Source organism: Poecilia formosa, unplaced genomic scaffold, assembly GCF_000485575.1.
Source record: "Poecilia formosa unplaced genomic scaffold, Poecilia_formosa-5.1.2 Scaffold270, whole genome shotgun sequence".
Lineage (NCBI taxonomy): Eukaryota > Metazoa > Chordata > Actinopteri > Cyprinodontiformes > Poeciliidae > Poecilia > Poecilia formosa.
Window position 1 is genome coordinate 236,341 of NW_006800209.1, and position 142,411 is coordinate 378,751.

The 142,411-nt window shown below is 39.6% G+C and overlaps 10 protein-coding genes across 26 annotated transcripts in view; 4 read left to right on the forward strand and 6 right to left on the reverse strand.

The window, feature by feature from the left end:
* Positions 1-1,377: 1,377 nt before the first annotated feature.
* On the reverse strand, positions 1,378-28,636 carry kcnc4 (potassium voltage-gated channel, Shaw-related subfamily, member 4). 2 transcript variants are annotated; one of them, XM_016681144.1, is made up of 4 exons: positions 27,359-28,636; positions 10,027-10,951; positions 8,543-8,716; positions 1,378-3,867 (listed from the first exon to the last, which is right to left on the reverse strand). In XM_016681144.1, exons 1-4 carry the CDS (start codon positions 27,974-27,976, stop codon positions 3,803-3,805), a joined length of 1,782 nt encoding a protein of 593 aa, XP_016536630.1. In that variant the 5' UTR covers positions 27,977-28,636; the 3' UTR covers positions 1,378-3,802. The 2 variants fall into 2 exon arrangements, with proteins under 2 accessions (XP_016536630.1, XP_007570941.1); XM_007570879.2 differs by having other exon boundaries at positions 1,378-3,870; positions 27,359-28,631.
* An 840-nt stretch (positions 28,637-29,476) lies between these two features.
* On the reverse strand, positions 29,477-32,830 carry hspa1b (heat shock protein family A (Hsp70) member 1B). The gene is made up of 2 exons (XM_007570880.2): positions 32,601-32,830; positions 29,477-31,530 (listed from the first exon to the last, which is right to left on the reverse strand). Exon 2 carries the CDS (start codon positions 31,509-31,511, stop codon positions 29,595-29,597), a length of 1,917 nt encoding a protein of 638 aa, XP_007570942.1. The 5' UTR covers positions 31,512-31,530; positions 32,601-32,830; the 3' UTR covers positions 29,477-29,594.
* A 1,843-nt stretch (positions 32,831-34,673) lies between these two features.
* On the reverse strand, positions 34,674-53,930 carry ahcyl1 (adenosylhomocysteinase-like 1). Of its 3 annotated transcripts, XM_007570882.2 has the most exons (18): positions 53,540-53,930; positions 53,267-53,473; positions 43,440-43,554; positions 41,903-42,046; positions 40,709-40,809; positions 40,496-40,598; positions 39,646-39,740; positions 39,433-39,539; positions 38,919-39,035; positions 38,217-38,280; positions 38,002-38,090; positions 37,746-37,816; positions 37,498-37,592; positions 35,914-36,012; positions 35,714-35,782; positions 35,555-35,633; positions 35,301-35,421; positions 34,674-35,214 (listed from the first exon to the last, which is right to left on the reverse strand). In XM_007570882.2, exons 2-18 carry the CDS (start codon positions 53,456-53,458, stop codon positions 35,208-35,210), a joined length of 1,668 nt encoding a protein of 555 aa, XP_007570944.1. In that variant the 5' UTR covers positions 53,459-53,473; positions 53,540-53,930; the 3' UTR covers positions 34,674-35,207. The 3 variants fall into 3 exon arrangements, with proteins under 3 accessions (XP_007570944.1, XP_007570943.1, XP_007570946.1); XM_007570881.2 differs by having other exon boundaries at positions 53,267-53,929; XM_007570884.2 differs by lacking the exons at positions 53,267-53,473; positions 53,540-53,930 and adding an exon at positions 47,169-47,270.
* Positions 53,931-55,390: 1,460 nt separating this feature from the next.
* Positions 55,391-63,861, reverse strand: nfyal (nuclear transcription factor Y, alpha, like). 9 transcript variants are annotated; one of them, XM_016681141.1, is made up of 10 exons: positions 63,719-63,861; positions 62,850-62,951; positions 60,906-60,974; positions 59,979-60,125; positions 59,691-59,822; positions 59,159-59,261; positions 58,867-59,039; positions 58,190-58,363; positions 57,275-57,385; positions 55,391-56,323 (listed from the first exon to the last, which is right to left on the reverse strand). In XM_016681141.1, the coding sequence occupies exons 2-10, from the start codon at positions 62,928-62,930 to the stop codon at positions 56,267-56,269; spliced, it is 1,047 nt and encodes a 348-aa protein (XP_016536627.1). In that variant the 5' UTR covers positions 62,931-62,951; positions 63,719-63,861; the 3' UTR covers positions 55,391-56,266. The 9 variants fall into 9 exon arrangements, with proteins under 9 accessions (XP_016536627.1, XP_007570952.1, XP_007570950.1 ...); XM_007570890.2 differs by having other exon boundaries at positions 58,885-59,039; positions 60,903-60,974; positions 63,719-63,860; XM_007570888.2 differs by having other exon boundaries at positions 60,903-60,974; positions 63,719-63,860.
* Positions 63,862-64,759: 898 nt separating this feature from the next.
* On the forward strand, positions 64,760-66,367 carry ngrn (neugrin, neurite outgrowth associated). Its single transcript, XM_007570894.2, has 3 exons — positions 64,760-65,258; positions 65,360-65,470; positions 65,697-66,367. Exons 1-3 carry the CDS (start codon positions 65,023-65,025, stop codon positions 66,259-66,261), a joined length of 912 nt encoding a protein of 303 aa, XP_007570956.1. The 5' UTR covers positions 64,760-65,022; the 3' UTR covers positions 66,262-66,367.
* A 1,253-nt stretch (positions 66,368-67,620) lies between these two features.
* sort1b (sortilin 1b) lies at positions 67,621-82,969 on the reverse strand. Of its 2 annotated transcripts, none has more exons than XM_007570895.2 (20): positions 82,332-82,969; positions 80,270-80,329; positions 80,056-80,129; positions 79,866-79,968; positions 79,606-79,767; positions 78,366-78,439; positions 77,262-77,311; positions 76,835-76,962; positions 76,138-76,282; positions 75,522-75,677; positions 74,710-74,816; positions 74,479-74,581; positions 74,209-74,377; positions 73,728-73,918; positions 73,455-73,644; positions 72,592-72,708; positions 71,841-71,949; positions 71,628-71,740; positions 71,373-71,502; positions 67,621-69,922 (listed from the first exon to the last, which is right to left on the reverse strand). In XM_007570895.2, exons 1-20 carry the CDS (start codon positions 82,602-82,604, stop codon positions 69,908-69,910), a joined length of 2,469 nt encoding a protein of 822 aa, XP_007570957.1. In that variant the 5' UTR covers positions 82,605-82,969; the 3' UTR covers positions 67,621-69,907. The 2 variants fall into 2 exon arrangements, with proteins under 2 accessions (XP_007570957.1, XP_016536617.1); XM_016681131.1 differs by having other exon boundaries at positions 73,455-73,640; positions 73,724-73,918.
* A 4,762-nt stretch (positions 82,970-87,731) lies between these two features.
* Positions 87,732-94,061, forward strand: sypl2b (synaptophysin-like 2b). Its single transcript, XM_007570896.2, has 6 exons — positions 87,732-87,901; positions 88,060-88,137; positions 88,667-88,785; positions 90,096-90,300; positions 91,948-92,136; positions 93,207-94,061. Exons 1-6 carry the CDS (start codon positions 87,884-87,886, stop codon positions 93,315-93,317), a joined length of 720 nt encoding a protein of 239 aa, XP_007570958.1. The 5' UTR covers positions 87,732-87,883; the 3' UTR covers positions 93,318-94,061.
* Positions 94,062-95,723: 1,662 nt separating this feature from the next.
* On the reverse strand, positions 95,724-104,763 carry amigo1 (adhesion molecule with Ig-like domain 1). Of its 2 annotated transcripts, XM_016681134.1 has the most exons (3): positions 104,465-104,763; positions 104,094-104,226; positions 95,724-102,494 (listed from the first exon to the last, which is right to left on the reverse strand). In XM_016681134.1, the coding sequence occupies exon 3, from the start codon at positions 102,393-102,395 to the stop codon at positions 100,863-100,865; it is 1,533 nt and encodes a 510-aa protein (XP_016536620.1). In that variant the 5' UTR covers positions 102,396-102,494; positions 104,094-104,226; positions 104,465-104,763; the 3' UTR covers positions 95,724-100,862. The 2 variants fall into 2 exon arrangements, with proteins under 2 accessions (XP_016536620.1, XP_016536621.1); XM_016681135.1 differs by lacking the exon at positions 104,094-104,226.
* A 19,124-nt stretch (positions 104,764-123,887) lies between these two features.
* On the forward strand, positions 123,888-131,012 carry gpr61 (G protein-coupled receptor 61). The gene is made up of 2 exons (XM_007570900.2): positions 123,888-124,380; positions 126,590-131,012. The coding sequence occupies exon 2, from the start codon at positions 126,817-126,819 to the stop codon at positions 128,230-128,232; it is 1,416 nt and encodes a 471-aa protein (XP_007570962.1). The 5' UTR covers positions 123,888-124,380; positions 126,590-126,816; the 3' UTR covers positions 128,233-131,012.
* Positions 131,013-133,921: 2,909 nt separating this feature from the next.
* The window catches only part of gnai3 (guanine nucleotide binding protein (G protein), alpha inhibiting activity polypeptide 3), a 19,814-nt gene continuing 11,324 nt past the window's right edge, over positions 133,922-142,411 (forward strand). For 2 of the 4 annotated variants that reach the window (XM_007570901.2, XM_016681128.1), the window contains exon 1: positions 133,923-134,548. In XM_007570901.2, coding sequence (XP_007570963.1) covers positions 134,431-134,548 — 118 coding nt within the window. In that variant the 5' untranslated portion in view covers positions 133,923-134,430. Of the gene's footprint in view, positions 134,549-142,411 lie in introns of all 4 variants that reach the window. The other 2 variants (XM_016681129.1, XM_016681130.1) reach the window with 2 other exon arrangements.

Below are 142,411 nucleotides of genomic sequence, written 5' to 3' on the forward strand. Positions count from 1 at the left end.
TGAATGTAGACTTAAAAGACACAATGGAGTACTCTATGTTTAAATTAAATGAAATAACAGATTTGAATAAAAAGATTGACATGTTTGGGAGTAAACATATTTTGATGGACCCGATAGATCCGTATAGTGTTCAAAATCTTTCTTGAAAAAAGACAGTCAACTAAAAGTGAATTTTTAATTGAAAATGTTGCCTCATAGTTAAATGCTGGAGGTTGCAGGATCATGCAGACACTGATCATCACTTTCCAGAAGTATCCAAAAGCAAAACTTAAATTATAAACAAAACAGCTAAAGTAAAAATGCTTGTTTATGAGAATGACAAGAGAATCAAGAATACCTGGATAAAAATATTATTGGGTGAAGCAACATATCACGAGATATAAAGCACCCAAATATATCTAACTACATGATCCAACAACGTTTGTATGGAGAACCAAAACTGACATAATTAAAAATTAAAATGTTCATTTTAATTAAAAAAAACATTTTTTCCCCTTGCCTTAAACATATGCTTAAGGAAAGACAAAAAATATAGATTTCTGCTTTTATTTTTAATTATGTCAGTTTTGGTTGGCCATACATTTGGACTGATTTTATACCTCCTTTGGGTTATTCTGGCATTTAGCAAATAGAAATAATTTATTACGTCTCAAATAGTTAGTGTCCTTTCATCTTCTGTATATCTCTATAACTGAGTGTAAATATAATGATATTAAAAGATGATATTCTTCAAGTAGTGAGGTAAATATTTTCAACCGGAAACCGAATTCTGCAAATTATTGATCAATTATTGATGTGCGTGTTCAAAAAGCTCACCAGGATGTCTGTGTAAAAATTCAAGTTACACTTTATTGGAGCCAAAATTACACCAACAGAGATTAATCCTCTGTTTGTCATCCTGGTTTCTAGGCTAAGTTCATATAAAGCTCCTAAAAACTATTTGTTGATCATTTTCCTCCATCTCAGCGCCACATTGCATCCCTGAACATCAAACCTTTTCATTATGGAGCCAGTCCTCTGATCATTTTGCCTGCGAACCGTCTGAGCGAACCAGAGCATGCAGGAAGCGTTTATTTGCATGTGATAAACAGCAGTGAGAGAAAGGGACGCGTGTAGCCGAGCGTTAATTAGTGCTGCCTGTCATCTCTGATCTCCATGGAGATGTGATCTGCGTGCCATCTACACCTTTTGCTACATAATCAGGGAGGCAGCAGAGAGCAGGAGGCGCAGCTGTGACTGCCACTGCAGCGCTCCGAGCAGGCGCTACGAGCCGTCTGCTGGTTCATTTATAAATAGCTGCACAGCAGATAACGCTGATGATAAACTCCTGTGCTAATGAGGAACAAAAACAGAAACGACACCAACGTATCTTCAACACCGGGGGGGAGGAAATGGGTTTTATTTGAATTTCTGCATAGAAATACATGCCTTGGAGGTATAACATCACACACTCCCTCCCACACACACACGCACACACACACACACACACACCTGACAGCTAAACTGGGCTAAAATTCACCACAGTTACCTTTATGATCAGTTCAGGCCAAATATTGAACAGATGTGCAGTGTGCTTGTCTGATAACGTTGAATATGTACAACAGGAACTACAGAAAGTAAAAGTAAAAAGGTGAATATTCAAAATAATGATCTCTCGTTGTTGGTTAACAGCTATTTTATGATGCATAAACAGACTTTACAGGTAATTAAACATCTATCATGTTTGTACTGTGCTACATACTTACAGCTGCTTATACGTTACAGACATCGGCGTCAGTATAGAAATAGTTTAAGGACATAAATTAATTTCCCTTTTGCTTTATTAAACATAAGGCCACTATGGTAGAGCATGAGGAATACATTATAAACACGGGTAAAGAAATCATTTTCCTGCTGCTTCTGGGCTTGGAGGCAGCGGGAAACAAAAGCTGATTACATTACGGACATCTAAACTCCATTACTCACCATGAGGCACGAGCGGAACCGATGGCGTTGTACCGTATGTATTTTTACCAGCACGTACAGAAAATCTACCACTTAATCTAATAGAGTCTGCATTTTTGGTCCAGAGTCAACCAGTAACGATGCATCGACTGCACTGAACTAATATGATAAACAGACAATACTGCTCCGCCGACTTATTTTCTCCAGCTTCTGTCAAACTGTCCTAATTTATAAACATTTACAAGTCAACATGTTGCTTAAGCAGCATTGCTTCTGGGCTGTTCCAGACAGACAGATCTGCACATTCTGCAGTATTAGAAGGCAGTGACACAGCAGAAGGCAAACAGTGGAAAATATGATAATCTATGCTCAAAGGTGTCTTAATAACACCTACGGTTCTGTTCAAACCCATCACCGGCATGCACATTGTATCATTTTAGGCTTTTATTGATTTATTTTGAACTGTGAAATGATAAGACAACATACAATTCCAATGATTTGGTTCAATAATCAGGGCCAAGTTTCAGATAAACGCCTCCACTTTTTGAAGTCATCAACAGGCATAAAGTGTTTCTGGCTGGATATCCTGCCTTGATTCTTATAAGGAATAATATTAGTATTTTCATTTTGTGTCCGGGTATTGAGTCTACCTTTAAAAATAACTCTGAAATTTTCAACAACATTGTTGTCAAGTCTAATATTATCTTGGGAAAACTTAACTGTGTCAAAGTTTAAACTTCGGAAATGACTCCTTTAAAACCTTCAACCTCAAGCCAGTAAAAAAAAGTTAAAATCTGATTCTGTACCAGAAAGGAACCAGAAGCTTGTTGATGGATACAGAAATGGTCGACGTATCTGCTAAAAGACCAAATATTAGATGTGCTGCATGTACGTATCAGAGCTGCTCATATTATTTTTGACTCTTGGTGGATAGAAAATCCACAATAAACGTATAGTTGTGCTTCTAATTCTTGTTTTTAGAAATAACTAAAGTTGCATGTTGTGTCATCACTCCACCAGGAAAACTTAACAGTTCAAATAAATAATTAAAAATCCAAAATGAATAAGACACAATATCCCTGTGATAGGTGTGTGTGCTCATATTTCTATAAATGTTGTAATCCCAGTGACTACCTATATAAATGAAAAAAAAAAAAAAAAGCTTTTACTACATATCACAAACTAATAAACAGCAGTCACTCTGAGGACAGTTTTTGTTTGGACTGTAAATTATTTTAAACAAAATCAAAGTTTTTACTATGTTTCTTGCTTGGAGTTTAAGACCTAAATTAGTTAGTTAGTTAGCAGCCAGCTGATCTCTTACTTAATTTATTTATATAATATTACATTTTAGAATTAGATGCATTGCCATGCTGAAAGAAGAACAACAAAAGTGCTTACATAGCTTTGGTGCTTTCTATTTTCCTCTTTCTTTAACTGAGATTCTGTTTTTTACTGCGTAATGCTGCTCTACTGGAGGAAAAATGATTCTTGCAACAGGAATAGTAAAATTTAGGGTTTTACCACTTTGAGCTGTGAAAAAGGAAATAGAACCATTTCCTTTTCAGGGGGAACTGTCTTTTATGAGCCTGTAGCACATAAACTGACAGAAATAAATGGCTTCAGGGCCCTTGAAAGGAGCTATATTGACCAGTTCATTGTGAGTGAATCTGGTACCTTGTTAGATCATGCAATACATGCAAAGTCCTTCGCAAATATGACTGTATATATCTAAAGTTTTATCAGATATGTTACAGGAGGAAACAAAAACGATTCATCTTGATGTACAACATGTGGCTCTGCGGTTTATTTCGACAGCAGGGATTGGACGGCAGACTTCACCCTTGCTCCTCCTTCGTTAGGTCAGAGTGGTGACCTCCGGCTGGGTGTAGTTTCCACTGGTACCGAGAATATCTTTACAGCCTTCTGTGGAGAAACGCAAAAGTAGAGATGAACAACAACAAAAGGTATTTGATTCTGCACAAGAGAAAATGACTTAATGTGTAAAGGAATTTATAAAATTTGAGTTTCACTTTATGAACTGAGTGACTGCTCTAGTGCAATCATGTTAGTACTCTTGAAATAAGAAAAAAAACATGTCACAAGTAACTTTTCAGCAAGATATTGGAGCTTGTTTTAACTCAATAATTCCTCAATACTGATGACAAAGTGTTAGTTCCACTGGCATATCATTTCACTTGTAGATGGGAAAAATGTCTTGTTATAAGAGAAATAATTTACCAGGGTAACAAGTACATTTAAAATGAAAAATAAGGAATTATTTACTTAAAATATGCTCCTACATCTTGTGTCATTTTAGGTGTATTTTGATGTTTGCACTAGAAACTAGACCAAAAATACTTTGATTGTGTGTTTTTGCAGTGCAATTTCTTCACCTACTTGAACAACCCGGTATTAGTTGGATTGCGTTAAAATCTCTAGTTTTGTGACAGACCAGAACAAAATGTTCCATAGAAAACACTTAGAGGGCTCATTCAGTCCTGGCATCAAAATAATCAGCCACCATCCAATCCAATTAATGCAATGAAATGAAAATAATTCAATTGAATAATTAGCTTTTCGCATATAAGCTGCGAGTGCTGAGCTGCGCATCGTGGACGGTGGCAAAGTGTGTGGAGGGAACAAAGCAACATGGAATAACCGAGTTTTTATAATAGATCAGATGTAAAAATTCAGAAAGGTTACAAAATGACTAAAATTATCATTAACTAACTAATAACTATATAAAATACAACGGTAGACCGCAGACAGAAAACGTCTGAGGTGGACAAAAGTCTCTGCTTTGCATCTTTGTGCTGTCACTGGAAAACTACCAGTGAAAGAAAAACAAAAAAAGCAATCTTCTAATTTAACCAGAAGAGTCTCAGGAATATCCAGGTTCATCTGGAACATTTCCTCTGCCTGTTTGCACATCTTCACACGCTCTCATGGTGCACTCTACCCTATGAACGCATTTTGAAAGTGTTTGGTTCTACATGTATAAAGTCATTAATCAGCATTAAGTATTGAAGAAGCTTCCTGTGCTGACTTTATTCAAGTCAACCATTTGTTGGTGCTGTAAGCCTCCATTTAGTGACTCTGAGAGCATCTCTGTCCGTCCATCCATCCGTTCGTCCGTCCATCCGTCCGTCCGTTCGTCCGTCCATCCGTCCGTCCGTCCATCCATCCATCCATCTGTCCGTCCGTTCGTCCGTCCATCCATCCGTCCGTCTCTTGCTCTGCAGCAAGTCATACCTCTTTGGTGAAATATTATCCACACCTTTTTGCCAGCAACTCTCTGGTATCAAGCAGCCCAATCCCCCATGGGCACAGCACTGAAGACCAGAGCCACTGAGTCATAATCTATTTACAACAAGCCTACTGAAAACAGCTTCAGCCACAGAGGCAGCTTTTTTATGCTTGGGGGGAAAAAAAGAGACTTTGAATTTTGAATTTTACCCAAACAATTTTGAACCAAAAGCCCTTTGTTTTTCTAATAATGGTGGTTAATCAGCAGCACATGTATGAGAAATATTTATGAAATAGGACAGCAGCAAGATGTAGGTTTTCTCCTCCCACAATTAACTACAATTAAAATAAACTGTAAGCAAAATGATCAACAAGTCATATCAAACAAGAAAGGAAGCAAGCTAAATTTAGCCTAGTACTTCCATATGAAAACATCTCCAGCTGGAGCAAAATAGAATGATCTTTTTCTTTCACATAATGTTGGCTACTAAGAGACACATGCATGTGAGATGATCCTACAATAGAACAGGATGCTGCTATACAGATGCTCAGCAGATACACTGGATTCAATTAACACGCTCCTCTTTCCACCATAGATTAGTTCTGGGATGTTCTGTCTTTCATCAGCATTTTGTCATTTTTGTGTCTTTTTTTTTTCAGAAATACATCTAAATGACAGCTAAATGACCTCACTTTTTCACAAGAGAACCTGAAATGTTAGTAGGGCGTGGTGTGGGGGTGTTCACACTTTCAGATTATTTTCCTCCATTATTTTTATATATCTCTCATCTCATTTACACTTGAAAGTTGTTGGATGGATGGTAAGTTGTTTGGCATTAACCCAGGCGAAGGCTTTCAGTTTTTGTTCAGTTAGGTTTGCAAAAATGATTTATGTTTAAGTTTTTCAAATTAAGAAGCTTACATATGATTTTTTAGCACTGGATATTTGTAAATAGGTCTCATTCCTCCAGACAGAACCCGAGTCAGGTCTGTAGACCACATTGCTCAAGAACACCGTCAGGCACAGCATCATTATGACCAAACACTTCAATTTTTAGTTTCATGACACAACAGAACATTTCTCCAATAATTAGTATCTTTTTTCAAACTCTAATCTGGCTTTTTGTGTTGTTTTTGGAGTAATGGCTTCTTCTAGCTGAAGGGCTTTTCAGCTCATGTCAGTACAGAATAAGGAGAATCTCTTCAGCTTCAACTAATGAGGTGTTTTGTTTTGTTTTTGTTCTTGCGTCGATTTGACACATTTCACACCCACAGACGTTCCTCTCTGGGACACAGGACATGTCTCCTGCCTGGAGTCACTACAGGCGGCTCCGTGTCATTTTTTACATTTCAGATCAATAGAATATCAATAAAAGAGCTTTGGAGCTGAAATTGCATCATCTATCTGTCTGTGCTGACGAAAACTAATGTTTCTCATGCATGATTTGACACAGGGGACCAAAACACGTCTTGTGTTTAATGGGAAAAGGTCCATACAGTGTAGTATTAGGATTTTAAAAAACAACGATATGGACAGTTTATTTTGTTATTATTTTTGACTGACAGGAGAGCAAACACTGTGGTGAGGTCAAAAGACCTTCAGGAAAAAGGATTGCAGCAACTGATGAGTCTGGTTAAGCTGACTCTGCAACATGACAGTGACCTAAACCACCCCAGTAAATCCACTAATGGCTTGCTAATCACTAGAAATCAGAAGATAAGTTGCTTCGTCAAAACCTTTTGAGAAACCTTAGAGTCACTTGAAACAGGATAAACATGCAAGAAATCCCTGGATCTTATCAATTTAAAGAAAAAAGTCAGACAACTTTCCACAGACAGATAGCTGCAGCTGCATGAAGATGCTCACTTTACTTGTTTCAGACAAAGGAGGGAAGACGACCTAAAAGTAGAAGTAATTATTTCACTTTCATTCCCAGATAGACATGAATAAAGAAACTGGGATTCACAAAGGACCCAGAAGCTGTTTAAAGATGAGTCTCTGGATGCAGAAACACCCCTCACGTTTAAAACAGAGATCCCACCGTTTTTTTCTGGCATCACCAAACACCCCCAGAACGCCTCACATAGCTGAGTTGTTTTTTTGTTTTTTTTTGCACTTTGCTAAATCGCGTTTCACTCGGAGAGGTCATTAGCCTTCTTGCTTTCGGAGAAACAAAAACAGGCCTCATAAATGGAGCACTTACTACAGCCGGGGGCCCGGGAGAGTTTGCATGTTTTTTTTCAACAGCCCATTACATGGACTTTGTACTTGAATGTATTTCCTGAAAGCTCCATCGCTCACTGAGTGTTGATTAATGCTGTTTGTTGCAAGCTGGTGACATGTTGTAACATGCAGGCGGCAAAAAAAAACAACAAAAAAAACGCCATCGGTTTTGGCAGATAAGAGTTGAATTCAAATATTTATGAGATATATTTTTTTCACTCTGTCTGACATTTAATGGGTGAGATGAGATTACCAAAATATGCTGATGTCAAATTTATTTACTAACCACATTTAAAACAACAACAGTTGACAAAAGTCCTTAATAACTAAGCTGCCAATCATAAAATAGAAAATGGTATAAAACGGTGATAAAAACAACTCTGCTAGGATTTCCAAAATCTATTTAGCAGTCAAAGGTTATGAAAAATGAGTAAGTTTTGAAAAGACATTTAAATGAGTCTACGCTGAGCACTGTGGACACATAGATCACCTTTATGTTTTAACTTTAATCTGGGAACATCGAGGAAAAACTGCCTGGCTGACTGCGGTGAATTCAAAGGTGTGTGGCTGCTGAGAGAAGATTGTATAAATCAGACAGAGCTAAATCATTTAAAACTTTAAATGTGAGCAATAAAGTTTTTAAATCAATGCAACAACAGACAGGAAGCGAATCAAGATATTTTGAGACCGGAGTTTAACATCTGCAATCAAAAAAAAGGGTTTTCCTTTGATTGCTAAATATGTTTTCACATTGCGTTTTTTTTTTTTTTTTGTTGAAATGTAAATTATAATTCATTTTTGAAAATAAATTATTATTTTCAAAAATGATGTCACTATGACTATTGTTTCATTAATTATTTATCAGTTCAATTTGCAATCAGATACCAACACCTTGGGAATCAAAAAACTTTGATTCCCATATATGGAAATTATATCTACAACAGTAGAGACATAATGGATTCAACCAAAATAAACTTAATTAAACTGAACTGCATTTCATAAAGAGTGAATTGAATCTTAACTGAACAACTTGATTTGAACAGGATCAGACTGAACTAAAGTAAACGTAATTGAATTGGATTTACTTGAACCGAACTAAATGAAACTAAAGGTGATGTAACCTACCAACATGGACGCTGGGCTCTCCAGACGTTAGGATGAAGCAGGTGCCCTCCTTGTTCTTGCCTCGTCCTCTGGAGCAGCGCAGCGACCACTTCTCATTGGGCGACAGCGGCTGGGTCAGACTGCAGCCTTCCTCGTCTGAAAGGGCCACATTCGCGTCCCCGTTCTGTTTGGAGTCTGACGTGGAGATGAAAACACACAACGACAAGAAAGCCAAAGCCATCACTGAGGGTTCCCCGTGGAGCCAGACCGCGGCTGAGGCATACTGCATTAAAAGCAGCATTTTTGCTGTGATGAAATCCAATTTGACTGAGATGTTATGGGCAGTAATTTGATCGTGGTGGATTTCTGTCTATATGACTAAACGCAGAGCATCTGTTGCAACAGCGCCACGTCTCTGGAATCTGAAAGCCAACCACAGTGGTTTTGTAGTATTAGAAGATACATAGTATTCATCATGAATAGACTTATAAAAACACAATCTATATTTAGGAATATTTAGCATGAAATATGACACACTGCAGTTTCGGTGCTCATAATATGTGACAATATCAGACACAACCACCTGAGTTTAGCAAATAGTTAAAAGAATTGCTCCCCTATTGGCAATATGATAGTTTGTATGTAGAGTTTCTTCCTTGTATGATCTGAAATAATGTTTTACTTGCACAAAATAGATGCAATTTCAGCCTGCATGGTACTTTAATGGGACTGTCCAGAATTTCTTTTTAGGATATTAGTATCATAAAACCCTGGAAGAAAGTTAAAACACTCACTTTTTCATTAGGTAGTTACTGACCAAAATCCTTTACATGTTCCCACAGGAAAATCCCTAGTGGGGCACCGCTTTCTACCTCCATTTCCTGTTAAAGTAACCTTCAACTTCTCAGTAAATAAACACACAAGACTGAAGATTTACGAAGCAGAAAGACTGATGTGACTCTTTTTTTGAGACTGGAGCTAAGACGGTGGAGATGGGCTTTGGAAATGGCTCCTCTCAGACTATCATCACACTTCAGACTGTTCACATTAGATATAAAAGCCCAGAAAAATAAAGAGATTGATTATTTTCCTCTCAACTACAACGGTCTATCAAAAAATAATTCCTACTGGGCGACTTCTGTCTCAGCATTGACGTGGTTGTGGTTTCATAATGAATCTCCACCTCTTACTGCTGCATTAAACAAGTGTGACCACTTATATTATACACATAGAAAACATTAATGATAGTCTGGGCATTTATTTGCGACAGTGACAATGTAAACAGTGATATTACAATAAATTTGCTATATATTGTGAAGTGACCTACTGCAGGATATTATCCAAAAAATAAAATAAAGTCTAAAGTCTAATAAAAGAACCGCAGATCAAAACATCTGAGCTCTTTAAGGCAGTGTGGTCCAAAAAAAAAAAAAAATCAAACGGCATGTAAAGACTGCAATGTATTTTGGTTGAACTGGCCCTTTAGTGTGAAATGTTGGCCTCACCTGAGCGGTTCCTGCTGCTGCTCTCCTCCGCCGCCAGCGGACACGTGTCGCTCTGAGTGCTGTCTATGTGTGAGTTTGTTTCCGATTTCACAAACGAGGCCGAGTCGGTCGGCGCGTCCGGGTTCTGGGTGTGCTTCTTCTTCTTCGGCAGCTTCTGCTTCGCCATGGCCAGCGAGTAGTACATGCCGAAGTTATTGACGATCACGGGGACGGGCATGGCGATGGTCAGCACGCCGGCCAGAGCACACAGCGCCCCCACTATCATACCCAGCCACGTCTGTGGGTACATGTCCCCGTAGCCCAGCGTCGTCATAGTGACCACCGCCCACCAGAAGCTGATGGGGATGTTTTTGAAGTGGTTCTTAGTCTCATTCTTGTTGGTGAATCCGATGCGCTCGGCGTAGTAAATCATGGTGGCAAAGATGAGCACTCCCAATGCGAGGAAGATGACCAGCAGGAGGAACTCGTTGACGCTGGCCCTCAGCGTGTGACCGAGCACGCGCAGGCCCACGAAGTGACGCGTGAGCTTGAAGATCCGCAGAATCCTCACGAAGCGCACCACGCGGAGGAAACCGAGCACGTTGCTGGCCGCCTTGGACGACAGACCCCTCAAACTCATCTCCAGGTAGAAAGGCAGGATGGCCACAAAGTCAATGATGTTGAGTGTGTTCTTGATGAAGGCCAGTTTGCTTGGACAGCAGATGATTCGGACCAGGAACTCAAAGGTAAACCACACCACACAGATTCCCTCCACCATGATGAGCTTTGGGTTGGTGACGGTCTCATTTCTAATCTCCATTCGCGTTATGTTTCCCTCTCTGACGAGCTCTGTAATGTTTTGTTTTACGTCGAAGGCCTCATGCGTCTCCAAGCAGAACGTAGTGATGGACACCAGGATGAAGAACAGAGAGATGATTGCCACTCCCTGTTTGAGACAGATAATCAACATTAATTACCATAATGCCATGTTTTCCTTTTTCCTTAATATTGAAACAACTGACAACGGACGATGAAATGTCAGTCAAGTGACATGCTTTTAAAAAATTGTGTTTAGAACAGTTGCACTGTCATTCTGTTGTCATTTATCCTTGGCGTGTAAAGCTTTGTATGTCAGAGAAAATAATGAGCAGTGTAACCGCCCTGACTTTAGAAGAAAACCAGAATATTTTGGCACATTATTATATTATTTTCTTTCTTTTTTTTAAAAAATATTGTGTTATTTTTATCACAATATTTAAAACTGCTATTCCTGCAGATGGGACTACATTTCCTAGAAAAACTAAACCAATCGTGCTGGGATCCCACACTGTAAAAAAAAACAAAAACAAAAGTCACTAATTTACAGTACAATACCAGCATCTGTATTTAAACTGTATTTGTACAGTAAAATTCTGGAAAATTGTAATTATTGAACTGTTTAAATACTGTAAAACATAACCGTATATTTACTGCATAAATAAGGTTAAATTCTGGCAATTCTGCCGCTATATTATACCATAAATTAGAGACATTTATTTTTACGGTGTAATTTCAGGAGTAAAGCCCATCAGTAACAGCAGGAGTCGCTCTGGCAGTGCCAGCGCTGGCCTCCATTGGAGGCCAGGTATTTTGAATAAATGTAAAGATTTTATTTTATTTGTCATTTAGTTTATAAAATCAACCATTCACACTGAGCAACATGTCCAGGAAAAGTATCTAACAGACGTCGAGGGACTTTGTTTGCTCTTTTGTTAAATCTGTATGTCATTATTAGCCCTCTAAATGCTCTTAGATGTAAACATTCAATATATGTGATAGATTACACTGACTGTATGGAGGGAGCTCACCTGTTCCACAACAATACCTGTGCTGTTTGCATAAACGCTGGGCGCTTACTCATACATACTGTGTGCTAACTGCAGCCTGCGCTAATAGTAAGCTGACTCTCAATCGTTTCTGACTTTACAGCTGGATGAATAATGCTCCTGTAACACGAGCGCAGTCGGAAACCTTCGGGAACCATCTTTTTTCTTTTTTATTTATTCAACTGGGTCTTCTTTTGGGTCTGAGATTAGAAAAACACATAAAGCATGAAAGGCTAGTTACAGGCAAATAAACATAATAAGAACCAGTCTGAGTAATAGGGATTTATTAACTCGTGATGAAAACATTATCAGCATTGTGCTGTTGTAGCGCAGGGGTCGGCCATGACAACGCTCACACAGCCCTTTGGGAAGATGATGACTTTGCCACATGAAGAACAGGGGAAGCCTCAGCTCTGTCCAGGGAGAAACTCACAGGAGACATCCTGACAGGACGAACATAAACACATTGTGCACTGAGGCGAATTACTGCTGTCATTTGGCACATTGAGTTTGCTTAAATGGAGCATAAATTAGAACTCTAATTTTACTATGTGCGACATCTGTGATGCTGATTAACACCCGCGGTAAAGATGTATAAAAATCAGTTTATCATTTGCTTTAGCTGCATGATCTCACACTGAAAATCTTTTGAAAAATCAAACCTTTTAATGTTACTACAGTCATTTGGTAAAGGGAGTGGGAAAATCAGCCTTATGTAAAAGAAATTATTTTTACTAAGACAAGAAATTATCCAGTCACCCAGACTTAACTATAAAGTGTCACATTAGATCCATCTATCTGTCAATTTTCTGTAAAATACTCCTTTTTGTCCTTTCTGGTGTCATATAAAGTGCTTTATATTGCCTTGTGTATGAACAGTGTAATCTAAATAAAATCTTATCTTGAAACTGTTTCTGACTTACCAAAACAAACATAGCAAACATAAATTTGGAGATAAACAATATCCTTATATTTCGGTGTGACAAAACATAACAGCAGAGGAAAACTTTACAGAGCCAAATGCTTTCTCATATCACTGCATTCACATACATATCTTCCTAAAATCCCAGTTTTTCAGCCACCCTCCACTTCCTTTCTTTCACCCATTTACCTTCCTCCCTCATCTCATTGCTAGCATCCCATTAATCTGCTCTCCATCATCTCTCTACCACTTATTGAACTGATGAGAGCTGGTGACACATCAGCACCGGAGACGCCCAGCCTCACACTGACCATCCTCCCCCGCCTTCACTATAGGCTCATCATTAAACCCTCTTACTTCCACCTCCTCACATCCATTCATCCATCCTCAACAACCAATACTTCCTGACATCGCACAGCCCTCAATCACACGCTGTTGGAGCAATCTGTTGAAGCAGAGAGGCAATAAAACCAGAGGCCGCGCGATGCTTGTCAAGAAGACGTTGGTCTAAAAGCATCTGAGTCCATGAAGGTTCATAAAATGCATCTCAGCGCGTGAACTAATTAGTGGTTGCTGAATAAATAACAATTGATAACAATTATAAACCTGTAAAGTTACATCCACGCTCGATCTGTCACAGAAAAAAAATCCAAAACAAGCAATTATGGGGCTGCAAATCCAAACAATAACAGACTGATTACATCAACATGAGTTGCTCTTTTTGTTCACTCTTCCTGTGACTCATTGCACTGAGTGGTTATTGTACCGTCGTTACCCCAACATCGCCTACTGCTCTGCTCTGCTCAGTAAAAGTGAAGCTTTTTTGAAAGCTGTTTAGTAAATCCAGTGAGAGGCATACACTCACTGACATAAAGCAGAGCAATCAGTGAAAAGGAGTCGTTGATGGCAATCCCGAATGCTATTTTGAAAATAATGTCACCAGGTCGAAGACTTAATGCACTTTTAATTCCTTACTTTTTTAATTTAGTCCAAACAGCATAAATAATGAGACTTAAAATGAAAACAAATCCAAATGCACCAGAGTGAACCCCCAAATAATCCACATCCCTGGCTGATTTAGGCTTAAAATGATTTTCATTCAAGCAAGAAGTTTGTTTCTGAGAGGAAATGAGACAGCGTCTCTCAAAAAGAGTACTAATTTCCAGAAAAGTCAGCGTGTTTAATTATTCTTTGTTTTTAAATGGCTTGTTAAAATTTCTCTAAACCATTCCAAGTCATCAGTGGACGATGCTTATGTTTGCTGAGCAGCTTTCCACATGTTTCTGTTAGCATTTGTATGATTTATCCAGGTCTTTGAGTTTGAAAAGCCTTCTAACAGTCTTGTGATCTTTGCCTCCCTCCACAGACTCTGTATCAGATTCAAGTTTGGCTGAGTCATTCAAAAATATTAATATTACCTCCAATAAAATACAAAAACATCTTGCTTAAATCATGTCTGACACAGGTACCTATAGTTTTAGGCTAAACATTAGATCCACATACGTTGAACACTTCTGCTTTTCTTGCACCTGGCTTTAGAATGAGTCGCAGAGCGGATAAACATTCTTGATGCTCTCACGTTTAAAACACAGTGAAACCCAACACGAGATAAACAAAAATGCAATTTAAAATCGCCAAACAGCAGGTCCTTTTTAACACTAAAGAGAAAACTTCTTTCCTCAGTGAGTCCGTGGGCTTCTGCATAGCTTTGACTAACAGATGCCGCACGGGGAGAACTCCAACATTTACTGATGTTACACCAACAAAACAGCTGAGACTAGATAAACCCACCAGCTGCCGCAGTCCTGAAGGCATGTGATGAGATCCCAGCAGCCTGGGGTTTACTGAAACGCCAAATGGTTTATGTTTGAACTCAACAGAGCAGGCAATCTGCACCCAGAGGCGTCTCTGCAGGGACGGTGATCAATGCTCTGACAGACATGAGAACAGTTGAGACGTAAACAAACAGTGTAACAATTACGTGACCTCACACCTATTGAGCGTGTGTCTGCAGGGAGCTGCGAGAGTAACGCTCACGTAGTAGACCAAAGGGAAGTAGTTATTTCTCTTGTTCGTTATTTCTGTGTAAATGTGAGTGTTTGCCAAGAAACCGCTGTGTGTGGCTCCGTTAATGCTTAACACAAAGAGAAACTGAGCATTAGAAACTCTAAAGACGTCATCTAGTGTCTCCAACTTGAACTGTGTAAAAGCAAAAAAGGAAATCTTCTTAGAGGGAACCAGTTGTGGCATAAAGCTGCTGATTTCTGTGCAGTTAAGGGATTTGGAAATGGGTTAGAGGCCATTGCAAACATACAAAGTTGAGAAACATCTAATTCCTGATCCATATGGTTCAATAAGGAGTTCTTCCATCCTCTCAAGCGACAACAGCTGCAACTCTTCTCGGGAGAGTTTCCACAACGTTTAGGAGTCTGATTATGGGAACTTTTAAATAGCCTTCCAGCAGGACATTTATCTTTCAGTTTTCATTATATTTCTTTCAAAAAGGGGGCGGGCTTATTGAAATCGATACTCTGTGCAAGTTCTTTCCCACCAAACTCGCTCCTCCATGTGGACCCTGCTTTGTGCACTTGTGTCAAGTCATATTGGAAAAGGAAGGGATCAGGACTCAAACTATTTCCTTAAACTTGACTAATTTAGCAGGCTGCTGCAAAATGGCCACAGTTACCAATGTAGTACACAACGGATCCAGTGGCACCCCCAGAACATTTCCATAGGGGTGCCCAGATAGGGAGAGGGGAGATTTAAGGAGGCACCCCCGTTATCAGAGTGACACAAGAATAAATGCTATAAGGACACTCACACTCCCCATACACTCTCTACACTCCCAGGTCCAGGTAACAACACCCAAAAGGGGCAACCAGGTCCTGGACCCAGGAGATGGTCCCTTTCATTCCAGGGTGGCGCTGCATGCACCAGAGGCGAAGCTGATTGGACAGACCCTCGTCTGGATGTCATTAATTGTGTCCAGCTCCATGGCCTTATACGTCTTAGTCATGAGAATGCAAGTGAGAGAGTCTGAGTTGTTGAATAGATGATGGTTGTAGAAGTTTTGTCCTGCAATTGGTGGGTTGACCATTTGATCTCTGCTCTGTCTGTCTCTGTCTTTGTGTCCTTGGTCACCCGCCTTGCCTGCTGGCGGTGGTCAGCTGCATGGCAGCTTCACCTCTCTTAGACTGCCCCAGGGTAGCTCTGGCTACTATCCAGCAGCCTGCCACCACCAGCCAGTGAATGGGTGCAGAAATGGCTGAATGACTGAATGCAGTGTAAAGCGCTTTGGGGTCATCTAGACTTTAAAAAATACAGGCAGTTTACGGTTTACAATAAAATTGGGACCCATGCCGACATGACATCTTGGAGATAGAAAACCCTTCCTGTACCCCCAGTGATGCACCCCAAGGCCCTGGGTGTGGTGTGATGGAGCAGGTGGAGGAAGAGGGGATGGAGAAGAAAATCCCCTCCCAGTGAACCAGCTCCACCTCTAACCACCAAGAGAGAAAAGTCTTGGGACATCATTGGTGGTTCCACAGCAGCACCGCCACCAAGGCCCATAGAGCCCAAGGCCATGCACCCAACCCCAACCCAAAACATTACCTACATCCACCGCAACATATGGACAACTCCCAGAATGCATTAGACATTAGGCGCCCATTAAAATTAATTTCCTCTTCCTGGGAAGCTTTTAACAATTGAATGATTTCCTCTATTTCCTGAAAATGTTTCCTTTCTCTTTTCTTCTTGTGAAATTAATTGACTTAAAAAGAGGAAAAATAATAACCTCCGGTTTTCATGGAACGCCGTCCATGTTCTCGGACGCTTAGGACCAGGAACAGAGTGGTTGACATTTCCATTTCCAACAATAAACCTTCATTGGGTCAGCAGGAATATCTTGAACAGTTGAGAAAAAGCCCGTAGACTGCAAATCAAAATACGTCAGACAGAATCTATGATGTCCAGTTTGAGGTTATTTCTCAAACTGGACTGCAGTTAGAAGGAATGTTGCACATTCTTTCTAACTGCAAACATTTGTGAGTTTATTGCTAAATCCATTGTTCCAAAAAGCCCACAAACCTCTGGCCAACATCTCACTGCTCCTAGCATTTTATTGCTCAGTCATTTAAGTAATTGTCAAAGCATAATGTTATCAGGTTTCAGTGTGCAGATTACAGCCGAGCTCCCCAACGGGGGCAGAAGGGGGAGAAGCGGCTCAATCCTAGCCGGACAAATTAGAGCCGAAGGAACAAAAGCAGGACAAATATCAAGCAGCAGGAAGGACAAAAAGCTGAAAAACAACAAGCAGCAGGTTGTGATCGGCAGCAGCTGAGGGGTCCCCTCACAGTCATCACAGCAAGCTGCCGAGCATCACGCTGAGCTGCCACCAGTACGGACATGCTATGCGCAAGGGGACCAGTAACAAACCCACTGAGCTCTCCACTGAGATAATAAGAGCAGCCGGCTCTGATGTTGCTGGAACGCATGTCACACTAATTCGTGTCTGCAAGTCTTGTTCACCTGAGGACAAAGCATTAATCTCCACCACTCAGCCTGACAGCCACATCTCTGCTGGGCACTTCATTATCAGACATTTATATTTCATAATTTCACAGAGCCAAAAATATCTGGAAAAATGGCGGTGATTACACATGATGTATAGCTGGATGAAATTATTACGGCGGGTCTGAGTCGGGGTTCTTGCGGGGGGCTATATGTCATTTTGCACTTTATTAGACCTTCATGTATGACCAGCAGAAGCAGCAGAGCGGCGCTCAGCCGGCAGGTGAGAGGGTGAGGAGCCTCCTCCACAGAGGGGAGACACAAGTGGATCGTGAGGGTCGTTCACACAAGCAGCACTGCACACTGTCTGTGTCTAACGTGGAAACTTCGAGAGCGAAACCTCTCTGACCAATCAGAGGATCAGGAGCAGCTTCAATAAGAAAATGTTTTTTTTTTAAGAGGATTACTCAAGTATGCAGTCAAAGATGTGTTTTAGTTTTTAATCAATCCATATAATAAGGTGAGATCCTTTTCGCAGTGTGAATATGGGATATTAACCACCAATGATGTCCCAAAGTTTTTTTTTTTTTTATGTCTGTGCTGTTAATTAGGACTAAGTTATCGGTTTTGACTCCAAATTATTATAAAAAAAATGTTAAGTAGCTTCTCTTGTGAAATAATAAATAAATTTTTGCAAATCAGATTTTTTCTTTGGTTCCACTTCAAGAGTCACAACTAAGACAGATAAAAGCTTTATCTGTAAAAATCGAGAAATGATTTGTGTAGAACCCGCCTGACAACACGAAGTAGGCTGAAGGGTCTCACAGAGAAACACTTTCTGCCCCAACCTAAGGAACCCGAGATCAGATGTGAAACGAGGTCATTACAAAAACCCTCATATCACACCTGCTCAAACTCAGAGAACCTTTAAGGAAAATATTCTGCAAACTCTGGGGGAAATGTGAGAGCTTAATGTTTTCATCCTGCTACTTCTGGCATAAAGCTAGCGCAACATTTTGGAAAATTAACATTTCAGTCAAACACGGCCAGAGCTGCTTTGCCGATTCAGAACCAGGACATTCGTTGATGGAGGCATGAACTTTGCTCTCTCTCTTTGCAGAGCATAACTATTTGGTATTATTATAAATTGTTTGCTAAAAGTGACCTATAAATTAACTTTTCAATCTTTAGTTTGTCCCCGTAGGGAAATTGAAGCTTTGCTCAAGCAAAGAGGAATCACACACAGCAAAATCAGACGAATTACATCCACAAAATTTTGCAGCAACAGCCGTTGTGGCAATATAGAAAATAAAAATATAAACAGTAAAACTGGCGCTTTAGGCCAGCTGGAGCTCCATGTTATTGACTTTCATTTAAAAACGTTACTGCTTCAGTGAAAAAGGACATTTTATATATTTCTCTCAACCAGCGGAGAGGCAATAACGGCAGTCAAGAGGTAACTGTGAAAAAGCTGCTAGGAGAAAGTCTTTAAAAAGACTCTGATGCGTTGAGGTCATGGAAAATCAAATCCTAGCATTCAAAAAAAAAAAAAAAAGGTTAACAATTAAACAACACTGGGAATAACTTAATTTAGTTAAGTTATTCCCAGTGGCTCTCATTTATATAGAGCCATTTCACAACAAATTCCATCACAAGGTGCAAATTCAGTACATTCAGTTTATTGGTAAAAAAAAGTTTTAGACGTAAGGAAACAAAGACACTTGGATCTGTTCTGAAGAAGCATGTAGATGGTTGAATGCATTGGGTCACTAACTCTGTAGGTAAAGTTCTTAAACAATACTGACTTTTTTTTTTTAAGATGCCATTTATTCATTTGTTAGGGATAAACTCAGTTCCCAAACCACAGGCAACAATTTCATCAAAACAAGGACAAAAAGCTGCACAAAATTTAGCTGCAAAATAAAACTGCACAAATCACAGTAAAAAAAAGAAAAAAAAGAGGTAATCACAAAAGTAGTACAGTTCTGACAAATGATCCATAATATTACTTAAAAACAAATGATATGAACTGAGAGGCTCTCAGTAAGAGAAAACAATGACCAGATAATCTGGAGAGTTCCACATTGCATTGCTGGGAATTTGACAAACGTAAAAGAGCTTGACCATTAAAGGTTTTATGGGTCAACAACGTAACTGTAAAGTCAATTTTAAAACGCCATAAGCCAAAGAAGTAAACAAGGGCATGCTTTCTGGTGCATTTTAAAAGATTAGCTACAGAACACTGAAGCAGCTGTTAATGCGAAAGGGAGATTAGCTAAAATCAACAAATTGCACCAATCTGTTTGTAATGAAACGAAAGCCTTGATCATTTGATATCCTGTGGGGCAGGAGAAAACTTTACCTACCTGCTTTGTGCAGTGTACTGGTCCAATTGGCAGGTGACGAGATGCTAGCATGTGTAGTTTCTCTGCAACCCTCCGAATGATTTTTAACCAAATAATAGTGGGTGTGTGCACTGTAAACCCAAATGTTCTTTTACATAATAAGCAAACCTATTACTACTAATCTTTTCATTGTTTTTTTTTTAAAGGTGGGATTGTTACTAAACAAAATGTGAATTGTAAACTACTCAAAGTGAGTATTTGCTGTGCTAATGGCTCTGAGCTCTCATTCACAAGTTGTTACCGGTGTGAATTTTGTTTGGTCGTTCAGCTGTTCAATTCTGTTTTGATTTTTTTCTCTAACTGCCTCATTTGATTCACGAAGAGCCCATTGAGGATGGAGGAGAATTATTTTTTTCTTTTGCATTCTTGTGCAAAAGTTGTAGATTGTCTTGACAAAGCTCTGCATTTTGTAAAAGCAACATGGATGTCAGCATAAATTGAACTTTCTACACTTCTTGTTCTGAAATACCCTCCTGCTCATTGTTTTTGCATTGATGTTTAAAGTCTTCAACATTGTGAGATGTTTAATCAGCTTTACATGTTTAAAATGTTACTTTTGCATTTAGAAAAAAAATAAATCAATTGTAATTTACATCTAACTATTCTAATGAACTTGAGTTTTGATTACTGATTAACATGAGCAACTTATTAGTAACTTATTAGTACTGAAACCTTGAGTTCTTTGATTAGACGCGACTTTATGTAGACAGAGCTTGATTTGTTTGGTTTTTGATTTTGTAGAATCTAGACCATCCCATACTGAGTGCAGCTTTCGTAACGATTACTTATTCGGGTTTATAGTTTATATATTTGAGCCTGCATGCTTAATTAGGAGGGTTTGTATTTGTGCACCTCTCTTTTTGAAAGCCATTAAAGTTGCTTGTTTGTATGGTTATCGCATTTTAATTCCATGTACAGGGAATAGAACAATTGAAAAAAATATATATATTTGTAGGCTGAAAATTAATATGACATTAATGCCCAGGAATGCATGTGCACCTCTCACTGCCGCTGTGGTTTCTTGACTCCTACTTTTACGCATTTAAGCGATCCAGTTTGTGGTCAGAAACGGGCAGATAACTAAGTCTATCTGCCTTTCTCATTTCCTTCCTCCCGTCTCTCTGAAACACCATAGGAGCTGTAAAGCTGCCAGTCCAATTCCTGGACATTAACTTAAAAAATAAAAATAAAAAATTGGACACTGAAGCAAAGCCACCTCCATACGTACAGCTAAGAGCAGCAAATCAGTCAGACGATCCCTCACTAGGTTTTTAGTTTGGTTTCCGATAGAAGAGACAGACAAACCTTTGTCTAACCTTTGTCTATTAGTTCACAGAGTGAGGAGACACAAAGAAACTGAGCCCAGATCCATCCCACCATCAGAGATGTTGGTTTCTATTTATAGTTATTATGCTCTACAAAGCACCGTCGTGGTTCTCGACTGTCTGAGAAGCCACTAATGGATTTCATACTCAGAATTTCACTTTAATTTAAGCATGGATGGATCAAACCTGGGTTTTTTTTTTTTTTAATCTCCAGAACAGCACTTTATGTTGTTTTTAAACCTTTTGGAGCATCTTTCACTCTTACTAACCGGGAAGCAGTCCGAGGTTGGAAAGATTCCTGTTTTTCCTTTTATGACTTCCCAGAGACTGAGCACCGGTCCAAAGACAACATGTGTGACGATCTGTGAAGTCGACTGTCCAAAAACCCTTTTTCCTGGAAGCAACTCTCTGACTTCCAGAGATTTAGCATCTTATCCTATAAAACAGGGCCCAACTTGCAGTGATATTTCTTGCAGGCTGTTTAATAATCAGCATCCAGTACTCCTGTGTCTTACATATTAATTTATGTGATAATTTGAATTACATAAACGCAGATTTTCCCACACAATCCGACGTCATAAAAAAGGCAAACTACTCCTTTCACATGATCACTGGAACATAGAAATGCACTGGTTTTGATGCTGGCATCTGACAAGATGTAATATTTATCGCTTGTTTCATAATTGGTTACTATGTTATGTTTTTATGGTGTAAAGCATTTAGAATGTGCAATACAAAATCAACTTTACTTGACTTTTGACAGACATTTTCTCTGCTGTTGAAACAGACGTTTATCCTGTATTATTTATTCCTAGTGACCTTTGACTTATGGCCGGATGCATCAGCTCAGGTGAGGGAGTCTGTTTCTAGGACAATTATTAGTTGTGCAGAATACAAAACAAGAAGTCCTGTTTTTGTTTGTCACTACATGGACACAAAAAAAAAACATGTAGAAGAAATTCCTCTTGTAAATTGCAACTAAAATGTAATAATATGACCGAACTGCAAAATGGAGCGAACCGAAAACTGAATGACAGCTGGAGAAAAAGAGGAATCGTTTAGATCAGCATATATTCGTGTGTGAGAACAAAATCTAACCAAAGGTATTTGGTAAGACTCAAAGATGCTCTCTGTTGAATTTCTACTTTGTGTTGATTGGTCACATAAAATCCCCCAAAATACGCTGGAGTTTGTGATCGCAATCTGAAATAATGTGGAACAAGTTCAAGACTCTGCAAATATTCTTCCACGTTTAAACTGGTCAGCCATTTAAATGCAGCTGGTTTCAAATGCAGAACTTCTAACTGGAGTATTTAAAAAAATAATAATAATAACTCACATGAATAAAGTGGTCATGACACAGGAAATTCAGATGACCTTAGCAGATTTTGGTCTTTGCGAGGATGTGGCTGTAACGACGCACAGATGAGCTTTTAGAAATCACATTACCTGAACTTAGCTCAGAAGCTCTCTGAAATAAAAAGGTCATAAAAGTAACGCGAGTCCCTTCATCCTCTAAGAGAGCACGCTCTCATAATGCACACTCTGAGTAAACACACATACATGTTCTGCTCAGAGAGGAAGTGGACAGAGCATTATGACTGGGTCAATATGAAACTGCTTGCACTATGGATTCAAATCTACACAGTTGTTTTATTTTATTTATTTTTTTTATTATTTTTTTCTGCAGAACTTCCCAAATGGATTCATCCACAAACAAACGGACAGACGTGATGAACTGGCAGGTGCAGTGAAGGTCCTGTGAAGCAACGCAGATGCTTCAGACATCCCCTGACTGAACCGTTAAATAAACAGTTGCAGCTTAACTGGACTGCACATTACATTATACTTGTGCGAAACGGAGAGTTTCTGAACAGACCACTTAGCTACGCACACAAACAGATGTTGCAGAAAGAACAAACCTTTCTCGGCTAAGCGCATTTTCTTTTCTGGCCTGACAACTCCTGCTGATGACACTTGATACTTGCTTTCATGGTTACTTCAATGAACACTCTGCAGCTTTTGTTATTGAGCCATTAGGCATATAGCAGCATTTCAATAGCCTACAGCTGGAGTGCCGCATCTTCAGCGGTGCAAAGAACGAAAGCAAGCTAAGCTCAACGAGTTCATGTTCGATCTGTCACAAAGCACTGTCTGTTTTATTTAAGTCTGAGAAGAGGGTATGTAATTGCCTTGATATGTCAGTTGTATTTATTTTTCACAGAGGGATGTTTGTTTACTACCAGAAACGTCTGGCTTCCACCACTTTGTAAAGTGGACAACACCGAGTGATCATCTCTGCTGTTTCATTTTGGGTGTGCATTCAGTGTGTTTCTATTTATTTGTCTACGTTTGGGTCATATATATCTGTTTTTCCTTTCAGATGAAGAAACCTAGACTTAGTCTGATTCCCACACATTTAACATCACAGTCTTGCACATCCAAAGTGGAGCGAACTTAATGAAATGAGTGCTTTGCATAACAGACACCTCGGCAGCTCTGCAGGAGTTCAAGGTGCACGAAGAGGCAATTATTTTCCTCACTGCACTGTGAAAGAAGCATTGCTGAGAAAGAAGCCAATGTTTACACTATCCTTCTTTTCTTCTTTGAAATTTCATGCATTATCACAGACAATGATGTGAGCGCGCTCTTTGTTAGCTGGCTATCTGTTCAGCATCCCCTTGACTGCTTGCTTACAGCTCTGCCGCGTGAGATCTATAAAACTGCTGCTGGACGTGCAGCACAGCGCACGCATTGCCGAAGGAGTTTGCTCACCTCTCCAAATCGTTAAATTCAGGCCTTTCAATCACTTCTATAGACAGAGGTGCATCAAATCCAGATCAGAGGAACGTAAACTGCTTCTGCAAATGTTTTGTGTACAAAAAGGGTTTGCTTTTCGCAGCTTGGTGAATTGCAGGGAGCCAATCATGACGGGTTCCACCGGAGCAATAAGTCTACTGTAAAATTTCAGTTGAAAATGTCTAAACCCGTCGTTTCAGTTGCCAGAAAGCTGCAAAGAGCCAGATGAAGTGTTACAAAGCTGGACTCTAGAGCAGTGGAGTCGTGCTCTCTGGGTTGATGAATCATGCTTTGTCTGGGATTCCAAAGAAGTCCACTGCCAGGAAAACAGCACTTGGTCTGACTGCTTTGCGTCAAAAGTAAAGTTTGGAGCAGAGAGGATTGTGGCGTGGGGTAGTTTTTCAGGACCGGTGTTTTTGGTTACAGTAGAACAAACCTTTAGCATCCAAGTACCTTTGGGGCTGGGTCCTTGATGTTCCAAGATGACTGTGCACTAATGAAGTTTGGTGTGGAAAAAAAGTTGACTGGACTTACAACTGATAAAACACCTTTGGGATAAATTGGAGAAGTAAATGTGAGCCACGTCTTTTTGCCCAACATCATTGTCTGATCTCACAAATGCAATTCTGGAAGCATGTTCAGAAATTCCTATAAACACCTTGTAAATGACCTCCTGACGTGAGCTGAAGCTGCTATGGCTGCAATGGTTGGACCGCCACAATATTAAGGACTTTGTATAGAAAATAGGTTGTCATTAAAGTTTGTTCGTGTGTAAAGGCAAGACAAGTGACTCGATAGTTTTAAATGTATCAATCAGAAATCCACTTCAGCGCACATAACAATCATAGACAGCAGATATCGAGAGTTAAGCACAGTCGGCTTTATTTTACTCACATATTGAACACGTGTTACCTGTAAGCAAATCATTTCATTGCACTTACTGGAATTAATGTATAATAAATAACTTTTTATTGTATTTAAGCATCTTCCGGTATTACAAAGATAAACGGTAATAAAAAACAATCCGATAGAACTCGAATAGGCCCAGATTTTATTCTCTAGATATTCCAAGCTGGTACAGACAAAAACTAAAGACTTGCAGTAAAAAAAAAGATCAGCCATCTAAGCCTTACGCACCACACTTTTAAGATTTAATTCGCAAGGAAATTTGGAAACCATGCATCAGCATGCTTCCTCTTAAAAGTTATGTGCTACTTTGCTTTTATGAATCTCATAAAACCCAAATAAAATATAACAAAGGCTGTGATTATAGCAAACTGTGAGAAAGTTAAACGACGACTGTTTCCACACACAATGAAAGCAGGCAGATAGCAGCTAGATATGTTTGTCACAATTGTGTAATTATAAATGTTCTTTATCTCTGATCAGCATTGAATGTGAAGTGTTTACTCAATCGAACATTATTGGCTTATGAGTGATAAAAATGAGTACACGTGTGTGTTCTCTGACACGCATTCAGAGCTTGTACAAATTTTCAAAGGCCACTTTCCTAAAAACCTTTAATCTACAAGAATCTTTTATAAGTCACACTTTATCTTGAGTCTAGAGAGCAAATGATCAGCTGTTTCAAAGTTCAAAATAGTTACACTTATCCAGTCTGATCTTGATGCTTCTGTACTGAACAAAGATTCTTTATGGCACAGTTTGAGTTTAATGAAAAATGTATTATATTTGTGTAAACATAAAACAAAATAACTTTTATGAGTTTTTTGTATCAGAACTACCACAACATTAGACAAAAAAAAAACACAATAATGTACTCTCAAACCAGAACTGTATTATTCTGCTCCTATTCTTTACAACACAGCATTTTGCTTGAAGAAGCTTCACTCTATGAGTGAAAAAAATGATAAAGATTCTGAGCTTATCGTAAAATAATGCTAAAACCTCTTTTCACCTTGTTCTCATGAACAAAAAATCACGTTTTTCATCTTGTGGGTTTGATGTATCATAACACGCCCTAATATCAACTGGATTGGGATAATGACTAATATGGTTTTAAATTAAGATGAAGTTTTTTTAAGTGTTGAAAAACAACAGTGTAATTCTGGTGATGGAAACAGAAAAAAAAGAGCTAGCTAAAAAGTTATTGTGTCTTTGCAAGTAGCTTTCTACCCTAATGTTTTATTATTAGTAGCTTTTAGAACATTTCATTAAATCTCCAAGGAATTTACCATTCATCTATCCAGAGGGGAAAAGTCAAGGCCGAATGAAAAATAGCAGTGGGATATTAAATTAAATGTGGAATTATCACAAAGTGTTAAAATTCAGTACAGTGACAATGTATGGAAATGCACTGATCATTTTTTTCCTGACCAACACCGATTGCATAGCAAGGCTGATTCCAGTTTTAACTGGTTGTGAGTATTTTCATTCATGCAGCATGCAAGAATATGAAATGTGCTCTGGGTGCTTTGATAGAGAAAGCTGCTTTGAATTTAGCAGAAAATGAAGGAAACAAGATTACATACAGTGGACGCCTTTGCAGGTGTTAGTGACCACAATATCCGGACAATATAGCGAAACTCCTTAATATTGAGAACGCTTCTAAAAATGTCTCATGTCCATTTTAATAGTTTAAACACAAAATATGCATAAATACACACAGTGGAAACCGAATTAGCGTTACCATAGACTTACTTCCGCTTTTAGAGCTGTAGCCAATCACCACATGGAAAATAAATTCTGTTCCTGGATTGGCTGAAAACGTCCACCAATAGCATGTCAAATAGCAACATGTATTATAAGTCGATTTTTTATAAAAAAAATTTTGGCTATTTTCTAAATAAAAAAATCCACAAAAAGGAAAATCTGTGAATATTGAACCGCTAATAGTATCTGGAGTCAATCGTATCCCACTTATGTATTAATATACACTGCTCAAAAAAATAAAGGGAACACTAAATAACACATCCTAGATCTGAATGAATGATATATTCTCATTGAATACTTTGTTCTGTACAAAGCCGAATGTGCTGACAACAAAATCACACAAAAATCATCAATGGAAATCAAATTTATTAACCAATGGAGGCCTGGATTTGGAGCCACACACAAAATTAAAGTGAAATGTTCCCTTTATTTTTTTGAGAAGTATATATGTCCTTAGCATCTTTCAGATCTTAATGAAAAATATTAAGCCATCAATGAATAGTGAGGGGAAAGATCAGCTTTTTCAGTATTTCTCCTGTCATAGTGGATAAAGCAAAAGATTATGCTGATTCATTGATTGTTGTGTCTCTTTTTATTTGTTCAGATTTAATAAATTATACCAGTGTCATGGACTTCACTGACTGGTTACTTTAATTTATCACTTTTATAATTAATGCGTTCATATTTGTAAGACTATGAATCTATAAACGCACAGTAATTCTGCTGCCTGACTGGCTGAAACTTTTGGGGACACTTGTTGATACTGACCAAGAAAAAAAAAAAACATCTTCAAAAGATGCTCTCAATCTGGAAATAAGGTGCATCCAAAGAGAACCCACCAGCTGAACTCACCCTGGCTGCTCTGGAGGTGTACGGGTCGTCAAACAAGGCCCACACTTTGGGTCGCCAAACTTCCCAGCACCCCCTGGACCTGTCGCTGCGGTCCTCAATGCCGAACCGTCGCGGCGTGTCTCTGTCGTCGTCTGTGTCCTCCGGGTTGGGCGGCTCGAATATCTCCAGAGCCTCTTCCGCGTCCCGGTGCTGCCGGTAGGTCATCCAGCAGCACGGTTCCACGTCGGTGTCATCTATCCCCCAGAAGGCCAGCTCCTCCTCGAACAGCGGGCCGCACACGTCCGCCGGACAGTGCAGCTTCCCGGTCCGGTAGTAGTTGAGCACATAGGCAAAGATGCCCGGGTGTCGGTCAAAGAAGAACTCCGAGACGCTCGGGAGCTCGGCGTCCGATTCTGAGCAGCAGCCCTGGGAGTCCGGTTCGGCCAGCCAGGCCAGGCGCGTCCCCGGCAGGGTCCGCAGGGTGCTCTTGTAGGTCTCATGCCGGGTGCCGCCGACGTTGATGATGATTTTTTCCGAGTCCTCCCCTCTGGCCATCTCCTCCTTCAGACATGATTTAGACGGAGGTTTGTTTCCTGACTTGCGCCCTCGGTAAGTCGAAACGCACACAGAGCTGATCATTTAGAAGCTTGTTGCTCCCCGCTGCTCCCCGCTGCTGGCCGCTGGTCTGATCAGAAGGCTGGGAGAAGGAAGGTGCGTCCTCATGTCAGAGTCAGTGACCCATGACTTTCTGCTGCCAGAAAACAGAAACGAGCGGATAAAAGTGAAGGAAACCACCTGTAGGAGACCTCTCTACGGCTAAGATGTTTTCAGCTGATGTTTCCCCCCACCCCGTACTCAGCAGGTGATTATTTTTGGTTTATTTACACGCAGTTGGCTTTTTACGCACACCAAACGCGCCCTATCCAAAACAAATCTCTCCGTTTTAGACCAAATCCGACCTCCAGCTCTAATCCATGTTAACTTTCCACCTCTCTCCACTCACAAAAAGACGGGGACGCTGATCCCGGTAAGAGGAACTACTCCGAGACAGGCTGCGCTAAAAACCGGGCTCTTGTGGCGCGCCAGATGTGAGCTCGTTTTGCAGCTGGGGATGTGTTACACCTCCTGAAGCGCAGCCTCTTTTCCCTTAGCGACACAGTCCGGTTGGACGGAGCGCAGAACAACAGGCTGACCGAGTTAACTCTTTGCCTGCCGAGGGCTGACGCATCATTTATTGAATCCCCGACTCCCTCTAATTAACACGGCAGACTCATCAAGTGTTTGTGCGGCAAAGAGAGAGGAGAGCAATAACCCTGGTTAATTAAGCCTGTTTACTTCCCCTCCAGGTTGAGGTGCATTGAACATTCATTAAATGCAATTATCTGTTATTTGACGCTAGAAATGTTTTGTTTAATCTGGTGAAAATGATTTCAATTCTTGCACACAGACACAATCTAATTATTTCATCTTATTGAACTGATTAATTCAACGTTAAATGTTTAGTTTTTGTTTCTTTTCTCGCCCCCTCAATGATTTTGTTTATTTAATAAGTAAATTACAGCTCACAGTTTGATCCAACAGGTTGTTGTTGGCTTCTTGTGCGATTAGACAACTAACAGCTCAAGGTTTCCCTCCAGTGGACAACATATTAAATGAACTTCAAATAAAGAGGATCTCAATAAACTAAATAAGAAATCAATTTTGCAATGTAGAAATTATTAAAACCTAAAATTCTTCCTAATTGTGTGGCTATAACATAATATTAAAAATCCTTTTAGTTTTATGTAAGTTTTTTTTTGTCCAAAGAAAAATAATTTCGTGTTATCATTAGCTGTGAGCTAAAAAGAACAATCTTAATATATCACTCTTGTACATCTTTAATGTACAAGTTGATCCTTTTAACTTACTTATTCAAATAAATTAGCACGTTGTTGATATTTAAATTAGTGATGACAATCACTGCATTTGATGGACGACTTTCATCTAATCTGTCCTTCTATTTTTATAATATCCCAGGAAATCTGTTTTCATTAAGCCCTTCATATTTGGATTTTAGAATCTCATGTGTATTTATTCTTATCACCTTAAATGTTAAAGTACTTAATCAACACTGAATGGTTAATAAGAGGCAAATGTTATTTTTTTTAACATGTTTATTATAAATATGCATAGAAACAATGAAAAAACATTTTTTTTCCAGAAACCAAACATAAGTCAGAAATCTTTATCCAGCAGTGAGATGCTGCAGCTCATAGTTCTAGTCAACCTCCTCGATAGTGGGGCCCTGAGAGGTTCCTCCAGCCTGACTGCTGGAGCATCCTGCCCCTGCACCTTGATACAACTTTGCCACGACAGGTTTGCACACCCTCTCCAGCTCGTTCTGCTGATGTTCATACTCCTCCTTCTCTGCCAGCTGGTTGTTCTCCAGCCAGGAAATTGTCTGGTTGCATTTGTCAATGACCAGCTTTTTCTCCTCCTCACTGATTTTGCCTTTCAAGGCGTCGTCTTCGACGCTGCTCTTCATGTGGTAAGCGTAGGACTCCAGGGAATTCTTTGCCGCGACCTTTTCTCTTTGCTGGTCATCCTCTGCCTTGTACTTGTCTGCGTCCTGCACCATCTTCTCGATCTCGTCCTTGCTGAGTCGGCCCTTGTCGTTGGTGATTGTGATTTTGTTTTCTTTGCCCGTGCTTTTGTCAACGGCGGACACGTTTAGGATGCCGTTGGCGTCGATATCAAAGGTAACTTCAATCTGTGGCACGCCTCTGGGAGCAGGAGGAAGACCAGAGAGCTCAAACTTCCCCAGGAGATTGTTGTCCTTTGTCATGGCTCTCTCACCCTCGTAGACCTGAATCAAGACTCCTGGCTGGTTATCTGAGTATGTGGAGAAGATCTGAGTCTGCTTCGTGGGGATGGTGGTGTTTCGCTTGATAAGAGGTGTCATAACGCCACCGGCTGTTTCAATGCCCAGCGACAAGGGAGCCACATCCAGGAGCAGTAAATCTTGGACATTTTCTGAGGTGTCACCCATGAGGATAGCAGCCTGGACGGCTGCACCATAGGCCACCGCCTCATCAGGGTTGATGCTCTTGTTTAGCTCTCTACCATTGAAGAAGTCCTGCAGGAGCTTTTGGATTTTGGGGATTCTTGTAGAGCCGCCAACTAGGACAACTTCGTGGATCTTGGATTTATCCAGCTTAGCATCTTGTAGGGCCTTCTCAACTGGCTCCAGTGTTCCCCTGAAGAGGTCCGAGTTGAGCTCCTCGAAGCGTGCCCTTGTGATTGAGGTGTAAAAGTCAATGCCCTCAAAGAGTGAATCAATCTCAATGCTTGCCTGAGTGCTGGAGGACAAAGTCCTCTTTGCTCTCTCGCAAGCTGTGCGCAGTCTCCTCACCGCTCTCTTGTTCTGGCTGATGTCCTTCTTGTGCTTTCTTTTAAACTCCTCCACAAAGTGGCTGACCATTCGGTTGTCAAAATCCTCCCCACCAAGGTGTGTGTCCCCGGCTGTGGCTTTCACCTCAAATATGCCGTCCTCAATGGTCAGGATGGACACGTCAAAAGTGCCTCCACCAAGATCAAAGATGAGGACGTTGCGCTCTCCTCTTTTGCCTTTGTCAAGGCCATAGGCAATGGCTGCCGCTGTCGGCTCATTTATGATGCGGAGAACATTTAGTCCGGAGATCACTCCAGCATCCTTTGTGGCTTGCCTTTGGGAATCATTAAAGTAAGCTGGCACTGTGATGACCGCATTCGACACCCTCTGTCCCAGAAAGGCCTCGGCTATTTCTCTCATTTTAACCAGGACCATCGAGGAAATCTCTTCAGGACAGAATGTCTTAATTTCTCCTTTATATTCCACCTGGACTTTGGGCTTTCCGTTGTCGTTGATCACCTTGAAGGGCCAGAGTTTCATGTCAGACTGGACCACCAGGTCATCAAACCTTCTTCCAATGAGCCGTTTGGCATCAAAGATTGTGTTGGTGGGGTTCATGGCAACTTGGTTCTTGGCAGCATCTCCGATGAGCCTCTCTGTGTCAGTAAAGGCCACGTAGCTGGGAGTTGTCCTGTTGCCTTGATCATTGGCAATAATTTCCACTTTTCCATGCTGGAAGACCCCGACACAAGAGTAGGTGGTGCCCAGATCAATGCCAATGGATATTCCTTTAGCTGATGACATCTTGCTGGTTGAGATGAACCTAGATAGAATCAGAATGAAAATAATTTTATTTTACGGGTACTCTTTGATGAAAGCCTTCAAAGTGAAGGGAAACTGTTAGGATCACTAATGCTGATAAAAGAAAACCCATTTGTGCTCAGCATTCATTTATCAGTTTCAGAAAAGTTGGCCTGTAGTTTTATCTTTTTAACACCAACAGTGCAGCTTTGAATCATCTCCCCAGGCTGTTTGAAAGTCATTCAACACTCTGACACGTGACTAATACGACTCACATTTCAGTATAGCTAGGAACATGTTTGGATCATCGAGCGACGACTTAAACATTGAACTGAATGGAGGAGGGTCAGTGTTGCCCAGAAGAGGTCTTGAAATGTGACCTTAATGCCCCATCTGTATTTCTGTTCTGACTACAATTTATAGGCCTCTGCCTTTTCAGAAATGAAGAACAATTGTAGGCTGAGTTTCTTTACATGTACAGTATGTACCTTTTCTAACTGTCTTGAGTAATAGCACCTAATTGTGGCACATTTTCATAACAGTCTTTATACTTGACCTCTTTTTGCCACTTAACTCAGACGTATAATTCAATAGATATGCCTGTCTGACGACAGGGAAACAGCATTTCTGCAGTGATGTGTTAACTGGTTAATGTTAGTGTCTGTCTTTCACTGGACTGTTTTCTGTTTCTTATCCTTTTTAGATTTCTTTCTCCTCATAAAGCAAAATGAGTTTCATCCTCTAAGTTTGATGCCACATTTCAAACTGTGTTACCTTTAGCATATTTGTAATAGATTTTTTGGAGCAAATTGTGTGTTTTCACATCAAAATATTTGACTTCCATTTTCTATGGCTCATTGCTAGATGCAGACTTAAAGAGTAACACTCAGCATGTCTCATTTGAACCAACTCAAAGAAATTAAGAGAGATAAACCTTCACACAGTTTTCTTTCAACATAATTAACAGATATTTTAAAGCATTTTAATAAAAAGATAAACCGACTGAAATAACCACTCCCTTCCTTTTCATTCTCCAAGCGTTTTCAATGACATGTTTTGGACTATTTAAACAGTAGAAGTCCAGCTACTTACAGCCAGTGGTGATCTCCTCGTTGATGAAAAGGTTAGAGTTAGGAAGGATTTCCCCTGCGAGTCTCGTTTCTAGTCAGCTTCTGCCGTCAGGTGTTTCTTCTGAAACTAGTGCCTGGATTGAATCAGGCCCGTTGCTTATATAGTAACACCCGGGTTTCCAGAAGGCTCCCAGTGACCCCTCCTCCTCCTTCAGGCCCAGTGAGGAAACTGATAATATTAGAAACTAATGCAGCTAGCCTGGAGCGCGAGAGAGTGTGTGAATATTCTAGAGAGGGAGAGCAGTTTGACGCCCAGCCAGCAGGGCTGACTGAGAGGAAAGCAATGCAGGGAATGTAGCGGTAAGGCTCATTCTGGAAGCCAGGAGGAAGTTCTTGCTGTCTTCAACTCCAGTTTTATCTCTAAAATTACTCATTCTCCACACACACACATAAAAAAAAAAAAACTCCACACTTTTAAAGTCAGTTAAAAAGCTTTGCTTTATTGCTGATTTAATGCATGAATTTACATACATAGTACACACTTAATGTTATTTTAATCACATAAAATGTTAATTAAGGTGACAGTTGAATCAAATTAAGACAGTGACAATCATATGCCAGACATAAAGTTCATTATTTTTCTTAAAATACATCTTATATGTTAAAGTTACAATTAGTACCATAAGCAGTGGAAGGAAGACGTTACGTTTAAGTAGGTGTTGTTAAAAAAGGAACGACGATTCGCTAAATTAAGGTCAGCGCTGATGGTTGGTATAGAAAACCTGTTTCAAAACAAGTTCGGACACTTGTGGGATTTCCAAATTGGAGCAAATAGTGCAGATACTAAAACCCATTAAAACTTTGGGTCTAAAGTTTAGGTCTAAAGTTTGAATGGAAATAAAATCTAACTGTTCAAATTAGGTTTCTGTGCTGCCAGCATTTGATTCTCACAGACAGAAAAGTTTGTCTTTTATTTGTTCCAATAAAAACAATAATTCTTAACCGGAAAGATCGAAATTACTCTTTCTGGAGAAGGAAAAAAATGGTGTATTTTTCTTCCATTTAAAACAGTGTCCCAACCTCTTTGAATACAGGGTTATAAAAAAAAAATCAAAAAGGCACATTCATACCACGGCCTTAAAAGGCATCATTCAGGCAAAAGGTTTTTACAGTGACAGAGATCAGGACTGGAATGTGACAGAGCAAATGGAAAGTTGGAAATAAATGAGTGGAGCTATCATTTATTGAGAGAGTTCTTGTGGCTTTACTCTTCAGGTTTTTCCCAAGTTCCCTTCAGGAATTTGTAAAGCCTTTATTTTTAACACATCATGTGTCAAAACAAACTATTCCTGTTATTTTTTCTTTTGTTAAACTTCTTTTAATCATAAGGTTGATTTGCAGTGCTCTAAAAAAGTATTCACATCCTTGAAGCTTTTTCACCTTTTTTTTTTACGTTTCAACCAAAAATGTCAAAGGATTTCATTTGATAAAGCAACACACAGCAGCATATTTGTGGAGAAAAAAAAAAAAAAACATTAATTGTTTAAATTTTTTCCTATTTGTTTTACAAATAAAAATATGAAAAAGCGAATCAAGCACTTCTATTTGGTCAGAGTTAATATGGGAGTCCGGAAAGGAAACGGGAGGCAGCAAGTTTGAGACGGGGGAGGAGGTTTGCCTTTCAGCCTAAACAACCAGAGCTACAATGAAATCTGAACCAAAGGCCTCCATCCAATCTGAATAAGTTTGAATAAGTTTGCAAAGAGGAATGGACAAAACGTTAGTCTCTAAAGACATGCAGCTCTAAATTGAGTAGAGGCCTCCATCCAATCTGAATAAGTTTGAATAAGTTTGCAAAGAGGAATGGACAAAACGTTAGTCTCTAAAGACGTGCAGCTCCAAATTGAGTAGAAGACGGTTAAACAAAGCTTTGACTCAGTGGAGAAGAAAACTGCTGGATGTAAGACTCTTCAGATTTTTATTTGTGAGCGTTTGGAAAATCCTGTATTCTTCAACTACCTCGTCAAAAAAATCCCAATAAAAATATGGTTGTATTGTTACAAAAAAATGCATATAAACAAATTTTTTATATATATATACTTCATGATCTAGTGGATGTTACCTTTTAGGGCTTATGTGCAGGTAGCATTCAAAAATGCTTTCATGCATACAAAACTACTAAGATAATGTGCATGCCGTCACAGAGCTTGCTTTGGCTCAGCCTAAACTCCGGTTGAAAGAATGTGCCCATAAATTCTCCACACCACTGACAAACGAAACAGAAACGGCCATCGTTTGGCACTGTGCGTCAAATAGAGTAAACCAACAAATCAACAGCTCTGTGATCAGGAAACAAAAACTCATTAACAACTAAATACACGGAAACATCAATGCATGCAAGTAGGATGCTCTCTGAACACAAGACAGAACAATGTTAGTTCATTATATATTATAAGTTCTCTATATATATGTCTTATCCTGAAATAATTAGATCTACTCCTAAGGTGCTATTAATAAGTTACATTCAGCATAAGTAAAATAATTCCTCCGTTTTGCAGTAGTTTAGAAAATAAAATAGATATCTCTGTTTATCCCAGGGCAACGTTTCGCTGAGTAGCAGACATCTTTATTAGTACCTGTAGAAGTAAAGAAAGTGTTAATGGATTTCTTTGTTGGTATTATAATAAAGCGTAATCATGGGAAATCACAAACTGACCCCAACCTGTAATAATTTGGCTTAAACGGGCCGTTCTTGTTCAGCCCCATGTACTTAGCCTGCTCATCGGACAGCTCTGTCAGGTGGGCATCAAAGTTGGGCAGGTGCAAACTGGCCACGTACTCATCTTGGAAAAGAGACAGAGAGTAATTCATTATAGATAAAGAGGGCATCATCCTCAGCTCCAGTAAATAAATGCTGTAAACCCTTCGGGGAGTCATAAGGTGGCAGCAGGGAGCAGGATGTAGGCAAACTCCTACCCATTTTCTTGGGCAGAAGATAAACGTCTTGTTTGTATCGTCCTTCTGGAGCGTTGTACAGCTCAATCAAGGCGAGAGCCTACAGACAACACAGGGCCAACAGCAGATGTAAGACTTTTACAGCGACACTTGCAAACATTGTACTGCAATATAGCCGACCTGAGTAGTAGCAGTGATGGACAACACGAACGTAGGCACTGTAGAACAGCTCAGATTTAAAAGACGACCCTGAGGAGAACCGGAACGCACACAGAGCCTTTATCATACGTTCAAGTAAACAAACTAAATAAAATAGAAGTAGAGTCTGACGTATGTCAAGAACAGTGAGGTTTTACTGTGGACTTGTCCTGCGACTTTACCTCTGCCAGCACAATGACCCTTTTCCCATCTGGCCAGATGATGTGGTCGACCTGAGAGCGAACCCTCTCCCAGGTCAGCTCGGGGCTGCGTAGGCTCGCCTGAAGAGCACAATGGAAAATACACGCACACAAAAAATAATAATTAAGAAGGGAATAATTAAAAGTCATCTGCAACCAAACATGAGTTTGACTGTGCTGGTTTTCTATCACATGTGGATGAAAAGATGAGCGTTCACCCTGTTTAGAATGGTGGTAATATGATGTAAAATCACATGAAAATCAAAGCCTTGGCCTTTCTGGGGGAACAAAGAAATGTAACCATTTGATCATTTACCCATCAGTGTCTATTCAGTACCGAATCAGATCAGATAACAGATCAAATATATAATAACAGGTATCAGGATGATATTCTACTCCCGGTACCCGATGATGGTCTCCTGTCTGATTTTCTTCACTCCACGCTACACAAGTTGAGGTGTGGGCGATATTCACGTGCGCAGCTGATTCCGTGCACATTATTTTGTTGATTGACTCTGGGTTTTTCGCTTCGCATCTACGGCTTTTTAAGCTTTCACTTTGATGTTCACAGTGGGAAACGGAGAGAAGCCGCATCAGCTCCTTAGAGGCTCACTGTGTCTGTAACATGATGTTCCCTGCTTCCCTCAAGCATGAAAAGACACTGTGCAGCAGAGGGCGCTGTGCTGAGGGCATTCTCAGTAATGGCCTTCTAATTGTACAACTCTAAAAACAATGTATGTATGTATGTTTTTTGTCTGTATAAAATTAACTGCAATCATCATGGATTATATTACAAGCTAAATTATTAACAATGGGACGTAAACAGAGAGTAAAACAAACCGCTCTGGTTTGTTTTACTCTGCTTCTGCTGAGACATTTTCAGCAGAATCAGGACTGTAGCTATAATTTTGAATCAGATATATATTATGAAACAAATCTATTTCATGTAATGTGTTGGAGGAACATTACAGTAACTTTCTTAACCAAACTGAGAAAGGTTGACCTGAGAAAACTCTGGATGGGATAAAATATCTGCAGCTTTCAGTCATAAATAGAACAACCTCAAAAAATAGCTGTGTAAATAAGTATTTTTAATGTATTCAGTGAACATGGCATTCATTTTATTATGTTTAATGAAGCAGCAGACCATGACTTGGTGTTGGCCGATGCCTGCTCTTAAATTATTCAAATCAAGTAACAGTTTGTCACTCAGGTAGTAAAAAGGAAAGATAGAAATATTGGGCTAAGAAACTAAGCCAGTTAAAAGGTCATATTCCAAATTCCTCACCTTTAATAATAGATGGAGCTTAACCTCTTTACCTCTAATCACCCTAATTTCTAAATCAGGAGCTTTATAACTGTGATAAATTCCAGCGAGGAATAAAACATGAAGGCATATTTGCAAAGCTCACAGGATTATAAGAATAAAGAACATAATAGGGGTTTTTCCCCCATGAAAGTGTGTGAATGCCTGCCAACTTGTGCTTAAAACAGGCACGTTTTTTTTTTTTGTTTTTTTTTATGGGAACTTTCCATAAATAAATAATAGAAAAACAATGAAATTACCACATCGATCTCTGTATTGGAATGTCCCATATTGCAGACAATGCAGCCATTTTTCATTCGGTCAAGATGCTCTCTGGAAACAACGTTCTTGTTCCCTGCAAATAAACAAACGGAAACCGGTGACCTCTGAAGAAAATCCCTGAATTCAAAGGGGAATGATATTTAAAACGAGACACACAATTTGCACATGGCCAACGCTGTGGCCATTAAAGCAGAAGTAACGCCTGTCACTGCGTGGGGCTCCGTACCAGTGCAAGTTATCACCACGTCCATCTGCCGGATGACCTCGCTCAGCTTGACCACTCGAAATCCGTCCATACTGTGCGGACACACAAAGCAGATCTCAGTATTTTGTTTACGCAAGAGAGGAAAGTGAGCGGATTAAAAGACGACATAATAATGCACCGGTTAGCATCGCAGCTAATTCAGTGCACAAGCACAGAAATTCTAGTGGCGCACATTTATTGATGGAGGAGGGCCGATCGGTAATGTGCAGTGACTCACCATGCCTGCAGAGCACAGATGGGGTCAATCTCTGTGATGCACACAATGGCGCCGAGGGCTTTGAGAGCAGTGCAGCAGCCTTTTCCCACCTACAGATCACAAAGCAGTGGAATAAAAAGGTCAGCTGCACCAGTGGAAATTCAATCATTTCAAGTAAAAGCTTTTGTCCCTTGTTTGTTTTGTGTTTTTTTTTTTTAAATATAGGAATGACTCACCTCCCCATAACCACACACAACCACTTGTTTGCCTCCAAACATTATGTCCGTGGTCCTTTTCAAGCTATCAGAGAAAAAGTAAAAACAATCATTCAGGACCATCTTTAATTTATTATTTTACATCATTTAAAAAAAGAAAAAAACGGAAGCAGTACATTAAAGACGATGTCAAAAGAAACATTGCTCTTTTGTCTCCACTATCGGACATTAAAGCAGACTAAATGTTTCCTGTTTTAGGTCGGTTATAGTTCTAAAAAATATTTCTATTTACTAAATGTCATAATAATGTGAGAAGATCTTTCCTAGTTTCTTTAAAATCTACACACATATTTCATATTGGGAAAAGAACAACATGTGGAAACATTGAAGAAACATCTACAGCCTGGCATTGACAAGGTCAATGTTTTGAGATGGTTGTCAAAAAGCTCTGACCGTACTCTCATTGAGTGTTTTTGGGCAGAAATAAAAAGATGTGTATGATAAAAGTGTGAAACCTGTCAATTTTAGTAAATAAAAACAAATATATTATTTCTCTTGCAAATTATATTATTCTTGCACTTAAAACGGATTTTATTTTGGTAATCCGAACATCTTTTAACAGGAAAAAGATTAGTCTGATTAATGTTAGACAGTGTGAAAAAAGCCCACGGGTCTTTTTATACAACCTACTGTAAATATTTAAAACGTTCTAATCTTGCTCACCCATCCAGAATAGATTCGCGGCAGCAGTAGAGGTTGTCAAACTTCTGCTTCGTAACCGAGTCGTTCACATTCATCGCAGGGACGCACAGCTTACCCGCCTTAGACAGCTGATACAATCTGAAAAGACACAGCAGGAAGTGCGTTTAGGCCAATCGGGTCACATGACACCTTTGATCATATCCAACGAAAGCGAGACGCCCGTCTTTATGACACTGAGCTTTCTGGAGCCTCTGGCTAACTGAGTCTATGGAAGCGTATATTTTGGCTGCGTCATGTTTCTCCAATTCCCCGAAGTTATATAAGGGCAAAGTCCTCTTAAGCCCACAGTGGCATGTATCAATACCAACATGACCTATACGACACCCTTGCTTATTGTTGCTGTTGACACAATAGTCAGAATATTTATAAGCAAATGCATTCAGGTAAAGCCCAACTTTTCCAGGAAAACAGAGAACAAATCGGAAAAGAGAAGCAGAGACAGAGGCTTGAAATGAAAACAATCAAACTGTCTCACCTGTGAACGCCAGTGACGCTCTCCTCCACGATCCCTCGGACCTTCTTGAACACGCTGGGATACTTCTTGTAAACCCAGTGGGTCAAATCTCCACCATCGTCCAAGATCTTTCATTTGAACCAAAGAGGAGATCGGTTAACTGCGTCAAAGCTTTAGGAAGGCCCCAGAGAGCGAGAGGTGTTAAAAGTCATGATGCAACTGCACTCATAATACCATATTGGCCTGCCAGCCGTCGCTGTTGACACAGCGATCGATGCACCACCAGAAGTCGTCCTCTGATTCACCTTTCCATGCAAACACAGGTACACCTGCAGGAAGCAGCACACACACACGACGGGCAAAGACGGAAGCCCATTAGGGGGGGATTATTACATGATAACAAACACAAGCATGAAACGGTTAACTTTCAAGGTCACTGAGAGTTCATTCAGACTTACAACTAAGATGACGTAAAACCTAATCTACTTCTATCCGTTAAAATGCAGGTCGCTACAATAACAGGATTTTATTTTAGCCTGGAATACAAATTTGATAGCTGGTGCAAACCCACACACTGTATTTACTCATGCTGTTCTTCTATACAAAGGTTCTGAGGCAAAACTTAAAGTACAAAATAAAACAACAAACAATCAAATTAGATTGAAGAATCTAAAATTAATTTTTGTCTGTTTTGTAGCTCCAGTCAAAGTTAAAGAAAATGTTTCTATCTGGATGCTTTCGATACATTCAATTACAGATGCTTATTACTGGTCTACTGACTGTGATTATATGAAAAATACTCTCTCTCTAACAACGCATAGATAATGTCCACAGTGAAAAAGAGATTGTGTTGCTCCTGCAGGTTTGCTAAAGAAAAAAACAAAAAGGTTTTCTTATGTTTTTTGTCCCTATTATTCATACGCTTTGTAAAATTCAGATGATGTATGATGTTGCTGTTCAGGACAGTAAATCTCGACTTCATGTTACCAAAGTGTTGAGTGATTCATTTCAGAAAGCGTCATGCTTTAAACCAGTAGATTACATAGAAAAAGCCCCACGAGCTTCTAGAGGGGACGAATCTCACCAGTTTCAGCGAGAGCAGCGGCCACCTCGTTTTGAGTGGAGTAGATGTTACAGGCAGTCCAGCGGCACTGGGCCCCGAGGGCCACCAGAGTTTCAATCAGGACCTAGGAGGGGATGACGGATTGCACACACGTGTAAAAAACGTTAGAAGACGTGAGCTGTAACAGAACATCAGCTGGACCCGCAGAGAACAGGACGAGAGGACAGAACCTACGGCTGTCTGAGCAGTGATATGGGTGCAGCCCACTATCTTGGCCCCGGCCAGGGGCTTCTCCCCCTGGGCTCTCTTCCTCAGTGAGATCAGGGCAGACATGTCTGTAAAGCAAAAATATATAAAACTTAAAAGCTATGAACATTTGTTTCTCACTTGAAAACTAATTTTGTATGTTTTTTTTCAATGAAAAAAAAATAAAAATAAAAAAATCAGCTAAGGGAGTCTCTCTGATAAGTGTAGATCTATGGATTGGACATAACATATAATTTGGAAAATAAAAATGAAAATTGACCATCTACAAATTATATATTTTAACTTTTATATCTTAGGTGTTCAAGTAAGGAATAAGTAAATGAAACATTATTTTAAATGCTGGAAATGTTTAAAGATGGAGTCAAATTCTGTATTTTCCAACATGCTTGGAGAACCCCTGAGATAAACACTGGTGTGATGAGTGGTATAAAAATGCTACATGAATCAGAGCATATAAGCTACGTTTGTACTTTTAATAAAGAAAAGATAAGAGTCTGAGTTTGATTGGAACGAGTGAATCATTAACAGCATTTTTTTTTTAAATAAAAAAGTAATAATAATCTCTTCCTACAAGATGGTTATAAAAAGAACGGCAGGAATATGACAAACTGTGAGAACAACAGCAACATACCATCTATAGCCCTGCAGATTTAAAGCCTAATAAACACTTGTCAGGCGTTCACATATTTCCCTTGAACAATGTAAACAGCTAGAAGCACAGCAGACAGAAGAGAGAGACTACAGCATCTTTGAGAGCTGAAAGTAATAGGACATACGAAACGATAAAAAACAAACTGATCTGTAATAATGTTTTCAGAATGACATCAGTACTGAATAAGACAGGATCTTAACCGTTGTGAAATTAGAAAGTCGTGTAGTGGTAGTAAGCAGTTGTTGTTTTTGTTTGTTGTTTTTTTTGGCAAATATTCAGGAATAAGAAACTGCTTTCTTTGTTTGGTTCTTTGTTCTTAGGAGTTTTAAAAAGCAGTCTACTATGCACACTGCCTAACAGCAAAACGATTTTGTCTCCTTTCACTGCAGAGCAGAAAAAAAGCTGCAAACTCAAAACTACACTAATCAGGAAACTACTGTTTGGGTTTCAGCTTCTGCAAAGAAAAATCTATATTATCTTCTACGTAGCTGTTACATCCGTGTGGGCACCTTGCTCTGCTATTTCAATTTCCCGCCGTCCGAATTCAGCCTGTTTGATGTTCTTCACACAGAAGTTGGTGCTGCCGTGGCTGTTGACCTGGGCTTTGTCCCGGGGGGAGGTTTCATCATCGGAGCTGTCGGTGTAGGAAGCAGCTGGAAAACGAAGAACACAAAAGCTCACTTTTGTGTTAAAACACACGAGCGGAGGCAATAATGAAATCTATACTTCACATCTATTGTGAGAAAGAAAGGACCTCTGTGTGCACTTCCTGTGTGTGTGTGTGTGTGTGTGTGTGTGTGTGTGTGTGTGTGTGTGGACCTGTGTATATTAACAGCGCCTTGTAAAAGTATTCACACCCTCTGAGCTTTTTTTTATTTTTATTATTATTATTATTTTTTTTCACATTTTGTCACATTCCAGTCACAAAATTTTAACTTGTTTAAATGGGATTTTATGTGATAAATCAATGCAAAGTAGAGTAGAATTGTGAAATAAGAGGATAATCACAAATGGTTTAAGCATTTTTTATAAGAGTTGAAAACAGTGGTGTTAATTTATACTCAGCCCACCTGGATCAGTACTTTGTAGAACCAGATTTACCTACAGTTTTAGCAGAAAGTCTTTCAGTGGAAGGATCAGCTTTGAAAAGTCCAGAGACTTTTCTTGCTAATTCTTATTTACAATATAGCTCCAACTCAGTCAGAATGGATGTTAATAACATCTGTTTTTAAAATATGTCCACAAACTCACTAATAGGTCTGGACTTTGGCTGAGCCAATTTTACACATCAATATGTTTTTGAACAAAACTATTCCATTGTAGTTCTCAGTCTGTTTTAAGGTTGTTTTTCTGCCAGTAAGGTTAACCTCTGCCCTGGTGTCGATTCTTCCTGGTCTCCTGCAGAGTATTTAGCTCCATCCACCTTCCAATCAGCTCTGACCATATTCCCAGTAGCTGCTAAAGAAAACCATTCCCACAGCATGACGCAGCCCCCACCAAGTTTCACAGTGAGAAATAGCACTTTTATTTTTCCTTCACACAGGTAGCTTTGATTAAAGACAAAAAGTTACATTTGGACTCGTCTAACCAAACACCTTCCTCAACAAGTTAGCTCTGGTTTATATATACCTCACTCAACCCAAAACAGTTCCTGAGAAACTGAAATTATGCTATATAAATAAAATCACCTTAACTTACCTGAAGTCTTCACATGGCATATAGTACATGGTTTTATTTTACCAAATCCATTAGCCTAACATCATAAACTGAAGTCTGTTTTTCGACCTACCATCAGTTTCCCTTACTTTGTAACTACCTTGTGTTTCTCCATCACCTAAAGTCCAGACAAAAGATTGAAATTTGTGGCTTCTATGTGAAACATGTGAAAAAGCTGAAGGGGTTTAACGTTTTCAACTCAATGTACAGTAGGAAGCAGAGTGTTGCTTTAACGGATGTAACGTGTAAGTCTGTCAAAATAATATGTGATATGCATGTGTGTTAATAAAAACACGAATGCCCGTACTGAAACCTTGGGGTCCACAGTACCTGAGCTGTAGCTGTCTGTGGAGGACTGTGAGATGGAGCGTGAGAGCGAGCGGCGACCCGCCTTGGTTGGAAACTTGCTGAACTCCTGCTTGTCCTCTGCATTCGCAAACTGGATCTGAAAAACAGTCAGTCAGATGCAACACTGAAATCACACGCAGACAGGGACAGAAAGCATCATCGCAACACATTAGCAGTGTAGATGCTCGGTAACATGCTTACGTAACTGCTTGTATTTGAACTCATTTTGCTGTTTCAGCCTCAAAACTGTCCTTTGAAAAAAAGAAAAAGGTTGAAATCAGCTCATTTTTGCAAAACGCAGGTGGATCAGGAGGAAGAAAGCTGCTGCTTATTTTTAGACGCGCTCCGCTGCTCTGTGATTTATGCTTTGTTCAGATACACAGGCTGGAGTTGTTGTCGGGGGCTATTTGTTTTTCATCATGCTAACCGAAGCCTTCAAAGCGCCACAGATCAAAGCCCTGGAAACACATGAATCAGAACAGCAAAAGCTTGATTAGCGTCTGTATGTTGTACCCCTGCTTTTCATAAAAGTCGTAACTGTTTGAGAATCTGGTCTTTGGTTCCAGCATCAAAACACATTTTTCAAGCTTATGAGCTTTAAGACAGATGTAAAGAAATATTCTGTTACATCACAGTCCCACACGTAATGCTGTTCCTCAGCACTTTACAGCAACACAAGGTCTCCAGGGTCGTTTCATTTTGCACATTTTGTGTTTCGCATAATTGGTGATAGAAAGAAAAATACAAGCTTGGACCAGTCCTCTCAGAAACTAGAGATGCACACTGGAGTCACCCAATCTGCAACTTGATTGACCCTTATCGGTGATCAGCTGGTCAGAAAGCTGAAGATCCAATCTGCATCTTTTTTTTCCTGATCTGTGAGCTTCACACAAGATGTCGGTAACAAACAAAGCAATGCAGAAATCAAAATTAAAGCATTAATTTCAATTAGTTAATTAAGGAAAGAAAATCTCGTTAAAAAAATATATAGTTGCATGATTCAGGAGAGTATGAAGTACGAAACTTCATACCACATTTATCAGTGGTTACTAAACCACTGATAAAAAGGAACAATCTGGACAAATCACTACTGCAGAATTACACGCTGATCTCCAACCTCCCATTCATCAGCAAAGTTACTGAAAAAGCTGTTTAAACAATTAAATAGCTTCCTAACAACAACCAACCGCTTTTGACTCCTTCCAGTCTGGTTTTTGTGCTCACCACAGCACAGAGACTGGCCTAGTCAAAGTATTCAATGAATGATATCCACATAAATACAGACTGTGGGAGAACCACAGTGCTGGTTCTGTTGGACCTCAGTGCAGATTTTGACACTGTTGACCACAACATTTCACTGAATCGACTGGAGAGATGGGTCGGACTCTCTGGTCCAGTGCTCAACTGGTTTGAATCTTACATAAAGAACAGGGATTTCGTTGTTTCACTTGGAAACTTCTAATCAAAGAGGTCATAGGTCACATGTGGGGTACCCCAAGGTTCAATCCTAGGACCCCTTCTTTTCAATATTTATATGCTCCCGCTAGCTCAGGTTATAACAGGAAATAAGATCAGTTACCATAATTACACAGATGATACACAGCTCTACATTACGATGTCACCAGGTGACTCTGAACCATCCAATCACTGAACAGATGCTTAGAACAGATAAATGTATGGATGGGCCAAAAGTTTCTCCAGCTGAACAGAAACAAAACTAAAGTTATTATTTTTATACCGAAAGAAGAGGAGCGAACTAGAATCAGTGCAGTGCAAAGTCGGCCTTCAATCACCTAAAGAATATCTCCAGGATTAGAGGACTTGTGTCTCAACGAGATCTAGAGAAACTCATCCATGTGTTCATCTTTGGTCGCATTGATTACTGCAGCAGCGTCTTCACAGGTCTGTCCAACAATAGCTGCAGCTAATCCAGAACGCTGCTGCTCGTGTTCTCACTAAAACCAGGAAGATAGAGCACAGTTTTAATGTCACTACACTGGCTCCCTGTAGCTCAGAGAACAGACTTTAAAATACTGTTAGTTTATAAATTACTGAACGGCTTAGCACCACAATACATTAAAGATCTGCTATTGTTGTACCAACCTTCCAGACCCCTCAGGTCTTCTGGTTCTGTTCTGCTAGTTTGGTTCAGAACCAGAACCAAACTAGGAAAAGCAGCATTCAGCTTCTATGCATCACAAATTTGGAACAAACTTCCAGAAAGCTGTAAAACAGCTGAAACACTGAGTGCCTTTAAATCTCGACTAAAAACCCACCTGTTTAGAGTTGTATATGAAACATAATCAATTACGAATTTAATGATGGCATTTGACTTAATGTAATGTTTTGATTGTTGATTCTATGTTCCATGAATTTGTGTTTTTGTTTGTTATGATGTAAAGCACTTTGAAATGCCTTGCTGCTGAAATGTGCTCTACAAATAAAATTTGATTGATTGATTATCACACTTTCATGTTGTGTCCGTCTGTCTGTCAGACAGCACTGTGTAAAGTCATAACACTGTACAGTGTCGTGCAATCATGGCTGATCCCCTTGCAGACACACAGACAAAATGCAGAACATTTTTCCTGTAAGTCCTCTCTAAATTGCGATCATTTGACTTCTCTGTCTTGGTGGTGTTGCAATGCTGCTTTAAGTCAGTCATCGATTTCCTACACACAGTTCACACCGCTCCCCTTTTGAGACAGTTCGTGAAAATGCTGTCAGCCTCCCTCGACCTCTTATTTTCAATGTCCATAACTTGTGTTTGGAGTGCAAACTGTTGAGCAGGCCGCTGGAGTTGACAAAACACACAAGGAAGATGAATAGGTGGGCCACACAGCTACTAGAACAAAATCCCCGAGCAACATACACTGCAGCACATACACTGGCCAAGAAGCATGATAGAAATTGCTAAGGAGTAACAACTCAAAGACTTACATAAATACAACTTTTAGCCTTAAAATGTCTCTCTCTTTCTTACTGTTTATTCAATGTCACATGCTGTTCTTATTTTTTCTTTATGTAAGGCACCTTGAAATGCCTTGCTGCTGAAATATGCTATACAAATAAAATTTGATTGATTGATTGATTGATTGATTAGCCAAAAAGCTAAGAGAAGCAGCATGTGGCTCAGTTTTCAGGAAGTGACCTCACAGTTGGATGGAAGGAGTTTGTTCTCCTACAAAATACCGAAGAGATAACACAAAACAGAGTAGTTTCAGTCTCTTAACTTCTTGACCTTATGATCCCTTGTCCCAATGTTCATCACACCTCGACTTCAGCAGTCTACCATGCAACTGAAGAGAAACTCAAGAAGCTTGGGAGTCTGGGTGAGCAGAGCAGATCTCTGCATGGCTCTGTTTTCACAACCAAGACTGTGGCCTTTCTCACACGCTTGGAAAACAGTACATTGAGTTTTCCTCTGGATCGTTTCATGTGGATTCAGCACACACTTTGCATTTTCCTTTCCCAACTGGTAAACATTTAAATAAGATCGTACTCCTGCTTTCGACGTACGGTAATGTAAATGATGGTTACTGGTTTTGCTACCTGAGATAACATCACAAAGCCTTTGTAGTTCAATGTAAAACAGTGCTGCGTAGGATACCGTAACCCGTTTCAAGTCACAAGTCATCCAAACTGATCTCTGCCTGGGAATTCCAATATCTAGAAGGATAGGTTTCCTGTGAAGCATTACAAGCAACTCACCTGTTCTCTCCCATGTCCATGCTTGTGGGCCATAGCTGCCGGTCACTGTCTACTGCGCTCTTCAGCTGTCTAGTCTACCTCTCCGAGTCCTGTGTGTGTGTGTGTGCGCGCGATGGTACCAGGTGTCCCTGATGCTATTATCCCAGAACACTCCCAGGCAGCTCAGGGGGAGGTTCCCACCTATTACCGTAATTTCTAAATGGCCAACTTTGGCTAAAACAGGCCAGGACGTAAAAAGAGACGTCAATTTCAAACAAGCCTCTCCCTCTTTCTCTCTCTCACCGTTTGCTCCACATTGTCCTTGACAACTCGCTGCTGAAGGCTTCAGTTTTTATTTTATGGGGATTTTTTTTTTTTAAAGTGCAGCTAGAGCATTGTACGAACCAGAGTTATGACGACACCACCACGCAAACAAGTACAAAAACACATTTGCTGGAGCTCGTATTTTCAGCTTGAGTTCCTAATTTGCAGCACTAAATGTACTGGGATTGGCAGGAGGAATTAAACCTGTTCTCCATTAGCCTTCTGCTGCATCATTAGGCATCTCTTTAGACCCATCCTGCAGCTAAAAATACCCTTTCTCTCTCAGATAACAGGCCAGGTCAAAGACTTAAGCCGTAGAGTGTTACAGTCGGTCAGTGGTGTAAAGGCTCAGTGTGGCCCCCGACATAAGGCAACCAAAACTACTTAACCAGACACCGCCACCGCGGCTCTATGGCACCATCTAACTGTAATCCACACACATCCTCGCCGCCAATTGCTCACAGCCGCTGCATTCAACAAGTCAAACACAGCCAGCGCAGCGGATAAAACAGAGCACACGGCAAGGCGAGTTTCAAGTGAAGTATAATACTGAAGTCAGCACATTCCTCCTGGTATGCAAAGGCTGCTGTTTAAATCAATGCATGCATGACCGATTACACCGTGTTGTGAAAAAAAACACACTGCGAACTAATCCTGCCTTTCTCACAGACTATGTGACCTTGAGCTGAAACTATAAGTTCTCCTGATTAAGATAGTGCACAGCCTTATTTCATGAATAAACACCTGCAGTACAGCCACACTGATTTAAAGGGGCGGTCCAGATTTTTTTCTCTGTTCTGTTAAGATGCTATATTCAATCATTAACTTGCGGTAAATAACTCTCTTGGGGTCTTTACTTTAATACTTTAATTAAACCAGGATTCTTTTCTTCTTCTTTTTTTTTAGGTAACAGGGCATCAGGGGAAGTCTAAGTTAGAGGTTGGCCATGTTAAACCTAACATCCCAAAATATGCTTAACGCATTTCATGTTGCAGAATGTTGCAGAAACAATCGGTCCCCTTCTGTGTGAGTCACTGTGCATGAATGAACCTCAAAGAAATGTTTTGAAGTTCAAGTTATTTTATCATCAAAGTGAAAATAACAGTAAGAGTTACCTACGTCAGGTTGGGTACTGACTTCACTTCGAAGAAAATCTAACATTTCCATATGAATGTTTTAATTTGATAAAAGATGTAGTAAAATGAACTAAATATCTTGAAAGTAAGGGGAACAGTGAAAAACAAGACTTGTGAGAATGAGTTGTAACTAACTTGAGTTTAAAAAAAAAAAATCAGAACCGAGACAAAGGGTCTAAGTTTATTTTGTTTGGTATCTTCACGTCATCTAGTTTCCACTGCGTGATACTCACACTTGGTACGGAGTGTAAATATCACCCCAGGAGAGGGTGATACACTCCTGTGGCAAATGTGTAATCACTTGCATGAAGGCTTTACTGGACTGAAAATGATGAATGTGGGACAGTCTTTAGAGGATCCAAAAGCTTTTATGTTGAACTTTCGTTTTGCAGTCCTCCCCCTTGTCCACCTTATCTCATTACAGCATTAACTTTGATTCCTCATCATTTCAGAGCATAATCCGTTCTGCATTACCCAGACCTCTCCGTCTTGCACTGTGGAAAAAGATTCAAAATGCAAAACATAGACTATTGAGAACTATTTGGGGGAGACATTAGATAATCTCACAATAATACAGGACATTGATCAAATCTATCAAAAGCTGAGGAACTTAATATGACTATAGTCAAAAGGAGAAGAAAGCAAACTGTTTACTTCTATTTGCTGAGCTATAAACTGTAGAAAAAAGTTAGTCCTAAACCCCAGAGATGCTCCATCAACATAAAATAGTTGATGTATTCATAACCAAGGTTTAGAGTTGAAAAAGATTTTCATATTATCTTGACCATTTTAGAGTGCCAGAATGTTTAGGCTCTGAGCTGACATTTGAATTTGAATTTCTAACCTAACCGATATTTTCCAATCCAAATGTTTTTAGACATCTAGTGATGTTTAAATTCCCTTCAATATCAAATATATACAAGTGAATATTACTAAATACATTCCTGCTATAATAGGATTTTATGTTGACATAGCAAGGCGCTGTGTCTGTTATATCATATTAACACCCAGTTGAGCTTTTCCACATTTTGACACATAATTAACCACAAAGGTCAATGTATTATGTGGGGCTTGTTCGTGGTAGACCAAGACAAAGTGCAGTGGAAGGAAAACTGGCACATGCTCTTTTCAAGTCTTCCAAATACAGAACAATTTTTTATTAATATCTTTGAAAAACCACATGCGCTTTGCCTTGCACTTCATAATTCCTCCCTTATTTGTGTTGGTCTGTCACCTAAAACCCTAACAAATCCCTTTTAAGGTTTGTGGTTTTACCATGACAAAACGTGGAGAAGATCAATAGTGCGAATAAGTTTGCAAGGCACTGTAAATATGTTATAACCAAAACTTCAAAGTGAGCACGCAGCAGTCCACACCTCCACAGGGATCAGATACAAAATGATGATGCAGGAACAAATTCGATGTGAGTAAATCCCGTTACAGGGGGCAAGGGAGGCGTATTGCATAACTGTTTTGTATTGAAAAAAAAAAGGAGGATGCAGAGGTTTGCTGTTCTTTGACTCACCCACTCATCCAGTCAAATGTGTAGAATTGATCGTAATTTATTCACCACACTTTTTTCAGACCGTCAAAGTCAATGCGGAGTAAACCAAAATAGCAACAAAGTTTGTCTTCTCACAATGATTTGCAGAAGTCGTTTTTACTAATTATGCATAAGATGCAAACAGGTGTCTGAGTCAGACACTGGACGCTCAGTTTTATTCATAACAAAACGTTGTTTTCATAAAGCTGATGCACATTCCGATCATTCAATATGTTTGGAAACAGGCCCCCCGGAGGCAGCTCACAGTCCACACAATATTGGCTGTCAGACAGGAAGGGGGTCTAAACTAATATTTTAAAGTCTCTGAGCCCCGCTGCTGGGAACGCAGATATGGCTATCTTTTGTAATTTTTTTATGTAATTTGGTTCATATTATGAGTATACAACTTGGTATGAGACAGGCTGTCTTTACAAAAGCTAAATCGCAAACACAGACACACAGTAGATGTAGGACACAAACAAAGATTTAACATTCAAGTTGATTATTTAGCAAAAATAAAGTGAGTATAATATCTATGTTTCCATGACATTGGAAATATGTGGAAACAACCTTCTTTTAATCTGCAGAAATTACAGATCATTCTTACACGTTTATGTGTTTCTACACAGTAACTTGGACTCATTTAAAGCTTTTCCTGTGTTTGTTGCAAAAGCAAAGCAGATTGTGAGGCGAAATCTGCAATGAGACATTTTTTTTTTATATAGGATAACGAATCGTCACCAGTGTGGATTCAAATCTATGACTAATTTTACGCAAACAATATGTAATCAAACATTTGAAGGCTAGGGTTAGCTCTGTATTTGGATACTGGCACATTAAAACTAATAAAGAACTTTCATGTGATTTATATCCCATTTGGTAGATATTGTTGAGTTGCAAGAATCCTTATGGCAAAAATATCCTTTATATTTTTGCCATAAGAATGGCAAAAATATAAAGAACAAACAAAAAACAGTCACTATTTTGTGAAGATTTACCTATCTAATACATATACAATTAAATACAAATTATGTAGCTAAGCATCTGTTTTTATACAATGGATTTTTAAAACTTAAAGTATACTTAGTTTCAGGTTGTGCAACAAAATTTAACATCTGCATTTAAGATGAATATGTAAAAAAACATAAGACATCGCTGATCTAAAGTTTCCTATTTTCCACAAGAATACAACTTAAGGAACATAAAACAATGACAGAGTGAAAGGTTATCCTGCTGTGAGAATCTCAGCCTTCTAACAACTACTGTAAAACCATTTTACCAAGTGTTGTATATTTATTTCAGGATGTTATATTTTCAGGGAACAAAATACAAAAAGAACGGCTATTTCTGGAGGTAAAAAAAACAAACATCTCCTCCTCTAAATGTGAGCCGGTTCTCAGAAACACGGTCCTCGACCTGCAACCAGCAGTGGATAAACACTCGGATTTATCCAGTGCTGGGAACCAGCAGTGGATGTGTAATATGAACATCCAACTAGAGAAAGTCTTTTTTGTTTTGTGCCGTTGCAAAGCAGCCAAGACATTCAAAGTCTTTTCCCTCAGGTGCACAGTGTGCAGTAAACACACTCTTATCAAGCTGCTCCAAAAACTGACGATGCCCACCCACATGAGAAGCCTGAGCTAAGTCACAGCTGACCGGGTCAACAGTGACAGAGTTCAACAGTTAGATTGGTTGGACTGGTTAACAGAGCTGGATGCACTATTCCACTTTTTCCTGGCCAACTTGATATCCAGTTTTCTTTGCCAAGTCCCAATTTGACTTAAATTTGACATTTTATTTCTAAGAGCTATCAGACATCAAAGGAAAAATATGTACATGAGTTTCTTTTGGAGAAAAGAAATAAGATTATCTTCATTGATGCATCAAAGCACAGTAATATATTTCAAATTAAACATAAAAAAAATGCATCAAAGTACATTATCGAGCAGAGGGTGTGGGGTATCTTACTTTGGATACATTTAATGAAGAGAAGATGGAAAAAGGGCTTTCCAGTGTCTGATCAATGTTAAACAAACCATGCATTTTTTTTCACTTTACCAAGGACTGAAATCAAGGATTTAAAAATCATCTTTTTGCTCTTTAGTGTTTTCTAAACATTCAATGTATATATTTTATCAATACTGCATGGGAACATAAAGAAAAATCAAAATCAGTTTTTTTTTTCCCAAGTATATATTCTAATATATTTTAATTTTGAAACAACTCAGATTGTTTGAAGGACTTAAAGCTTATTTTTAAAAGTGGTTTGCAGAAGAAGTAGCTTTTAATCCAATCGAAAATTTAAACAAGAATACCCTGTAATAAGACTGCGTTCCTAACCTCTATTGGATTTTTATTAAATTCAAAGAAATGCATCAAAGTACGTGCTCTTGGTTAGAGTGAAAATAGAGGCGGCTGTAAGTCTTGAATCACATAATAAACAGTTTATTTTCTTTTATAATATCTGACCTGCCAGTCACTGAGCAGAGCCGTTCAAGGGAAAGTTGGCTGATTCTGATTCTTGCTGGATTGATTGATGCTTATCTTTTTACAATTTTAACATCCACATTCCTGCACCTCTAAGAAAAGCTGCATAACCACAGGTTATGCGGGGTTGGATGTTTTCTCACAGAAAATCCTCTATGGCATTAACTACCACATACTTAGTGTGGAAGCTCCCCCCACATGGAGCTTACTAAGGCCTTACATGTAAGCTTTAAGGTTTAGTTCCCTAAACAAAGAATATTTACATTTACACTGTATAGAAACAGTATAAGAATACCCAAAGCTTAAAATGACATGTCACATCAGTATTACAACAGAAGTTGTAATTCTTCTACGACTTGTCATACTAAGTGAAATGGGTACAAATATATATGTCCCACTGAAACTACTAACCTGACTGAATTCCCTGTTTTTTAATACTAACTGTACTAAATATTAAAGAATGTGGCTTTGCAGCGCATTCACTACGGTTTCTTCCCCCATACTGTCCAGCAGTAGCCTACTTGACTGCAGCACAGTTCTCCGCACCAACGCGAACGTGTCCTCCTCACATGTGACCGGCTGTTCTTTGCCCAATGGCAGCAAGTGATGGCGGGCATCACGTTTCTTACCTTCTTCACCGACTTCAGCGTCGGGACTGCGGTGAACGCCGCGGAGGGCATCTCTCCGACGTTCATGTTCACATCGCTGCTGTTCTTGCTGACGGTCAATGCGGAGTATTTTTCCGCGACGTTCTCGGTCTCTTTGACATATTTGGTGGCCTGCTTGACCTCCGTTTTGCTGTCCACTGCCGAGTCTGTCATCGCATCTAAGTGATACTAAAAGAAGGAGGAGATGAGGGGGGAGAAAAAGAGAAGCCGGTTGTCTGTGGAGTTTAAACTAACGTTAGCTCGGTCCGTCGCCTTCTTTGATCTTTGGTGTGTGGTTTAAAAATGACCGAACAGATTCTGAAATCTATATAAGTAAGAAGTAGGCGCTTAGGGCAAGTTTTCTGGCTTCTTCAATTCCCTAGAAGCGCTGCGGAGGCAGTTGCTGGTCCTGCGTTGTGCTGTCAACCTCAGACAGAAGCATCTCTGATGGGAGGGGGCGGTAGGCTCAGCCTGTCACCTGAGGAAGTAGGCTGTGTTCAGGCGGTGATCGTAAACACAGCGCTCCAACCGGAGGACAGGATTCAGAACAGAAAGACGGGAAATTGTATTCGTAAAGAGTTTTATAGTATTTACTTCCTACTTGTATAACTCGTCGTCAGTTTGCATAAAGTAAACCTTAGTCCCTAAAGCCTGTTTGACCGTTGCCAAGGATGCTGAGAACAAGTCCCGCCTTCTTTGCTATGATTGGTTGACTCTGAGATCCATTTAGACAATCCACCGCTTCTGATTTGCTGCGCTTATTATGTTTAAAGGGTCCTGAACAGGGATAGATTGAGAAAAAAAAAACAACACATTTTTAAATAGCTTCAGCCTGTTTTAAATGTTAATATAATGAATTGGGCAGGGTCGTCGGAGAGAGAATACTCGAGTACATAGAAAATATTCGAGATACTATGTACTGTTATGTATCAGTTTGCATATATTGAATGAAAACCAATAATAAAAAAAAAGTAAAAATAGTCTGAAGAGTAATGGTGTCCTTAACATAAAAATAGACAATCTAGGAGTAACACGTTAAAATTGTATTTTGATTTGCTTAGATATTCAAGATTGACATTTTTAATAAAACATTTTTATAAAGCCTTAAAGAGCATTGTTTTGTGCCTTAGGTGTAGCTCCAAATTAAGCAAACGTAGGGATCTCACTCCACCCTATATGACAACATCCAAATTAAACTAAAGTAAACCTGGCTCTTAGTGTGTCACCCCAGAATTATAAGTACCCCCCGCCCCCCGTGCCCCCATCATACATTCCTTTGAAAGACTTTCTGCAGGGGCCACTGTACCTCTACAAAAAAATGTATTGAGGCCAAAAGGCTTTGGGGTCACAAATGGAACAATGGAAATTCATTACACAACCAGGTGCAAATAAACTCCTATTACAAATTATGATAACATTATTTTCCATCTCACATTTATTTGCAAGTTACTGCTGTTTGGACCTTCTTGACATGAATGGACTGTCAAAAATTAGAATAAATTTGTAAAGTGGGAAAAAAAAGTACATGACTTTCCTTTATTTTTCTTACTTAATAAAATTTCTCAAAGATTTAAGTACCCTTTTCTTTGATAATCATTTATAAAATCCAGTGCAACTAATTGCTACTTCCAATTATCACCCCAAATCCCGGGGCACAGTAGTGGCAGCACCATGCTGTGTGTATGCTGGACAGGGAAGCTGGTCACAGGAGATGGAATATAAATGGAGCTAAATACAGCACAAACCGAAGAAAAACTTACGAGAGATAGCAAAAGCTAGAGAATGATGTGCAGACTCACAAATGAAATATCTGAAGCAGATTTAAACCTTGATTATAAATTGCAAGCAATGTGTTTAGTTTTTTAAGAAAAAACTTAAAGCATGTCTATTTGATTCTACTTTATATATACATGCCATTGTGTGCCATCACACAATATCCCAATAAAACACATTAACGTTTGTGGTCGTAATGTTACAAGGGTTCAGGATTTTGAATAGTTTTACATGGCACTGTATTTGGTTCAAAAAAAAAAACAAAAAACGTCTGCCCCAGTTCAGACTCCATGGGCTTTCCTAATTAGTTCTTAAGTAATGAAACAAACCATTTCATTTCTTAATAAAATTTTAATTGACATGTTTTTATGAAGACAATGTCCTTTTCACAATTTATAAAAAAAATATTAACATTGACAGATGCTGATGGATAAAAAATCTCTATCTACAAAGAAAAAAAACAACAACTAGGTGGACTTACAGATGAAAAGTTCTCAACTATACATGAATGAAGTGTGTATTACAAAGAATTGCTCTTTTTCCCCCCAGCAAAACACAAAGTCCAACTATAAATTGTATAAAATGCATCCACAGAACAAAAGTCGTCCTTCTATACAATGTCTTCACATTACTATCACATCTCTGGAGCACCATGTACTATGCAGCCATCAGGGCAAGTCCAAAAAGTACATGGATTTAAATAATTACATTTTTATGTAAAGGAGGAATCAATGATGCAAAACAGCAGGGTAGCATAAAGTAACAAATGCGTCAGAAAACAAAAAATACAACAACAACAAAAAAAAAAAAATGGTACCATTAAAAAGAAAAAAAAAATGTGTCAACTGGAGGCAGATCAACAAATTGTCAACAGACCAGAGTCAGAGTGTATGGCTTTGTGACTGTCGTTTTTTTTTTTTCCCCCTGTGTGATGAGTTGACGAAAAAAAGAATCTTAAAACAGAAAAACGAAACAAAACTGGGCTCAGCCAACATGATAACATCCTCCATTTTAATGAAGAAGACCAGAGAAGTCTCCTGGCTCAGCTGTGACACAGCCAGCTCCCTGGAAGACCAGTCAAAAAGTTGAGAGAGAAAAGAAAACGCCACAGTGAAAGCACTGCTGGGTGTGTTGAGGACTACGGAAGAGTGTGTCGGATGGTCAGCTGGGTTGAAGAGTCACAGGCAGGTCATGATGTCAGGGAAAACGCTATGACACTCTGATCATCTGAGTCACTGTCTCATCTGTTGCTGCCGGGGCGATTTCCTGCTGCGAAAAGAGCAACCATTTATCACGAGAAGTTTTAACAAGGCTTCCTGCTAATTTTAAATGTCTTCATTTCATAATTTTGCTGACAAATTCTTTTTTTGTTTGTTTGCTTGTACGTATGTGTGTGGAACGGCTGTTTAGATTAACATATTCAAGAAAATGTCATACAAGTACAGAGATAATTCCAATATGTAGATAATCAGTTGTAGGTCTAAACACAATTGTATAATGTCTTTTTTGGAACTGTGCATTTGAGGAAGAACTCGACTGCAAAACTATGCTAATGTTGGATTTGGCAATGTGGTAAAGCACTACTTCCCCTTGTAATTAGATAAGCACTATTTTAAAATCTAACATGTCAACAAAACCAGAACACATGCATTAAATACAGTAAATAACAACGTCAGATTTCTCTTGTTTAATCTGTAAAATTCACCAAAATGTTAGCGCTGTGCTAAACAAGACACAATTCCAAAATCTTTAAAAACATCAGGTTTACTTTTAAACCTTGTACTTCACAGGGAAGCCCAAAAAAAAAAAAAAACATCAACAAAAATGTCAACGAAATGACCCTTTTACAATTCTGTTTTGGGAAAGCATGGCTTAATCACGGGTTCTGTTTCTATCTTAAAACAGACAATGAGTTGGAATGTGACTAAAGGTCAACGTAAGAAGCTCTCTGTAAAAATTCTAAAGCTTATCTCTTAAATGATAAAATAAGAAAGAAAATGTAGTAATAGCATTTTCCATGCTCAGTTTTTGTCTTTTATCCAGACTTGGAAAAATATAAAATAGAATTCCATTATTTCCCAGAGTTTTCACACATGCCTCGGAACATGCTTGCATCTCAAATATGAAATTACTCATCCATTATGAAAGCCTAAAAATGTATGACAGACAAGTTGCAACTTTGGGGCTCGTCTTTTCTCCCCCATCATAACTTCTTACTTGCGATAGGCCTAAAGCCGCCTCCTCCTTTTCTTTAGGGGAAAAGAACCGCCCTCCGTCTCCACGCTTACGCTGCATAGCATGACGGTGACGAGACTCGTGTAGATATTTCTGCAGGAGACAAGGAAATTAATTTTAAAAATGTATGAAAAATTTTAATTCATTGATTTATTCCCGTATGTATTACTACTAGATAATAGAAGGTCATACCCCACCACCAGAAGTTTTCTTTACTTTTTTCCATGATGTAAAAACAGCAAGCTTCTCACCATGTTCATAATAAAGTTTGATAGTTTGTGTTTATTTGTTTTGAAGGAAAAAGAGAAAAACCCACACATGCTGCAAAATTTATATTTATATTAAGAATAAATGGCATTCTCTCAAGTTAATTGGCTCCATACCTCTGACCCCTATGCCTATAAATACGGGTCCAATGTATTAAGATCAGGTACCCATAAGCCCCGTTGGACTTCAGAAGACAAGTGATTATACCAAAAAGATCCTAAACAGACAATATGAACAAGTACACACACAGTCCTATGGCAACATTACACTTTCCCTCTGATGCACTTAGACTACCTAAACATTGCTACTACACTGTGAAACTGTGGTATTTTTACTCGTTTTGCCTTAATGCAACAACTTCCAACCGTCCCGGCTGGGGATGTGAAAAACAAACCAAGATGGAAACAGTTGCCAAAATAAATTAGTGCAGTTCAAAAACAGTTCCACCTTTTTCCACTGCAGGTTAAATATCTGAGCCATTTTCACATAAAGTACAAGGTACTAGATAGACAGCTTATTCAAGAGCCTTACTGACGAAAAAAACTATAAAATAAACTGTAAATAAACTGAAAATAAACTGTAAAGGCTGTTTATTGCAGTTTTTCTCTAAGGGAAACAAGAACTGCATACCCTCCTCTCCTTGGGGATCTTGCCCTCGGCCTCCAGTTTGGCCCGGGCTTGCCTTCGCTTCAGAATACGATGGTACTGTTTGGCGTTGACGTACAGAGGCTCTTCCTCCAGCATTTCGGCTCCTGGGAGGGGGATACGCTGCATGGTGGGAACGCCGCCTCCACCCGGCACCATCTGATAAACGCAGGAAAAGAAACATGAATAAAGTACTCAGAGACCTTTACCAGGTTTAATACTTAAAAGTATGCAGATGTATAAATCAGTCACGGCATGTTACCATACAACACTTCACAGCCATCACACCTTTTGCAACTAAACGGACGTTCTCAGTTTAAGTACTTAGTTTTAACAGAGGGAAGACGCTTTCACAGAGTCAGTCAAATAATTTTGCAAATCAACAAAAGCCCCAAAAGGTGGACCATGTCAAATTAAAATTGATTAAAATCTATTAGTCTTATGAACATTAATTATGGAAATACTAGAGGAAACACATAGCAGGTGTGATGGCTCATGAGAGTATAACTTAACATATTCAGACAACACTGAAATGATCCCAACGACCTCTGTGACAAAACCAGAAATTGGCTACTGTTGGTTCTTGTTTTCCCCAAACTCTGCACCCATAGGTCAGTCTAGATGTAAAAAGACAGAAAAAAAAAAATAAAGATGCTGAGTACCTCTGCACAGGGTCTTACCATGACCATTCCACCTGCATTGACCATGTTGCCGGAGACAGGCAGGGTGACGGTCACAGTGCCTTGGCCGCTGTTGGTAGTGTTGGTGTTAGCGCCCCCTGTTGCTTGCACTATCTGGGCACCTGCCAAGCTGGCAGCGGGGATTGTGATCATTCCTGGAGAGAAATAATTAGCACGGATATTGTTCAGACTCGCAGCTAAAAATAAATAAATATGCTTATGAAGTTTACACACAACAAAAAAAAAAAAAAAAAAGGAGAAGAAAGAAATGTACCCTGCTGTAGAACAGAGCCATCTGCATTGACGGGCTGGTAGACGATGGTCTGCCCGTCAGCTGTCTGTGCCACCTGTTGACCCTGTACGCTGATCTGCTGGCTCTGATTTACAGCATAAAGAAGAGATATTAGAAAATATAGACTCCCTGTACTCATTTTTACCCTTTGCAGGGAATTATCTAGCAGTTTAGCAACTGAAATGTGTTTTTAAAGGACAAGTCATGTTTGTGAACGCTCCAGGGCAGATTACCAGTGATACATAAAGATTTTAACGGTTTGCACGACCAGAAGAGCTAAAATGTTCTGTCATGATGTTTCTATAGAGTAAAGTCCATTTACTGAGACCCCAGAGTGAGTGAAAAGTTTGAAATGTTAACAGCTGGATTAAAAACGGCTTATAATCAGAAATCCAACTGTCGTCGTCACTTTCCGTTTCTGCAGGAGCAAAACCAGAAAGCAGAGGCTGCTAGCTTCTGTCTTCTGTGGTACAACAGAAGGGCAATGATGCTGAAGACTGTCAAAATGAATGACCTGGTTCTGTCCAGCTGTGATGGCCGTCTGGGGCTGCTGGATGATGATTTGTTGAGGCTGACCCTGCTGGCCCTGGAGCTGCAGAGTCTGACCGCCTTGCAGCTGTATCTGACCAGGCTGCACCAGCTGGATCTAAGGAAACAATTAAATGCATCTCAATTGATCATCAATACCATAATAAAACCGAGACAAAAATGTTCTCATCGCTATAAACGTGGGCAACATGTGACATTACATTCTACGACTGTTAAATCTAATCACGGTTCTTCACGGACACTCATCTTTTACCTGCTGCAGACCTTGAGCTCCAGACACAGGAACCTGCATTATGGTCTGCCCTTGACTCCCAGACATGGCTTGCACCATGATGGGCTGGCCTGACGATGTGATGAGCTGTCCGCCGCTCACCTGCACCATTAGGGGCTGCCCCTGCACCTGCAGAGAGGAATACAAAGCTGGTAAAGTGGCCCCGACGTGGTGTGACCCATCAGCGCCAACATGGGACATGAAGGGCTGCATGCAAGTAAAATACAGCTCAGCTACGCCAAACTTTGGAGAAAACTGGAAATGTATCACTGTGAAGTTTTGTCTCCTGAATGTACAAGTGTAAGAGAAGATGTGTGCGACTGGTAAGGATGAACTTATAAACTCTTAACTTGTATAAAATGTATCTTGTGGAAGAAAATAAGTCTCAAATGAAAAAGCCTGAGAGAATTCATCAGTTGTTATAATGCAAATAAAAATGACACGACAGAGACAACATCATCATTACAGCTATGAATGAGATGCAGCTTGCAGCAGTGACAGTGGATGCATCCTTTTCAATGCTGAACTCCATATAGTTCGCATTACTCGTGCTTCCAACAGTACATCGAAAAAAAACAAGAACGTTTTGAACTTGTTTTTTTTTTGTTTTTTTTTTTTAAAGCAGAGAAAACACAACTTAGACAAAACACAGTGACCCGTTTTCTGTTTTGTTTTTTTTCTTTCACAGCCATTGGAGGAAAGCCGCACACACTGCAGGCTGGAAAACACAACACAGTGTGCTGAGGAACATGCAGTACAGGTAGTTGCAGGAAATGCTGGAGGCGGGACAAGAAAGACGATGGTTCAAAACGCCACAGACAGGTCATGAGAACAGCCCTGGGTACGGCATGCAAACTGGTCACTTATTAAAGCGTTACTGCAGTGACAGGGCGGCTGTGACACCACTACCTGGAGTGTCTGCACCTGCTGGCCCGGCGCCTCTGCTTGCAGCTGCACAGCCGTCACTGTGCCTTGTGTCTGCAGGCAAGGCAGGACGTTACACTCTCAGACAAGTACGGTAAAGCCCAGAATTACTCATACCTTCGCCGACTGATACTTCAGTCATCTTTGTCTTCTGGATGGAAATAATTAAAGCACAATCGAGGACGACGAGACGTTTTGTCTGCATTATCTCGAGCCTTGCGGCTTTATATTTTAATTATTGTTTTGAGAAAAAGCTCTTAAGCTGCCTGAGTATTTTTCCGCAGACTGGATAGTTTTTGGTACAATGTTTTAAAAAAAAATCATCCACATTGTATCCACCAGCTCTGAGAGAATCCTGCAGAAATCCGGTACCAGCAGCGACTCATATCAGAATCAAACTGGTCACTTCAGAACACAAGTGGATTAGGTCACTTGATAAAGGTAAAGGTCTATAGAATCTATAGAAAAGCAAAGCTATCAACATTGTTTTAAAAAGCTAGTCATCAAAAACAGTTAAAGTGATCAAAAAAAAATCTGTAAAGATTAGGTTAATGGGATAAAACAACTAAGTTCCACATTACAACATTTATAAAAGATGGCTTTTGTAAACAAGCCTTAGACATAAAAAAACAACTGTATTTTGTAATAATCAACTAAATATAAATGAAAACCATGACAAAGTTTTGGTCACTTTTACAACAAGGAACAGCCTTCCATGTAACATTTAAAACTGACCTTACATCACTTCACAAGGCTGTGGGAACATTTTGTTCTCACTATGACAACCAATGGTTGAACCCGGTAAGGAAATGCGGTTCCGTGACCGACGAATCGTTTATAAAGCAGGGTGTCACTCCTGCTTGGATCATTGGTCATAATTTGTCATGCTGTCATTTTCCAACCAAAATAGAACTAGTCACTGGTTCTGGGGATTGTATAATATAAAATATCCAGAAATATTCAACAACCAATAGGCATCGGTTAAACGCAGTGGTCCAAAATGGAAGTGACAACAAACAAACCAGTGACACATAGGAATAAAAATAAAATGGACTGACGAATTAACAGACAAATCAAACCGACCCAGAATCCAGATAAGAACAATTTGATCATTGTATCAAGATAAAGGACGACAACTATTACTGAAAGAACCATGAATATGTGTAAACATGGCATTAAATACTGAAATTAGAACTGCATAACATGTCAAATTGCAGTAGTAATTGCAATATCACTGTGTGTAATAAAATAATCAATTTAATGGATAGATTCCAGTCTAATATTAAAGCTTTTTGAGAGAAAGGTGAAGACATTGAGAGATGGTAAAGGCAGAAAAGAGTCAGAAAATGTGGATTAATTAAGTTATGTCATCACCATTTTGAGCAACAGGATCAAAATTAATTCCTGATATTGTGCAAACCTTACAGAAGTGTATTTTTACAAAGTAAAATGTTAAAAGATATATTTTAGACATATGCTGAAATTTATATTTTTTAAAAGGATTTATTCATTTATTTGAAATTATTATATTCAGGTTAGCTTTTTTTGAAAATTGACATTGGCGAATAATAAAAAACAAAATGGCTGAGGAATAGCAAGATGCAGGGCAAACAAGAAAGAACAGTTTAAAAAAAACAAAACAAACAAAAAACAAAAACAAATTTAGACCATCATAAATCAACTAAATCAGATAACCTTTGAAAAATTGGACGTTTTTCCTGTACTTTGTTACGTGCTTTCATTATTTCCTGCCAGAAAACAATTCACTTAAAATGTGGCATTGGTTGAAGTAACCTTGGGCTTGTTGATAAATATCAGAAAAATAAATGTGACTTCCTTGAGGGCTCCTTTTATCTGACTGCTTTAGAAAATAAAATGTGATCAAAAAATAAAGTAATATTAAATAAACTGCTCAAAGTGTGGTCTCACCTGCTGCTGGATCTGTCCATTAGCAGTCTGCACAACAATCTGCTCCCCTGTTGTAGTGGTGGCAGTGGTGTACTGCTCCATGCTTTAATATGATCAATCCTCCTGAGACAAAGGCATGCACAGTTACACAGTTATTAATACATTTGCATATTTAAAAAAAAAAATATATATATATATATTGCAAACAGATGTTGTACCAAACAAACATGACTGTCTTTGCTGATTATTATCTCGTAAAATACGTCGTTCTTTATTTATTTATTTTTTTTAATTTTTGCTGTGTTTGGTTGCTTTAATTTTAAACACGCAACGCCTACTTATCTTAAATAAATTCAACAATGTACCTTAAAACATAATTTTGATATCTCAAACAACATAGGAGAACAAGACGGGCAACATCTATCCGTGTTTTATTCACTGTTGTAATAATATGGGGCTAACAAGGCTATGAGAGCTAGCTGTGAGCATGATGGTAAATTCTAGAAAGCACAAAATGGATGCTCGCTATCTTCAAGGGAAAAGTCGGGCGTTTTGCTTCTTGTTTCAAACTTTAACTACACATTAGCTGGCATACTCGTCCGCTGATGAGATTACGGCTTCATTAGCAAACGCCGCTTTCTTTAACCCTCATTTTAGCACAAAGGCTAACATTAGTGCAGCAGGGAGCTCATGTTTTTTCCCCCCTGTAGCCTAACACCGAACGAGAAGACGAAGGTCTTTGTGGCTAAACAAGTCCTCGGACACAGCGGTCAAAATTACTCTCAAATGTAATTTTTTTCTTGCATTAAGCAGGGTTAGTAATTTGGTTGGTCCATGACAAACCAATCCGTGCTGACAACTACCAATGCCTTCAATCGTGGCTCCCTTACCGTATCTTCACTGTCCGGTTTCCCTCTGATTGGCTCCAGTACAGCTCGCTAAAACCCAATCAACAAAGTGAGCGGACAAAATGGCGCAAATGAAACAACGGCAGCTGGGAGGAGGTGCGCAGCTGCGTGACACATGAGTACAGGGGACGTATCTAGTTGCGGTACCCCTACCTACCACTGGATGGTGCTACATTTGCCAATCATTAGGTGCCATTAAATTAAAATCATGCTGCAACCAATATGCATTACTATTTTTTAGTCGTGACATAGTGATACCTGGTATATATATTATTTCCAAAATACACTCAGTATTTAGTGTATTTTGGAACAGTGCTGTTCACTGTTTGATAATTTGCTGTTAATTCTCCATTCACATGTAGGATACAATGGGACAAAGCACACACACACACACACACCCGCGCGCGCACACGCACACACACACACACACACACACACACACACACACACACACACACACACACACACAACTAAGGACCAAAGATGTTGCAATACATTAAATAATTAATTTATTAGATACATTTTGAAATGTGATGTTAAAGAAAACGAAAAATTAAATTATCAAATTATTAAAAATACAAAGTTTTATCTCTCAGATGTATTATTATTATTATTATTATTATTATTATAGTTCCTTCACTATTGTATAAATTATAAACAACTCCGATAAATTGAACTAAGTACCAAGTTCTGGTCATGATCTATACTTACAGAATCACACTAACAGTTTAAATTATGTAATGGTGAAGATTAGAGTTAGTACTTAAACAACACTTAGAGTATCACTTAGAGTAAGTACAGCTATTTTAACTTTTAATTCATTATTTTGTAGTGATTTACATCTATTCAATAATTTATTCAACAAGTTGTTTAATATTTAGGCAAGTATAAGCATATTTATATTTATTTAATTCAGTGTCATCATGTATCATCGATTTAATTGTAAGCTTATTAAAATTTGGGACATTTGGACCTTGCTAAAATTAATTTCTTTCGGGTTTACGTTGGCGCTACACCAAATGTCCTCCGTCCCGCTAGGTGGCAGCACTGCATTAGTTAATAGCACTGAGTTGTGTTTGCGGAAGTAGCCACACTGTGAAGAGCGCATGTTAAGTCAGAACCAGGCATTGAGCTTTAGTCAAGGTCTCGTGTTTATTCTACGATAAGATAAAGGCACGCTTTGTATTAATGCAAAAATATTATTCGTTCATTCGGTCTTAGTTTATGCCGACTGTCAAAATCTAATCTTTTTGCTAGTATTGCACTCTGATGAAGCCCGTCCGTCTATGAGCATGGCCCGACCTCTTCAGGTCTGTTGCCTCCTCTTTAGGTTTTCTGCTCCTTCTTTGGCTTCCCCCGCTTGTTTAAACGGCGTCAGATTCTCCAGCAGAGGCAACAGCAAAACCTGGGTGGGACAGAACCATGTGAGCGGAGACAGAACCAGATCACAAATATCTAGATTCAACGATGACGTAGAGCCTGAGCTGGAGGTGCTGGAGGATAAGCTCCAGGCTGTGCTGGAGTAAGAACCATTATACATTATTACAACTCCAAAACATATTCTAAATGCAAACATAACGCTGGGTGATCATTGTAAGCAGCTTATCTCATGTTTCTTTTCAGCAAAGAGAAAAGGAGACAGCGATCAGTGAAGTTTAATATGATAAGAAGGAAAATGACTCCACCAGGAGCCCCCCAGAGGAAACTAACGTGGGATGCTATTGAGCAAATAAGGTGACGGTCTCTTTGTGTGTGCTACATTTTTTTCCACCCAAAACCTAAAACTAGAGGCAAAATTGTGGTGAAATGTTACTATTAGACCAAGTATATGGTGAATGTTGATTCTACTCCTATACAAAAAGTAATGTTGGTTTTGTGGCTCTAAACAACTATTGTTTAGTAGAAGTGAAAGTAAATATGACTCTTTAGATTGCTGACATTTTTCACACACTTATTTCAGATATTTGAAGCAAGAGCAGCCAGAGGAGTGGACGATAGAGCGCCTCGCTGAGGGCTTCTCTGTCCCCCAAGACGTCATCCTCAGGGTCCTGAACAGCAAGTTTACTCCCTCTCCCAACAGAAAAGTCAAACAGGATGCAAAAGTGATGGTTAGACTCAGCCAGCAGGCGTTACCTTCTGATAGCAGGAGGCAGGAGAACAAACTGAAGCTTCCTCAAAGTCAAACACCAGCCACACTCATACCTGGGCAGACAGAAGGTGCTCTGATTTCTGCGACTGCTCCGGCTCAGGTGATTCAAAGTAAAGGTTCAGCATCTCTTGTTCCTGTTCAGCCTCCAAAGCTGCCAGCTGGGACTTACAAAGAGGCTAGAGTGACGGGGTCAACGGTAGGCGGAGATGGTTTTGGTACAGAAGAGGATGAGGAGGAGTGGGAGGAGAGCTGGGACGGGCAGGTTCTGACAGAGGAGGAACTTGAGGAGATTCTGGACATGGACAAACCTGCGCCTGTGGTGCAGGTGGGGAGCGATTTCTTTGATGCAGAGGGAAACTTTTTGTATAGAACCTGAGGACAGAATGAGTTGAAATGCTGAATGAATATGTGTACACTGAAATTAATGGAATAATTTTCTTAGAAATGATCAAAATCCATGGAATTAAAATTTTATATTGAAGCCATTTGTTTGCTTTTTTTTAAATTTATATATTTGTTTTTTCTTTTCATGTTGCAGTATTAATCCTTTTCACATTACAGCCACATATTTTATTAGAATTTAATAAAATTGATTTACTCAGATTAACACCTAAATGAAGGGAAAGTAAATTAGACATGCTTTAAAAAAATGTATTCAACTCAACAAATATGCAAGAATATGCAAAAGGGTATTTTTGACATGAGAGAAAATGTTAAGCTATCCAGCCTGAGGGAAAACAGGTTTTCATCTCTACAAAACCTTCTGAATCTTCCTTCTCCCCAGATTTAAATTCTTATCTAATATTCATATGAGTTTCAGTGGTGTAATCTGCATAAATATGTTCTTAAATAATGGATGCTTGCTGAAGGTGTAGATTTATCTAAAAACAAACTGTTAATACACAGTTTGCAGATGTTCAAAGTCAGAATCGGAGATTAATGAGTATGTTTAAACATTTCCAGTGCCACATGTCTCAACCTCATCAGGGTTTAATAAGACACTTTGAAATACATTATTCAGACGCACTCATTCAGAGCTCCTTGTAGTGTGCCACACTCGTATCAATACCATTTATCACAGGAAGAAGGCATAGCAGCAACTTCAGTCTGAGGCAGCATAACCACATCCTGCAGGTGTTGTGTTAAATTTGCCTACCTGCAGAAATCTCCAGCTGCTAAAGTGCATCTTGATTTCTGCAGGTTTGCTGAAAGCAACCAGTGATGTAGGAGTTTATTAGAATAAAGGGTGTTGAGTATCAATGCATGCCATACTTCAGATTTCAAATTCTACCTCTTCCGTTTTAAAATACACTTTTCATTGTGATCACATAAAATCCCAAGAAATTACAGTGAAAGTTGTGATTGTAATGTCAAATACGGATTTAGTTTTTACATACAAGCTATTTGTCAAAGTGTGAAAGAGGGTTTCAATGTCCATTACATGTTATGCAGACATGCATGCCAAAACCAAATACAACTGTTGCTTAAACTAGATACAATGCATTGACTAGTAGCTGACTTGTGTGTGCACTTCTGCTCCAATAAGGTTTTTAAATGAGCATAATGTCAATATGGAGTCTACTACATCAACTGTCGACAGTGACACAACAAAACTTTAAAGAATTTAAAGTGCATTTAAGACTTTAGAAACATTTAAATTCCAGTATACAGGATTTTAAACCATTAAACTATTTTTAAAAGTTTGTGTTCACATGAAATGACAAGTAAACACAAAAAAGAGGAACATGACTTTATTGCCAAACCCAAAGAAAATAGCCTCCAATATACAGAAAAGAGAAACAGCAGTTACAAATGTTCAAACTTGAATATTTACACAACCAATCACAAAGACTCTTTAAAATCGATACATCAGTTCGAAAATGCAAGGAAAACGTGTTTTCTTCAACACAATGCAATAAAGCTTCATTAAATAGGTCTCATTTTCCAGTGTAATGCAGCTACATAGTAACCTTTTTCTTTTGAACTTAATTTCTTGTCAAACCGTCTCAGCCAGAACCAATTTTAATATCGGCCCCCAAAAATAGTTTTTTGCTTAAAAACCTTTTTAGATTTAAGTATTCACTTTTTTTTTTTTACATGCAGTTTAGCACTAACCTGTATAAAATAGATGTATTTACTGCTCCCGGAGTCTTCGTCTGGGTTATAAATGCAGCTTGGGGTCGTCACCGACATTAACTGTTAAAACTAATAAGATGGTGGACGCCGGCCACATGTCAGATTATCACACCAGGCACTTGTTTAACCACATCCAATTTACTGCACTCTACACCAGCTGGTCATAAATAATGTAAACCTATAAAGTTTTTAAAACAAGACTGTGCGAAAATGTTTTTAAGACAAATCAGAGATGTGGTTGACACGGTTACAGATAAAACAGTGTAAAAGACGCAATCAGAAACAAACATCAACATTTGTATTGCAGCTCATCCAACCCCTACCAGGCTACAGCAGTAATTATGCTTTACAACATTTACACAATTAATTACCTTCTTTGCATTGCTGTTATGTTTTCATCACCAATTTGTTTTTTTTTATGCATTTGGTTTTCTAGTTAATGCAAAAGATATGTCACATATTTTGTAGAAGTTAGTATAAAAACTGCTCAGATTGTTACAAACACAGGTATATAGGATTACAGCGATCACTACCGTTACAACAGGTCTCGTTTAGGAAAAAATGATCGACAAATGCCGAACATACAAGGGGGCTTTTTGTGCTTTCAGTAGTTAGAACTGCAGCCTGAGCTTCAATCACATCCTGGACGTTGATGCTTCTTTTGCTCGGACGAACAAGACAACTCTAAGAGATATTCTGTCATGCATGGACGATGTCTTAAATGTACAAAATCTTCACAGGTTATTGCTATCAAACCTCATAGAGATGCCTTATTATGAGAGATGCATCGATCAATCAGCAAGAGACCAGAATCGGGCCGACGCTCCGATTTGTGATTCGTAAAGCAGATACTGAAAAAAAAACATGATTTTCTACCTGTTAAATGCGTCAAATCTAAGAATTCCCATAATTTACGGCCAATGAATACATCAGCCAAAATCATTCAGCGTAATGTCTTTACTAAAAATGAGAAATAAAAGTAAAATATGCTTAAATGTAGATAATATAATTTCTTTATTTTTTTGTTGGATTCAATATTTCCACCTCTTAAATAAAACTGCAGTAAATCTACTAACTTATGTGATGTCATTAAACTGGGAGGGGGGATAGGGATCAGTCAAAATTGGAAAATAAGAAACAGTATTGACCGGGAAAACTCTGATCGGTGCATCTCTTCTTATTACTTCACCGCAATGAAAAAATCTACATACTTGTACTCCAAGAACACAGAGAAATGTGGAAGATTTCACCAACGGGTGAAATTTCTACAAACATGGAAACTATTTGGGGAAATACTTTGATAAAAGAAGGGATTAAGACTCAACTCATCAGTGACAATTCATATAAGCTGGAGGCCAGTTGTGGCCTTTTAGGCAATCACCAAACTGATATCTGACTGAAACCGTTAAAGGAAAACGTATTTATGTACAAAGAGTGTGATGAAAACAAAGACAAATCTTTAGAAGTGAAAAAAAAAAAAGGATTTCCAGGAGCACTTCCAAGAGATGGAAGAGGCAGGACCCATAAAACAGAGACGACTTTATACAACTCACTTTTCCTTCATTCCTAGTGTGCTAGTCAATTTTTCTCAGCAGCTCAGTCGTTTCTTCACTGAGTGAAATAAATAACTGAAAGGTTAAAACTTACTCAGTACAACCGACACCTTAAACACGACTTCCTTCATGGTTCTTCCCCAACTGCGGCATTAGCTCTCAGGAAGCCTTCATACATTCATTTGACTTGGCCAATGACAGCAGAGTCTCTGTCGCTGAGGCCGAAGTTTACATCAGAGGGTGAAAGGAAGAAGTAGCTGGAAAGGAGAGTGACAGGAACAGCGGCTGGCTGTGGGACAACCTGTTGCTCGCTTGGTCAAGAGGTGGCGCCTGCTATTCAAGCAGATCCTGCACAAACACAAGACAGCAGAGCACTGAAGCCAGAACCAACACTGTGGGTAAATAAGACACAGTACACATAAAACACACCCAAACTCCGTTTCACAAGTGACATACATGTGTCTAACCTCCAAGATCCCTTCATGGTGTGAAGATAACTAGTTTCTGTGTCGCCTTTGTAAAGGTTGGTGTCGTATTGCGGCGCTCCAGTGTCGAGTCTGGGTGAGGTAATGTCCGCGTCGGGTTACTACATGTTTACTCGTGTATTAACCCGAGCTGAGTCTTACCTCTGCTCGGAACGAAGCTGGCCAGAACAATCAGCGGCTCCAGAGACGCTGGAACACTGGCCTCAGTGTTCCAGCCAAACAAATACAGCTGAGGGATCGTTTGATGGAGCGCTCATGTTAAAAGTAATGACAGTTTAAATGTTGGCATAGAAACAGAGCAATTTTCCAGCCAGTAGTTTGACTAAAACAAGTAATGATCTGATTTTGAACAAATATATTCCTAATTTTAGTTTGATTAAAAAAAACAAACATTGCACTTTTTCAATTGTTATAGAAATCATCACAATGTCATGCGTTTACTTATGAGATAGTGGGTTAGTAAAAAGAGTTATAATCAATGCTCACTGTTGCCTAATTGCAAATATCCCGAATCCTCAATGCTGATTGGTAGCTATATTAAATTTTGGTAGCCTTAAAATTAACCACATTTTTATATTTTTTCCTCTATGGTTTAACAATACATTTATATAAATTCAACAAAAAAATAATGGAATAAAGTAAAATGAGTCGATTTCAAGCATAACTTTTATTGGCATCAAAGCAGTGAAACCCGAATTGCCGACCAGTTTTCTAAATGTTTCCGCTGGCATGTTGATTATTTATCTTTAGTGATAAGCTCCAAGGCTTTCTGGTTGGAAGGCCTCCTTGCCATCACCCTAATGTTTAACTTCCTCTACAAATTCCTCCGCACACTGAGGAGCGGACACGTCAACACTTTGTAACAGGGTTTTAAAAGTTAATCTGCTTTTTACCGTTAACGAGAAATATTAGAACTGGAGAAATTTGTTCAAGTATTTCAAAACCAGTGACAATATAAGACTCTGTATTTTGTGTTAGATGCAGTTGGAACAAATAAACAAGGCTGTTGCAATAGCCAGTGACATTGCCAACAGTTCAGGAAGTGATGCATGGTTAAAAAAAAAAAAAAAAAAAAAAATCACACATTCACCATAGCTAAAATTTCCACATATTCATCACCTGCAAAAAGGATGCACTTCTCTGCTTATTGCAAATAAAAACCTTCATGAATTCTTTAATTTACTTTCATTGCTCAGTATTTATAATTCTATACAGAAAGAAACCAGCTTATTTTTAGTGTAGAAAACCAGAAGACTGTGTGTGTGTGTGATATTTTACGTTATGTTAAGGAGAAACCGTTTTTTCCGACATACCTCATCAGAGTCATCGTGAAACTCTATTTTGCCGTTGGGGGCGTGGTTGGTGTCCAGCGGCTCGTCCATCCCGTCTGCAGCGTTGTCCTCAACGTGTTGCTGCAGCACAGAGTACCTGTGCACCAAAAACCTGCAGAACGCATTTAAAACACCGTCAGGAAACCAAAAACCATTCAAAACGTTAGGACTTACAGGGTGAGGAGAGGATGCATTGGGCTTGTGGCTTATGGGGTAAATGAGTCGGTAAACACCAACCTGCCGCCGCAGACGTACTTCCTGACAAAGACCACTCCTGCTGCGATGCTCATCAGCATTACGACGACGACTGCCAACACTATGGCCACAGACTTGGAGGAGTGACCGCCTGTCTGCAGAAAACACAAACGGACAGAAATGTGGGAAATGCAAACTCAAAACCAGACCACGGATAAACAAATGATTGCGGTTCGTTTTCGCAGAGGCACCAACCTGAAACTCTGGAGATACGAGGTCACTGACGCATCTCTTACTGAGGTCAATCTCTTTGCGCTGAGGCATCTGTCCTCCTTCACATTTATCTCCGGGGATTTTCCTGTACCTGAGGACCAAAACACGGATTATTTTAGAGTTGTCCAGCATGAAAGTGTTGGTGTTCAGGGATTTGTGCATAAGAAAACAACTAATATTTTTAACTGACTTCAAAAAAACAATATAAGAGAACACAGTAAAAAATTTAAATCCTTAGTACACATGTCTTAATTATTGGCTGTTCCTTCCAAGTACAATGTGTAATAATAATAATAATTGTTAAGCTATATAGCAATTAGAGATGTACTAGTATGTCAGTAAAACTCACCAAATGTTTAGTTTTGAGCAATATTCACTCTTACAACAAGTTTCACTGTGACCCTCATCAGTTTCCTCTCACCTCTTTCTGCATCGCAATTGGTTCCTTATTCTCACTTGTCACTTCATGCACTGACTCAAAACACAAACTTCCTCCTTGTACCCAGTATGGCTTCAGCTAAAAATCAACATCACCTAAAACTCCCACCAATACTCTGATCAACAACTTTTCCAGAAACCAACAAAGATTACTCACTGAGAAAGCAGCTAAATCAAGTTCTGGAACATTAATGACTCAAGTACAGAGCTAACACACGTGATGCTAATGCATCACGTAGGAAGTGAAGCTTAGCGACGTAATTAAACTCGAATTTGACAGAATCTGAAACCTTACCCGTTGGTCTGCAGTTGCTCCTCTTTGCCATGCAGGCAGAACTCCAGCACTTTGCCCTGCAGGTCCGGCTGCTCCACACACTCGGAGCTGTTCTCTTTACGCGAGTATCCAAAGTCACTGCAAGGAGTCACACGATACCAGGATCAATACTCTCTTATTGGTAAGGTATTCATACCCTTTAATTATTTTCCATATAACAACTTTCTAGTAAAAAAAAAATACTCCTGGTTTTCTTTTTTTGTTTGAATAAAAAAAAAAATCTGAAATGTGTGACAATAATTCATATTCTGCTATAACCAGAATCTCTGGCCTTGCCGCTTTACTAAGGAGAAGTTTTCCCAAAACCTGATGCTTCCCACTGTGGGGACGATGTGTTCAGGGTGATGCAGTGGTAGTTTTTAGACACACACGGTGCTTGGATTGAAATCAGGATTTGGTGCTATTGCAACAATTTTCCTTGCCACTCCTAATTAAATTACCAGAGTACATGACTCATAGTTATCCCGTCCACAGATTCTCCCTCTCTTGGATGCTTTTTTTCTGATCAACACATTCCTTCCCTGGTTTCCAGTTTAGGTAGACAGTCACTGTTAAAGTGGATTTCATTCAGGGGATCGTGCTGCAGACTGAATGACAATGCATGATGCCCTTCCAGGTTTTATTTGCAAATGATTTTGAAAACCATGCATGGCTTTCTTCTACTTCACACGTGTTAGAAACCATTTTGTTGTCGTCTCTTGCATGAAAACCTTATTAAAATGCATCAGCCGCTGTAAGGTGACAAACTGTGGCATAGCCGTGAATATTTGCAAAACCACTTTTCAGGTTTGAACAAGACAAGAAACTCCTTCTCTGTATCTTACCACAAGAAGTCGTCCAGGGTGCATGCACACGGAGTTGGCTGTGTGTTGACGGTGTAATCACGTCCGTTCCAGCAAACCGAGTCCTTTCTGAGCCGCAAGAACGTCTCTTTGTAACCCAGCATGCAGCCGTCCGTCGGGTCACTGATGTCATCAGAGTGGGCCAACCACTGCACATAGTCGTCGTCGCTGCCTACAAAAATCATAACTCAGGTTAATATCCTTGAAAACATGCGGTTAGGAATTGGGAGTATTCTCTTTAATTGCATGACTTGCAGTCTCTGGTGAGGAGTTCCCTGAAGTCGATGGTGAAGGAGACCCAGTTCTGGGTGATGAGGGAATCTTTGTAGCCCCAGATGCTGACGTTCATGGAGCGAGCTCCCGGCTCTGACGCCAGCCCCGTGAACGTGATTGGCTCGTTGGTGAATTCGTAAATACTCCAGCACTGTCCTTCGTCGGTGGAAAATCTGACAGATTTAAAAAAAGGTTAAAGAGCGCTAAAAATTTTGAATAAAAGTAAGAAAGTCAAGGAAAGAGCAGGGTGGGGCTCGCTCGCACAAAGCATCGCTCTTTATACGGGTCATGTGAATTAGTAGCCAATCCTGTAATTATAGGCTTGTTTAGTACAGGCTTCAAACCTGCAGAGAGGGATTCGTTGGTGAATAAGTGAGATGCCAAATATTTTATCTATCCAATCACAAAAGCTGCAGAAGCAAATCAGCCCAGGCTTTGCATTCATTCAAACTAAACGACTCACTTGATTTTGTTGATGGGTTTGCCATTGTCCTCCACAGCCACCAGCAGCCCTCCTGAGTCCAGCATGGCGTAGTGATGGGGCCCATTAAGAGCCTTTATCCAGGTGTAGCCTCCATCATCGGACACATAAACATCCGACTTAATCACCGAGATGGCGTCCCCAACGCTGCCTGAAAAAAAAAAAAAAAAAAAAACACGTCAAATGCTCAGAGCGCCAAAAGCGATCGAGTTTGTTTCAAACATTTCTGTCCTGCAGGGTCAACGTGATTACCGTGAGCCATGATTAGACCCACGGCGTTTGGCTCCGTCAGGGGCGGCATGGGGACTTCCAGCTTCATAGCAATGCTGTAGGCCGCATGGATGTGGAGACTGCACTGTAGATTCAAGAGAAACACAATCCAAAGTGACACGCGGTTGCTGCAAAGGTTAGAGTCACACCTTAACCTGCAGATGTGCAAAAACATCGAGAACATAAACACAGCAACACTTTGTCTAATTATACCTTGTCTGGGTCCTTGGCTGTAGCGTCACACTTGGTGTTGGCAGGTTTCCGCAGGGGAACCCACTCTCCTCCCTGATCAAAGGACACCACAGACTGCACGGACTTATCTGGAAAAAAAACAAACAAAAAAAACACAAGGAGAACACATTTACAGGTAGCCGAGGGCAAAAGCCAGGAATAACGTTGGCAAAAAAAAAGAAAAAAAAGAAGCTTGATTCAATAAATTCAACACATAAACAGACTAATCAATACAGTGCAAAAGCAGGGATGAGAAACGGGTCTAACAGGGACTGTCTAATTAAATATTTACTTCACACACTTCTGAGGGTGTGTAGTGGAGGAGCAATGTGTGCGAGTCTGTTTCTAAGAAGAATCTGAAGGCTGCCACAGTGTTTTGCTGAAGTATTCACATCAAGTCTTTTAAACCTTCCAGCATTTTGTGATATTATAGCTACAAACTTGAGTGGCAATTTATGTGACAGACCAAAGCTAAAAGCTACAAGTATGCAGGACTACATGGTTGCTAGAGTTGATTGGAGGATTAGCTTGAGTTAAAACAATCCAATATGAACCATTTCACAAGAAAGGATGCGCAATGTTTCTACCTCGAAATTTGGAAATGTGGTGGAGACATAACGCAAAATGCCTGCAGTTCCGTCTACACCGAACGGTGCTTCTACAAAGTATTTGTTCGCATTTTTTGTTCTTCCACTTCACAGTTATCCCTCAAAATTTGTTTGTGAGAAAATGTGAATGCGTGCAAGACGGGTGCAAGTTATTCCAGCAACTGCATACTCAGAAACACAAGGTACCTTCTGCCAGCACACTGGTGATGAAGACTCCTCTCAGGGAAGTGACATTGGTGAAGTCAGTGTCGCCCCCCGTCGTCGTATAAAGGTGGCGCTCCAGTGACTTGGAGTAGACCGTGCCTCGATCATCCGAGACATAAATTGTACCAAAACCAGTATCTGTAAAATAAGATCACACGGGACCTGATGAGGATCTAAAAATAAACACAATAGGGTTGTGTTACACAACTGGAGAATGTAGGCACCAAAATCAGACCTGCAGGAAAATCTAAATGGCATCAGCCCAAAGGGTATTATTATAGGGATCGGATGAAAACGTAGTTTGTTAATGCACGTCCTGAAAGTGTCAAAAATGACAAGAAACCGCTACATGGTCTGCTGGTGCAAGCTAAAGCTGATATGAGAATGTTATCAAATTTGACGATCAATACCACAGGCAAAGCTTCGCACGTGCAAAACCGGATAACCGAGGTAACCAATTTGAATGTTTGTTTTTTTTCGCTATGTAAACATCTTACAAAAATAATTCCCTTGCGCCATTATCAAACATACCCATGTCTGCAACAGCTGCATACCAATACTGTTTTATCAAACATCTGAGTTTACTGCTTGCTCTGACCTCCAGGCTCGTCAACGTGCATGAAGACCATATCGTCATTTGCTGCCAGGATGGAGTAGAACTGCTCATGGCCGACCGGAGGGAGCTGAGCCATGTTCCAGTTCTCTCCCTGGTCCACGGACACATGGATCACCCGCATAGTGCCCTGCATGGACGGGGAAGCAAAAGGAGTTCAGGTCAGAGAGAAGCTCATTTAAAGAGCATTTATCTAAAACGTAGAAACTCTAGTTTGGATCACATAAATGCTGACGGCGTCAGTGTTAATGTTACGTTCGGAAAAACAACATCAACTCCATTTTTCTGAAGGAAAACTTACTGACTTTTTTTGTTGAAGAATGAAAACAAAAGGAAGAGTTTGGGGGAGGAGGGAATCAATAAGACTTTTTCTAAAGTTTTTAAGTTTTTTTCCCCAGTTTCTAAGGAACGTGTGAAAAATTCTTCAGCTTCTGATAAACACATCAAATGGCGAAAGACATTTTTAAAAAAGCACTTTGTAATGTACATTTCTCTATCCAGTTTATGTGAGAAGTGTCACACTTCCTCATGCGCAATATTGGCATTTTACGTCAGTAACTTCTCGTTTCCATCTAGATGTGGAAATGCCTGAAGAATGAATTTTCTTACCAACCTGAACAACTAAAGGCCTCGTCTGATGTTTTAATCACACAGCCTTGGATAAATTCTCTTTTAGACTGACCTTTCCCGTCATTACTGAAGCAAAGAGGAAGCGTCCACCCAGGCCAAAAGAGAAGATCTTGCTGGCAACAGTCTTGATGGTTTTACCCAAGTCTGTGGTTCTCTTTAGCTGCAGCATTCCCCTTTCAACTGAATCACACAGGCAGGTCATTAAAATCATCAGAAACATGGTAATGTGAAACAGTCAGAGCATGTAGCATTTTTGACCAACTCCTCGCCTCATCTGACATCAACTTTTACTACCTTGATACATTTTAGAATATCGTTGGATGTCATTGTTGGAATCATTTATCCTGTCCTCTAGACACCAAAGATACTTTTAACTACACGTAGCTCAGCCACATCAAAGTATGAAAAGAAAAGCTGGAGGAGGAGTGAAATGCTGGAGCCCAGCATGTTTCAGTTTTGCTTGGGGAGTAATCACTTACTGCAGGATCCATTTTGGCTGCTTGTGAAGAAGATGGTATTTTTTCTTCCCCTACATGGAAATGGAGACAAAAGGAGAGATGGTAAGAGGCTATGAGGAAAAGTTATAGACAGCTCTGTTCCTCATGTTACGAGTTAAAAAGTCAGAGTGGGGAAAAAGTTACTTTGTTTCACTTATTTCTCCGCTGTTATAAATAAAAGACACAGTTGAAAGTCTTAAGCGATTGATTAATAATTATAAATATGTAAAATAAAGCAATTTTTGGACTGAGCAAAATGTCTAGACATCACCTACATTGAAGTTTGATAAACTGAATGTTCAAACCAATTTAACTTTTTAATATGTTGTCACATTACAACCACTAAGCATTTTGTTGGATATTATGGGATGATACTTTTTAAAAAAAAGTTTGTTATGCTAATGCTTTCATTCCTATAAAACTATGCTTTGCAGAACACAGTTTTCCGGAAATTACAGCTTCAGGATAGATCTTTTCCAACTTTGTACATAAAAAGACTGACATTTTTGTCTATATTTATTTGCAAAATGGATCATCTTGCTGGAATTTTCTTGCTCTCAGCTCAGACTTGTCATTTCTGATCAAAAAGGAAAAGCTTCTGTCTCAGAAAAACAGCTCCTGCGAACGCTGTTTTCCACACGTCAGGTGACTCATTGCAGCCTTAAAACTGAAACTAAAATGCTACAAAAGGTTGCAGAGTGATAAGCAAAAGGAAATGCGCTTCAAAACAACCCTGGACTCCAGAAGGGCTTGGCACCAGCCGAGCAATCTAGTTTTACTGCATGTTTGGCGGCTGATGCAAACCATTTAGTTTATTTCAGATTAGAGTTGAATCCATCTGACTTAACGCATGAGAATAACTGCAGCACATTCTCACTATGCGTCGACCACATTTAATCTATGGTTTGAAAATATTTGTTTTATTCACCTCAAACCACAGCAGAGAGAGGAGGAACTAAACTGTCTTCCTATGCTGAAGCTTTTTTACAGTCTAAAATGAAAGAACAGTACTGCAGATTATAAAAGCTTCTCCACGCATAAAACTATAGTGGATATAAAATGAGTTCAGCATCAGCCGTCTCTCACCATTTAAAAAGGCACACCGTGTCGGGGATCTTCTTCCAGTTGCGTCCAAAATCTTCCGAAAGCCAAAGTTCATTCTGAGAAAGGAAATAATTATATACTCAAAGTTAAAAAAATTTTTTATGAGGTTCAAACATAAGTTGAAAGATCAACTCATAAATCTACAGAGCGTGTTAATAAATAAACACTAAGCAAACAAAGTGGTGTTTAAGTCTCATAAATTAATTGGGTCATTCCAAGTCGAGTCACTCCCTACTTCAACATATTCTCAAATGTGTGTCACATTTGCCTTTTTCTCTAGATGACAGTATGAAATTACAAAAAACCATGACTAATATGTCTGACCAAAAAACATTGTTTCAGTTTTAGACATGGGCAAGTTAGAAAGTAACCAATTACAAACTAAAGGTGTCCCAAAACCTTTTTGGAATAAGAATTAAAAACTAGAGCTTCTTTTTTTTTTTTTTTAATAAATAAATAAAAATCTATTTTAAGTGCGTTTTTATTTATGGAATACTTTTTAAAGTCAAACTTAGATTTCAAGCTATATATATAAGAGATGACATTTTGAGACCAAGTTTGGAAAAACAGAAAGCAGTTCTCACGGGTGAGTCAAGTTAACAGGAAGTGAAAAAAGGAGCAAGTTTTAAAAAAAGATTTCCTAAAAATTCTAAATAAATCTTCAGTTTTAAGCAGTTCAGAGCAGGTTTTGCCATTTCCTTAACTGTTTAATCATCATCACTTCTGCATTAGAAGAATATTAAGCAGAAGTTTGAGATCAGAAGGCCTTACCAGTACTTGGTCTGTTAGCAAAAAACTACTTTTTTAAAACCACATATTCAAGAACAGTTGAGTGTAATTTAGCAAAATCATTGAAAAAAAAAATCTAACTAATAAAACAATTAGCACTAATGATATTTAGTTTATTTAGCACTGCTATGAAACATTTAGTTTTTGAGTAGTGTTAGAAGCCCATCAGCCTCTCTGCTAGAGCTAACCAGTCATTAGCTAATCATCTAACAAGAACCTAAATTATTTTTACTCTTAAAGGAAATTTGGACAGTTAGAAAAACACAGTGCTTTTTGTTTCCATTTGGGATTAATAGAAGTATTTTTGAGCCGATATTAATTCACGTCCCTTTTAGTCGCATCATAAATGCTCCAACAAATTGGGCTTTCAGCATTACTACTGTCCAACCAACTTTGTTTCTTTCCTTAAAAGTCTTCTGCATGCACTTCTTACACTCATGCTGAGGACGGCCAGCACTTCAGAGTTCTCAGGGTTGTATGAGATTTGCATCATGGGACTGAAAGGCAAGTTCAGGTGGGTAAAAGTCTTCCCAAAGTCCCGGGAGACAAAAATCCGATACCCATCTCCTCCAGAGATTTCAGCTGTCAGGATCACCTAAAAGCCAGAGTTCAAATGTTGCTGTTCAGTGGTTCAGTCTGCACAAGTCAAAAACAACCAGATGAGGTGGTAGCAGGGAAGAGGATGTGGCTTACTTTGCCTGAATTCTCAGGGCCGATTGCTATGCCAAACTCTGCTGAAATGAAGGTGTCGTTGATCAAGTTGGTCACGTCCTCAAACGTCTTCCCATAGTCCTCGCTGGCAGAGAAGAAGTTGCAACAACAATGAGACGTAATCTGACACGCAGGAGGCCAACTTCCTAACAGGCGAGTTTACGAGACCTACCTACGGTAGAGTTTGGACTGGCCGAATCTTAACAAGAAGAAAGGGACCTGAAATGTGGTCAGAGCCAGTATGACCTGCGAAGAACCAAGGTTGAAGGAGACACAAGTAATGTCATACAACTCTCACGCGACAACAAAAAAAAAATACATTCACATATTTGCCTGCAGACTGAACCAAACATATCTGACTCGATCATGTCCTGATGCGTACTCACCCCGGTGCCATCTCCAACCCAGGCCAGTGACACGGAGCCACTCAGGTCGTTCAGTGTGTACTGGAAAAAAGAGAACAAACAATTGTTGAAGAGTAGCTTAATTGGATGAATGTAAACATCCTTATCACATACAGTAGCTGGCAAAAATGGGACAAAATGACAGTAACCAACACATGTTGACGCAATCGTGTGCATGTGATGTCCAAGTTCAGACGTCAGAGCTAAATGAAACACACAGCACCTTTAGCCACCAACACTTGTTCCTGGTTAGCTCTCATCAACTACAACACACTATATGCGTTATCATTTAACATGAGTATAATTGAACACAGCGCAAGTACCACCAATTCTGCTTACAGCACATTTTGAGAACAATGGATCTAAAATACTTCCCGTAATTTTGATTTTCATAGACCGACCACAAGTTTCCAAGAAATTATAATACAGATGCCAATACCGTTTAGCTATTTTGTTCCTCATAAATTAACATAAATGTAAGAAGATGGTATTAAGTGTTGGGCTACCTGATCCAGTAGCAGATATGCTGCCAGCCAGAGCTTTTCAAACAGCCATACTTAAAGGAAACGGGTGGTAAATTTTAAGGTTTTTTTTCCACATCATGTCTCTTTGTGTTTTTCACCAAGTAATATTTCCAAGCAGTCATTTTTGTTTTTCCTTGTTCATGAGCAGGAAAGTGTGATAGCATTGTTTAACCCAGCTGACTGACTATGAACAGTGTAAACAGTACACTGATAACAGACCACTACTTTGAAACTGGTAACACGTCTATTTTAAAATACCTTAGGCTATTATATATATATATATATATATATATAATGTTTATTAATTTTCACAGGTTAGCAGCAGATAAAGTTTTCAGAAGGCAGACAGTGTCACCTTTGTCAAGTATACTTTTGCATTCACTGTCAAACATAGACCTGCTGCCTCTTCAAGATTCATTTCTTAAACAACAATTAGTGGGCCCATTACTCATCACACAGTGTGCTGAGAGCTGCTCATGCTGAAAGCAGGCCGGTGCCGGAGGGACCTGCATGGTAACCTCTGCGGAAAGACAAGGCTGAGCCTCGAGGAACTCTCTCGGCCTCGAGATTACTGGAGCCAAGTATACAAAGTACACCATGCAAAAGTTGATCACATGGCACCGGTGAGCCAGGCAAATAAGCAGCACATGGTTCTTATTTAGTCTTTGGTTTTGTTTTTGAAGAATAGATTTATGAGCTGGTCTTCCTGGTTAGTTTTTTTTTTGGTTTGTTTGTTTCCGTCTCTGCTACATAACATCACTCCCTGCTTCTGAAGTGCTTCAACTACCCCAGCACAAGCACAGCTTTTAATTACAAAATAACCAACACATCGTCAGTCACAAGGATTTCAACTGGTTTCAAATTTCCTGTCAGTGTTCAGGCAGTTTGGCTTTCAGGGCAGGAGAGAAAACAAATGGATGCTGTGTGGTCCAGAAGGAAAACAAATGTGTGTCGCAGATTGTACTAGTGCAACCTTTGGGATGCATAAGCAGGCCTGACTGTTGTTTAACTTGATTTTATTGCACTGTACCAAATTCTTACAGGAAATACAACTGCACAGAGGCAATAAAGAAGAGCCTCTCTACTTGCAGTCTGAAATTCAGCATGAGGAAGTGAAAAGCTGCCCTTTTTAGTTTTGATTTGCATTTACAATTTGATACGTCTTTGCCTGTAATTTTATATTACCAAAACATACACAGGCCATTGCTGATGAACAAATACTAACTTTTGATCTCTATGAAGCAATTTAAGTCTTTTTTGGGGTGCTCCTGATAGTTTAGAGGCCCTAGTTTTCTTATGCTTCTGGCCTTCTCTCTCTCTCTCTCTCTATGAATAAGAGTTATACCCGTGTGACATCTAGCAATTAAAAATAATAAATAACAAAGCTCCATTTATCTACCATGAACAGCACATTAGGCCTATTCGTGCACCTGGTAAGCACCTGCGCACTATCCTCCCTCCCTAGGCGCAGCTTAATTGTCGGACTGCGACTTGAAACAGGACCTCTGATGGTAACTTACACTGTGGGTGTTGTCTTTTAACTTGCTCTGATACCCTTCGTGCTTTTTGCACGAATCGCCCTGGTCGACGCTCCTTCGCCTTATCCTGTGGTGGTGCGGTGCGCCCAGCCACGACGGCAGGGACCTCTTCGCGATTTGCGCGGCTCTCTTCTCCACGGAGCGCCTCACGAACACCGGCTGTCCGAGAGCTTTGGATCCCGGCTGGAAATCCAAGCCACCGGCTGGGAGAGCGCAGACGGCGAGCAGCAGGAGACAATGCAGCAGGAGTCCCATCCTGCCAGCTGATGAAAGCGGCAGAAGCGAAAGCGACCCCAAAAAAAGAAAAAAAGAAGAAGAAAAAAACACTAAATCCCTCTTTGTTTATCCTGGTCTTGTTGAAGAATTGAAGGTCGCTGCAGCTCCGCCGCGGATGACATCAACCAAACAGTAGTCGTCCTGACAGCGACTGCACCTGCTTTGAAAACCAAGAACGTCCTTGTTTCTCTGCAAAGGAAAAAAAAAATAATAACTACAAAAACAGAAAATTATCTGATTTTTTTTTTTTGCGCACAATAAACCGGTTGGTGTGACACCAATTATTCGCGCTGCCGCTCCACAGCCAACATGACACACTGTACAGCAAGACAAATGGTCTGCATAATCTACTGCTGTGCTCGTTTGTGATTGGCTTCTTGGGCAGCATGGCCAACCCCTTGGCTTTTCTGATTGGTTAAACTATATAAAATAAAAAAAGAGGTTGGCTGCACAATTAGCTGTCAAAAGGCAGTCAAGGTAGGTTGAGCGATAGCTACTACCATGCATCTCTATCTAGTCTTGAACTTTCTGTCTGAGCACAAAAAGAGCTACGGAGGAACAAAACGTTGAAAGAGACTTAGAGTCCTTTACTGACAGTTTATAACGACAACAACAGCAAAGCTGCAGCCTATAAATTAATTTAGGCTGCATCGACCTTAGCACAGGTGGTGGTAATTAGAAGAAAAAAAATAAATAAATAAATGTTATACGTAGGCTGTTGGTGCAATAGAATGAGTTCATCATGTCAATCATTTATTTACTACTTTTCGTTTATTCCTATTTTAAGCTCCATCATGATGTAGATGAAAAAGTGAAAATTACTCGAAAAGGTTTTGAGCTCATTTCTGTTATGTATGTGAGAGTTGTCATCAAATAAAGCAAGATTTTAAAACCATTGTCTATTTTATTTATGTGTTTTTATTCAGTTTACCTTTTTTTCAGAAATAATAACCAAACAAGGAGATAATTTCTGTCCATTGTTTATTATTGAACCTTAGTGCAGTAGAAGTACCAAATATTGAATCGTTGGCCTTCAATTTCCATATTTTTTAAATTTGGCATTTAACAGCAAAGCATAATAACATGTAAGAGTTCATACATATAGAGTTCATACATTTATGCAAAACGTATCTCACATTCCTGTGTGGGTTGTTGTTCTTTTCAGGCATGCTCACATAACAATGTATTATGAAAAGTTCCAGATTAAGACAACTATAAAAAATGTTTGCTGAATCATAGTAAATTTGTTCCTCTAACTTGTCACGTGTTGCAAATGATAAAAATTAAATATAATCTCTCTCTTTTTTTTTTGTTTTTTTGTAGTAATACACAACAGGTTCACACGTTCCTGCGCTGGTTCTCATTCCAGTTCCTACCTTCCTGCTCCACTTCACGAGACTCGGTCAATACCTTCACACACAGTTCTGACAAGGAGTGAGAGATGGGAGGAGCAGAGCAGTAAGTGTTTGCGTTTCCACATTTTTTTGCTCACAGAGTGGCTTGACCTGCTTAGCAAGTCTGTGAACCAGCAACAAAAAAATGCTGCATCTTATCGTGGCCCAAAATAAAATCTGTCAATCAGGTTTTAGTCATTTAAGGACAACTTAAGGGGCTATTTTTAATATTTACTTTAAATCATTAACTGTATTCTTTGTTATCTTAGTTGTGTGTTACTGAAGTCCCGAATTTGCTCTCATAACCACACAGCTTGTTTGTATGGCTGCATTCCTCCACAGAAAGTGAAATACAGCCTGACCCCAGAGGCAGAAACTACAAGAAAGATAATAATATACAGTATTCATTGAAGGAGACGTGGTTATTGTTGTGGTTATGTCCATTCAGTAAGTTAAGTCTGTTGGCTGTAATGTAAATTATCTCATTTTAATTAATTAAGTATCTATGTGTAGCTTTTTGGACAACCTGATTTTGTCTCTGCATATTTTAACATAGTAAAAAAGGTTTCTTTAGTTTGTGCACGGGGCCTGGCCCAGTGGTGAATGAGGCCTGAAGAAGACTCTGATCTGGGAGTCAATGGGTTAAACACACCACTCTACAGTCAACACTAACAGTGTTTTAATACAGCTTGAACACTGGGCCAAGTTTAGGTCTAAATCAATCAAGGGTAATTGCAACTTATTGGCTATGAAGATCTTTTCTATATACGTTTTAAAAAATATATTTTTAAACAATTTCAAATCTTTTAAATAAGCCTCCTGAAACCATCATTCCCAATAGTAAAACAGGAGGGTTGGGTCTCTTGATGGTCTGGGTGCCAGCAGTGGCTCAGTTCGCTCATGCCTCAGCCCACTTCTGAGCATGTACAAATGTTTGACTGTACATATATTACAGCCTGTATCAAAGTAACAAAACCAGTAAAACCAGTAGTAATTTTTTTTTTTTTTTGTGAAATCTTGTGGAACAACAAACCCATCACACCCAACCTATTTGTTTTGTAGTTACTGCTCATGAAATCTCTAGAAATGGCCTCAGTGACCAGGTCCGGTATGCAGTTTCATACCAGTGAACTATAATATTGAATTTTTGTTTTTCTGACAATTTAATTACTAAGTGAGACACATGCACAGAGACTGATGTTTTCAATGTTGTATGTTTTTCAGCAAATGAAAACACAACATTTAAGATTAAAATATTACATCTTTTTAAAATCTTTTTAATGAGAAATGTGTGCTTGATCAAATGGATGCATATTACTCACTTATAATGGGGCGGCATTATGTATTTTCCATTTTTTAGAACAATCAGGTAACTATGTTACCTTTGGTTGTTATAAAATGCTTTATACATCAAACATGACTTAAAAGAAATTTGACTTTGTAATGTGAAACCTTGGAATTGGTCTCTGTGTCTTTAAGAAGCTCCTGCCCTTTCTGACACTCAGTCATCACAACAATTTCCCTAATAAGAACAACTGTTCTTAGAAGTGCTGGACTAAGAAGTAGTTTGTATGATAAGGTCAGCAGACCTGCAGTCCCACCCGATGTTTTCTCTTTGCTGCTGCCACTAGTCTTGTGGAGCTGAGTGGGAAAGTGTGTTCATGCATTTCTTACTGAAGAAATGCTTCAATTAGCCCCACTTACAGTCATTTTAAACCAGATCATGTTAGTAAAGATGAAAAAAGGCACTGCATGCTACGTTAAGTAGTTTATATTAAATTTAAGTATGTACATTGTTAAGAAGAATTTACACGATTTATTGCAACAGTAAAAAAGATCTCAGTCTGAGGTGAGATTAGCAACAGATGATGCAGAAACCACACTTTGACTATAACTGTTTCATGCATTTGTGCAAATATTTTCTTCTTTTTTTCTGGCTAGAGGCTAAACACAGCTACTCATCAGTGGATGCATTGAGGTCAGTGAGTCATTCAGGTGCTTTTTGGCACATTTACAACAGGATGTCATGTGCCTAGCCGAGAGGAATGGCTTCAGACTGCTGCGGAGAGAGACAGTTATTCTTTTGTTACGTTTCTCCCATCCCCACAAAGAAACTCTGGACCTCATTCATGGTGCTTTGATTACCAGTCTAACCAGGTGGCGGGGGTTTTTTTCCCCCACATAAGTGGGACAGGACAGCCAGATGCAGAAAGTGAAATCTGATTTGTGGTAAGAATCTTGGATCCTGCAGAGTTTTGAATACTTTAGTGAAGTAAAAAGTTTTGCTTGTCTTTCCAGATGTGGGAAAAAAAAGGCAAGTAACAATGGGAGAGAAAGAGAGAGAGAAAGAGAGAAAGAGAGAGAAAGAGAGAGAGAGAGAGAGACAGAGAGAGAGAGAGAGAGACCACTGTGACACTTAAAAATGTAGAAAGTAAAGTGAGTAGAGTTTCCTTAATCTCTTACCTATCATAATGACAACACTGTTTTTTTCATGGAGCCCTAACATGGAGGCGTTTTGGGGGTGTCAGGTAAGGGGTTAACCATCAAAAGTCCTCTAGGACAAACTCTGACAGGAAGAGGTCTGGCAGACCCAAAGCCACAACTGAATCAGAAGACCAGTTTCTGAGAGTTAACAGATTAGGTGATTAATTGTGGTCGTAGTAAAAAAAAAAAATCTAATTTTCAACTGTGAGAGGAAGATTTCCAGGTTCAGCCTTGACAAGATGAATTGCAAAAAAAAAAAAGAAAAAAGAAAAACAAAAGCTTTTTGAGCTTCAAAGTTAGAATGAGAAAAACAGGCTTGACTGGGCCATTAAACACTGCTGATGGAGTTCTAAAAACTGGAAGACGGTAAAATGGACTGATGAATGAAAATTTTAAATAGTCAGTTCATCATGCAGGATCTTTGTAGCTGTTAAGTAGGGGAAAGAATGGTTCCTAGTTGGTCAGGGCTTCATTGTAAAACAAGATAATGACCCAAAGCATTAGTCCAAACTGTGCCAGAACTAGCTCATAAAAAAAAGTGGTAAGCTTGGAAACACGGAGTATCCAGATCAGCCTCCAGACTTAATCTCTTTGAGCTGGGTGTTGAGCCACACACTCATGGAACGTTTCTGCAACAGAAACAGGAAGAACTCTCAGAAGACTCTTTGATCTCTCACGTAGAAAAACATCTACAACTGTGTTCAAAAGGTGTCATCTTTGATGAGACTAAAGTTTAGAATAAATGTTGACCTATGAACTGATTCTGTGGCTTATTTTTTTAACCTCGGCCGCTTATTTGTAGTTTGATTTCACTTCTTTGTGCACTGGGACTTTGAAAAACTGAGGTGTCCCTAAACTTTTGACCAGTTGTGTGAAAAACTTTTTCCCTCTGCGAAGTGGCTATTCATCACAGACTATGGTCACCAGAGCGCTAGAGAGTACTTTCCAGTATCTTCTGGACTGAGAACTCTCATGTTTCTCCAGGAATCTGATGGAGCCACTACCACAAATGTAATCATTCATCTGTAGTCTGATTTTGCATTAGAGAAGAAGACATTTTTTCTAAATCCGATTTAATTCAGAAATTCTTCTCAATAAAACTAATGAAACCCTAGTCTGTATGTTTTGGATAAGGATGGAAAATCAAGTGCACATGACGTGTAAAAAAAAAACAACAACAAAAAAATCCCCTTATTTCTTGGCTTTCCCAGCAGCGCCCCCTGCCGTCCCCTTTTCTTAGCGCCTTAACGTCTATGGTCACGTGTCAGCAGCCACTGCGATTCACTGAAAAGTTTGACGCCACACAAGGAGCCTGCACGGAGCTGCAAGGCCAAAAAGAAGCGAAAAGTTTAATTAGTGTGTTTTTCCCTCGGAGCGAACATGGATTCCGTAGCTCAGGTAACTTCAGGGGCCACAACACTCAAAGGCGACCAGGATATTAGTTTTGTTTTTCAACCAGCAGATCTCCTTCTCAGTTTTGTTTTTTTCTCGATAAGCCCACCTCGGTAGCAGATTCCTTCATGTTTTCTAACATATTCTGTGTTTATGTTTATTAGAAAGTGCTCTCATCAGGATTCACTCTCGACTTTGGACCCCTGAAGGAGCCTCTAGCGTTCATCCGTTTGCTAGAATGGGTGAGTTTTACAGGATTTCTTCACCATATGGCCTGTGCAGTTCTATGTGTGTGTGTGTTTACGTGGGCAGCTCATCTCTGCTTGCCAGAAATGCCTCACAAATTGATTAGGCAGTTTGTCTTGTGACCCTCCCCACGCCCAGAGGAGTTATTATTTGAGCTTTAATGTGGAATGCGTTACAGTTTGTGGTTTGTGTCGGACTGAATCGTGGCCAAACCTCTGCAGTTTGGAAGTGGGCAGTCGTTTTGAAGCATGTTGAGAAATAATTGCAGTATCTAATATAAACATTTGCAGCTTTCACCCATCCACTGCCTGACGATTTTTTTTACCCTTTCACTTTATTTTTATTTTAAAGTGCGAGAACTGCATTGAAAACCATGTTATCTAGACTTCCTGTCAACATTTTTCATGTCAAATACGAGGAAGTATGTGCGCTCATGTGTATAAGCGTTAGATCAGCACTTTTCATTTCATCAGCCCCTTCCTCATTTCTTTTCTCCAACTGTGTGTCCTCTCTCTGTGGTTACAGGTTTTTGCTATATTCGCCTTCGCTACGACTGGAGGTTACAGCGGATCCATCAGCTTCAACATCAAATGCAAAGGAGGCAAAACTGAGAAAGTAGATGCGTTATTCAACTACCCGTTCAGGTATGTCCAGGTAATCCTAGCTCACCCAATCAGGGATTGGTCTGAGTTTCTCCTGTTAGAATGACCTCAAGCTAAAAAACTAAACTAAAAGCTTAAGCAAAAAAATATACAGATATAACAGAGTTTTTTTTTAATAGATCAGAAAACAATGAATAGACCTGCTGCCTTAAAGGCACAGTCTGTAATAAAAAAAAAACATTAGCTATTCTTTACCTCTCAGATGTCGTATTGCCAAGAGTTTGTAGAAAAAGGAACAAATCCTTAAAACTTAAGAGCTACTCACATTTACCCTACTTTAGCTGCTTTTAGTGATTTAAAGGGGGAGTGTTATGTAAAATCAATGTTTTTTAGCTTTACACCATGTTCTGATGTTATTTCCTCATAAGAAACATACCTGGAGTGTTGCTTCGATTATATCATGCACGTTTGAGAAATCCTGTAATGTGCCATGGCAACCGTTCAGCTTTGCAAAGCGTGACTCCTCCTCGGAGCTGCAGTTTCCATATTTCTGCCTCACAGCGCAGCCCTCCGCTGCGACTCCCACATTCAGCTCCTTCAGACTAGCCAGCAGCAATTAGCAAACACCTGGTGGATCTGCGTGTCTGCTGAGCTTATTATATGAGCTACTTCTCAGTGAAATGCTGCTCAAAACTTTGAGCAGCAAAGGGTTAAAAGAGAAGCAATGTTGTGGTGGTTTCCTGAAGGTTGGAGCAGGACTTTCTCAAAAAGAGAGAGGCCCAATTTAAAGGCGTTAAATTTCTTTTAAGTCATATTTGACATGTACAGAACAGCTGAAGGCCACAGGTGATGGATCTGACCGTAAACTCACTGAACCTCAACCCTTCAGCACTATTACACATCTGCCTTTATTTTGCTGTAGCATTAGAGGATATGATGAGAAAGTCTTTACACATCTGACTCCCTAGCAGACACATGGATATTTTTTAGGCAGTCAGTCAAACTTTTTATAATAAAAAAATAAAATGAGGTGTTCCACGGCTCAAAATGGGGCCAAATCAAGAGATGCTTCCAAGACATGAGAGGACTTTATTTCCACATTATGATATGTATATTTTTTTGTGAGTGGAAATATTTTCCAACATCTCAGTTTGATTAGCAGTGTGTGGGGAAGGGGTAGGACTCCATTCTGCAGAGACTGAGAGAGTCATTCCAGCGCTTTCTCTTGCGTCTTTTTTGAAAGGGTTTTAAAGCACTGCAACAGAATTACTGAAGATATTAGCTGTGTCACAATGAAAACTTATTTTTAAAACTGTGGTTTCTTAGAAAAAAATGCTTATTTGTGTGCAAAGGTTGATGGACCATCCCTACAAAGTTCCTGATTGTGATTCCAACGTAACGACACCCAAAAGCTACTTCCTGTCCGGAGATCACTCGTCCTCTGCACAGTTCTACGTCTGCATCGGGGTTTTGGCTTTTCTCTACTGCACCGCCTCGCTGATCCTCTACCTGGGCTATCAGCACGTGTACAGACAATCCCCTCGGGGTCCCATCACGGTACGTTTGCATGGATTTCTTGTATTCTTTTCTTGCTTTGTTTAAACAGATTTGATAAATCTGGATCGAAAGGAACCTCGAGCAGGAAATGTCGTGGAATAATTGCAACTACGTCCTCGTCCTGAATCTTACTTGTGCTCGGAGAAAGTGCAGCAGAGCTGTGTGAGTGAAGGACTGTGAAGGGTGTGGTTTACAAGCAAATGAAGGACATCGGTGTTGTGCAAACGTTTCCATCAGGAAGCACCACGGGCAACACTGGAGGAGCAATGTTGCTGTGTTGTCATAAGCTAGTGAGGCGGGTGACTGTGAGGCGTCTCGGCCACAGCAGAAGGAATCTGTTGCTTACTGCCAACATCAGCTTAGAGAAGCTTCTCTGGATTGTTGTTCAGGATTTTAAAGATGTGCTTGTTTCCATTTTGTTTAATTTCTAGGAAATTTTGTAAATGTATATAGCCATAAAAAAACACACACACACACACACACACACAACTTAAAAAACACACTCTCAACTGGATTGTAAAGTCTGGATGGGAGAAAAGAAGCAGATGTAGAAGTGAGTAAAAACAAGATTTAATTCGGTTTTTGTTTGAAACAAAAACAAAACAATCTTTTCATGTTCTAAAGCAATGAAAGCGTCATCACCAACAAAGACGGTTTCTTATATTCTCTTATATCCCACGATGTCACTGTTGACAAATGCCGGAGACAAGCAAGTAATTTTTTGTTCATATTTGTCCTTTAAAATGCATTTTTGGTGTATGTTCTTGTTCATCTGCATTTATTTTGTTTTGACAAAGAAAGCATGTGACAAAAGCTTGGGTTGTATGGAATAAACGGCGCCTCCTACAGTCCAAGTCTGCAAAAACTTAGGTTCCTCAGAATCAGCTTTGTTGGCCAGCATTGAGTGAAAAAAGAATGAAAATGACTTCAATTTTCAAGCAGTCGAGGCATGCAAACCAAAGTATAAATATATAAACTTACGAGAAAATAAACTAAAAATATGCAAATCTACTCCTGTCTAGGAATATGAAAAAAATGTTTATTTTAAAACGTGACTAGAAAACAAAACGGATCACTTCCATTTTTCACAAAAAAGGAAAACAAATGTATATTATGTTTTCTTCAATATTTTTTTAAACATTTTACATAAAAATGGAGTTACCTTTCGTTTTGTTTTTCATTTCCTAATTTATGACGAGAACATCCACTTTCCCAAACGTGTCGATACATGTGATTGTTTTTATCTGTGTAGATAATTCAGTGCAGAGGATTTAAAGCAGTTGGTGTTGTCAGATCTACAGAGTTTAATACAAAACAAAAACTTGCAATAATGACATTTTTAGATTCAGTCATGCTTTAAAAATTGGGACATGCGTGAATCCAGGGTCTTTATCCAGGGGTTTACAGCTGAACCCCTTGCGTTCGTTCAGCTGTTTTCATCTTATTTTCTTTTGAACTACATGAAACACATTCAGTGAGGAATAAACAGCTACTCAGATCTGTAGTGTTATGGTTGGTTCAGTCAAATCGGGTAAAAAAAAAAAAAAAAAAATTCTGTCTTATTTAACCTGCTTGGTTATGTAGGGCCCTGAAACTAAACACAAGATTAAACCTGTTTTTGTACTTCCTTGTTTGCTGTTTCTCTAGGATCTGCTGGTGACTGCATCCTTGGCTTTCCTGTGGCTCGTATCGTCCTCCGCCTGGGCTAAAGGCTTGACTGACGTCAAAACAGTCACTAGTTTTGAAACCATTTTCCGTTTACTTGACCAAGTTTGCAAGGAAAACACATGCACCCCAGGAGCTGTGCCCTCTATGGGCAAATTAAATTCTTCTGTGGTGAGTTATGACACAGCTCGGCATTTCTTTGCATAAGAAACGGGTTTGTGTGTAGACAGAACTGTTCCATGATTTGCTCAAACAAAGCAACACATACAAAAAACAACAACAACATGGTTTTCAATCAAAAATTAAAAAGGTCTGAAAAGTGTTATGTGCATTTTTTGGCTTTTTATTTTTTTTTTAGACTCTGCTACCAATAAGTAAAATTCAGTGCAACCAGCTTCCTTCAGAAATCATCAGGGTTAGCTTATAAAGCTATATCTCAAGGTCCGAGTGTCGCAGAGGGTCAGGATTTTCTTTCTGAAAAAAAATGAAACGGCTTCACAAAACTACCATCCTGCACTGACACACCAGGCAGCGTAAACATTTGTCAGAAAAGTAGCCAAGAGATTCAAGGTAACCAAAGCAAGTAGGAACTGCAGAGAGTCAACACTCGGGTGAGAGAATCTGTTGACAGGAGCAATATTAGTTATGCACTCAACCAATCTGCCCCTTTAATGGGAGGCTGGTAAAGATGTTCCTGAAAAAAGCCAGACGTCCTGCTTGCAGCTTCCCGCATGTTATGTAAAGCAAAAGGCAAGCATGTGGATGAACATGTTCCCATCAGTTTAGGCCAGAGTTAAACAGGTTGCTGGCAGTTCATGGTCAAACATGGTGGTGGCAGCATCACACCCTCATTTTTATTTATTTATTTTCTTATGCAGGTTCTAAGAAGTTGCTCAGAGTTAATGGGAAGACGGTTAGTTCAACATACGAGGCAATTTTGGAAAAAAAATCTTTAGAGACTTTAGTGGAGCTTCACTAAACATGAAGTTTGTAGCCACAACGGAAAGGAAGATCAATCTGATTAAACTTGAGCTGCTTTGCAAAGATGGATGGACCAAACTGTCAAAGATGTTAGACACATTAATTCTCTCAAAGACTTGTAGCTGTAGTGAAAATTGAAAAGTAGTTCTTCAAAGTATTGCCTCTCTGGAATAATTACAAATTATTTATAAAAGGGAGGTGAAGGAAAATCATGCTTCCTTTTTGGCTAATTTTCAGTTTCTGTCCCAACTCCTCTGCAGATATTTGGATTCCTTAACCTCATCCTGTGGGGAGGAAATTGTTGGTTTATATACAAAGAAACCCCTTTCCACAAGACGAACCAGCCTGCCAACCTTGAAGGTGGAGCGTAACTGCACGGCTCCCTCGTTTCAGAAACGGTCTGATATGTGCAACTGACTGCATTTTTTGCAGAAAAGATTCTAATTTTGTGTATTTTTTATTTTTTGCTTAACCAGGAATTTATTTTTGTTAATTCATCTCAAAAGGTACGAAAATGTATTGTTTAGCCAAATATTAATACAGACTGACCCGTGTAATACTAAAGCATGCAGACTTTTGAGTTTGTAGATATAACACAGGTACAACTGCAAAACCTGCTTTAACAGCTGCACACCTTTTTCACAGAATGCTGTACAGTATCTTTGTTCAATGCAAATTTTCTACAATTGTATATTGTACAAAACTCAGGGCTGATAAGAATATTAATCAGACTTCCAGTTTCAGTTCAAGTACTTGAATGTGTTTAGTTAAAATGAAGCCCACGTTTAAATTATATAAATGCCACTGTGAGATTATTATGTAAAGGTCAGATAGTTTTTTTTTTTTTCTTTCTTCATTTTGCGGTAATTGCTGTTACAGAAATGGTAATACTTCTAGTTTAGACTAACATCTGAATATGGCGCTGAATGCGGTGCTTCTGTTGAATCCGTTAAGAACATTTTACTGTTACAGTTTCAAATAAAAAACAAAAAAATTCTCGTTACATAAGATATACTTTCTCCTTTTCTTTTTGGAAAATGTCCAAGCAAATGTATTTGCAGTGTTTGTGTTTGCTTGTACTATTGTTTAATACAATTAATTGCTTTAACAGTTGAGATGTGTTTAAGTTATTCCTGATTCACTTCATGTCTGTATCTGTCTTGCCTCTCTATCTGCTCTTTGTCATGAGAAAAATTAATTTGCCAAGAAAATTTTTGAAAATTTCTAAAAAAAAAAAAAAAAAAAAAAACTATCCGCATTTCATCCCCATGTCTTCCGTCGTTGTTTCCTTACAGTTTAGTTGAATTTTGCTTATTTGGAAAATTTTTCTTTGCTTTATCTGCTTAAAACATTTAGTGTGATTGCTTGAGAACTAAGAGAGCTTTCAATATGTATATTTAGATGTGAGTAACAAACCTCTGATTAAGTCAAATGATGCCAAACAACCTCAGGTTCTGTCACAAAAATAAATTATTGCAAATGATGAGGCAGGTTTTCTGTTGCGTAAAGAGGAGGTATTATGTATTTTCCAGATATGTAGTGCCATTTTATAGCCCAATAAAGTAACTATACTCCCTTCAATTGTTATGAAAATACTGGATATGTCAAACATAAAAGAAATTAATAATTTAATGCTTTGAAATCAGCCTCTGTAAAACTCCTTCTCTTTCTGACACTTCAATGTCTTCAACACAACAATGTCTGTCCATTATGACACGATATTCACTTCTTTCCCCAAGCATTCAGTTAAACTGGGCCACTACCATGCAGCTTAACTTTATTTCTCTGGAACCAATTTATAATCTTCAGATCCGTTTAGGACGATTATTCTGCTGGGAAGAAAACAAACAAAAAAACATCCACCACTGTTTCATTGTCTGATTCTTATGACTGTTGCACTGAATTTTCTCCAATTATATGATGTTTGCCGGTACAGTGTGATAAACCCCCACCCCTCACACCACTGTGTTTGGAGTGATATGAGGTGTGATTTCTCCCCCAAATATGTGTAACAGCATCCAGAGAATTAAATTTTTAGTCTAAATGTTCCTCAGAAAACCTCCCATGTGTCTTTTCCTTCAGCAGGGGAGTGCTGTGCAGTGAGCACGCATTTTCTAACTTTGAAACGGCTTTTTCTTCTCATCTTCTGTTGCTCTCTGGGAGCAGATATTGACTCTTCATGAGTTTTCCATTTGTTTTGACGACTGTCAGAAATTCAGAGCACCTCTTGGCTGATTTATGGTAAAACTACCTTGTTTAAATATCCAAATTTTGACCTCAACAATCGAGAAGGTTAGAAATCTTGCTGTCGCCGCTACCATCAGTGTGTTTGATCCCCTTCTCCTTTCTTTATTCACACTCGTGTATTAGATTATAAAGAATCCTTTATAAATCGTTGCAGGTGAACATTAATGGTTGTACGTTGCATGTTTTACCACCAGAGGGCAGTAAAACACAGCTTGTGAGCAATAATTTAGAGCGCCTTGAATGAGTTATGATCTATGAGAAAGCATCAAAGCCAATTAACTGCATATTAAATGTATGAACACATTTTGATAAAAGGTTTATATATGGTCTAATAGTGGGTTAAATCTGTGGGTTAAACCCACAGATTTAACCCACTATTAGACCCACTATTAACCCACAGATTTAATAGTGGGTTAAATCTGTGGTTGTGCTTTGTCTATTAGACAAAGCAGATCAGAACTTTGTAGGAAAGTTAGCATCACAGTTTAATTGCCTTTTGATTTATAGACAAATGAAGACGCCACAAGGTGTAAAACTGTATCTTTTATTATGTCAAATTATTGTGTATTACTCTTCTTTAATGCCTATAGTCTGCAGCTATCCTGCAGCCAGAGAAGCTTTTAAGCACACCATGCAAAGCCATTATCCTTCAGCTACGAGGCCTCTGACTTTTTATGGCAGTGACCAACCTTATCATTTTTAAAGTTGTGGTCAATAAACACAGTGCTTTCAGTGCTGCTTAAAGCTCCCTTCGTATGCTATGGCCTCAGATAAAAGCAACAAGCCTTCTACCTCACCTACTCATGGCTGATTGCTACTTTATAGCTATGGATGAAAGATGACTATGTGCAGCAGGGTAGTAAGAACGCGTTCTCTTCCCTTTTTAATCTGGCTGGATTTATCTAAACTTGAGGGCAAAGAGCCTGCAAGGTGCAGCAAGAGTAGGTTTGATTGTTTTGCTTTAAAGATACTGTAAATGTGAGCAAGTTAGAGACGTTACACAGTCCTGAGGAAATCTATTTATCAACTATTTAATGAGCTTTTCATACCCTCTTGTTTTTCGGAAATTCAGTAGATCCCTCCGTTTCTCATTTCCCTTGCTCACCTGCCAGCAGCTCCCTACATCGTATGACATAACAATATAGTAAAAGCACTGTGTTTTTAATTTCTTATGGCTTTAGGAACAAAAAAAATCCAATACTGATTGAGGCTACATACAGTCTAGTCACTGCCGATTAGGATTTATATCCCTTAAGTTATTTAAAAAAAAAAGGAAAAGAAAGAAAGAAACCTGGCACTCTCTACACGCAGGTTTTGATACCATGTTTTCTGTTTGCCCAGCCATTTCAATAAAAAATAACTAATTCCTACCCTGCTTAAAAATAAACATTTATAATAAGACTTGGATGTTGGAACAGCTAACATTAGCACAAAGGCAGACAAAATGCAAAATGAACAGTATTGGAATATACAAGAATACAGTCAGTACATCAGAACAGTACACAGCTAATCAATACTAAACGCAGAATGTGAGTCTTAACACATACATGTATATATATATATAGATAGATATTTATATTGTTTATATAGATATACACAAAGGCAGATTCGCTTTGGAGAAAAACAGCTGAGATTTTCCCTTTATGTCAGGACCTTTGCAAAAAGCACTTAACAAAACGCTATAGAGATCTACGATACCAACTGTGGAGGTCGAACGTCGGAGTGGATCTAGTGGAAATTTATACCCTTCCTGATGACGGTTGATTAATGTGCCGAGCTACTCAAAAGCCACAATATCTGTTTGTGATCTCAGCTTCTCACGCCGTCTTAAGTGACAGCACCATGATGGATAAAAAGCACACATTTCAGCTGCAAAAGGACAAAAAAAACAAAAAAAAAAAAACAAGTAAAACCCTTCAAATGGATCTCTCTCTAGGACAAATGCTATCCGTCTGTGAGGGTTATGTATGCAGCTTTTTTTAAGAGTGGCTTGGTATTTTCTGCTGCTGTCTGTTTCTCCACCTGGTGTTTCAGCGTGTGACAGAGTGATATGATTCGCACACACCACCTCTCTGACAAGTGTGACTTCCTTTTCTCACCCACTCAGGAGATGCTGCTGTGCATGCGGCAACTGTGAATATTGCACCAATTTTGCGTAAGAAAACATTGCACCAGAAATGTGTAAATTGATTTTTTTAGTTTTTTTTTTTTAAGTTTCGAAGATACAATTTTATGTATTTATAATCGTTTTAGATATTTTTTTTGTTTTGTTTTGAATAGCAACTCGGAGGCATAAAGGAAATTTGGTATTGTGTTGCACTTTCCGACCATATGACTCAGTTGGGAGCGAAAACGCTTGATGAAAGCTCCAGGCAAATTGCAGACTTCTTAAAGGGCATCGCATTCATTGCTGAGTGATTGCTTTCCAGCCTAAGAAAGGGCAGCTTTATAATGACCGGGAAAGACGCAAACAAAGCAAACACATCTGGGCTGAACTGAAGGCTGTCGGTATACATGAAGGCAAAGAAAATGCCTCTTTTTGTGTCGCGGTGACTCACGACAACGCGATCGATCCCTGCTGGTTCAAGGAGAGAAAGGCAGACTCTAACTTCTTCCAATCAAAAGATAAAATTAGGATTTACGCCCATCTGGCCTTGTTGTGCTGCGACATGAACCCAGTTCAGTTTAATGAAACTGCTCCTTCTGGATGAACCAAGGCGTTCAATGTTTAAATAATATTCTAAGGGTATTTAAAGGGGTATTTCAGAATATTTGAAGAGATTTAAGCAGTTATTGTGTCTCCAGGAGATAAATCTCTGCAGGACAAATTTGAAGGAAAAAAACAGTCTGCTGCATTTTATTCTAAGACAGAGCAATATTGATGCTCTGGCAGGAGGTGTTAACTTTAACTACCTCTGAATTCAAAAGAAGGAGCAAAAGCAATGCTGGGCTTAAGAGTCTCCCTTAACAACATGGTTTCCTCATCCCTCTTCATCATTAGCTTCCTCACCTGAAGGGTCAGGACAGAGTGATATGAATGTGAATCAATCCTAAACGAAACGTATAAACCATTTTGGAAAACAACTTTTAAAATCTCTGTTACCAGAAAAATTCTGTAAAAAAAAAATCTCTATTTTGCAAAGTATCCAGGTTCGTATGGGCGGGGCTTCAGCATGAATCCAGTTAATGGCTACCCCGAAAGGGGAGCTGATCAAAGCAGATTGAACAGAAACTCCAATCCTGAGAATCTCATAGGCCTTAATAAGAAGTATTTTAAAAATCCAAAAACTTGTTTGAACTAAGCAGTTTTTTTACAAAACAAATTGAGGAGAACGTAACATGTAGAAAGTTTCCAGTCAAGAAAAAGTTTTGGCATTAAAAAAAAATAGTGGTGCATCAGTAATGATTTTTCTTGATTTTTACACTGCCCGACCATTTCTACTCAGCATTTACTCAGAAAACATCCTGCTGCAGGTAAGACTCTTATCGTTTTAATTTTGTATAAATCCAGATGAGTTGGCACCGGACAGTAAATCCTAACAGCATGACACAGAGGAGCCAGGACCAAAACAAACTTCCACAGTCTTAAAACAACGTTTAAAGATGTCATAACGGTTTATTCAACCCCATCTAATAAACTTTTAAAACATCCTCTTACTTGAATTGTCCTGTCATTGGCAGAGAAGCAAGTAAATATCTACATAGGAACAGACCTATGAGGTATTGAATAACTATTGTTCTGTTTGAAAAAAGAACCTAATAAAACATACATTTATGTACTTTTACATGGAGAACCAAGTCAGCATCTGTTTAATGAAGGGGTCAAGATTAGATGTCAAGATTAGGGTCAGGTCTAGACATCAGAGATTTATTAACTTTAATAGGACAAAGCCGTAAGTCTGAGAACGTAGGAGCCTAAAACAGAACCTGCAGGTGGATGCTCCTTTAAAGAACGCCAAAATGCAAACCTAAATACGGCTTAAATCTAAAAAAAAAAACAAAAACAAAAAAACGTTTCCATAAACGGCTCGGACCATTTCGACTTTTAAGTCGTTTTAAAATGGTAGACATGTTTACCACTTTCGGACTTGCTGTTAGCTTTGCCTGCGGTGCCAACTAGTCTGGACTTATTCTGACTTTCAGATCCTTAGTTATTAACAGCTTATTACCTTTTAGCAGAACAACACTTTGACAATCTTGCACAATCCGTTTCAAAAGAAACCCTGTTAATTTTGTTTTTGTGGCAGCTGGGGCTAACTGTAGCTTTTCCTGCCAGTAATGTACAGCTGCATCTCCATTATTCATAAGCTTATTTTTAAGATGGAAACCATTAAGGTTTCCGTAAAGTGAATGCTTTACTGCTGACACAACAAACATCACATTCTAGAAAGAAAAGGAGATGAAAAGGCTACATTTCAGGTGTGACACTGGGAACTATTGATTGAATCCTACCTCATTTTTCAAACTACATCTCATTTATCACATCTGAACACAGGCTTGTCTACTCAAACAATTTTTAAAAAGTATAGACTTTCAGCTTTCCGGTAAGGTTCACCTCTTTTTTTAAGAAAAAAATAACATAATGCAGCATAAGCTAAGCATCTGAGCATCTGAGCTTTAAGCTCTGGATTAGCATGGCCAAGGCTGTTACTTTGCCAAGAAGAAAATTTAACAGCATGTGGCACCTCAGCGGACGACAACCAGAGCAGTCTGCGTCCTTGTAAGGAGTTTGGTACCTATGTGTTTACAGAATTGAGACAACATGTTAATAATCTGTCAGAACAAAATACCTTTCTGCACCTTGTGTGCTTCTGCAGCTGACTATGTGCGATTACCTGTGAGAGGCGGTCAAAATATTGTCTGGTTTTCACTGCAGATGTGAAGAAACAATAAGGGAGACGCTGAATGGACAAGTATTTCAGCATATGGTTGCTCAAAAATTGTCTACCATGCAATTAGGAAATTTTCTCTTATCATGTGTAAGTGGTAAATAGCTGCCAAATATGGCTTCATGACTTAGACTATAAAGCAGGATCAATCTATCACTGCTAAGGATCAGATAAAAAATAGGGTAAAAACTTATTTCTGAGAAATCTGATTACATATCTCAAGCTTTAGGATCTGATATGATTTAATGTAATAGGTTTTATGGCATGCCGTGTCGTTATATATTTATATATAACTCGAGGTGAATGTCGAGTTATATACTTCTACTCAGAGCCTGGTCACGTCAGTGTCTGTCTTTGTTTGATATGATGCAGCCTATCCAAATTCTTCATTAGAAATATAATTAGGAGGAAACCACAGTTTTGATTTATACCAAAATGTTGTTTTTGAAATCTGCAATTTTTCACAATTCTCAATCGGTTGGAGTACTTCGCTTCCTGAGTGCTGCCAACAACCACATTTCTTCTCTAATAGGCGCCACGGTCCACTTATATGCATCCTTTCCTTTCACAGTATGAATAGTAATTGCTACAGGTTGAAACGCTGGAAAAGTCTGGCTTATTGTCGTCTTTGACAACAAGACAATTCGCTTTGAGCTCCCTTTCAGATGCAATAATAAGTTTGCTATCCGTCCCTCAAGCCTTTTCCCGCACAAGGTCACAGTAGGAGTTTAAATTCAATAAATCATGGCTCTTAATGTGCCCATCAGCGTCACTGTCGACTCAAACCACCATGGGAGTGTCTGAGAAGACGGAGCTAATGGACTCTGCTACCGATTTCTTCCTCTTCCCCTTCATGAGAGAGCCGGCCTCTCCATCCAGGTCGTCATTGTCCTCGTCCCCGTTGGGATTCAGCTTGCCGTTCTGGCCCTGCAAGTCTTTGGAGTCGATGAACGCAACGTGCCTATTCAGCTCGGCCTTCATCGACGGGTCCTCGTGGGTGGGAGTGACGCTGAGCATCGAGGAGTGGATGCTGTCCTCGCCCCGGGTCTTCCCCTTGCTGGGACAGCAGAAACAGCGGCACGGCGTCAAGTAGAGGTACATGAGCACCAGCACCACACTGGCCAGGCAGCCCACCAAGGTAGTGTAAGCTGTGTTCAAAGTCTCCCCAGCCCCATGCATGGTGAAGTTGTGAACCTTCAGCACAATGTAAATAGTCTCATTGAAACTCTCGCTCATAGCGAAGCACGTGTAGGTCCCGGAGTCATCGTACCTCACCGGACTTATCTGCAGATTCCCGTTTGGCAGGACCTTTGCAGTCTGGTTGTCTCCCGACGTCACCAAAACGTTCCCGGGCAACGCCCAAGTCTTCATCATGTCACGGTGTTTGGTGTCACAGCTGAGGATCAGCGTTTGCTCCAGGAAAGCCTCTTCGCCCTCCTCCTTGAACGTGCTGCAGTTCATGCTTTCGCCACTAAGATCGAAAATCTGGGTTTTCTGCGAGTTAGGCAGGACGCACGTGAACTCGTCCCTGAAGTCCACAACACAGTTCAGCTTACGAATGAACCAGTGGGCCAGGAGTGTGTAGAGACTACAGGTACACTGCAGAGGGTTGTTGTGGAAGTAGAGGCCATTTTTAATCCAGGCAGGCAGCGTATTAAGGTCATCTATGGGAACCTTTTTGATCCTGTTGGATGAAACGTCCAGGAGGGTCAGATTTTCCAGGCGATACCTTTCTTTGATCAGCTCCGCTGGGAAGCGGGAAATTTGGTTCTGGCTGAGATACAGCTTCTGAAGGTTGACCATGGTGACAAAGGCTGACCTGTCAATCTGTGAAATTTGGTTGTTGTAGAGCAAGAGGACCTCCAAGTGGACCAGAGGCTCGAAAACAAACTCATCCAGCTGCTGCAGTTTGTTGGAGGACAGGTCCAAGTAGCGCAGTTGCTTCACATTTGTAAAAGCTTCAGAGGAAAGGAAACGGAGATTGTTGTGGCTGAGCAAGAGGTTATGGAGATTCGGAAGCTTGACTGTAGTCCAGTCAGATTTGAGCCGATCTATGGCGTTGTAGCTGAGATCCAGTACAGTGGTGTAGAGAGGCAGACCGGTGGGGACGGCACTCAGGTCCATCTTGGAGCAGCTGACGATGTTCGAGGCGCAGATGCACGTTATATGGCAGTTCAGCGTCGACCCCGATGCCTCAGGAAGCCAGAGGACGGCGGCGCAGAGGGTGAGAACCAGACCCCATCTCTGCAACTTACTCTGAAACTTACAGAGGGGTAAAGTTTCACCTCCTGCTCTGGAGGAAGATCGCAACATGCTAGCAGTTGTTCTCAATCCTCCAGAGGTTGATTATGATCCCATTTTCAGGAAAACGCTCTAGGATGTAGGAGTCCCAAGCACATTGGTGAATAAAAGCTGAAACATAAGACAAACATGTTATTAGATAGATTTTTAAAACAAAACATGAAATATGCAGTTTCTGAAAAATACTCTAATCATATGAATATAATACAAAATCTCTGAATTTAATGTCTTTTGTTTAAATGGAGGATAAAACTGTCAGCCAGAGGTAAACCGAACTAAGACTCCAAAATCTTCAGGAGGCCTCGAGAACACTTGAGCTCTCACGTAGGACATAAATCTCAACAATATTATTGTTTATCACAATAAGTCCATCCTAGGTACATCATAAGATGCTAATAAAACACATTAAAGTGTGTGTTTTTAAAGAGCAAAGGTATGAAAAGGTTTGAAAGGGGGTGAACACTTTAACAAGGCACAGAAGTTTGATAACCGCACTAAGTGAAGACTCCCAATTTATTACCAACAGATTTTTTTCTGCTGCTTGTGTCTGAGCTAGAGTCACGTTTCATTCACACTGGAACTGCTGTGAAATCCATTTTGACATCCATCCATCCATCCATTTTCTGAACACCCTTGTCCCTCAGTGGGGTCGGGAGGGGTTGCTGGTGCCTATCTCCAGCTAACGTTCCGGGCGAGAGGCGGGGTACATCCTGGACAGGTCGCCAGTCTGTCGCAGGGCTCCATTTTGACATATATTTGCAAATTTTGCCAATAACTGTCAGGTAAACTTGGCCCCTCCTTCCTGACTCAACCGAATCCGTGCTGAAGCTGCATTCGATTAGCGCTGGAAGTCAAAGGTCGGAATGACATCGCAGCCGAGCCGAGAGCGTTCTAGTTGCAAGTCGTAAAAGGTTGAGACTTGCTGTTTGATTTGGTGTGAACTGCTATTAGCAAAAAACAGGATGGTATTATATTTATTTCCCAACATGTTGCTTGATTTATATATATGTATATTTTAACAGTGAGCCAGTTGTTTAATGAAATACTGATCATTAAAAGTGTAAATAAATAGTTAACACCTGCAACATCAACCACTTCTTTATGTGCTGCAGACTAATCATACAGAAGGATCGCATCAGTTTTGGGACAAGCAAAACCCTTCTGCAAAGGCACCTCAAAATAGAAAGGTACAACCTTTAAACAAAAAGGTAGAATTTAGAAAACACACAAAAACTTAATGCTATAAACACCTAAATCGTGTACCCTGCAATATTTAGTTAACAATATAAAAATGCTTATTTTTCATTGTCCATTTTAAGTAGCATTTCTTTTAATTTCTTTGTTTCAGATGTGACCAGCATTACATAGCTTTTTTTTAATTTACTTAATAAATTACATTTATTCAAATTGTATTTTGTGTGTGTTTGCCTTTTTAAGACTCTAGTTAGTGTATTGTCAACAATGTCTTCCAATAACACATAATTACCTCGTCATATTTTCATGTTTCCTCTCAACTTTTGATGGTTTTTTTGTTTGTTTTTTTTACATAAAAACATTAGGCTGCTGGTGGATCTGGCTTAGAAAGTTTCTGGGGGAAATTCTCCACACTGGATGCAAAACTTTACTTGTCGGAGTAACTTTAGGGTCCCTCTTTTTTTCCTTTTTTACTGATAACTGGAAACACGACCTTTGACTACGAAGAGGACCCACCTTAAAACTGTGGGCAGTGGCTGGAGGGGCTAAGAAGTAGAAGCCCCCATCATTAAAATCTGCGCAAGGCCCTGTACAATCTTGTGCCGGCTCTGGCGGACACTTCAGCTTTAACCATCCTCTATGAAAAGGACTAAGAAAAAAAAGAAAAGAAAAAGGAAATGCATTAATTCAAACTATTTCTGAAAAAAAATAATCAATATTTAATTTCTGTAAAGGATGTGTTTAGTGGACTCCTGATGAAAATGAACCCCCAGTGTAGAGGTTAGTGTCATTTCCCTTTCAGCTTTCACCTCTCCATCAGCACAACTTTCCTGTGCAGCTGTACGTGCCTGTCTTTAAAACAAACAGACACACAACACGGTACTCACGCTAACCCATGTGTATTCACACTCCCGGAGACACAAACTGATTCCCTGTGCTCTGCCCATCTTTCCATCTCTACCTCGCCATTTCTTGATCTCCCTGACACAGCTGCACGTTGCCGCACACAGTAAAAAAAAAAAAAAAAAAGTACAAATAAACGCACACAGGCAAAAACCATGCAAATATCAGCACCACGTCGTGTCATGTTCCCAAACTGCCCTCCGCTCATTTTATGTAAGAGCCGTGCAAGCCGTTGCGCTGCACCATCGTGTTGACTAAATAACAAGTATACAAAGAAATAAAGATGGAGAGGAGAGGACACTTGCCTTGAGTCGTCGGGGTGCAGCAGCAGAAGGGGACGCTGATTTCGTGAAACCAGCTCCCTGCGTTTGTTTACGGCGTTTCTGCAGGCGAGGAGCTGTCTGAGCGAGCTTCCGCGTCTGCTGCTGAGGACGGCTGATGCAGAGAGGAGGGAGAACCTCTGCTCAGATGTCTTTGGCAAAATAATCCCGTTCCACGAGGCAACTAGCACCCGGCGCAAAATTACGCAAAAAAAAAAAAAGCTTACGTAAAACGCAGAAATCAGGCGTTCATTGAACTAATCAACCTCATTTAGTTATCAGATTGTAGTCGGCTTTTTTAATCATAAGCACGTTTCGCTCCGGACTCTGGCGCATTTTGGTGCAGGTTTGGTTTAAGTCCGGTCTGATCGTCATCGTCATCATCATCTGCAGCAGCAGCAGCAGCAGGGAGCCGCTGGGATCATTAAAAATGAGCAGTCTACGTATGACAGGCTTTCTGCGGCTCCATGCAGGCCCGCATGCGGCTCTTTTCTGCGACGAGCTGCCGCTACTGCAGTGGTGGACGCGCTGATCGGTATAATGCGCTCAAATCCACAAGGCGCTGTTTACCGAAAGTGACCGCGCCAAAGACGCGCTAAAAACTCTGGAGAGGAAATGGAAATGTCCACAAGGAGCCTGATATTACAGAGCAAATGATAGGGGTGATTATAGTGGGGGGTTTTTTACCCCCCAAGCAAAGCAATTCTCAGTTGACTGTTGATTCAGAAGGAAGCACTTCAAAAATCCTCTCAAAATAGGGTTTATACAGACGCTGTAGCAATAATCAGACTTGAGTGTGTCTTATTGGGATTTTAAATGATAATTCAGTACAAGTAGTCCATAATTGTGAAGTGGAAGGATAATAATTCACTTATCTACTGTGAGGTTTTTATTCACACCTCTCTGATATCCCTAAATAGAGTCTGCCTGTGTCAATATAAATAAAGATGTGCAAAAAGATGCAGGGGACAGAGCAAACATGTGGGCGGAGAAGCTCCAGTCAGATGAGACCCAAATGTAACCTTATAGCCTACATGCAAAATTAAATCTGTGTTAGTGGAAAACTAACACTTCGCATCATCCTAAACAAACCCCATGAAACATGATGCAGGCAACATTATGATGTGGGTTACATAGTTGGTCTGAGTTGTTATGAAGATGAGCGGAGCTGGAGGGTTTGTGAAAAAGACTGGATTGTTGTGTTTCAGCAGGACAATGACCCCCAAACATGCAATAAAATGTTTTGGTAAAAGGATATTCATGTGAAGATCAGGCCTTCTCAGACATTCTCTGTCCAACGTGACCAAAGCTGAAATATTTTTGCAATGAAGATTTGGGAAAAACGTACACATGAAGATAGCAGCTCAAAAGATCTCTGACTGCAACTGCAGCAAAAACATAATTCAATAAAGTATTGACTTCAAGGGTTCTGAATACGGCTATACGCTGTTCAGATTTTCACTTGTTAAACATATTGTGAGCTTTGTACTATTTACTTTCCACTGAACAGTTGTGAACTACTTTGTGCTATTGTTTGACATCAACTCCAAATGAAATACAGCAGAACAATGTCTGTTTTTGTAAAGGTTACATTTATCTCAGTTAAATAGGAAAGGAAGCAGCGAAACTGTGACACCTTAGCTGAACTTAAGGTGAGTTTGATTGATTGTTCCAGAAACATCTTGGTATATGTTGAATCTGGTCACTTGTCACTCCCCCTTCACATCTGCTGTACATGAACGGAAACTGTTTGTGGATTTTTCTACGTTTCTGTAAGTGAGGCATATTTCTATCTAGCCATATGAGCCAGATTTTCCTCTCTCATAAAGTAAGACACAGATTTCACTCACATGTGGCAGAATGTGAAACAAAACTGTCACATTCTTCCCTCCTCCTCCCCGCATATCATTCCTATAACCGTCTGACGGCTGAATGTCTCGACAGCGACTACGTGTTCTGAGTAGTGCTACTATTTTTATTTTGTCTCCATATACGTAGGTTCTCAGACACTACAGCAGACTATGTAAATTAAATAATTATTTTGGTCTGCAGTGAGTAATCTGCGTGATTCAGCTGTGATTAAGGTATTGCCAGGTGTCTTAACTCTGCACACAGGCAGCTTGGTCGTATTTATATCGTAGTCTTCGAAGGGCCCGAAGCAGAAGGGACATCCAAGTGAAAAACAAATCCTGGAATACTTAAAGGGAACATTGTTAATCCTGCCATCAGGGCTCTATTTTGTGGCTGACAGCCTCGGGATTGCAGACGGCCTCCAGTCTGTTACTCGGCTCTGGCTATTCTTACACTCTGCGCTCACATTGTTTATGTTTTTGATGAAGTCTGTGCCAACTGTGCAGGGGAAACACCTTGTCAGTTCTTTTATTCAAGTGAATCCACCCACAAACTGCTTTCTGAGATACTTTTTTTTCTTTTGGGAAGTTTCCTCGATTCACAGACCTGCTGCTGTAATTCATACCTCTGGCAAAGCTGCGAGGGCAGGAAGCTGCTGCGGCCTCCCACTCAGGGGTGTATTATCTCAAACAATGGGAAGGATGTGACAAAAAAATGGACAGGAGATCATTTTAAAGAAATTAATAATAATCTGACTCCAGTATGCGATATGATCAAATAATGCAAAACACTGTATGCATCAGAATATATGGATCAGGTGGAATATTTTTAATTGTAAGTATTTTGGGCGTATCCTTGAATCTTTGCTACTCCTTTATTGAGTAATTTCCACCTGTCTTGTGAAAAAAAAATCTACAAAACAGTAGAAAATGAAGTTAACCCTTCACCCAATGTTACGCTAACATGTCAGGAACTGATTTTAGCTCTTTATTTTAAGGACAAACTAGATATTTGCCGATCATAACTCTCACAATGAACATAGGAGTTTGTTCGCATGCTTTCATCAACGCTCACCATCCAGACCAGAACTCATTATCAAAGTCACATCCGTTTCTCGATTTGCACCCAAATCAAATTTATATGCTTGGCTCAGTAAAGCAAGCAAATCAACAAACGTTGAATTTTGTTTTACAGAAATCAGATTTATTTAATGTCAAAAATTATATTAAAAGTATTGCTACGCTATTATTGTTACAAGAGATAAAATGAAAAACAATGTGAGCAACACTTTGCACTTTGCATGGAGGATTTTTAAACATCTGAGATAGTTTACTTGGGACCACTTTGAAATGTCGAAAAGATACAAGCGAATTACTGACAAGTCTTATCAAAACCAAGAGGAAGCCGTCTAATGTTAGCTTACAGCTCCGGCAAACTGCTTAGAAATAAATGATGAAGCTATGTTGTTTTTAAGTGAAGGATTGCCACAACATTATAGTGAAGATTCTTCGCTGATAAATCCTGCGTTGGAGCAGCGTGTTAAGACTGAAATGTAGAAACTGTATGATACCATTTGCTGTTAAGAAAAACTGATGGTAGAGATGGTAGAGTCAGATTGGGAATTGATGTCACCAAGAGCCATTAAATGTCTTGAGTTGTTGCCTGGAACTAAATAATCTTGAACAGGACATCCTCAGTACACAGATGTGTCTTAGATTCCTTCTTTTTTCCTAATCTAATCTTTATGCTTCCTTTGCTTTTGCATGCCTTTAGATTAAATCAGAAAATAAAATGTATTGGTTGGCACTTTCTCTTCAAATTTTTTCTCCTTCTCTTACATTTATCTGAGGCTGAGCTTATTTGTATAACACATTTCAGCAAAACATCTTGTCAAAGTGCTTTACATAGTAAAAGCATGACGCAGTAACCAATACTGGAAACAGAAAACAATCAACAAACATGACCATAATTAAGATCTAATCATTATCTAATATTGAATGAAGATTAGAATGAATCAATCTTCCAGTTATTATTAATCAAAGTTAAATCTGGGCAGGTGAGTTTTCAGCCATAATTTTAAAAAATTCAGTGTTTTGGATGTTTTGCAGGTTACTGGAAGTTTGTTCCAGATTAGAGGATCATAAAAACTGAATGCTGCTTTTCCATATTTGGTTCTGGTTCTGGTGTTGCGGAGTAGACCAGAACCAAAAGACCTGAGCGGCCTGGAGGGTTGATACAACAGCAGCACCAGATCCGTGATGTATTTTGATGTTAAGCCATTTGGTGGTTTATAAAGTAACAGAAGTATTTTAAAGTCTGTTCTCTGACCAGTGGACCTGGTGTGAAGTGCTCTGTTTTTCTGGTTTTACTGAGAACACAAACAACATCTAAATATTTTTCCTTCACCTTTCTCCAGCTTATGAAACATACATGTTTGAAGTTCAGCTTGTCTCTATGTTTTACCTGTTGCTTTGATAATGTTCTGGGTTTAATAAACCATAGGTGTGAAAGACGAGTCTGCCGAAACGAGTTTGGCTTGTTTCCAGAAAGAAAGAAAAAAAAATCAGGCAGGGTTTAGACTGTGTGCACAGTTTTATGCATTTACTCTCTTACTTCCACACATGTAAACACGTGAAATGAAAACCTTGTAAAGATAGCAGAGAGTCTGAACCCAGAGTGAAACCTCTGGTTGACCGTGTGTGTGTGTGTGTGTGTGTGTGTGTGTGTGTGTGTGTGCGTGTGTGCGCGCGTGTATGTGTGTCTCTAGCGCTGTGACGATGGTGAGATGGAGCTGAAAGTGATTAATGTTCTGTTCGACTTCACTTCCTGCAGCGATAGGGACAGTGTTGCCTGGCAACTGCTCGCGGCCTTTAGTCAACTGGCTTGGCTCTGTGGCAAACCCGGGTGGCCTTGTCTTTTCCAGTTCTTTCAGCTACCTGCTTCCGTCCAGTTTCCTCATGTCCGCATGTTAGACTTCAGGAAAAAAACATGTCTTGAGCCCAGATAGTATCAAAGAACTGCCATCACTAGATGTCCTTGCTTAAAACACAATTTAATGTCTTGAGTTTAAACATTTAACGCATACATTTGAATGTGTTTAGATAGCAAAAAAAACAACAACAAAAAACAAGACCTGTGTTGTAATATGATAGCAACACTGTAGGTGAGTCTGGAAAGAAACACTTCAGCAGCTTTTATTATATTACATTAACCTAATTATCATCACATATAATATGGACTGCAGTTTGAAAGTTTGTAACCTTAGACCGCAAAAATGATAAGTGTGCACTTTTATGCCTCACAACCCAATACAAATTATGCACGGCTTCTATGGTGATATGATAGTAAACAACCCCCACATCCTGTCTATGAGCTCATGTAGACGGAGCCAAACAGATTGTATCAGACTGATATGCAATAAGAGATGTAACTTAATCCTCTATGGTTGCCATGTTGCCCACAGGCACAAACTCCCTTTTTGACCTGTCACATTGCTAAGATGTTTAGCTTTAAATAAAGCTTTAAGTGAAAAAAAAAAAAAAAACAAAGCTACTTGAAATACTTTTCTAACAATACTTTCAAACTGAGGGTGAATAAACATTCATTTTTGGTTGCGTAATACATTTTTGCCAATGGAATCATATTGTTAAGACTTGCTAACAATGAAGCAACTATGTGCGATTGTGGACAAGTTTATATGTTCCCTTAAGGCAACAGTGAACCTCTGTGATCTGTCCTTGACGCATACGGTACACGTATTCATATTCTCCGCTCATGCTCATCTACACATCATTACTGTGTCTAATGATCATATCCCCTGATAGGAACATATTTATAACAATCTTCAATAATTAACCCTTTCATGCATGAATTGTGATCCTTTGTGTCAGGATTTTTTCCCCCAATTTTTTTATTTTCTTAAGTCATATAAAAGGTAGGAAATTTTTTTTTGTAAAACAAACAAAAAAGAAATTTAATAAATAAATAAATAAATAAATAATTTCTTTAGTTTATTTCTTTAGGTGATCAATTGTAATTTTCTCCAAATACAAAGTTGTTATTTGAAAAATACATCAGTAGTATTGTTCTTTAGGGGTGATATGATGTCACAATAATTTTTTTTACCTGCTAGATTCATCTTGGTAGGCTTTTTTCCTCTGTCAGCCATATTGGATTTAACAAAAATAATTTCTTGCATTTGCAGCTGATGGCCAGTAGTTGATGATGTATTTTATAATGCATTAGTTTCCACTTCAGGGATCTGTGTGCATTTATAACATAAAAATCCACAAGAAACACAACAAAATGGCTTTTAGGCAGATGTCCACTGTTACCACATCTACATTAGGCATGAAAGGGTTACTTTAATCTGAATAAGTGAACACAAGTTCTTTTGGGGGAAAGGAAGTATATTTTTCCAATACAATAATTGGTGTTGGTTTTTCCACATAAACTCTCAATAAAGTACTTTTCTGTTTGCGGTTGTATTGTGACAAAATGTTAAAAAGTTCAAGCAGTATGAGTATTTTTTGCAATTCAGTGCATGTCTCGCTCAAATGTCACACTTTCATTTTATATAACCAGTTTTCTTTTTTTTACTGCTTTGAAAAAAATCAGGGACAAGTAGATGCGGTAATTGTCTCAGTGATAATAAAACACAGTAATCTTTGTTTAGCTGTCTGAGCTGCTCCTGGTTTCCATGGCCACACATTCAGTAGTGTTGTTTGATGACACGTGCGAGGATGACGAGAGGTCACCCCGACAATTGTATCTCAAGAAAAACGCCACTACGGACGGCGTATGCTTTCAAGAAAAGAAAAAAACTGTCTGTAATCTTCGCAAGTCTTGTCCTCCCACTGCTTAGCAACCAGACAAATTTTAGCCTCTGATGGCAGAGACCCCGACTCTGAACCACAAGAAAGGCTGCAGGTGTCACCGACAATGGATATAATCAGGAGGCAGGCCACTCGTTGTTTTCCCTCTCTAATTAAAGCGATCACCACTGCAGCTACGCTGTCGTAATTATCATTCTGTCAGCTAAAACTGACATGACTCATTACAAATACTCTCAATAATATTAAACCTGCGCTTATCCGCACAGTAAAGCCATAGTCTTGTTTTGTTTATACTCAGGCAGGCAGAAATGGCAGGACAAGACGCTTCCCAGGCCGTGTTTTTAATACCTGTTAATTCCTTCCTGAGGGTGATGATAAAACTGTTGATGCATGTCGGCTGGCCTCAGTGGAGAGAGATAATTCCTAGCTAATGAAGTAAATGGGAAAACAGAATAACCTGCAGTCTTTCCCGCATCAGGCTTGCCCCTGTTCTTGGCCAATAGGACGAAGGTCCCAGGGGAAGGCAGGGATGTGTCTTTAAATAGTCTCTGACTCACAGCTTCATCATTTTGCTTCTTGTGTTGAAAAAAAAAAGAAAAGTGAAATACATTCTGCCACTTAGAAAATGTAGTTGCTAAAATAGGATGCGATTTAACATGGTTTATCCCGTTTGTTTATATTCTGCTGCCAAAAAAAGTGACTTTTCTTTAATCCAGCTTTGTTCAGGTTAATATTTATTCAAAATTTCTGAAGGTCATATATTAAATTTCAATTTCTACCAACATTTTGAGGGTTTTTTTTGTTGTTTTTGTCTGTTTCATCTTAACTTTTGCCTAATTTTATCCCTCTAAGTTAACAGTTTAATTCTCAAGTTAGGTAAATTAATTATATTATGATATATATTAAGAAATTATTAAGATTTTATACCACACCCTATTTCGATTGGCCTAGCTTCTGTTCTCGTGTTGGGCCAATTATGAGATATGAGAGATAATGAGTTCAGATCAAACCAAATAAAATAAAAAAACTGACCTCATGTTGACAGAAATTATTGAACTAACATAATTATTTACATGCAGCTGACTATCATATCAGACAACTCCAATGAAGAACATTTTAAATGAGATGCTTCTTCAACTGAATCTATGAAAAGTACCAAGTTAGCGGCACAGAAAAGTGATTCCCAAAGAGCCCAGAGGGGGCGCTATTCTTCCACATCTGTGCTGTGGAAGAATAGCCACAAGCTATTTAAACTTTAAACAGGATTTCTTCTTGTCACTTTTTCCACTGAAGGCCAAATCTGTGCTACAGATTTTCCCATCTGAGTAGTGGACATCTGCAGCTCCTCCAGAGTTACCAAAGGCGCTTTTGCTACTTCTCTGTAGACACTGAGCTTAAATTACCCACAAGGTGGATTATATCGACTAACTAGGGGAAGGCAATTTCTTTCAGTGGATTTTATTCGATGGTATCAGACAAAAGTGGCATAAATATGAAAGCACAAAAGTCTGTTCAGATTTTTGTTTGTAAAAAGTTTTGAAAACCTTGTATGTTTTTCTTCTGCTTTGCTGTTGTGCTTTGGAAACTCATCCTGAACGAGAAAATGTCTGTTATGTTTGTTAAAAGTCCATCAAACCGGAGAGGACCAGTTGAAGTATTGACCCGAGGCCTGTTTGCTGAGTACTTGGCTTTTTTTTCCTTCCGCCCTTCACGTTTCGCTCGGCAGCGGCTGCGTCTGTGGCCACTAGAAGCACATCAAGCCTCGGTGAAGAGGCTGTCTCTGCAGCTCTCCAGTCAAACGGCAATGATTGAGCTCCAGGGCAGACAGAAAATTGAGTCTGCGTATTAGAGCGCAATGAGGGCAAACAATCCTAAATTTCTCTTTTCTTTTCTTTTTTTTTTTTTGCAGAATAATAAAGAGTCCGTAATGAGAACACAAAGCTGGAGATCAGTTCTTGAAATAATTAAAATTGAAAGGAAGCAGGAAAGTTTTTCTAAAGCAATGGAAATGACTTTCCCCCGCCCAGAAACCTCGCTTTGCTAAATATGGAAACATTACTTTATAATGAGCTTACTTAATAGAGGTTTTCTTTTAAAGGACAGTACTTCTAGAGAGTTGAAGAGCCTGAAGAAATTAACTTACCTGCCCTTCAAATAAAATAAAATATCCACTACAACATGAATATAATCATAGATGACTGGTGGGATGGAGGATTGTGATTTGTTGGTCCTTAAAGAAACAGTGAGGGAGAGCAGCTGGTCTGAAAGTAGAGAAGTGGGGGAGTTGAACAAAATGTCCTTCGGCTTTAAAGGACAAGTGTCCAGTTGCATCATTAGATTGGGGGTGTTTACTGCATGACATTCTTCAACCAGATCCTCACTGTAGATAAAGAGGGACACATGAGGATATTCCTTGTCATCAGAGGCGAAGGAGGCCGAGGCAATTCTCTATTTTTACAAGTGTGTGTGTGTGTGTGTGTGCGTGTGTGCGTGTGTGTGTGTGTGTGTGTGTCAGAGCAACTCGGTGAACACTTCTTCAAACAATGGACCCTCAGATACTTCTAAAATTAAACATCACACTTAAAGCAGTCAGTCAGCCACTCCTTTGTGATTCCTGACAAGAGGTCAGAGGTCTCCTGAGGTCTCCCTGCTTCCTCTGAACTCTGACCTTCACAAAGCCAGCCAAAACAAAAAAAAGAAAAAAAACAACAAAAAAACAACTGCACTCATTGCATAAGGCAAAAGGCTTCATGCATAACAGCACTGCGGCGACTTCGTAAGAGGATTTCAAAAACAGGTTTTAGGCTTTCCCCTGTTTTAATCACTCCAATCTCTTGCCTCTGCCGTGTCAGCATGTGGGCCGTAGGCACCACAGGGAAGCGAACCCAAAAGCTGTTTTTGCAGCAGCCGCAGTAGCAGTAGCAGCAACCCAGGACCCAATTTAAGCTGCGACTTGGCTGTGGCGTTATTACATAATGGCTGCTGGAGTCATCGGGAATGAATGATGAGGGAGCGAAAAAGTCCAGAAATATCAGAAGTGAAATTTCAGTAGTGATGCAGCAAGCCTCAACGATAATGTGTACAGCAACATTTTGTCAAAAATGATTTGTAATGAGTAAAACTCTTTGGGCGTTTACTCTGTAATAGTGAGGAGAAAACATAGTCATGTGAACCTGGCAGTTTTAAGCTAGATGTTTTTTTTTCTGTCTTTGTCCTTAAAACTTTCTGGATAGTAGTAAGTTTTGGTACCTTTTATTATTCTGTCTCTGAGGAGAGAAAATAATAAGCATTTTAGATTGAAAAAATACTCACAGTATTACATTCCAGTCGTCGTTTTTAAACGTATCAGTGATAGTTTCACTGTGTAAACAACCAAATTAATATTTTAGGGTTTTAACCCATTAATAAACACCACCTCTGTAAGTTCCAGCATTTTAATATTTTTGTTCACTTTGTCTCATGAAAGCTTCAGAATAATCTAGACATTCACAATTTGCATCAATCTGTTGTTTAAGTTTTATTTTATCCAACCTCACTGTCACGAAGCCCCTCCAACCTCCACCAAGATATTCAGTGTTATATTTGTTCTGTGTCACCGACTTCCCAGAGTCCAGTCATCCCACACAGCGAAACCAAACCATCACAAGAGGGAGCGTTGCTGTGTTAATTAAACAGAACTGTTTTTAACCAGCGTTGGTCTATAATTGAACAAGCTTGTGGTGAATTTCAGAATTTCAGGGTTTTTTTTTTATGAGACTGTGTCTCTTTTTGCTGATGTTATTAATCCTAAAAAGTAGTCGATCTGAGATGTATGAGCCCCAAACAGAATTTGATTTAAGGAGCTTTATCTATGATTTCATGCTGTGTCTCCATGTCAGTATTCATGTTTGAATCTGACCGTGTTTGGGGCGATTGTGACCCTTTGGGTTGAGTGGTCGCTCTCAGAAACCTGCAGGTTTGGTTCCTTGCCCTACGTGTCAATGTGCCACTCGGAAAGTTGCTTACATTAACTGAATACACTGAAATATGTGCTGCTTGTATCCCACTGTTAACATCTTATGACGTATAACTCAATGAAACTGCTCTATTGTTTGTACCTGGGTCACTAGAGGATGGTGACAACAATTTTTTGAAGAGTTCAAAATTGTTAAAAAAACATTTTTAACCATTTTAAGTGAAGATTCCAGCACTCTTGAGGGCCCCCTGTTGGTTTGGAGGCCTAAAGCAGCTACAAGTTTAGCTTACTCCTTTCTCCTACCGTTTGCACAGCGACCACTTTATTTTGTTCTGCAGGCATGAAATACCAACGACAGGAGGCCGGTGTGAGGAGCTGCACTGTGTGAATGTGACACCAGGTTAATAAAACCAAAAGTAACTCCTAAAAGCAACTCTTTTCTATCTGTTGCTTGAATCAAAACAAAGATATTTGAGTTACCGCTAGGAGATTTTTATTTACATTTGTGCTTTTCTTCAGTGAAATGACTAACCCCTGATGAACTTATACACGCAGCATTTTTCTTCCCCACCATTAATGCTGCATTACAACATTATTGTTTTCTAATCTCTTCCAGAGCTGGAATCTCGTTTGAAAGGCTTTGAGTTAATCCCCTTATTTTACTCTCCAAATATTCAATAGAGCAGAGACAGAGTCACAGAGGGACATAACGGATAAATTAAAAACATTAGTTATGAAATTGTTAAAGTTCCTGTAGTGCTGCTTTAACTACACGGCTAAATCAAACTAAACTTTATAGCTGTGAGAAAAAGAACAATGGAATAAATCACACAAACGAAAAGCAATAACAACCAAGAAGACATCAGGCGTAGTTACAGATTTAATTGTCTAAAAAAAAATATCCTCAATGTGGTGATAGGCTTTTGTCATGATGCATGACAGGTGTTGTTTTTCTTTCAGATTTACCATAGTGCAGACATGAATAGAAAACAGGTGAGCTGAATATTGTTTGCTCATCTATAATGTATTTTGTTGCCTAGCACTGTGAGGAAATGCTGAATGTCCTCAGATGACAGAGTTAAAGGAATATTAGCATTCACTTTCACTTTAAGATGGATGGATGACTGAGCCAGTTTTGTAATCCAAAAAGGCAATGCATGTTGGAATTCCTGCTTTATTTTTGCACCAGCTTGTGGGGGCGAAAACTAAAAGTGATCCCTGACCGTGTTTTAAGTTAAAGTGCATATATCCGCCTATAGGCTCCTGCAGTGAAATCTTCCTGTGCTTCTCTTGTATCACCAGGCCTGTGTGTGCCCAGATTGAAAGCTGCTCGGCTGATTTTCACTTTGTCACCCTGTCTAAATGCTGACAGCTGGCCTGCATTATTAACCATGCAGCATCTGCTTGGATCTCACAATCTCATCTCCCCCCTCCTTCTGCTCCTCCTCCTCCTGCTCCTCTGCACATCCAGCCTGCAGGACACAGCTCTGGTTGGCTCAGATGGGGGGACTGAATACACGTGGCAAGGCTGCAGAGAGAAGGGGGGGGGAAGGACTAAAATGAGGGACCAAACTATACTGCGCTGTTTCTGACTGCAGTCAGTCGTGAGAGATGGTTTTCAGGAGCAGCACATCGAGTCCCGGCCCATTAATAGATCCTCGGAGAAAACTCTGCCAAACTCTACTGAAATGTGTCATGTCACTGTCTTGTCTTTTGCGGACCTCTGGTATTTGGGATGTTCTCATGAATATGGATTTCCATGATAATTTTTATCACCTATTGTCGATTTGCACAGTTAGTAATAGTTTTTTCACCAGCTGTCAAGGCAGAGAGAATGGATTGTGAAGAGTGGGAGTGTGGTATTTACACTCAACACACGACTCTTTATTTCATCAATAACTGCGTAGCAGATTAGTCGCTTCTGAACTAACTGTATTTAACAGTTTGCTTCACGTCACTTTCAACAGTCATTTATTCTGTTTTCATCTAATATAAAAACGACAAGCAGGGGAATCGTGTTACTACGGACAAATTGAAATTAAGATTTGTTTTTAGCAACAACAAAAAAAAAAAGTTATTCAGTCGAGCCTTGTTCACTCCAATCTAATTGTGAATTATGATTGTGGAGGAGCCAAATGTAGCCAGGAGACTTTAATTAAACCAGAACAGACCAAACTTGCGTGATGTGACACGAAAATTCGTGACTCGAGCAGACAAGGCGAAACTGGGACAAACAAACTTGGGGATACATAAATGAGTGAGTGCTGGGCGGTTTAGCAATCGGGTCTTGTACAGATATCTGACCGTTTCCAGGTTCTGGGATTAGCATGCTCTTGAAGATGCAGCAGTGGAGCTGGATTGGTGCACCGCATCCCTTCATGTGCCACTTTGGCCAGAGGCTGCGGTTCTTGTGCTTCACTGACGCACCACCTCTGTTGTAGATTTCAAAAGGCTTCAACTTTGCAACTCCAGATAGCAAAGTTATACAAGGAGGCATCCATCTTCTTCTTGTGGTTTTCCCAAAATGCCCAAACAGGGCACTTGAAAAAAAAAAAAAAACTATAGAGGAGTAATTTATTTGATATTTTACTTTTTATATAATTGAAACTCTACAATATAGACAAGATGAAGTAATATACATGATCTCAACCACTGTTCAAATACATATGTTTAAATATGTCTTCAAAAGTATTTTTTAATATTTTCATTGACCGTTTTAAATGCAGCTCTGACCTTTAATGTGATAAATATAGAAACAAAGCCGGGCTGCGAGAGAACAAAGAGAGGTTTCCGTGCTAATGTAACCTGACTGGAAGTAGTTGATTACGGTGTACAAGCTCAAACTAATTAGCAACAATTTTAAAAAAAATGTTGCATAAAACAAGATTGCTAGGGATAGGTCTGTAGCAGATTAGAGTGCCTTTAATGAAAAATAAAAATAATTTTTTGTTTAAATATAAATATGAGCTAAGGTAAGTCACACTGCAGTCAACATATTTGGCAAAGACTTTTTAACCTAAGCATGAACTGTCACATCTACTTAGATGTCAAATGTCTGAATTCCTATTGGAAAAAAACTCAAAAATTACAATAAACCAAAAAAAAAAATGTAGAGGTACAAGATAGTTAAAAAAGATTATATGAGACACTCTGACCTTCCAAAAGTGACCAAAACCAAAAAACTACCCTGGAGTTTTCTTTTTTTTTTAAATCAGCAAAATAGAGCTCCATTCAGTAGATTTATTTATTTCTTATAGACTTTTTGAATCAGTAAACTACCAATGTTCCAAGCAGAGCCCTCCCTAACACGTGCAGGTCAAATCTGCAAAGTCTGGACTCGATCATGATGTTGAAGTATTTTCAGCTTTTGATTCACTGACAATTTGACAACATTGTGAGCACGGATGGGAAAGAGTGCATCTAGTAGCTGCAGTGACTGAAAAGATGTGACGTGCTGGTGGCAGTCTTGTTTCTGCCACCTGTCTGCAAGCCGTCGGCTCAGACAAGTTTCTAAAAACCTACCTCATCAGCCAATTTAGTTATTGGTCATATTAACTAAATCTACTGACTTTGACCAATTTTTTTTTTACTGTCTGACTGAAACTGTGACATTAGTTTATAAACTGGTGCAAATGAGCTGAATTGGCCAGAACAGTGTCACAGTACAAATGGATAGTTGCACTATTCACTGATCTTCAGACCTCCAGTGCCATGGGATTACGGATTATCTGCTCCAAGAAACATAAAACCGCTTAAAGGATTTTTAATTTTTTTTTCTCCCTCCCTGCATTTTTGATTTGGAAGTTGCAGAAAAAAATGTTTTGTGTAAAAAATGTTGAAGATGAGACGTTACAGAGATGAGAGGATTGTAAATGTTTTTGCACCATTTAATGCGTTGTGCTGTATCTTTCTCTGTGCAATTCCAAGCAATTATTCCTTTTAACTCAGGAATGTCGTGTTTATAGTTAAGCAAAAATCACCTGAAGGCCGCTTATGACTCAATCAAAAACCGCTCCTCTCTCTGCTCCTCCACAAAAATGCCATCAATAATCAAATTGTTCTCTTCAAGGACATCATCACATCTAAAGATACTTTACTTCTGAAGAGGAAAACTTTTGTTTTGTATGTAATTCATGTTTTTTTATATATATATAAATTAACAGATGAATCAGTGATGTTGTGGAACATCACTCACCGTCAGAGAGTCACAGACATTACTGCACAGGAGTTGAAGAAGAGCATCTGACTACTAAATATAGCGTCCTCAATTGTTTAATTAATAAACAAAAGAAACACAGCAAATCTCAAACTACTGCAACAATAAAGAGCCAATTAAAAATGAAATATAATCTTTGTGTTTTTTACAGTAGACTTTTTCCCTCCTTACTGCTGTGTTATTCCGCCTCCCTGGGCAGACGGCGGTGTTGGACATTGGTACTCATCAGTGACTCAGAGCGCGCAGGATGTCAGCGCCAACCTGGACTCAGCAGAGAGTGCTAATTGTGTCTATTTGGACAGCAGCGCCTGACTCTGCGAAATGAAGCAGCACAAGCCCGCTACTGTTGCTGGACAGCATATTTCCTGGCTGTTTACGCAGAACAGGTTGTCCAAGAGCTCCCAGCAAGCTTTCGCATTGTATCCGGACTATCTGTTTAGGAAATTCATCAAACAACTTTCTCTTTTTTTCCCCCCCTGCTGTATCTGCTACTATTCCACCAAACAAATGAAGCAATTTTGAAGACTGCTTGAAAGACTGATGGCAATACGTTGGGGTGGGATTTTCTGCCGATTCTAAAGTTCAAACAAATGGTGAGACGTTGAGGACAACCTACAAACATTCGACCCCTGCTGCTGCTGTTTGTAGTTTAATTTAAACTTTTCACCACGTTGGGATTTTATGCACAAGAAAAGGTGGATGTTTTTCTAAATATTTTTCAAGTAAAGCGTGGAACACATTAACAGTCAGCCTCCTTTACAATGATTTTCTTGAAAAGAGTCCAGTGTAAGCAGAAGCCTGCATATATCACATTACTTGTAAATAGGGTCGATCTCATCTCAGTGTAAATACAGCGAGAGAACATCAGCGAACAAACAACGTCATGGGAACCGAGGGTCAGAGCAGAAAGGTCAGGCATAAAGCTGTGGGAAACCTTAATGCAGGGCTGGGTTAATAAACAATAACCCTGTGTTAGACCATCCCACAGATGATGAGAGCATGGTGAAGACGCACCAATGAAAGATTTAGTCAAAGAAGCAACTCTGGAGGTGCTGCAGTAATCCCAACTCAGGTGGGAAAATCAGTTTACAAATCTTGACTCTTTCTAGAGGAGGAACAGCAAATCAGGTCAGAGTTGATAGGAGAAATGTTTATTTGTAGAGAAAAAAAATGTAATGCCTGTGCCTAATTCAATAATGTTCTTCTTGAGGCCTTTTCAGATTTGGATTTGTTAACAATTTAAAAGTTGTGTATCGTTTTCCGTCTACCTCTTGAATGTGAGCTATCTTGAATGTGGTCTGTCACATGAAATCACAATGACACACATTGAAGTATGTAGTTGAAATGTGATAACGTGGAAAAACAGCACGATGCACAGAGTTGTTCTGAAAATGTAACATTTTCATGTGCACAACCTCCCTCATTTACTAGGAAGGGATTTCTGGTTCTTAGGATTCAACATGAGGAAAGAAATAAATACCAATATATAATGGTATCTATATATAAATACCATTTCAAGTAATTTTTCATTCCCACTGGTTTAGTTTTAAAATGAATGAAACTTCAGGCTTGGTTTTTACTCAAGGGAGAAAATGAAACCTTTCTAAAGTCATCCAGCTTTGTTTAAACTGATTCAAATGGACTTTGCAGAACAATTTAGTGTGTGACGTAAGCCGAGTCGTAAGCTGGCCTAAATACACTCAGACAGAGACTAAAGGAACCGCATCATTCTTATTTCTCCTTTTGCATCTCAAAGTCCAGAAATTCACCTTATTTTCCAGCATCATAAAAGGCCAAATAAAAATAATAAAATCTGTAAAACTTGCATGTTGGTGACATGGCTAAGCATGCATTGAGGCAGGTGATAGCCAATGAAATGTCTGCTCTACAAGCATGAATCATATCTTTGCTTCTGTGCGGCGGAGATGATAAAACATTTGCATGGATTTCCAGATATGACTTGTTAAATGTGAGAGCTCCCCCTACTGGTAGCATCTGAGCCGGTGGCGGTGCAGCAGTCACATGAGATCAGTAGCAGTAATTGAACTTTAATGAGCCCACCTGTGTTTAGTTAAGCACGGGGGAGCAGGACAAACACAGACACAACAGTCAGAAGACACAACGAGCGCCTCTTCAAGTGGCTGCTGATGCATGCTGGGTAGTGAGGCCGTTTGCCCCGAGGTTCACGCTGCGGTGGGGAGCAGGGGCCACACAGGGAAGCTAAAGTTGGTGTTGCTATGGAGACCATTGTGTTTTCCTCCCTTGTGATTGGTGCTGCTGGCATGACCAAGGATCTGCTATTTCCGTCATGATTCAACACCTCGGACACGAGCGCGGTCACAGGATGCGCACGCACACATCAACACACACAAAGAGGCCGCTGTGCTCACTTCCCAGCTTGAAAATACCTCGGATTAACATACAACAAACTTGTCATTTGTTAAAATCGACTTAAGCACTTCAGTTTCTTCTAACATTAAGAAGCTAAATTCAGTAAGCATACAAAACCTAATGCTGTTTTTCTTTCTATCGAAATCCCAGGCTAGTTTTTTTTTTAGCAGGCCCTTATCGGGTAGCCTTCAGGAGACAAACAAGGCGGTAATTGGATCAATAAATTAATATGCTTTTAAATGACCAATTGATTTATTAGAGGGAAAAAAAGTAATGACTCGTGAACTCATCTGGGTTTATGGAGCTCCGAGATGAATCCATCAGGAAGATGGATTCAGGCGTGAAGAGAAGACGTGACGGAAAATCCTGTCCATGTAAATCCTCATTTCACAGCCTAACAGTAAAGTACAGTAACATAAATGGATGAAAGGAGCTGACAGACACAACAGCCTTTTACATAAAAATATATGCAAAAAGTGCTGAAAACAGACCATCATAAATCCTTTATTTGCGTCATGACAGATGTACTGTACACTACATACCTCTTAGAGATTTCCTGATTTTCCACATATATACAATTTAAATGGTGCGAAGCATCAATAAGGTCAAAGTCATCCAGAGTAAAAAGTCTGACTAACACACTGGTAATTCTGCTTTTCTTTAAAACTCTCAGTGTGAGGTTATGCCTACCAAAGTAAAATTTAAATTTATTTTAAAGGGATGATATTATATATATTTTCCAGACATAGTGCCACTTTATAAAACATAGCTTTAATTTTCATTTTTAATTTGTTAAGAAAAAAAAATATCCAAATGTGAAAAAGTAAAACTAAGCATTTGGAATAACCGATTCCTTCACATCGCTGCTGAATAATTTTGTCCAGATCTTCTTTGCCCAGTTTCTTTTATTGAGCCACACTTGACAACTAAGCATGAACTGCCTGTGTGAGGTCACGCCACAACATCTCAGTCAGATTAAAGTCTGTTCTCTGACTTCTATTACCTTCATTTTGTATGTTTTTTTTTTTGTTTTTTGTTTTTTTAGTCATTTAAAGGAGTATTTTCCTGGTGTGCATTGAATGACTCAAAAAACACAAATCAGGAGGGAAGCGAATAATTTAACAGAGATAATTTTAACTAAATATAAAAAATGGCTAAGTGAAATGAGAACTGACCGTAAATAAATAAAAAACAACTAGACAAGATTAATCTAGATAAAATCAATGGAGGCAGAAACAAACATTTGCAGAACACAAATTAAGAAACTGATTAAGATGTTAAGAGTAATAAAAAAAAAAAATCAAGTCCAGGATCCTGGCACATTTTCATTTCATTGTATTAGCCCCACGTCTCGGTATTAAAATGTTTATTTATTAGTCTGGAGTAACGTTATAATCTCTAATACTGTAATTTCATTGCCTGGAAGTGGAAAATCATCATAGGTAACTGAAAATAAGGCTTGAAAATATAAATCTGTGTAATTAATCTGTATCACGTATTGTACTTAGTAAATTGAGTTACTGAAATAAATGAGCTTTTCATAAATATTCTGATTTATTGAACATGACTGTAGGTTTAACAGGGGACCAGGTTGGTTTCCGTGGCTTTACCACCCGAATATATACAACCATCACTGGAAAACTGCAGAAACTCTTGGAGAGTAAGATGTCTCCTCATATCAATAATTGGTGACGGATGTAAAAAAATGAATAAATAAATAAACACGGTTCCTCAGGGCAACAGTGATCTGGACTGATCTGTGGTACGGTGACCAGAAGGAGTGAAAAGCAGGGAAATGTCTTTCTGTGTCCAGAGGCACTAAGACCCAGTGGAGAACAGGGGAACCTGCCTGCCCACCGCTGCCTGCACAGCTCTGCAGTCGGTCTGGACGACACCAAGAGTCTCTCTGTGTGTGTGTGAAAGTGTGTGAGGTGGGGGAGCATGTCCACCCATTTGGGCATCATTAATTCCTGCTCCTGTTCTTGCCTCTGGATCACCTTGATGTTCAGAGAGAGGCAAAGATAAAACTGAGAGGCTGAAGGTGTGTGAGGGTGTGTGTGTGTGTGTGTGTGTGACTGAATAACATGAAAGCATGCGACCGGTCTGAGGCATGGCAAATTGAAACGGCCCAGGTGAGGAGGAGACTCAGCACTCTCCTCCTCCCCCTCCTCTTCCTCCTCGCTCCTTTCCTCCCCTCCCTCCCCTCCTCCCTCCCTGTGACGTGGTGTGTATCAGTGTTTGCTGTGTGTGTGGGTGAGAAAGCGAAACAGGTCAGCAGTGCCTCAACAGACTGGGAACCTTCACAGGAGGAAGCAGCCCTCTGCAGACTCAGGTATGTCACTGACTATTCATCACACACGCACACACACGCACACACACATCTCCAGAAGGTGGGTTGAAGGTAGAATGAATGACTCATGAGGCAGGATGATGTTCCACCACATCTCTGCTTCTTCGTGTAAAACAATAAACTACGGATGCAAACACCTCGTTTTCCACACCATGTCACTACTGCTGCTTGTGTGTCGCTGCAGGAAAGTCAGGGAGACGTGAAGCGAGAGGTTCGGTTGAACAACAGCTTACTTTTTTCTGCTTGCAGCAAACAGTGTCATGTGCATATGATAGGGTCATATGTTTCCAAGTCAGCAGTCCGAGGGACTCAGCACAGCCTTGGATTGTAGCTTTGTATGAATTTTTTTCCAGCGTGTGAGTCCAAGTTTGAACTTAAATTGCACTGCTGTTGCTGATTTGATTGCATTAACTGTGCTAAAGTGCGCTAAATGTTTCCTTCCCACAATAAATAGTTCTGTTTGTGTGGTTTGTGTCTCATAAAATGGATCTTTTAAAAACTCCTGTGCTTTTCAGATTATACTTAACTCAATGAGACCTTCTTATAAACTAGGCTGCTTCTCTGCACAACAAAGTGATGATAATGTTTGGCTTTGATGTAGGTATGAATGGAGCAGTCTGAGATTTTCATGGTCTTTAGTAAAATGCTCACAATTTGAAATGATTAACAAAAGAAATAAAATTTATAAAACTTGGCCATTCTCCTTTTTATGGAGTACCGCTGGGACTAAAGAAAGCTTATATTAGAGGGTTACCTAGTTAAGCTATCTGCTGTGGTAGCCAGACTGCAGTCATTTTTGTAGTTGGGTTTTGTAGTGGAGCTTCTTTAGTTTCCACCCCAGGACTTTCTGTGGTGGAAACTGGTTATTTTTTCAATTGGTAATTTATCAGAACAGCCCAATTTGTCTTTGTTGTCACCAAGGAAAAAAAGCATAGAGGCCTTTTTTTCAGCTAGTTGAAGCACCAGGTGGTGGAGAGACAGCCATGTGTCACGATATGGTCCGTACAATCCAATAAAACTGCATTCACTTTGGGAGTTTCGCTAACATCTCTTTAAGCTGTAGCAATGATAAGGTCAACGTGCAACTTTCCAAGACCTTGGTGTACCTCAGCTCCCGCCCACTTTAAAGTAACAATCCACAGTCGCCGCTCCATCACAGGAAGTTTAAATAAGTGACTCGATCCCCTTGACCTGTTAAGAAAAGACCACCCACTGTCTTACGCCCGCACCTGTCAGGTGATGGCTGCGCCTGTTGTGTGTATATGTGGGCAGGAAAAGACGAGTAGCCCTGCAGGGGACGAGGCCTGTGACACCTCTGAAGTGGAAAACTTGCACCTGCAGGTGAGCAGCATATGGAAATGTACCAAAGCGTCGGTGCTCATTCCTAAGCTTTAACACTGTGTGAGGTTGCGTCCAGGTGAGGTTGTGACAGTAAACACTGCCTACTCGACTGGCAAACACTGACACAGGCTGCTGAGGGTGACCCACCACCATACGCACGAGGCCTGTTTGATTTCATAAGAGAATTGTCTGTAAAGTTTTCTGGCGTTTTCCTAATGGCAGGAAGAGACATGTCAGGATTTTTGCGATATGAAAAGCACTCATCGATCTCCTCTTCACATCACTTAAGACAGCAGGGAACTCTGCAATGCTGAGTTTTGCAGTTTATTTGCACATCCGTAATTTCTTCTCCGCTCTCTTAATGTGGACATATGGTTCAACCCTTTGCTTTTAGCTTCTCCTTGGGGACTTGCTGCCCTGAAAACACACATCTGAGGATGCAGATGTCAAAATATCCAATAAATTATGGCCTTGGTTGTAAATAAGTGCAACCGGCATCGAGATGAATAACTTTCAAGAGACAGAAAAGGTTTGGGCCAACACAGGGCAATGAATTTAGAGGGGGAAAAATAACTATTTTGCACAACTTAAAGCTTCAAAATGATTAACTCTACAGCATTTTACAAATGGTTTTGCACTTCTGCAATGATTGTTAAATAAGAATGGACAGGTTGGAGTTTGATGCTAAAAGGATTTGTGCAAAATGCTGCACATCTTACAAACGTGATACACAACCAGTTTTAATGCCTGGCATCATTCATTGAAGCACACTCCCCAAAAGACAGATTAATTTCAAGTCTCTAAAGTCCATTTGAAGAAGTAAATGACTTAGTGACTCTTTTTCTTTCAGGTCTTTGCTGAGAGGGATAGTCAAGAGAGGACTCCTTCATTTACAAGATCGTCTACGTCAAGGTGAAGACTCGAATCATCGTCTGCCAACCTCCAAACTCAAATCCCCCTCTAGTTACTATGACCAACACCAAAGGCTGAACTTCTCAGATGCCCCCTTTGACAGAGGAGGATGGGTGATGGACCCGTGAAATTCAGCAAACTCCCTCCTCTTCATTCCATCCTCTCATGGAGCATACCATCAGACCACGGCCCTCTTGGAACAACGCGTCCTCTGCCTCCGCATTCCTAAACTCTTTTCAGCCAAATGTCTCCAACATAACCAGACAAATTGGGAGTACCGATAATGGGATAGATCTGAATCAGACCTTGGGGCTGTGCGCTATGCTTGTCATGGACATCCTAGCGGTGGTGGGGAACTTGGCTGTGATGATCGTCATCACTAAAACGCCGCAGCTGAGGAAGTTTGCCTTTGTGTTCCACCTCTGTCTGGTGGACCTGCTGGCGGCACTGCTGGTGATGCCGCTGGGGATGCTGTCAGACCGGATTCTGGAGGACGAGGCCCTGTGTCGAAGCTACCTCTGCCTGAGTGTGTGTCTAGTGAGCGCCGCCATCCTCACCATCTGTGCCATCAACGTGGAGCGGTACTACTACATCGTCTACCCCATGCGTCACGAGGTGAAGATGACGGTCGGGGTGGTGGTAGCGGTGCTAGTTGGGATCTGGATTAAAGCTCTCGTCATGTCCATGCTGCCCCTGCTAGGATATCTGTTTCAGGGTTCCCCGACTGTGGGGGCTCCTGAAGTCCTCGTTCCCAGTCAGAGACACTGCTCCCTCCACTGGACAGGAGGCAGGTCCACACGTATAGTTTTCATGGTTTTCTTTACTGTAATCTATTTTCTGTGCCCCATGCTGATCATTTTGGTGGTCTACTGCAATATGTTTAAGGTGGCCCGAGTGGCATCCATGCACCGTGGTCCCAACCCCACCTGGGTGGACACGTCGAGGCAACGCTCTGACTCTGTCAGCAGCCACTCCACCATGGCAGCAAGCCTTGGCGGCACCGGAGCGCGTACAACTCCTCAAAGGACCTTCAGCGGCGGGAAGGCCGCAGCAGTTTTGGTGGCAGTCGGCGGTCAGTTCTTCTGCTGCTGGCTGCCATATTTCTCCTTCCACCTCTACTCGGCGGTCATTTCCACTGCGCCGGCCTCGCTGACCCAACTGGAGGGCGTGGTCACATGGATCGGCTATTTCTGCTTCACCTCCAACCCCTTTTTCTATGGCTGCTTGAACCGTCAGATCCGAGAGGAGCTGGGCCGCCACCTGGCTTGCATCTTCAAGCGGGCCGGGCCCGTAGAGGGGGAGCAGCTGCCGAGCCGCGAAGCCTCCATTGAGGAGAACTTTTTACAGTTTCTCCAGGGCACTGGATGCAATCTGGAGCCCTGCAACTCTCACAGCAGAGCGAGCCCGGAGGAGGCAGGAACTGAAGGTCTTCAAGAATCAGCTGTTGAGCAGAACACGCCAGCTGACTTCCCCATCCCAGGGCAGATCCTTGAGGAAACCGCAGAGTTCATACAGCAGCAACAGCTGAACAATGAGCTTTGTGTGTCAGAGAACTGCTGCAAGACTGTGCCAGAGATATAACTGCCTCATGTACTGTTTCTTCCACCATCTAATAACCCAATGAACATGTTCAGTTTTATTCATAGTGTTTCTTATTCATGCTGCAACATTTTTTTTTCCCAAGTGACAGATCAAGCACACTGCAAAAATGTGTTCTAGAGTCGGGCTTTGGGTCAGAACCCAACGAACCCTTGAAGAATTCCAGTTTTGCGCATCACTGGCTGCCCTGTTAAATGTTTTTGGGAGTCTTATTGTGTCATGCTGTTTTTGCTTTGCGTCACATAACACTTGATGTTTTGGTTACAGTTCAAGTGACGTGACGAACTTTATATAAACATGAAGAGGCTCTGAGACAATGCAAGAACATAAATCAGGGATAGAGTAGTTTTAAGTGCTGAATGACTTCTTTAATATTCTCCACAAAATGTATTTATTTATTAGGTGTTCAACATCTTTCAGCACTTTTCATAAAAACAAAGTGGATTTGTATATCTGGGTTTTTTTTAATTTTTATTTTATTTAAATGTTTTGATTTCAGAACAAACGAGAACCTCTTTTACAATTAATCCCAATTGATTCAGACATAAATATCGATAAATCTTCTAAACTGGTGGTTTTCAAGTTGTTTTTTTAACAAGTATCACCTTGGTAAGTAATACCTTCTTTAAAGTACCGCGCCATACCATCAACACACTGCATGTGGAAATAGAAATCCATCAGCTTCACTGAAGGAAGAGGCTTAAATACAAGCTCCGTTTTTACAAAGACATTGAATTTTTCCAGTTTGAAGAAAAAGTCAACAAAGAGGTTCATATGAATCATAATTTTAAGAGAGAAAGCAGGAGGTTTCTGATCTGAATTTATTGTGATACACGCAGTAAAAAAAATAGTGCTGAATAGCCCCTTTTGAAGAACTTGTTGCTGCAGTCTTTGCACAAAATGTAGAGAAAAAACACTGTCATTAGCTTGTTAGCTAATTAGGCTAACTAAGCACATCAGTTAGCAAATCCAACTAGTTTTCGATTTGATTTCTAACATGGTTCAGTCATCCTTAGACCGAATTTTTGACTTTGGGTGTGAATGGAGTAAAACATATTTAGTCTGATTGTCTTGGGTTTACTATCGTCTGCTGAATCAGTCAGTTTGCTTGTTCTCACTTTGCAAATTATAGTAAAAACAACAAAAAAAGTATCGCTAAATGCAGCCCAAGAACCGCAAATCAAAAGTCAAAAGTCATGGATTTAAACTAATTAAGAAAAAATAACCACTAAAACGTACAGAAAATAGTGCTTAAAAAACTGCCGGCTTGAAGAAAGACATTTTCTACTTTTACAAAAGATTTTAAGTTATTGCGTTGAATCATCTGTTTTCACCATGCGCTTATTCTCTGTTTTCACTTCAAACCACCAAGGAAATAAAGGCTACAATACTCCAAAGGCTTTAAAGAAAAACAATGGGTTGAAGTAACGTTAACTTTTATTGTGCTGAACAGGATTGTTTCGCAGCTTTTGCTGCGGCTGGTATTTATAATAAACAGGCTGACAGTGTATTTTTAGCCATTTTCCAGAATGTTATTATCATGTTTATCTGTTCTTAGTCTTGTGATTATCACCTCCTCACCAAAATGGGAGACTCGTGATTTCAGCCCTTCCACTCAAAGACAAACGTTGTGGATGGTTTAGTTTGTTCATCAGCAGCGGCGGCGTGGTGCAAAAAAGGGGTTTTGGGCTCTGTCGGAAAACAGCAGCCCCTTGCCATGTTAGAAAAGCTGCAGGAACGAAACGTGGCGCTCATTGCACCCAGTGATGTCTGCGCTGTTTACAGGTAAACACCAGAGCGGTGTGAGCACTCCCGTGTTTGTGCAATAAACAACCAGGCTTGTTGTGGCTACACACAGCACAGAGGTGTGACAACGCTCGCACACATGGAAAGCTTTGCCTTTGGCCTCGTTTAGCAACAAAACGAAGACAGTGGAGACACTTTCCCTGTTCCCAGGCGGAAAGCCAGACGGTTTGTTCAAGTCACACTAGTGGTGACCGACGTCGCGAAGACGACAGATTGGCTAACCTTTAAAGAAAAGGCACCTTTTGTGCTGTTTTCGTCTATTTTGGACTCGTCTCGTCCGGGAGAGTTGGCGCGATCACAAGACTCTGAACACAAGGCAAACAGCCAAACCAAAAAAAAAAATAAATAAATAAATAAATGTCTTATTGTCAGGGGGAACACGTAACACTCTTAATTTCCTTACTGTTTGACTTTGTTGCAGACATGTTTTTTGTTGTTGTTGTTTGTTTTAAAATGTTTATTTTTAATAAAAATAAAATAATTAAATTTGCTGAGTCAAAGCCACAGAGCATCATTGAACATTATAAAAGAGGACTCAGTGGCACGGTCTTTGTGTGTTAATTTATTATCAGCACTTATTAAACTGTTGTCTTTTAGTTACAAGATCATATAAATGCCTTGATTTTTAACACCAGCGTTTAACAACATCAGCAAAACTGCTCTGACCAGTCTGATAAAATGCTTTCAACTCTCTTCCTGCCAAACATCTGTCTCTTCCGAAGAAGAAGAAAAAGAAGAAGAAAAAGGAGAAGAAGAAGAAGCTTGCTGAGCTGGTGGAAGGTGGACAGTTTATTTACTTTTTAACTGCAGTGTTGTCCTCCGTATCACACCAAAAAGATGGATGTGTTCATTTTTCTTTGTGCATCTCTTTTTTGTACCTGAACTGAAAAGACTGTTATTCCTCGTGTGTATTCTCCATCTGCAGAACTCATTAAAGACAACAGAAATTATTTTAACTCATGTGTTGCCCTTGTTGTTATGTTTAGATCCATAACTTCCAGGAGTTCAGTTAGGTTATTAAAATGATAAATGCAAAGAGACATTTAGAAAAAGGTCAACATCATTTCTATAAACATGACTTCACATATTTTATTTCTAGTACATTATTTCTGAGGGTTTCTGATAGTTTCCCTGCAGACTTCTGCACCTTTTTTTTTTTGCTTATTTTTGTTAAGTTATGATATATTTTTTAAAAACTTTGATTAAAATGGCAAAACTGGATATGTGAAAGACAAAAGAAGCTTCAGTCTTTAGCTGAGCAGCATCTGAAAGTCAAGTTTTTAAGTCATGAGGGGGAAGCAGGCAACAATCTGACACAATTTTTTATTTTTGCTCCAAGTTTTCAACCATTAAATCTTTGTGGGTCACTTTTTTCTTTTTATGTATATAAAACTATCATCTCCAGTATTTTTCATAAACATCACAAAAAAAAACAAAAAAAAATCAAAACAAAATGTGTCTTTTAGAATCAACTCTGGATGCCAAGCTCAAGGTTTATTTTGTAACCGATACAATTTCAAGTCATTTAGGATATTTTAAATATGCTATTAATTCCCGAATGAGCCCATTTTCCACAAATAATTCAGAGTTATGTTCCACAGAAAAAAATAGCAAACAGGTGAATCCACAAATACTAAATCACAAAAAGGTGGATGTTCATTATAATTGTCTTAAACACAGAGGTTTGCGCTTGCTGCAGCACTTTGGACCAGCTGAAAGCATTCAAGTGCGACTTCCTCATAGAAATGTCAAGTTTAGCTATCCTTATGCTTTTTTGATGTAACTATCATAATTATCATAAATATTATTATTAGTTCTTAATGTATTCTCAATTTATTGTACATTGTTGCTGCTTTCTACACATATAGTACATTTTTTAAACATCCACAATCAGTTTAAGATTGTTGAAATCTGAATTTATTATTTTTAATAATCATATCCTCCTGACTGCAGTAGTTCATTTTTTGTCCTCTGTAGAGGACATTTCTATCTCCCACCTCACAATATCTCCCACCCCCTCCATTCTACTGAATGGTATCTGTCCTCTCCAGATACCAAAAGATACCAAAAGGGGTGGGATACCTTTTGGTATCCCACCCCTTTTGGTATCTGGAGAGGACATTTAGGGCTTTTCAATGATACCACATGTGAAGGGGTGGGACTTTTGTACGTACCTTTTTCTAATTCATAAAAATGGTGTTCATCAGTAATAACACATTTTATGGGCAGAGACAAAGTAAGTGCATAAAACCTTTTATTACCTTACAAAGAATGTGGGATTTTAAAAAATGGTGATTGGACAATATTTTTTTTCCTGGTAGTCAGGATTATAGTATTATTTTTCCTGTATTGTAAGCTTTCCCTGGGTCTCTTTTTGTAATTTCTTTCTGTAACCTGTTGTTGATACACCTGAATCGGGACAATAAGCAACATTTCTATTATATCCTATGGTTTCTCCACTATTTCCAGGTGTCTACTGAGTGGCTGCTGGTCCATATTCCCTCAGAGCTCCTTGTCTCCTGATCCGTTTATCTTTCATATCCTCTCCTGTGCTGCTCCCCATTGGTCACAGCCGCAGCCTTCATGTCGAGTGGTGCAGGGCGCCTCCTGCAGAGCGCAGCAACACTTCAGACAGCCTGACTTTTGTTCCCGGCTACCACACTCAATAAAAGTGCCAACAACCTGTCACTTCTGAAGGTCACCGGGGTCATAACGAGAGAGTTTGGGTGTAAACATACGCCTTGAAACAGAGATGACACACACAGACTCACAACACCATCAACAAGACTCGGTGAGGAGGCTGACTGCAGTGATGGGCCAGAGATTAACTCAATTACAAGAAGTTCTCACCTACTCTCAAATCCTGACTTCTTGGAAATCAGCTGTTGCCTTGGTGATGTGCAGTGATAGCAGCGGCAAAGGGTTAGATTGGCAGCAGGAGCAGGAGGCGGGAGATGATCAAGAAAAAGAAATGTGGCTTATTTTGAGAAAATACTTCTGCATTCAAAGACACAAACACGGCACTCTTCTACTTCCTTCACTAAAAATATATATAATTATCCTTCAAAGTAATGTTTCTTGTTTAAGGAAGGTAAATAATATACACCATGCTTTGGAAAAGTGTTCATATTTCCTGAATATTTTTACGTTGTTTACCGCAAACTTTAAAATATGTCACTGGGACTCTATGTACGAACACAAGGATGGGATTCATTGAGTTGAGGAAGACTGCTGATACATGTTTTGTTTGTTTTACAAATAAAATTTTTTAAAGCGTGGCATACATTTATTCAGTTCCTATCAGTAAACATTTTGCAGAATGTATTGCACCGTTCAATTACAGTTTCAAGGCTTTAGAGATACTTCTCTACCAGCTTTTTACATCCACAGCACTGTTTCTCAAACTTTTTCAGGCCAAGGTCCGCTTGCCACATTTAACAAACACTCACAGACCACCTAATTTGAAATTACCCCCAAAATAATGCAACATCTTCAGCTTGAAATGAGAATTAGTGTCTTAACTCATTGTTTTGAGTTAAGACACGATTGAGTTGCGTTTGCAAGAATGATCATTTTCTTTCAGTCAGTAAGTAGGCCAACATAATTAATATTTATTGTGTTCAATAAATATGGGCAAATATGTCTATCATTAGAATGCTGTGTTGTGCATCCCAAGCTGCAGTTTAGTTCTGAGACACTTGAGGGCGCTATTGCATCAACAAAAATTTCAACTTTTAAGTGAAAAGTGACAACATAGAGAAACACGCGTCCCGTCATCGTGTTTAGCTTCAGTAAAACTTGGTTCATTAAACCATTTTCCATTTTCTTTCCCGTCTGCTTGTGGAAGCGACTACATTTCCCAGAAGGCTAGCGGCTGGATTTTTTTTGTTTGCTTGTTTGTTTTTACTCTTGTTCTCAGTTTGCAGCTGGAACAACTGGATCAACTGGCTGCTCTTGTGGATATATTAATACATCCTTTTTTTCCCCATTTTAATCTGATCCCTATTTGAAGAAGTTTATTTAAATAACTTATTCAGTCGGTTTTGTTTTATTAGAAATTTTACTCCAGATCTACAGGCACATTTTTGGAGATTATTATTTTTTTTTTTTATCTTTATTTTTATTTTTTCCTCGCTCGGTCTGGACAGGAGTGTCAGGGCTGCAGCTTGGTGAGTTCAAAAGCATCACAGTGAGGGTTGAACTGGACGCGGCTCTCGGTGCCAACGCCTTTCCCTCTCTCTGCGCTTCTCCTCCCGGCCGGGGAAGTTCAGCTCACACCGAGCCAGGAGCAGCAGACCACGGCGGCGTCCGAAGCCAATATCCGGAGCAGAAAAAGTTGTTTTGTTTTGGGGGTGGGGGGAGAAGAAACAGAAGATGGGCTGCACGATCAGCGCCGAGGATAAAGCCGCGGTGGAGAGGAGTAAAATGATTGATAAAAACATACGAGAGGACAGAGAGAAATCATCCAGAGAGGTGAAACTGCTTCTACTCGGTATGAAACCATACCTGATGCTTCTTATGTATTTATTTATTTATTTATTTATTTATTTATTTATTTTTTACTGCTTCAGTGCCTTTATGCAGAGTCTGTAAGGTTACTTTTTTAAATTTTCCATTCCTTCACCGCCACTTATGAGTTTGCAGTCTGGGAACTCCAGCACTCCTCCCCTTTCTCTCCCAGTTAGGGAGCTGGGAGTCATCGCTTCCTGAGAAAACTGTCAGAAAGAAACCAGATGTTGCTCAAAGAGCAACTGGCCGAGCGGCTTTCTCTCGGTGTTGGGTTGTTGAAAAGAATAAGAATAGCATGCTTATATAAGAGGACAAGTGCAGTCATTTGTTACTGAAGATGTTGGCAACAGCTGCAGCTCTGTTTCACGTCAGCTCATCAGAAACAACTGCTGGCTCATCAATCCAGAGAATGTTGCATTGAGCAGGAGATGTTTCAGAATCTGCATTTAAGCTGGCATTCATAGCTGCATCTGATTAGACAAGAACATCCTCTGAAGGTTCGTTTATTTAGTGATTTAGTTGGAAAAGTGAAACTTTTATAGAATTAACTTTTATAGAATAATAAGTTGTGCTTATTTGAATTAAATTTGATGATTCTTGCGCACAGTTAATGAAAAACCATAAAACAGTTTTTGCAGAAAAATAGATCATTAAATTAGACCAAAATAAGATGAAGTTGTTTTAATATGTGCTGTCTAACAGACAGTCACTGTGACACACTGCACAAGGAGGGTAGGCCAAAAAAATGTCACGACTATAGAAAGCTGCTGTTGACATAATTCTGTATTCAGCATTTAAATGGAAGATTTAGTGGAAGGAAAAAATGCAGATGCAAGAGCATCAGCTGCTTGAAAAGCATTGTGAAGTTTTTAGCTCCATTTCACTTCCAGTTTTCATCTGTAAATGAACAGAAATAAACACCTGCTTTTCACATTTAAGACACTGAAATAAATTAACTTCTTGATTAACTCCAGTATGTTTTTACATTAAAAAATACCGAGATTCCTGTTGCAATAAATAGCATAAAATCATCTTTCACGTCATGAGAAAACTTCAAGAAAATCATGCTGGATTTTTCTTTTCCCATGTGTTTTAAAATTCTTCAGTTTGCTGGTACAGTAGCCCATTTTGGCCAAATTAAACTTCAGATCTTTTCATAATGTTGTCCAAATTCTAGACTTTTAGGAGGAAAGTCCTCAGTGTCGTTCTGCTGCTCTGTCTATGCCGTATGTTCTAACTCTGCACCTGAATACGTCAGCATGTCTTAGTGAATGTAGATTAATGGTATGAACTTGATTAAGAGCTGTACTCGTTCTCTTCCACTGTGTTCAATCCGCTGTTTTAAATCCTAAACGAGCTCCATGTGAGCCCAGACTTGAGCCGGAGGACGTGGTGCGCCTCGTCTAACTGCGGCACAAGATCCTCCTGGTGAATGTCTGTGTGAGTCTGCATGGAAAACGTCATCTATACATGCAAAACAAAACTGTTTTAAGTTGACCTTACTCTAAATAAGAAGATATTCCGGTTGCATAAGCTACATGAACAGTCCTGTTATTGTGCCTTTGAAAAGTTTACATTTTTTAAAATTTGTCACATTGAATGTATTTTACCAGGATTTTATCCAACATTTTGAAAAAAAGAAAATGGAGCTCTAACTCAAAAAAAAAGTGTCACAAGTAATTGAATTAAGTTTGTCTATATTTATATTTGTTTAACTTGACAACTTAAAAAGATTGTTAAATTAACTTAGATAAACTTAATTTGATCACACGTGACCAATTGGTGCAATGTATTTAAGTCGGATCAAATGTTCTCTTTTTTTTTTAGTTTAGATCAAAACAAAGTAGAGGAAGAAAACGAGTCAGACTTGGTCCTGATTTTAGGTTAAATCAGGTTTAACTGGCAGAAACAGTTTGATCACTTAAATTGGTTCAAAATCTTCATCCAGCTGACATCATTTATTTTTATTATTCACTTAACTCTGCTCATATGTTGCTGCTCTCCCAGCGAACCTGTCGCTGTGGGCGATGACCACACAGAGATGCCAGGAGGATTACACTCCCAGCTGCGCTCAGCATTTTCAGCTTGTTACAAATCTTTAAGCCGCCCAAGCCCATTGCAGCCAAACTAAAAGAAAAAAAAAATGTGATAAACTTTCAGAAAAATTGGCAACTATAAAAGATGACAAGAAAGCAAAGCTTCTTGGAGGAAAAACATTTTTAAAAATGTGGAATGTTAGTTTCATGTTCCACTGCTGAAACGCACCACGCTCAAAATGAACTTCACAAGGCTGTAGAAAAATGATTTACGCCCAAAACGATTAGAGCACCCCATCATATTTGACTCTGTCAGTATTTTCATTGTCTGCGCAACATTTTTTCAGATAATCTAATTGGTGCTGGACTCAAACATCTTCTCAGGGTCGCGAAGAGTAGCAGATATGTAATTAGATGGAGGATTCTGAGGACAGATGTGACATGTTGGGTCACATGCTGCAGGACGTCCTGAGCAGCTGCAGCAGAATGCATCTTAAATTGCATAGAAACATCTCCGCTCTGCAGACGTATTTCTGAGCACTGAAATGTGTTTATTAGAGATAATCGAATGAGCCAGACGTGGTTTGTCTGAGGAACGGACGAACCTGTCGGTGATCATCACAGAGAAGCTGAATCAGCGGGTTAATCGATCCTGAGCGGGGAATCTGATTTGTTTTGTCGAGACCAGAGGAGAATATACCAGTTTACCCTTCTGCAGAAATCCCACTTCACATCAGTTGTTATCGCCAACGGCAACCAGTGGCAGCATTTGCTCCATATCCACTCATTGCTGTTGTTATAATGGGTTTTCTTACTTGTTCTCCCTCAACTATTTTTGTTCTAGATCCCATCTCTGATAGCATGAAGCATTTTTTTTTTTCCCATAAAGCACTTCCTGTCATTTCTGAGTTTCAGCCCACATCTCTGAGTCATCTGTTCCCCTTATAGACTGTATCTCCACTCTTGTACGTCAAAGACCCTGTTCCAGGTGTTACATGACAGAAAAGTATCCACACTCCTTGACTGGTTTCACATTTTGTCATGTTTCAACCTCTGCCTGTGCAGAGTTGGTATCCAGGGACGGACTGGCATACGGGACCACCAAGGATTTCCCCAATGAGTTAGTGGGTCGGTGGTTTATCCCATGGGGAAGCTGTGGCACTTGACCTGAACACACACGCAGCAGCAATTGTTTTGTGACGCCATGTTGCCTCAAACTATACCACATCAGCTTTGTATTAATTTCTTTAACCTTTTGTCTCCGCTCCGGTCAGGCGGATCTCCTTAGAGAACGAGGGCTGCAGGGCCACATGGCTGGCAGTGAAGAGTGGAGAGCAGAAAAACTTGCCCCGTAAAGTCCAGCCACCAAAAGCAAATAGCATCTGTGGCACTTAATAAAAACTCAGCAGTCACGAAATGGAAAAGCTTTGTTCCTACTATTGCCACATAAATGAAATCTGTCTCTCATATCCAACAGAGAGATGCGCAGTGCAGTGGCTCCAGCTTGTCATGCAGGGCCGGTCAGAGGTCGTATGAGGCCTTGCATTTGACTTGGGGACCCAAGGAGTCTTCATGAATGTTTACGACTGTTGTCATGAAGTTTGGTAAATAATGACACTTGCAGTGCACATTTGTATTAAAAGTTGCATTAAAAAGTGTCTAATTAGCATTATTGGGTAAAATGTTTTTTTAGTTTTTATGCAGAGTTGCATTAAAACTTACATTAAAGTCAATTAAAAGAGTCAACTTTGCTGTAAGAGTGTCATTATTTGACGAATGACAGCAGTCGTAAACATTCATAAAGACTCCTTCATGTTCATGCATTAAGCAGCATTAAATAAGTCTGCATGAGCTAAGAAGCTGTAGCAGTGAAAACCTTTGTTTGGATAAAGTTTTAAACAGTCTCAAACATCTTGTGTGTCCCTCCCAAAGCTTTTTTTGTCCATTCCTGCAGACAGGACTGGTGCAAAGCAGCCATGCCACTTTGCCTGTAGAAGCGTTCTCCATTTGTGCCCAAGCTTTAACTTCCTGTTTGATGTGCGGAGATGTCGTGTCAATATTTACTGATGTTCTTTCCTCTTCTTGTCACTTGTTTTCTGAAGTGCACCAGTTCCTCATGCAGCAAAATGCCCACTAAACAATATTATGCTTCTTCCATACTTCACAACTTTTGACGATGTTCTCTGGCTTACAAGCTCCCACCTTTTTTCATTTAACGACTGTCGTAATGGGGAAACACTTAAATTCAGGTTCATTACACCAGACTCTCTAAAAGTTATGATATTTTCTTTAAGTGAATTTTTACATTGCAATCTGTCTTTTTGAGTAGTTTTTTTTTTTTTGGAATCCTGGCTTCTTCCTCCCAGAGTGGCTTTTCTGTCCATGTTCACGCTGGACGTTTTTATTACTGTGGATAATCTCTTACCATCTTCAGTCAGAAACTTAACAGGGTCTTTTTCTTTTGGTTAAGGGTTAAATTATAATTTTCACATTTTGACCCATATCACATTCATCTCTGGGATTCAGAACCTGTCCTCTTCCTAAACAGAACCATGTCTGGATATTCCCATGTTTAAACTCTTACAGTTTAAACAGATAAACTTGGAGCCTTAGGCTAAATGGAAATTACACTCATGTATGAACCAGACTTGTCGGACTCCACCTTTCTCTTCCTGACATCTTCACAGGTTGTTTTTATATTCCTCTGATGTCCAATTTGGCTCCAAATAACTCAAATGTTGTGAATTAACCAATCAGAAGGGTACAAAGCAAAACGCATCGTCATTTCATCTGAGCTTTTCCAGATTGTTCAGTTTATGTAAAGTTATAAATTTCAAAAGAGTAACAAAGAATATGTTTCTTATTTATTATTGTATCATTTCTCAAACATTAATATTTTTGGTATTTCTCAATTACCTAGAAAAGGAAGAGCTTAATTTCATTTGATGTTAGGAAGCACATCAGTAAGGAGATGTGGTTATGTCTCTTTCTGCAGTGTGGGGTTTAGGCTACACTTTAAACATTTTGTTGAAAAAAACATGTGAAACTTAATCCACGACGTGGACTTCATGTCGGCCTTTCTTTTAAAATCACAAATAAAAAACTGAAGTTTGTGGTTGTGACGGGACAAACGGTGAAACATTTAAGGGACATGAATACATTTACATTGAAGGCTTTGTTCCAGCCCCACCTAAAAAGGCTGGTTGTTTGGAAACATTTATTCTGAAATACTAACCACAGAGACGTTTCCAGCCAATCACTCTGCCTCTGTGCTGGTACTAGAGAGGGAAAACAAGGGGGGGAGGGGGGAAATGTGGCTGCTGCCCGTTATTGAAACCACAGAGTTTTAAGAGCCCCTACTCCCTTCCAACGAAAGCGTTCTCCTATTTGACCACAAACAGCGAATCATGAGAAAAGCCCAAAGTTTAGATTCCTGTTAAAAGAGGCTCGGTTTGGAGTCTTGCTTCTGTGTGGGTTTGCGTCGACGCGAAAGCCTGTGCATGAGCTGGTTTGTGAGCTGGCAGACGTCCAGCGTTGACAATCAGCCAAGAAATGCAGTGAATGGGGGAACTGGTGGCTGTGAGGACGTGAATCAGCGCAATTTGTCTTCTCCTGTGAGCGGCTTAAATCTCTCCTGCTGCCGTCAGCTCGACCAAACAATTCCAGGATTTAATTCCTGTTGAACAGCAATCTGGACACAACATTCAGCTCTGATCCCCCTTGACAGTATCCAGCTGCTGAAGGCGACAGGAATGTGTTCTGACACCTTTTCCATGCAGAACAATGCTAAGCCAATTATTTTGCGTTTTTTTGACACAGCTGCTCCCTTTAGGAAAACACCAGCAAACGTATTTGTTTAATTCCACTGCCTGGAAAACTTGTGATGCAGTTTCCTGATGATTTTACAAAGCAAACATGGGTCTGCTGCTGCTGCTGCTGCCGTGATGAACTAAAATGATGTGTTTATGGAAATAGTTTTTCTTAAGCTGTCTGAGTTTGACCCGCAGTGTTTCGCATGTACACATGCTTTCACTGCTCTTTAACCCAATGAGAACTGGTGCAGCTTGCTCATGCTTCCCCCTTTCAGAAGTGAAAGCAAAGCGAGTTCGTTTTGCCCAAATCTGTTGTTTTCAACGCACAGTGTGGAGTTTTCGCTGCTGAATCAAGTGCAAACCTCAGTCCTTGAGTGCAGAGGTTTTTATTTCTGGCACGTTTTTGGATCAGAGCTGAGGAAATGTCCAGTTTTTGGGAAGATGTTTCGAACAGTTGATGTTGTTTTGCGTAGAGCCAGTTGCACGGTGATGATGGCATTGCGCAATTCGGTAGTTGCTGCAGGAGCAAAATTGCAGGATTGCAGGATAAAATGTCCCATATCAGTACCTCGATTACCTGTTTTCCCTATTGGATTGTTTTAAAAAGTTAAATCCAGAATGTAATGATTTGTCAGTCAGTGTAAACGTTGCTGCTCGGCTCAGCTTGGCTTTATTGGTTTTTGATCATCCTGTGACGCTTTGCTCCTCTGGGTTTCACCCTGGGTGAATCCATTTTCTTCACCTAGATTTTTATTATTTGTCCTTTATTTGCAAGTTGGGTCACTATTTCTTCGATAGCACTTGCTGCATTTAGCAGAGTTTAACAAAATGATTTAAAGCACATTCATTCCCTCCCACATCTGTTTTTGAGTGAATCACATTGGATGTATTTGGGGATTTTTTTTTTTGTTTTGAAATTCAAAAGAAGAAAATATTTACCACTGTGAGGAAATTCTTCAAATTCAGTCTTTTTATTTTTAATTTTTTTGCCTTAATTAAAAACAAATTGAAGTCTCCTTCTTTGTTTACCACATGTGCTGATGGGTCAGTTTGGTACCACTCTGTAATCTCAGAATCAATCTGGAGGAAGAAGGTGACCCGTGGGTCGCAATTGGACTTTACTGGACTTTCTTCCTTCTGGATAAATCCAGCTGTTTTTATTCTGGTTTTAGTTTGTTGGTGGGAAGCCGTTGTGAGCAGCTGTTGGATCCAGTCATTTGTGTGGCATGAAGCTGAATAAGAACATTCCCATAAATATTAATAGACGCAGTGCTGAGTTCCTGAAACAACTATTTTAAGATTTCCTTTGTATTTAAAAAAAAAACAAACCAAAAAGTCTGCAGTGCAGCCAGCAGCAGGGTTGGAAATGCAGAAGAAAAAAAAAAAGAAAGTTCTGCATTTTTATGATTTGATTAAAAATAATCAGCCGAAGTTACATGGCATTCCACCTTCCATGTGTTTCTTCCAGCAGAGTTTCATGGTTCCAGCAACATTGTCAGTCACAACTGTAACAGAAAAATAATAAGAGCCGAACTAGCATGAGGCCTTCCTGTAAACCATTTCCATCAACATGCACAGCTGGGTTTGGGTTCGCCAACAGGTTGGTGTGTGGCTCAAACTGCTGACACGCTCTTTGAGTCGGTCGTGTTTTTTGGTCGGTCGCTCGGCTCCCTGCAGCCCAGCACAGCGCGATATGTGGAAAAAAAAACACGGAGACATGGCGGCTGCTTCCTGTTTGGCTGATTGTTGCACAAATTAATTATTGGAATGAAATCCTTTCCCTCCTCTGCAGTATTAGAATATCACTCATCGTAATGGAGGCTTTGGGAAGGTTTTAACCTCTCAGTCATCAGTTAATCATCCGCCACAGATCCATGATATTGTATTGTCAAAGTTGAAGTTAATCTCATGCCAGCGTCTGATGATTTCCTGTTGTTTTTTTTGTTTTGTTTTTTTTACTCCTACCAGCTGCAGAACTGTGCAAAAGTCTCAGTGCAT

Excerpts from the sequence above, each read along its gene's own strand:
- kcnc4 (XM_007570879.2), bottom strand. The coding sequence starts at position 27,976 with ATGATCAGCTCTGTGTGCGTTTCGACTTACCGAGGGCGCAAGTCAGGA. Across the intron at positions 10,952-27,358 it reads ACACCTCCAGAGCAGCCAGG|GGAGTGGCAATCATCTCTCT; the intron begins GTGAGTTCAGCT and ends TGTCTCAAACAG. Across the intron at positions 3,871-8,542 it reads AGAGCCCAGCGTCCATGTTG|AAGGCTGTAAAGATATTCTC; the intron begins GTAGGTTACATC and ends GTTTCTCCACAG.
- hspa1b (XM_007570880.2), bottom strand. The coding sequence starts at position 31,511 with ATGTCATCAGCTAAAGGAATATCCATTGGCATTGATCTGGGCACCACC.
- ahcyl1 (XM_007570882.2), bottom strand. The coding sequence starts at position 53,458 with ATGACAGACTCGGCAGTGGACAGCAAAACGGAGGTCAAGCAGGCCACC. Across the intron at positions 40,810-41,902 it reads AATTGAAATAGCAGAGCAAG|ACATGTCTGCCCTGATCTCA; the intron begins GTGCCCACACGG and ends TTTGCTTTACAG. Across the intron at positions 39,741-40,495 it reads CGCTGCTCTCGCTGAAACTG|GTGTACCTGTGTTTGCATGG; the intron begins GTGAGATTCGTC and ends TGCTTCCTGCAG.
- nfyal (XM_007570887.2), bottom strand. The coding sequence starts at position 62,930 with ATGGAGCAGTACACCACTGCCACCACTACAACAGGGGAGCAGATTGTT. Across the intron at positions 59,823-59,978 it reads GAGCTCAAGGTCTGCAGCAG|ATCCAGCTGGTGCAGCCTGG; the intron begins GTAAAAGATGAG and ends TTGTTTCCTTAG. Across the intron at positions 59,262-59,690 it reads TCACAGCTGGACAGAACCAG|AGCCAGCAGATCAGCGTACA; the intron begins GTCATTCATTTT and ends GCTGTAAATCAG.
- ngrn (XM_007570894.2), top strand. The coding sequence starts at position 65,023 with ATGAGCATGGCCCGACCTCTTCAGGTCTGTTGCCTCCTCTTTAGGTTT. Across the intron at positions 65,259-65,359 it reads AAGCTCCAGGCTGTGCTGGA|CAAAGAGAAAAGGAGACAGC; the intron begins GTAAGAACCATT and ends GTTTCTTTTCAG. Across the intron at positions 65,471-65,696 it reads GATGCTATTGAGCAAATAAG|ATATTTGAAGCAAGAGCAGC; the intron begins GTGACGGTCTCT and ends CACTTATTTCAG.
- sort1b (XM_007570895.2), bottom strand. The coding sequence starts at position 82,604 with ATGGGACTCCTGCTGCATTGTCTCCTGCTGCTCGCCGTCTGCGCTCTC. Across the intron at positions 78,440-79,605 it reads TGGCCGTCCTCAGCATGAGT|AATGAACTTTGGCTTTCGGA; the intron begins GTAAGAAGTGCA and ends TTCCTTTCTCAG. Across the intron at positions 73,919-74,208 it reads AAACCCATCAACAAAATCAA|ATTTTCCACCGACGAAGGAC; the intron begins GTGAGTCGTTTA and ends TAAATCTGTCAG.
- sypl2b (XM_007570896.2), top strand. Across the intron at positions 88,138-88,666 it reads TCATCCGTTTGCTAGAATGG|GTTTTTGCTATATTCGCCTT; the intron begins GTGAGTTTTACA and ends CTGTGGTTACAG. Across the intron at positions 90,301-91,947 it reads CCCCTCGGGGTCCCATCACG|GATCTGCTGGTGACTGCATC; the intron begins GTACGTTTGCAT and ends CTGTTTCTCTAG.
- amigo1 (XM_016681135.1), bottom strand. The coding sequence starts at position 102,395 with ATGTTGCGATCTTCCTCCAGAGCAGGAGGTGAAACTTTACCCCTCTGT.
- gpr61 (XM_007570900.2), top strand. The coding sequence starts at position 126,817 with ATGGAGCATACCATCAGACCACGGCCCTCTTGGAACAACGCGTCCTCT.